A 132,698-nucleotide genomic window follows, 5' to 3' on the forward strand; every position below is an offset into this window, starting at 1 on the left:
CAGTGGGTTGTAGGACTTTGCCTAAACTCATTGTTGATTATCTGCCTTTCATGAGATAAATGTTTGAATCACAGGGTCAAACAAAGTAGTTTTATTGAACCTGAAATGATCGTTTTTATTTGGGCCACGACTTGTCATGACAAGTCCCAAAGCTACAACAGTCCTGTCATGCTATTACTCCCCAAAATGAAATATAAATCTAGTTTTAAAGCCCATTATCCACAAACCGTAAAGCATCCTTGATAATTGAATGATCGGTATCCGCGCTAGCATGTGTTTGGAGGTGTAGCTTTACGGAGGAAGTCTTAATGCTTTCTTTATGGGGCACGGCGGCTCGGCACGGTCACTGAGCAGACCAGGAAACGGGAGATGGAGCGTCGCCCCGAAACTTCCTCGTCCCGCGGCAGACAGGGCCCAAAGCACTCACCTCGACCTTAGTTTATGGAGTCTGATGGTTTTCAGCACAGGAACAAGGGGCAGACAGTGAAACTAAACATTTCAGAAGAAGGACCTTGGCTGGTAAGTGAATTATGGATGCATCTCTTGATATATTCTGCGAGGGCTTGTTCCCTATAGCTTTTAATCCCCTAAAACATTCTTACTATTACATTCCCTCCCTCATTTATCTTACCCCTCACACGCCACAGTCGATCTCTGTCAGGGGAGATCTTGTATGTTACCACCGCGACCTTCCACCACTTCCTCTCACCCTGAAAGTCATTTGTAAGGAGCTACTCAACAGATCCCCGTCTCCACAGCCTCCCTGACCTCCGTTCCTCCCCTCCCACGTGCTCGCACACTTCAACTTTTATATACTCCGAGGAGAGATAAGTGATAACTGTGTCTCCGAACGCAATCAGCCCCTCACTCTCTCAAGAGCTTTCACTAAGACAACACACAAATGGAGACAGTGTTTATCGCATCACTGACCTCATAATTGAGCGGTTACTTAGACAAATCTAGACTTATCTCACTCCTGGTTTTTCTCTGTCTTGTAGAGCCCTCCCTTGTAGTACTGTCACCATTGACAAATATGAGAGGGTTAAAAGTTTACATTTTGGATGTTACGTTTTGTTTTCATTCATTTATTTATTTGACCTTTGTTTAATCTCTTAACCCCCACCTCAACCGAGCACATTTTCTCCAGTTTGGCATTACCCAGATCTAAAAAGCGAGGAAAGTGAGGATGAAAACGCAACAAAGAAAGTGAAAAAGAGCGACAAAGACATGACCAAAGAGTGATAAAAAAGCAACATAAAAGCCACAAAAGAGCGTGAAAAAACGTGACAAAAAAGCCCCAAAAAACGGACAAAAATAAGATGAAAAACTGCAGAAAACGTGACACAGAAGCAACAAAATAAAAGCAACAAAAACACAATGATAAAAAGATGAAAACACAATAAATACACTGGCCTAGCTATCCAGTAGAGAAACTTTTAGATTTGGGTAAAGCCGAACTGGAGAAAATGCACGTGGTTAAAGGAACCGGCCACTGTTTTTCCATACTGTGAATGGAGCGTGGTCGCTTCCAACTTCACCCCCGTTTGGAGCTATAGGAATATACTGGGAGAGGCCAAATGCTAACAACATCTTTGGTCGTTTTTTTACAAGACTGAGGGCATGCACAAAGACCAGACAGGTACACATCAACTCGTCTAAGCTCAGGTAAGAACATATCCCTGTAAGGAAAAATGGTGATCTGTTCTTTTAAAGTGGGAGTTGTAGAAACCAAGTAAAACCTCATTGGGTTTTTTCATGGTCATTCCAGGTACAGCAAGAATGGTCCCAACGATTTTCCACAGTCCTATCCATGTAAAACCTTCAAACCGTGTATTAAAATTGGACAAACATATTCTTTGCCTATGCCCAGAGCCAAATAGATTCAACAAGGCCTGTTGCCCCTTCTGCGTAGCTGCTGTCAATAATAAAACAGAGCATGCTGTCCGTGATGATTAATACGGCCTGCCTCTCTGGGTCAAAGGAAGTCACATAAAACCCACCATGTAAGTGGGTAAAAGCACGGTTTTACAGTTTATTCCGGCATGGATAACAAATAACAGCAAAAGAAAGTTCAAATCAGAAATCACAAACTTATTAAACAAAGTCCCAGCCGCCCCAAGCGTCAGGTGAGCGGCATTTGAATTGGTCGTGGTGGGTCGTGGTGGGCGGAGACAGGTGAGTGGGTGGTCGGGAAAGTGCTTGCACCAATCAGTGAGTCCAGAGATGGGGAACCGACCACAACCGGCGCAGAAAGCCAGTCCACCAATCAGAGGCGAGAACTCCAGCAGCAGCATTTACATGCAGAAGACATACAGGTGGAGTGAAAGCCTGGGCAGACCTTTGCAAAGCGCCTTAACAATGATGAATAATGATGGAAGGATAATCTTCTGCAGAGGAGCGTGGGGGTAAACAGGAGGAGCCTCGTATAAACCGAGAATTGTCATAAGGGGAAGATTTAAAGATAACTCAAACATTAGTGAGCGACTCAAAAGGTATGTTTTTGACATGGGAACAACATTGTAGCCCGAGAAAAAGTAGTTTAGTAAAGTCCAGTTCGGCTTTACCCAAATCTAAATGCTCACAGCCTATAGGCCAGAGTAACGCCTCATTTGAAAGACCTACAAAAACTCATCTAAATGGATCTTTTACTCGCTTTACTGTCACTTTTTTGACTTTTTTTAAATTGCATTTTTGTCACTTTTCTGTGCCTTTTTTATCACGTTTTTTGACGCTCTTTTGTTGCTTTTCTCCCTCTCATTTGTTTTTGTTGTTATTTTGACACTTTGTTCAAGAAGGTTTTCGATTTGGGTAAGAAAAAATATTTGGAGAAAATGTTCTGGGCTCAGGTGAGGCTAAAACCATATAGAAAGACATGGTAACAAATCCATGGCACCCTGGTAAACATCTCAGAGCTTTTTCAAAATGGAGGACAGTTTCAGACAATGTCCTATTTGGGCCAGGCCTTTTACCCACTGAAAACTGGATCAGTGTTTTGTTTTGTTTGCATGTTGCCCTCAAGCGACAATAGTTCCGTTACGAATCGCCGCCACATACAGTAATTACCAACATCACCATCCAGGGTCACCTTATTCTCTCTGTATCCAGGCTATTATCAATGGAATCTCTTAATATCCTCTTGCTTTCGCACCTCTTCACCGTGGGATTGCTTCCTTTGTAGTGAATTGGTTCAGACCGAATGGTAGGTCCGGGTGTTATTTATCACTTGCTAGCGGGATGGAGGGGGTCGGCACCGAGCACTAGAGCTTATTAGTAAGATTTAGAGCGTGCAGGGACGGCTCGGCTCTAAGCACCATCAGCTGTGCGTCACATCACACCCGCGCACGCCAAAACAGAGCGCACCCAAACACGCAGCGGAATAGGGCCGTTTCCAGGTGAATAACCCAAGAAAAGCCAGTCCGACAAGTCAGATGTTGGAATATGAATACTCATGTACCACCATGGAAGGAAAAAGTTATCTGTTATAGAATGGATGGTCCAAGTGTTAGAACATTCAGCGTCGCCAGAGCTCGCAGAACCTCTTCACCTCCATCAGCCGCAGTGCGAATGCGTCCCCGTTGTATCCGCGTCTTATCTCCCCTCTAAGAGCCGTTTGTGCTCTGTGCAGCGACGAGGGGAGTCTGTGGTGTGTCTCTGTCGCGGCCTCTGGGCTGAGGATCTGCTCTGATAAACCGCTTTGTCAGCCACTTCAGGCTCAAGTGTTGTTTGACAGTGTGTGAACGAGTACACAGGGTGACACTGCAGCCTTTCGAAACGGTTTGTTGCCACACGAGTTCGTGTCGTGTCAGTCTTTCAACACCAGCCTCTTCAGACTGTTGACTATGGTTCACCACGATCCAAGGGGGTTTTCTCAGGAGCCGGAGCAGTTGGGGTTCAATTCCCTGTCAGTGTGAAGCCTTTCTGTGTGGACTTCAACCCATCAACCTAAATTCTTCAACATAGCTTAATTCCGCAGCTTGTCACTCTAGCTAGACAGAGAGAAGGTCGCAGGTTGGATTTCTTGGCCATTCTTGATGTGTCTGTTTCCTCCCTGTGCCCAAGTTTCTCCTACCACAAAAGAAATAGAGATGTGATGTTCAAGACCAAGTGGCTCTTTTGAACGGCTCTTTACGGTGAACGGTTCGAACCGGATCTCAGTTGGATCTTTTTTCAGTCAATCTTACCCAGAACTCCCTCGAACAAACACAAGAATCAGCCCAACAATGGAGCAGGCAACACAACTGAAAGCTTTTTGCAACAAAGACAAAGCTTAATCCACTAAAAATTATTCATACCTCCAGCCAATGATCGCTTCTGAGAGGGCCACACCTCCTCCTCAGCCATCAGCGTAAGAGCCGCACCTCCGTAGCAGCCAATCATCGCCCTCGGTCCCACTTTGAAGCCCCAGTAATCATGGTTCGTTCGCTTCCCAACTGTGCTACGACCCACCTCCGCCCCGTCTCCGCCTCTTCTCCCCACGACTTCTCCCTGCTGCATCCTTCACGGGTCTCTATACCACCACCAGTGTCCAGGCTCCGGGGGAAAGACATCCCCAACTCCAAGCTGTTCATCCATACTGACTTTCATACATCGATGTCACCGCCGGGGTCTGATCGCCAAAACTAATATACATGTCAATGAATCTTCCTAATCGCTGCTTTTGTCTGTTTGAGTCGATCCAGGTTGAATTGAGAGTTATCCGGCTGGCGTTATTAAAAAAAGAGCCAGTCTTTTGAACGGCTCTTTGAAATTATCCCAAAGACTTGGCTCCAAGTAAAGAACCATAAATCCCTTCACCAAAAAAACAACAACACCCACAATACAGTCCCCCTTTTCCCCCTCTGGCCAGGGCTCCCTTAAAAAATATATTCAGAAATCTCAGAGGAACTTTCTTGGTTAAAAGACGGTCGTATATTTAGAGAGCTTAGAAAATCACACAGTGTTTTGCTTTAGAGCAATGAAAGATGGGCCAAGTTTAGAAAAGACAATTCCCCAATTGTTTTAATAAAATAGTTGAATTGCAGTACAAGAAAAAAGTGGTCATTAGGAAGGGTTCGCGCGCCAACACTTCCTTTATGGCTTGCTTATTGCCCAGTTTTCTTCAATCCACTTTGGCACTGGCTCATATTGTCTGTGCCAAATAGTTCATTTAGTGGTTAAACTTGCATCCGAACGAGTGACCATCGCAACCTTCAAAAGGACCTCAAGTTTAGACATCCTTAGATGTTAAATTCATGAACCTCTCCATGCATATGCAGCAGTCACTTCCTTCCTCAGTAGCTAAAGCCGATCACCACAATCCCTTTTAAGGATAGTTTTCTCGTCCCACAACAATTGTTATATTATGGTGGCCTTCATTGCACGTCTTTGTGTGGGATTTTTTCTACTTCCATTTCCTTCGAGATAAAAAGAGAAACCACAAAGGAATAGCCAATGTGTGTGTGGCTTACATTTACATGGCCTAAGCCCATTGCGGAGCTTTGAAGTGGGGAGTATCGATGTCATACGAAAACAGTGAAAGGAAACGGAGAAGGAAAACTGACTTGAAAAAAGAAACCATTAAAAACATCTTCGTCATAGAGGTCCAGCGTCTCCTCCTCAGCCTCCCATCCTTTTGCTCTGTGGATTTCTTTCACTACATGTCTCCTCGCAGTGGGATTGTGGCTCCGGGAGTGCTCTTAAATTTGATAATAATGTGCTTCGTTAATGTGAGTGTTATGTGGGTTATCTCTGTGTGAGTTGGGCCTGTCTTCACCCTTATCTACCGCACAGACATAACCATACAGGGCCATAATATAACACAAGTTATTTAGATTAAAGGCCTTATACCTGATTATTTTTGGTTGCAAACAAGTCGGCGTGAGCGGGTTTCACAACTTACAATGTCACTTTTCAAGGCCACTGTCACAAAAATGCTAGAAAACAAGTCTGCAAGTTCAGGAAATGGATGCCAATGCTCCGTATTAGATGCCTTGTATTTATTTTCTCCACTTAGCTTAGTTTACAATATACTGAATGAGGACTAAACCAATTTTATCCGACTACTACAAATAAATGCCCAATGACACAGCTGATAGTGATGTAAAGGTATAGAGTTCGGGAGAATCCACTGTTACCATGGAGATCCGCCATCTTTATGGATGTTAGCAAACATTTTCCATTGACTAACATTAGCTAAAAACATTCTAAAAAGAAGAACTCCGTTAGCTGTGTTTTGATGTAGGCGCATTGAGTTGCCTTGTGTACGAAATGTGCAGTATAAATAAAGTTGTCTTGCCTTGTGAACAATAACTCCAGTATTTTAGCTTTGAAAATCTCCATTGGTTTATTATTGCTGCTCATATCACGATCCTGAACTCTATTCTAGTTTCATGGTACAATAATATCACGACATTCACTTCACTGTGTAATTTTTATTGTTAAAATGGCAAAATGTTTCTTTCAAAATCCCCCAAAGAGGATTTTCTTCTATCATTACAATCATATTCTGTAGCAGGGGCGGACAACCTAAGCAAACTTTCTCACCCCTGATATATAGGATTAAGATTTAAACTTTTTTTTTCAATATTGGCTGTATATCATGATCTATGTTTGCTCTGTAATGTGCAGTGACAGCGTAGCCTGGTTTAGGCCTGGTAAGCAACAACTGAATAACCGTATTTGTACTATATTTAACCAGGAATCATCATCCTCATCATCACCAAAACCTCATTACAGACACAAGATCCAAAAACAAGCACATAAAAAACAAAAACCTGGAACATGTCGATAGATGATTCTACAATCTGACTACTGATGATTATTCAGGGCAAAGTGAACTAAAAACTGATAATTGCATGAAAGTTTTTTGTCCATTTTACTACAAATAAGTACATACATATCGTAATGTATGTGTTCCATCATGTTTATGTATTTATATTCCGTCATAAAACACATTGAACAGTGGACTAAACTAACTTTAGGCGAGTGAGATAAAGGGCTGCGAGAGAGAGACATACAGCGAGGTCTGGGAGCCGCTCCATCCCCTCTGTGCCCAAACTGGTATCTGCAGACAGGCTGCTCTGGTTCTGCTCAGCTCACAGGGAGGAGACGTGCCTTGGACGTGCCGCGGCCTTGTGTCTGTGATGTGTGCACTGTAATTAGACTCACGGGGAAAGATACGCGCGTTATGACACTTCAGGCATTATTGAGGGGAGTGGACGGGAGGCCGGATGGCGTGACCCAATGAACCGCAATAAACAGCGCCACACAGAGTCAGGGCCTGCAGAGCAAACCTGTATCCCGTGTAAAGAGCTTCATTACAGATGTAGTTTGGTCGTTGTTTAGCTCATCTGGATAATGACTCAGTTTAGGAACAAACCACCTGAGTTTGCATCCCCACATATGGACTTCCTTTCAGTGTTAATTTCGGCGACTAAAATATTTCGTCAAAGTAATTTTTTTGCAAATTAGACTAAAACTAAACTAAAAATTATTTATGAGACTAAAAGGGTCACTAAAATGTCCAGTTCAATTCAAGCAAGGAAAAAAAAGAGACATTTTTTACATACTGAGATGTTCTTACCTGAGCTTAGACGAGTTGATGCGTACCTGTCTGGTCTTTGTGTGTGCCCTCAGTCACGCAAAATGACCAAAGATGTTGTTAGGATTTGGCCTCTCCCAATGTGTTCCTATAGCTCCAAACGGGGGTGAAGTTGGAAGCGACCAAGCTCTTCCACGGGTACAAAGACCAGACAGGTACGCATCAACTCGTCTAAGCTCAGGTAAGAACATATCACAGTATGGAAAAACAGTGGCCTCACAGCCTACAGGCCAGTGTAACGCCTCATTTGAAAGCTAAGACCTACAAAACAGAGGTAAGATTTTTCCTTGCGTTGTTGCCAATTTGTCATAATTCTTTTATCATATTTTTTGTCACATTTTCGATGCACTTTGGTAACTTTTTGATCAAGTTTTTAACGTTTATTTGTTGTTTATTTTGACTCTTTCTTTCAGATTTGGGTAAAGCCGAACTGGAGAAAGTGGGCTCGGTTAAGGTGGGGGTTAGGAGGATCAGGCCTGAGCTTTGTTCATGTGGAAAACAAACATGAAGCAGAGGACCTTGGTTAAATATATTTATAATAACCATTGTAAATACAAAGTTGACTAAATTTACATACGATTTTAGTCGACTAAAATTAGATTCAAATTGGAGAGAATTATTTGCCTAAATCAAGACTGTTCTAACACTAAATCAAAATATGTTCTCAAAAATAACAGCTTCAATTTTGCATAGGGCCTTGCTATACAAATATAAACACAGACTGATGTTATTTAACCAGATTTTACACATGAGCCGCTACTCACTCTCATTTTCTTATTCATCTTTTCAACTTTTTCACTCATGTGGCCGTTGTATGGAGAGCTAAGATTATTAGACTCGTGCAGAAGGTCATCACACACTGCAAGAGAAGCCCGATGCAAAAGTTATCATTATTAGATGGATTTACTAAATTTGTGTCACTTTTTTCATTTCTCAGGTACTAAACCGTAGACCAGCCCAATTGTGAAAGTTCAATATATTCATATTTACTTGTTTTTTGTTTGCTTTTCAAGTTCCACGTCCCAGCAGGAAATGTTGCAGCTCTCCCGAGTAGCCAGCGCACCACTGCAAAGAAACACACTTTGCCCTTCCTACTATTGCCTCGTGAACTGAGTGACTGCAATTTTATGAACAAACCTGAGCCTTTATTCAAATAACAGCTTACATAAACTATAGAAACTCAGTGCCACCCTAATAGCCTTACAATAACTGTACGAGCCGCACAGAAGCCGCAGCATGTCACTATTGGCTCGGATCCCAACAGGAACTCTCATTATATGCTTTTTCATTCACCTCGACTCAAATATCCCACCGCATACACACAATTTCGGGACTTGCAGGCTCTGTCCAATGACATCACTTGAAATAAAAGTCTCTGCCACCCAAATTAGTCGCACTGAGACCCACCAGTCGCCGACTTGTGACTTACTTCAGATCCGCAGTCATAACTCCACTAACCACTGTCATTGACAACATTCAAAAGGGCAATTTCCAGCAGTTTTAGCGGATCGCTTTTCACTGCCCGCTCTGCTAACTCTCCGTGGGGCGAGGGCCAGGAAAATAGTCATAGGCTACAGTCGCATCCAAGCGTTTCACAGAGTGACTTTGGATCAAATAGGTCAAAGCCATTATGACCCAACTTCCACTGTTATAAATTATGGCATGTTGACCATTCACAGTTTCAGAAGTGGTACCAAAAGGAGTTACGTTTTACAATTTATTTTTCTACGAATGTCCAGGGCAAAATCGAGCGCTTCATGGCACGTGTTCCTGTATCACTGTGGAGCGCTTCTTTTTTCTGGAATAATCAGACAAGCAATGAACATAATGCAAAACTAAAATATGCTTAAATAATGCAGTAATCCAGGGTCTTAAACACACAGCAGAGTGTTTGCAAAAATCCTGCCTCACAGCAAGGAGGTCACATGTTCGACTGCGGGACCAATTTATTAATCAATCAATCAATGGTTTTAGTTGCCTCACAGGGCTGCACAAGTGCCTCTTTGTGCATGTTCTGTCTGATCTGATTTCCCCCATTAACCTAAGAGGTGAACAGTAGGCAGCAAAGTATACTATTGATCTAGACCAGTGGTTCCCAACCTGAGGGGCGCCTGGGATTGCAGGGGGGTGGGGGGGGGGGGGGGGGGGGCAGAGCTTTGCCTGGTCAGAGGGTCAGGTCATAAATGATATTATTTGAGCAAAAGAAATGGTCTAAAATCATCAAATATGACCAAGTAAGAACACGCAGGGGCGGCTTCAATCAAAAGAGGTTGAGAACCACCGCTCTAGACCAGGGTCTCAAGCTCAATTGGGGCGGGGTCCAAAAATGCAAACCCATTGTTGGTCGGGAGCCGAAACAGATTAAGCCTTTTATATATGGTAAATAATAATTGAACTACTTTTTATCATGTGCTTTAATATGTTTTAGAAAATACATTATATCCGTATTCATCTTTTTTAAGCTTCTAAAAACTCACAAGCTACAAACTCTGACACACAATCAGTGTTTTTGTCATAAATATCATGTTAGCTGATAATTACACTACTAATCAATGACACAGTAACCTGCACATGGTTGGGTTATTCAAGAAAACTTTATGTGACAGTGGCTCACTGCAGCGGCTTTAGGTTCAATGAATGAGATGGAAATTGAGAGAGACGTGTGTTTAACGTAATTTATCGGCCAGTTATAATATGTGTAAGAAATGATCTAGTGGGCCAATAATAATTACCCTACGGACCACATTTGGCCCCCAGGCCGCTAGTTTGAGATGTCTGACCTAGACCGTTCAATCTGGTATTGTGAAACTTACTGTTTAAAATTAATTTGTTATATTTATTTGATTTATGTGATCTTTATTTAACCAAGAAGGCCCCACTGATATGAGGAATGTCTTTTTTCAGGGCAGTCCATTATACAGAATTTATTGTTAGGGGAAACCGGAGCATCTGGAGGAAACCATGCAGACACAGAGAGGACATGCAAACTCCACACAGAAAAGACCTGGCCTGGGAATCGAACTCAGACCCTTCTTGCTGTGGGGTGAGAGCCTAACCTCTGTGCCACTGTATCACGCCAAACAATATTAACATGGCCAGTTCAAATAAGTGTGAACAGTTATGCAGAACGAGCATTATTTACTTTAACTAAACTAACTTAATAACTTAGCCACATTCCTTCAAAGGTCCTGAACTGTTAAAGTTGTGGGAGGTCTCTGAGTGTATTGAGTGTGACTGAATCTAAAGCTGGTATTATCATCAACGTTCTGCTTTAGGCTTATGATGTCATGGTCCCGCTAATGCCAGACCGTCATCGCGTAAAACTGTTTCATATTGTCCGATGAGGTACTTGTTGATGCGACTTTGGAGATTAGAAACTATAGGAAATGAGGTCGCAAACACGCAGAGAACGATGAGACAAGTGGATTGTTTTTGATGTCAAAATATTGCTGCAGTATCCTTTATCAAAAGCTTGTCACATTACACTCTGAAGCTATTCGAGGAGAGCCGGGTTGTCCAATAACTCCGGCAATTGCTTTGACATAATCGCTGAGTGTGTGAGTGGTGTAAGCCCAGTGCTGCTGAGGTCACATTATCTGTCGAATGAAATACAACAGAAGCCTCAGACCACCGCTACATGGGCGGCTTCGCAGAGAGCCAAACTCATAAGTCATACTTTGCCCCAACGCGACTCTATCAAACTGATTACACTGAACCCCTGAACTGAGCGAATCCATCATGGAAGCCCAAGTCAAGACACGTCGACTCCAAGAAAATACATTTGAAAGTGATTAACAGTCTCATCTGACTTTGAGTCGATTAACTTCCCCATTCCTCAAACCTACACCTTCATTTGGTTGAGGAGTTTGAGAAATCGAATGATCCAAGGTGCTATGCTGTCGGTGGTTTAGAGCTTCTGGTAGGGTCTCAACAAAGAGTGGTTCAAAAGCCATTCATGGTGAGAGACCAACAAGGACAGTTTCTATGTCCAGATTGGCACCAGACAGAGGTGGGTAAAGTGGCCAAATATCAAGAGTGAAGCTACCGTAAAATAATTGTTATTCAAGTAAAAGGAGAGGCACAAATAACTTAACGTTACTTAACTTTGGGTACTGAGTAATTGTTTGAGTGTGAAAGTTGGAGTTTTCTTTCTGTAGTGGCATAAATTATGAGAAATAAAAGACGAGATGATGTGGAAATTGTAGAATTTTCAAAGAGAATACCATAAAAAATACCATATAAAAATCATCATTATGAAGAGTTTGTACTTCAGTCTGTAGTAGTGTATGTTCTTACCTGAGCTTAGATGAGTTGATACGTACCTATCTGGTCTTTGTGTGTGCCCTCAGTCAGGCAAAACGACCAAAGATGTTGTTAGCATTTGGCCTCTCCCAATGTATTCCTATAGCTCCAAACAGGGGTGAAGTTACTACGCTCTACGGGCACGCACAAAGACCAGACAGATCTTATCAACTTGTCTAAGCTCAGGCAAGAACTTATCTCAGTATAGAAAAACAGTGGCCTGTTCCTTAAACACAAACTACATCCAAGAGTAGATACTTAGGTACATGTACTTGAGTAACTGTCACTGAGCACTACCTGCCTCTGGAACCACCCACCTGCGGGAGGAGCCTTAATGGACAGTTGCTTTGTGATCTGGGCAGCTTGGACTGCTTTCCTCACGACCTGGCAACAGATAAGCCAAAGAAGATGTATGGGTGTCCATTTTAAGGTACTTCTGACCAATTTCCAAACAGAAGATTGGGGAAAAGGGTCCCCTGGCACTTCACTGTGGTTGCCTTCCCCCTTACAGGATGCCTTAGCGACATAACATGTGTATTAATATAACAAAACGATCTATGGACAACAGATTAACCTCCACTAGAGTGTTTGAAATTGAAGACCTAAGCTACCTGCTCATGTATCATTTTGCGATGAGACTTGGAAAATTCTTTAAAATAGTTTCCACCTTTAACACATGTCGCAAACTTATAGCAGCCAGAGGTTAAGTGCTCTAGCATGGCTATAAAGATATAATAAGATCATCTCCCAGGTGTCTGCGAGTCTCTTCCGATATAAAACACGCAGGTATCAAAATAATGGCCACATAAACCCAATGTTCATTTGTCCTATTCTTCCGTTATGGTAAGTTATACAAAACACATCGGTGGTTCTTTTGTGAAATCAGCAACAACCTTTGGCAGGTACTGTTGTGTAGTAATGTGTGCAGGCACAAGCCACAAGTCCACACAGACCTATAAGTGTCACAGCCTAATCTTTAAAACACACAGAGGGTTCAGAGTGGAGACAGGGAGAAGCGAGCGTGTCATCGGTGAACAGACCACTTGGCAATAGACATTTCAGATACATCTGCATGGTAGATCTTTGCTGTATCCTGGCTTATAATGGAGGTTTCTGTGGAGTTTACATGTGGAGTGGACCAAGGTAAAACTTCATTGTTCGTGTAAGGAAATTTGCAATTGCAGCACAGCACCCGAAGACAAACTGTATCTCCAGATGGTGAGCACGGTTTGGGTCAGAACTAAAGGGAGAGTTTAGCTTGTTGTGCATGTTTTAAGTTGAAACCGCAGCACATGAAAGAAACCCATACAAACTCCATGCAGAAAGGCCCCAATGTCCAAGAATAAAACCCAAGACCTTCTTGCTAGAATATAGCAAGAAGGTATTAACCACTCAACCCTCACACCATAGAAATCACAGAAATGTCTTTAGTTAGCTGAGCCTGTTCCTTTAAATGCGCACATTTGCTAGCTCCCAGACCCGTTTTAACTTAACGTTCCATCCCCATACAAATGAATAGGGAAGCCAGGCACCCATACTAACGAATAGGAAGGTATGTTTTGTCCTTTTCATGTAATTTAAATCCTTTCTGAGGTTTCTTTATCATTAACATTATAAGATGATGCTTAGTGGCCATAGGATGTTCATCTGACCCCACAAAAAAAAAAAACTTAGCTGAATTTGAGTTAGCATTTAGCTCAAAGGACACTTTTAGCTAATTTGTATCTAAAGCAAAATCTCAAAAGGTCTGTATATTCATGAATGATTTTTAACCAGGCTTTGACCTCACCTATATGTCGTTGATGGGTTGACAACAGCTGGAAACATCTGGATTGTTCATAATTTGCGATGCTTGATGGCTAACGCTAGCGGCTATAGGGAAATTACATTGAGTAGACGCTAAAAAGTCTACCAGACAAGCCGACTTGCTAACTGTCCGCATACGTTAGGATCGAACACCACCGCCTTGGGCCGCAAGGAATATTTGAGTTGTGAAATGAAGGCATGTTGAGTAAAATGTATTTTGCACTCTTTACAGCACGAAAAACACCTGCCTTTTTTTAGCCCGGCGCTCGTCAACGCAAAGTTATGATGCCAGCGGTTCTGGATGCGAAACGTTGTAACTATAATCATCTTTACCGAGGTGACGAGGCATGGAGAGAAATGCACACGCACATTTTGTTGGATTCTGTGGAAATAAACAGTTTGGGGGTTGACACCAGCTCAAAGTGGATATCATCACTTTGACTGCACCACATGAAACTCGCCCTATTAAGTCATTCCACCGGGCTCCTAAAAGGCTTTTATACGCAGAGTTTGATAATCGTTTCCTCGCCTGCTCGTGATATGGCCAAATGTGCCGACAATCCGAACAGACTTTGGTTTATTTTCTCTGCTCTACTTCTAAAACATAAAACACGGACGCCACTCACGGGCCTCCCTCTTGATTGTTTCCTTCCACGTCGCTTCAAAAAGTTTTCATGTGAAACTTTATGTCGACTGTGGTCTAAGGCTTTGGTTATTTTTGAAGGCAAATGTGGAGGAAATATCCCAAACATTTTAACGGCAGTTTCTTCAAAGGGAGTCGAATTTAATTAACAGAAACGGGGCCGAGATCGCGCACGTAAATAGGCCTGGTTTCTCGCAGGCGCTTTACGAAACGCCAACATGCAAACCACATTTAGCAGTCGTCAAGTCTGCAAATCACCACAACAGTTTATTTAAGTACAACATTAGGGCCGAACGAGAGAAATCATTAACTCTGTAGAGCAAACAGTGTCAAGACAAACTTCACATGTTGTTCATCATGCACATATTTGAAAGATCAGTGATGCTTTAACAGGACCCTCAGGGGTTGTGAGCAAAAAAAAGCCGAATGAAAGTGTTGTTTGAAATGACAGCCACATTGAATTCATATCTAGAACAGAAACTAAACTGGACGTTCTTTGACCCTGACTTTAAGTATATGGTATTTGATGATTTGATGAACCTGAAACGTATAACAAACAAAAGCCTAAAGCCTACAGTGTAATCTTAAGTGTGAAGGTATATATTTTATTGTCCTTACAGCAGTGGCATGCTTGGACCTCACTTCTGCCTGGGAGTTTTATGATTCAAACCAGCTTTGCAGTTGGATATTTAGCTCATTCAGAAAATCACTGACTTTAAGTTAAATGGTGACCTCAATTCGCTTGAGGTCTTTTCACATGGGATACTACATGTATGATCTGGGCCTGATGCACGAATAAAACCTGGGACAGGTTTAGAACTGGTGTTTTATTAAACACTTTGAAAGTGGTTTTAGTTTTAAGTGCATACTAAAAGACGTGCCCTATCCGGTTGCATGGTATCTATAGTTAAAATTGAAGATACATTATGGAACTTTTTTATGTGAGGAAAAAAAGGGTTTTATTTGTGCGTATTTTGACCTGTCAGTGACCCAGGGGCTGTATGAGTGGTCATGGCACCTTTAGTTTCCATCACAGTGGCCTCTACGATGCTCCGGGATCAATTGTTGTTAAGAGTTTCTGGTAGGTTTTCACTGCTGTCACCAGAAAACTGACAAAACGAGAGTTGTAGAACCAAGCATATGAGCTAAAGACATTTGAGACCTACAAATGTCTTCTTCTGAAACACTGAAGAGGCACCAAGAGCCCCCCACACCTGCAGCACAGTGGAGGCACCACAAGGCATTACAACAGGAAACAAAAATAGGGACAAATGAGGAGGCATCCAGGCAAGACTCACAAGCAAAGGCACACATGCCTTCTATCCCTACTAGTGTTCTGGCTAATGGTTGTTCACTGGAGAATAAAACAGATTAATTGCTCAGAAGATGGTGAAAGACTGTTGTGGAGCAGAGGGAGCTGCGCAGGAGAAAGAGGAAGGAGGAGGTGGAACTGACCAGTGCAGGACACCACGCTCTGAAACAGGGGACAAACCCAGGAGGTGCAGCAACGTTTCAGAGAATCAGAGCAGCACTGAAGGCAGCCAGCCAGGTTTCCACTACCTCCAAAAACATGCATGGTCAGGTTGACCCACAGTGGTGGTGTGGCTCAGTCGCAGCAGCTCAGGACTAACACTGGAACACAATTTATTTGAACGGCTGTACAATGACAAATAAAGCACTTACTCACTTACTTCACATGATGGAAAGTAAAGGCGCCATGCTAAATGGTCGCGCCGACTCACTGGAACGATCTTCCACTTTCCTTGCGCTTGATTGTATTGATGTTTTTAACAGCAAACTGAAAACCTACTTGTTTCAGAAAGCGTTTTAGTTCCAGTGGAATAAGGGTTGTTTTATGACCACCATGTTTTGCGACTTCTCTGTCTGTGAAAGGTGCTATATAAATAAACATTACTTGCTTACATACTTATAATCACTCATACAGCCATTGGGTAACCAAAAGGTCAAGTATGCACAAATATACTGTATATATACATGTTGTTTTTTGTATAAAAAGTTGCACCTTTGACAATATGCCCAATTAATGAAGACTGACCCTCGCTACCAGTAAATAAATGATGCAGAATGGCAGCCACAGTTAGTTAGCCCCAGGGCAGCTGTGGCCAAATGTATGTGCACCAACACATTACTGTCGAACCCAAACCAACTTTCTCTTATTATTGTTTGCTGTTGAACAGACGTCCTGCTCCTCCTTTCTACAGCCTACACTTTAAAAGCGGGCTTTTATCATCACGAGGCAGAGCTCCACCTTGAGGTCACAACAAGCACTCCATCCAGCTGTCACTAAAGAGGAAAGATCCAAATCAAAAAAGGGGAAAGTCCTCCAGCTGTGGATCAGAGGAGCTGTTCAGAAACGAAAGGGGTGCAGGGCCAGAGAGAGTGACAACCCCGACGTGTGATGTCTTCATTGGACCGTGGCTGCCCCGTCCCGCAATGCGAGTGTGTGGAGATTTTAACAGAGCGTGGATCACAATTACTGTTCCTCGGAGATCGCCTCTCGCACATGTGCTTTGTTCCTCTGGGCCGCAGCTGAAATTCCCATCAGAATTTTTAAAGGTCTATTATCATCATCGCCGCCTTTCTTTCTGCATTTTTTTCTCCCTTTTGCTTCTCTTAACGGCCTCAATGCTTTGGACAATACGGGAGCCACAATTTCAAATCAAAGTATGCGTAAGGAAATTGGTGGAGCCGTGTGTCTGCGCTGGTTCAGAAAACTTGCAGAGAGATTGTAAGTGACATTACTGAGCTTGTTAAAGTAAGTCGAGCACAATACAACCGCAAGATAATGACAGGACGTTGTAGGGCTTTTGCAGGAGAAGTAAAAAAAATAATGGATCTGTAAAACTTGAAATCAGGTTTTGTGTTTTGCAGATATGCATATTTTTGTAATCATTTGCAAAGAGAAATGCCTAGTCATATTCGATGAAAGCCTTTCACCAGGCTGCAACCTGGGAAGATAGCTAAACTGAGCATAAACCAGGTGGAAAATCAAACCATGGGATTGACAATGTTGACAAAAAATAGTGTACTTTCCTGGAGTGGTATGAGCTGTAGTCATTGCCTTGGGGGACGATTGAAAAGATAATAGAGTTAACGACTGTAACAGAAGACATAATGGGGCTTATCAGATTGAAATGTCAACAGAAAATTACTGAATTTTAATGGTAGAAATGAACAAATCACAAAGGCTGCAAGTATTTAGGTAAGAAAGGTGTGCACCTGCAGTATAATTTGCATTTTCCACATGACCAAACATTAACAAAGAATAAATGGCAAATCATATAAGGACAAGGCAGGCATCAGTGTTAAAATGACAGTGGTGCAGATGGTAGGGCGGGTCGTCTCATGATCGGAAAGTCGGGGTGTGTGTGGATTTAATGTAAAATTGTCCCATTTAAAGCACTTAATGATGTCTGTGAAATGAGTTGGTGACACTAAGAGGCACATGAGCCACACTGGAGGCAGCATCTTGTCAACTCATTCAGCAAAACTCTTGGTCAATGGCATTTGATGACCCAGCACCACCTAGTGAGCGGCCAAGCCATTGAACCCAAACAATCTGCTATGCACACAACTAAATTTCAGGGCGTTTATGAGTTTGTGACATTTCTACAGCCTCATGGTCATGTACTTTAGCTCCAAATAGCATAGCAGGTTTAGCATTACAAAGCCGTGCAACAGGTTCACTCTTAATGGCTTTGTTCGCGGTTTAACTGTTTACTACCGTTGGCTAAAATAAGCTATCTCCTTCTGAAGAGTACGGCAACATCCCTGTGACATACCACTGTCCCGAATGAGAGGTCGGAGGCCGTAGGTCAGGGTGACACACTGTTGACGGCTACAACGCTGCAGAAAAACATAATTTGAGTCATTTTGACAATATACTTTAAACTACATTGTTACAATGGAATCAACACTTACACAAATATTGCACTGCAACTATTTTGAAGCCATGGGGCAAACTAAAGGAAACACGACTGCTAACCTGCGCTAATAGCTTCTCCAAACACCAATCAGTCACTAACAAATTAAATACAGAATCTGGGTGGGTGAAGTGTCTTGCCCAAGGATAACATGACACATGCAGAACTCTAATCAAACCTTCAACCTCCGAGTTCTTTTTTAGTGTGTGTCCATCCAATCATCAATCAGCTCCCTCCGTACGAGCAGCAGCAGGTCTGTCAGCAGTTGGTTGCAGTGAGGAATCCTGTCAGGGCTGCGGGGCCAGAGGTCAGCCGTGTGCTGGCCGAACGCTTCTGGGGGGGCACACACACTTGTACACAGCACTCACTCTATTTAGGTGACACAAGGACGACCGGTGACAGAATGCAAAGAATCCACATGGCAGTGCACGGTGGGACAGATATATCAGGGCACTTAACAGGTTCAGAATCGGGATGTGAATTGATTGATGAGGATGAAAGAGAGACATCTTAGGGTGGTCCTAAATTAGAAAACGCCAAAGCAATACTGCAGTGTATGTGGATTTCTGTGTATGTTTTATAACAGTTCTACCTTTCACGGAATATGTAAAAAATGTTATAGGCACTTGAGGTCTGAACTTAGAACTTGAAAAATGTTCTATTACTTAGGTTTGATCTGTGAACTTTTGGGTCCCTACCAAGTCTCGAAAGTCCAGACAATCAGACTTTACCTGGAAATGGGGCTACCGTTGGCATGACGATGGGAGCACTCCTCATGAACGCACAGGAAAGGTGGACAAGTGTTACTGAGGGTAAGTATTGATCTGATGTAAACAAACCGATACATATACATCAGGGACATAAATATAAAAGCCATATTTACCGTATAAATATGCAATGTATCGCTTATGACCCTCCTTGTAGCCAGGGATTTCAGACGGAAAACAGCAGCACAGATCTCTGAGTTTACTACATTAACTCTGGGGCCCTCACATCGGTGCTCCTCTCATCCTGTTCGCCTGCACTTCCTGGATTTGATCCAAAAGTCCGAACTTTCGCTTCCATACTACACGGAGCATGACCTAAACTGGAGGGTGGGGTCGCGGACATAGGCGCCGATTTCTGTTCTTCCCAGTGGGTGCCCAGTCAAAAAAAAAAAAAAGTCAGGGTGTCAATCTCGCAGTCTCGTGGTTGGGAGCCCGGTGCTCGACCTATGGAGCTAAATTAGCGGAGCGAACTGGCACTGCCGCACGTAGATTAATGTTATGAACCGCCCCACGCTCCAGTATTTGCCGAAAGCGTAGTAGTGGCTTTTCAGGTATTTATTGAATCATTTTGTAATCAGGGCAAATTCGCCTGGGTGCCCAAAGATTTGAGTGGGTGCTCCAACCCCGCAGCACCCACAGGATCGGCACAGGATCGCCACAGGAACATTTCTTTCAGCATTTACTATAAAAGTACTCTACCTTAGTTTGTTCAAATGACCTCGTGTAGAGCTCTCTTGACCATTATTTCAGCTCTACAGGTTAATTCAATGCTTAAATTAACAAAAATCGGTTGGAAAATACAATATATTAACAGGATTATACCTTCAAATGATCGAGTAATGCGCTCATCTGTGTCACAGCACTTCCTCCTTGGGCTATGGTGGGTCTGTATACCAAACCAGTTCTACTTTCAGGCTTTAGATCAAACCAAACATTACCAGTGAAAAAAAACGCTTTTGACATTTTGACTTCTTTTTGTCACTTTTTTCTTCCAAACTAAATTTTGGCTCCCCACCCTCACATGCTCGCCCCACACACCCACATGCCAGCAGCAGCGGCCCACCTCCCCGGGCCGCTCCTCTAAAGCGGGGCCTATCCAAACAGGAGTGGCCTCTGCCCCAGCCTCAGTCAGGGGCGCAGCAGTGGAGATTTCATTGGTCACAGCTAACAGGCTAATTATCCGCTTCAGCGCACCTGTAAAACTTTACTGAGTGTCAATCTCACTGCAGTCACCCACACACGGCTGCAGAGGGGCAGGGGCTGTGGCTACGAGAGGGCACGGCACGGTGTCAGTCAAACACTCTGCTTACGAGACAGTTTGAGCTGACATTTCGACTCACATCTTCACCTAAGTCACCGGAATGTTATCGTGACACTGCGGATCATTCGTGGTTATATTCTAAAAGACAGTCAATGCCTCTTGGGTCCTGATTGTACTGCTCGCACTTCGAGGATGAGTCAATAAAATCAAAAATACCTGTATCAAGGACTTTCCATCATGGTGGTCTCTACAACGCTCTAGGATGAATTGTCTCGTAGTTTTGCTGACGAGAGGGTCCATCAGCAGTGAAAACCTTCCAAACAACTGATCCTGGAGCGTCCTAGAGACCACTGTGATGGAATGTAAAGGCGCCATGCTCATACTCATACAGCCGCTGGGTCACTACAAGGTCAAATATGCACAAAAATCAACTTTTTTTCCACATAAAAAGTTGCATAACACACCTTTAAGTTAAACATTTAGAGAAGGTTCTAACTCTATTGTCCCTGTGAGGTGATCATCTGTAAGATTGCAGAATGAGGAGAGACACAGAATTGGATCTGATTGGCCGGTTCACAGGAAACCTCGTCTTATTGGTCAAAGCAATGGCACTTGGGATTCTGATTAGTGTCTGAGATCAGCAAAGGGAAGTACTTGAGGAAAAAAAACGATACGAACTATCATATCACTTATTTACCCAGCAAGAATGTCTTACGTGGAGTTCACCCCAGAGAATGAGCCAAGATGGTATTAAAAAAGAAAATGAATTGAATTTAGTCCTTGTACTTTAAAATACTGACCCAACTGTTCAGCATGTTCAGAACAAACCAAAAATGTGTCTAAAATCTGAGTCATTAAGCGTATGTAAAGCTACTGGTTGGAGATCCCTGCTTTAAGGCTGCCTGTTTGTTTTCTGCATTTGACTTATTCTTCAAAGCTGCCGGGGCAACGTGTAGGAGTCAGTGAGTGTCAGGAGATCATATCAAATCTACAATAGCATAGTGGTCAGAATCAACAAGCTGGAGGATTAACCTATTGTGCGTGTTTTGGGTTGACGGGAGAAACTGGAGCTGCTGAGGAAACCCATATAGGCATGGAGAGACTATGCAAACACCACACAGAAATGCCCATTCACACCAGGATTTGAACCTGGGACCTTCTTGCTTCACTCAAAAAAACTTTATTTTTAACTAAGACTCAACTGTAACTACAAATATGGAGAAGTAGCATTATCTCAAACAGTTATAAACGGGATCAATTCCCACTAAGCTCTGCACTACTTAAAGGTGAGGAGAATTTCTCACCCTCTGCCAAAGCCCCGCATCCTGTCCCACGAATCACCGCGGAGCTGCCCCCCGTCCCGCCGCCTCTTTGTAGCCGTGTTGTGATTGTATCAGATGTGGGGCGATAAAAGCGCGGCCTGTGGGGGGAGTCTGCCGGGGGATGTGTGAATTTGTAATGTGCTTATGCTGGAACCGCAAAGACAGGAGACGGGGGACAGGACAGCTCTGTTTGTCTCCCACATACTCTCTTACTCCGGGGCCCGGCGGGGAGTGTAACGCGAGCCGTCCCGGGCGCTTTCATCCCTGTTAAAGGTGGAAGTTTGTGCGGAGTTTCCTGGAGGTATGGCGCTCTCCGAAAGCCTCGCTGCCTGCTGTCAGAGAGCGCGCTTGTGTGTTGGTCGTCACATGGTTCAAAAGGAAAAAAAATAAAGGAGTGCAGTGCTGAGCTGGCTATCGCGGGACATCTGAGGGCCTTGAAGTGCAGCCCGGCGCAGTTTGAGGTCTATATAGCCGTGTGATAGGCGGCATAGCACCTTTATGAACACGGGCCCGCAGGAGCAAGAGGTCACGGGAAGGTAGAGGTGTGGAAACGTTGCAATACACTGCAAAACTTAAGCAATAAGAATCCACTTAAAGGCCAGATTGCGTGATATTTGTGACACTTTTAGGCTCATTTGCAATAGTATTTCACGGCTGCGGCTTTTGATGCATACACTATGTTAAGAATTATTATTCAAATTGTATTACAGTGCCATAAAGGTAAAAAAAAGAGGTCAGGTTAAGCCCAGTTAAGGGAAAAACTACTGAAAAAGGACATTACTAAGCAGACCACCATTTTCAAGCAACAAGGGAAAGAAAAAGGATCTCTCTGCTGATGAAAAGTGTGAAATAGTTGAAGGCATTCGATATTTCATGAAAAATTGAGTGTTATCATCGTACTGTTAATTAAGAGATTTGTGGCTGATTCAGAGCACACACGGTTTTGTGCAGATAAAGGCACAATGAGGACGGGTTCTGCCAGACAAATACATCAGATTAAAAGAACCGCTGCTACAAAGCAGCAAACAAGTATTATAAGCTGCTGGTGCCTCTGGAGTCTCTGCAGTTGTGCATAAACCGCCTATCCGGCCTCCCCTAAACTGTTCATTGAATGCTGACGAGCAGAAACGACTGACAGTTATTCAAAGAGCCCTGAGACACAACACCATCCATGAGTTTAATTGAAAAAAAAAGTGTTGTTTTTTACCTGAAATACAATTTGCATATTTACATAGTGTAAAAAAAACTCATTTTTTTCTATATCAACATCTTATCAATATCTATATGAGCAGGACTTCTGATTCCATTATTAGCTCTAAAAGGAGTGAGTAGCGAGGTCCCAGGAGGTCACTACAGTGAGAGAAGCACAAATGGTGCCACTTCCACTCATACAGACGAGAGGTCAGAGGTGAGCCACACTGGAACTACAGACTTACATCAGAGTAAATGAGGAGGACATGTGGAATTACGGGCAAAAAGAGCAGACACTCAGCACAAGAACAACAATATTAGCAACAATTATGGACAGCAAACCATGGACTATATCCCTGAATGCATTTTCTTTGCCATTTTGTATTATGTCATAGGTACTGGTTTGTTTCTTGGACAGGTCGCTCATGAAGAAAAGGTTTTATCTCAAGGAACAAGCTAAAACAGGGGCAAAACAGGGATGAAACTGAAGTAAATAAAGAAAACCATGAAACTGAATTTTTGTATGCTTTTAAGTCACCATGCATTTTTGTCGTGCCTTTTTACTATACTACTGCGACAACGATGCATATTGTGCTGCACTAGTAAGACTCTTTGAATGTCTTTCAGCAAAATGTTTCACTGCAGTGCATTATGACCAGAAACCACATATGAGATGGGTAAGAGCCAGTCCTGCAACAGTTCCTGATCAAGACAGACCACTGTTTTCTCACAGCGCTGGTCGGACTCCTGCTTCCCTCAGCTCCGTCATATAAAATATCAAAGCCTCTCTCTCTCCACACGTCTGTGGATCTCCTGAACCCACCTCGCTTCCTCCGCCGCTCACACTTAAACATGCGCAGAGATGTGGTGATGAGGGATGGTACCACTCTTCTGTATGGACCTATAAACACAGACTGGTCTAATAAGACACCTGCAAAAACACCGCACTGACCAGAGTCACACCTGCTCCACGGCCTCCACATTCATATTCAGCTGTTCTGTTGATCCGATACTGTGTTAATAAATGGACAATACTTTCACTCAGTAGGCCTGTTTTAAAAAAGGCTAGTGTTTCTGCTGCGCTGCGAGGATAATAAAGCATATTTAATATGTGTGAAATGTTCCTGTCAGTGAAACACGGACTTCTATATATTCCATCCAATACAAATCAATGGATAATTTGATGCAGCATAATGACTGAGGAAACCATCTTTCTTCAGCAAGAAAACATTTCATTTGTTAATTGAACCATGTTATTGCTGCCGTAGACGCTTTTGTGTAAACTGTACAATAAGCAAATCTATGCCTTCATTATTTAGACCAGTGGTTCCCAAAGTACAATGAAAAAAGTTCATTTTGATAGGAAAAATGCATTTATCTAGACAAATGCACCAGTTTAAACCAGTATTTAGCCTACTGTCATTACTAGATGTTACTTTTTATGTCATTTTAGCTGCAAAATTATTTTAAAAAATCCTTTGAATGGAGTAAACTATTATGATTTGGGGGGCCCGAGAGATTTTCTGATCAATAAGCGGTCCGCGATGTCCCGGACTTTGGGAATGGCTGATTTAGACAATAGGCACAATTTTCTGGTGGAACTACATGATAATAAATTGTGCCTGATCTTTTTAACGTGCAAAACAAAGAGTTCGGTGTTCTCGCTTTAAGTTGTCTGCAGCTTAAGATACACTACAGGATGAAATGGTGCAAGAAGTCAAGAAGTGAGAAAAAGTCCATCTGTGCCAGGAGTGTCTAGTATGTGATTGTAGGAATGGGCCTTATCAGAGATAGCAGAGTCTCACTTCCCGCTGCGGAGGCGTCGGAAGAGCAGCTAGTCGGAGGAGGAGGGAGATAAGAGCCAACCACAGCGGAGCCATTCATAAAATAACTATGACTGAACTTCATCAAGGTAACGACTGTAAGAGCAGTGATGCTATGTTGGTAAATGACCCTTATTGTTTATATATTCATTCATTCATTTATTTATTTGAGTGAGATAGTGCACTGTACAAACACACCAGATTGCAGCTAAAAACTAATTTCCGTCCGTTGCCACAGGGGACCGTTTTGTCTTGTGTTCAGTTATAACTGGTAACATGCACAGTTTACTTAATATGATTTAGTTTACCCAACATAGCAAACAATTATGAACAACTCTCGCCTCACAGGTTAAATACATGTTCAAATAATAGTACTGCACAAAATTGTTAAATCACAAGTAATGAGTATTATCAAGGTTGTTGTAAAGCAAAACAATACTGAAAATACTGAAGCTTATTCATTTATAGCTTTAGTCAACCAGGACATAGTGCATAAAGAAAAAAAGAAAAAGAAAAATCAAATGTACTGGAGTTAGCAACAAAAAAAATCGGATCATGTAGTACTGTATATCCTTACTTTTTTTTTTTTTTTAATTTTTATTAATTTTTTATTTATTTATTTGATAGGGACAATGCATATTAGTGAACAGTTGCACATGAGCACTGTAAATATGTCAGATTATAGCAAGGATGCTAGTTTCCATCTGTAGTCCCTATTTACAAAATGTTGCAACAAATCACTATAAATGCAATAACAACCAAAAGTGTTTACAGGCCTGGCTTAAAAATATATATTATTAATTAATTAACATTATTAATTAATAGTATGGTAAATGTTACTGCATAATAAACCTAAAATAATTTATTTTCTGAAACATCATTAATAGACTTTCAATGCATTAACCCTTATTCAAATGTGGATCCTTCTCATTGCTAATATCTTTTCTTTTTTTTTTTTTTTACTTTATTTATTTTTGTCAATTGTCGAACAAGACAGCTAAAATCATATCATACTGTACTTCAGAAACCGGAGCAGCGCGTGTGGTCCGGACCCTCATCCTGTTTATGAAGCGGAGAGCCCGGTTTCCTCTGGATCCAAGTCCCTATTGTGACTACATTAGGCACCCCCCCCCCTCCTCTGCACAGGAACGCAGCGGCACAAGTGTTAATGGGACCCCGACGAAGAGGAGTTACTGACAAAGACTTCCCGCAAAATAAATGCTCCACACGTGGTCATTATTTGGTGCAATATATATTTTGATTCTGAACAACTGCCACTCGTTCTAGTTTTGATCCTACCATCCATTTCTTTCCCTTTTTGCAGCTACATCCTCCTCTTGATCCTTTTCTCAGAGCAGTCTGTTGCCTCACTCCTCGGGCCCTCTGCGGCGCTCTCATCTCCACCTCCGCTCCTTGGACACGGCCCATAAACGCGCCCTGTCCCGTGGATCCAAACACCACCTACTTCCCCCCGAAAAGTAACTCGCGATGACTGCTTTACGCTGATGGACTGTGGATTAAGTGTTCCATTAACTTTCTCTGTCCGCAGCTACCGGCCCCGCACGTCCCCCGGGAATCCCCTCCGCACACATACAAAGCAGGGGAGGAAGGCGGATGAAATCGTCCTTTTAATGTCAATGCCTCGGCTTTTTTCGGGGAGGCTTCCGTTGCTGCATTACAAGTCAAATCCGTCTAGCAGCTGCAGCGGTCCAGTCTGTGTCCTTTTATGAGATTGTGTTACCTGTAGTTTTACGGTAGCTGCAAAGAAAATCCTGTATGTTTAACAAGGAAGCGTGGAGAGAGGATACGGGTAAGGCGGAGGAAGCGGCGTCTCATCGGGTGTCAGTTTATGGGGCAAAGGTGTGAGAATATTAGACGGGAGGTAATGTTCATCCGGTTGTCCAGACATAATATGAAGATTGATTGAAGCAACAGCATGGAAGATTTGACCCAAATATATGATGATTGATATATGATGAATGCAAGTTGTTTACCACACGCTTTAGATTTGATTGTATGTCTGTGACTGAGCATGAAGTGAGAGTGCTAATTTACAAATCTTTTTTTGGTAATTGATTGGGTAATAGCTATTAGGCCTATTTGCTACATAATACATCATTGTTACATGCATTTTTGTGACTGTGCAGTGGCGTCTGTGGCTTCTAGAGGCGCTCAACCTGCAAAGTTACGCCATATTGCTTTAACTACGATTAGGTTAAGGTGATTAGGTGAAGAAAAGTATAGTACCAGCAGGGTTTGACATTACCTCTAAGCACTAAGTGTAATACCGATATTAAGTTATTAACCAGATTCTTATAACACTTAGCAATTCGCCTATAGGATTAGCCTATTGTTGTGACTCAGACACTGAGAAAACATGCAAACTCCACACAGACAGAGCCACATGGCAGGGAAATTAAGCCATGGCCGTCTTGATATGAGAGCTGCTTTGAGTGCTCTTTGTATCATTATAAATTCATATACACACAACATTACAGGAGTGGTTCTCAATTGGTGGGCTAAGTAAGCTTTAAGTGCTTTATTTGTCATTGTACAATTGTACAACCAAATTGAGTTGAGGTCTTGTGGCCCTCCAGTGAGGGTCAATCTGATCACCAAGTTTTTGGAGGTAGGGGAAACAGGAGCACCCGGAAGAAACCTTTCTGGCTGCCTTCAGTGATCCAGTGACGGTGCAGATCCTCCTTGGTTTGTCCCTGTTCCAGAGCGTGGTGTCCTGCACTGGTCAGCTCCTCCACCTCTTCCTTCCTCTTCCTCCCGCGCAGCTCCCTCCGCTCTACAACTGTCTCTCACCATCTTCTGGGAGGAGTTTTGCAGATGAATATAATCCGTCTTATTCTCCAGTGGATGAACATTAATCAGAACAATTGTAGGGATATATGATTTGCGTGGCTTAGATGTGAGTCTTGTCTGGATACCTCCTCGTTTGTCCCTTTTTTGTTTCCTGTAGCTCCTCATGTGACGCCCCCACTCTGCTGCAGCTATGGGGGGCTCTTGGTACCTCTTTAGTGTTGCAGAAGGAGATTTTTTTTTTTTGAGAAGAAGATATTTATTCTCAGATGTCTTTAGCTCATAAGCTTCGTAAGCTAGCTATGTGTTTGTTTCCTTGGTTACTTGGCAAGTACGGACTCTCTGCAGTAAGAAATCCACTGAACCTCATAAAAACACAGCAAAGATGTACCCGTAAAACCAAAAAGTATCCAGTCAATCAATGTAAAACACAGAAACTACAAATGCAGTTTGCAGAAAAAGGCACAAAACGCTGCTGTACCAAGAGAGAGGGAAGTTGTTGCTTGTTTACGCGTCACCGTGACTTAGCGACCCAAAAGTAGGTTTCTTAATCACTGCTAATCAACTGTACTCTGTAAGTACAAGTAACTACTGTGTTTAATAATAATACATAAACTAAAACAAGGCCAAATTCCTAAATGTCTTCAATAAAAGTCAAGTTATTTTATTTGGGTTATGGCCTGTCACCATTGAGGACCACAGATAGGGTAGAGCGGAGGAGGACAGTGAGACAGAGTGTGAGGCCTCGCATGCTTGTGTTGCTAATAGCAGTTGTGTGTGTTTATGCTTCTAATGGGGGTTTAATTTGATAAATGCTTGTCGGATTTCTCTGCGCTGCTTTGGGAAGGAAGGCTTTGGGCTCTGTATATTTTGAGTAAACAGACAGACTTATTAGTTGGACACGGTTGTTGAAGACATACGGTGACAGAGGTTTAAATAGTTTGTGTGCGTTTATGTTATCAGACTAAATATGTCCGAAAGGAGAAGAGGACGAGAGGATCCTACTTCGCCAACTATTATTAGATGTTTCCTGTATCTGTCTAGAGATTACTTCCTGTGGAGAAACGTGCCAAAATCTATGACTGTGTCAAGTTGTGTTGTTAAAATCCAAAGTGGAAGCAATTTGTGGCAATGTGAGATATTTTTGATGTGGAATCAAGATAATCCCATGGTTAAACGTTCTTAATATTGGCCCATTTTCAGCTTGTTCCAAATAAATTAACTCTGCACCATTGCTGCAGAGAGAAACTACTCTCTGCTGGCTTTTCTCAGAACTACAATTCGAGCTTAAGAACCTTGGAAATTGCATAATAAGCAAAACATTTTACAGAGTAAGAAAGCAGAAGGAAGACATTTTCAGATTGATACATGAGATCCACTGATCTCTTTATGCATCATTTCATTGTGTGGCTCTTAAACACACTTCCCGGACATCTTTCCACTGCATCTCTAAAGCCATGACACTCTCCTTACAAGAGACAAAATTGATCTGAAAGCAAACCCACTTCCATTTCCAATAAATAAACCAACACCAAACTCTTCAACTCTTCTCTATAAGCGTTTCCACTGCGGTGCCACAACTTCCTTCACACTTCATCAAGGCTATTGCATCTGTGACACCACTGGACATGCAACTTTCGGTGCAACAACTTTCGCAATGGTTTTGCAGTTGGCATCTTTGTGCTACATTTTTTTGTGTTTAAACGTTCATTACTGAAGTGAAATTGCATGACTTAGCTTTTATAGCTTGGAGGCAGTACAGACTCGCCACAGGAAAATGCGTCTCCAATCACCTCACGTTAAGCTCGGTCCCTCGTAAAACAGGATCAAGAGACTATTTCCCTTGTTTATTTGTGCATTTTGCAGGGATGCAGACTTGGATTGTCGAAAATGTGTCGAAAAGAGCAGTCCTTCCTCTCTAGCTTTGTCTTCACTGGAATTTCTAATAAATCTACAAGGGCCTTTCCCACTTTTACAGGAACAGCAACTCATTAAATGGATGATTTCAAATGGCAGAGTGCGAATGTTTTGAGTTAACTTTACTGATCGGCAGGCCCGCAGACAAAAATGTTCACCCCCTTTCGGCACACGGGCCGGAGATTTACACCTTTGCTGCTGAGAAGACAATCTGCAGTTCCAAATGTTCAATCATCTGCACCGAACTGAACCGGCCAGGCGCAAAAAAAAGTCAAAGTCGAGCAGGTTCTGATAGAGGAAAATGGTAGGAAAGTCGTATTGCTCACTAGTGAGAAAGACACAGCACATCTTGGGATCGCATTGGGGCAGAACGGCCAGTTAATGCTCTGTTACTTCGACATATGGTGAATCTGATTTGGTCTGAAGCACATAACAAGGGGTTGCATGGCGGTCGTACAGAACAGTCTGATATATAAAAGATTGTATTACCTATTATTTTTTTGTAAACTCGTCCTTTTATGAGATCTTGCAGAGTCCGCGCTGGAAAAAACAGCTTCACTAATAATGTGTAAATTGCATTGTAAACAAAGCTGTGTATGAATAAAACTTTAAGTGGACAGATCGTGTATAAGTGTGGCTCATAAACCTGCTTTTGGGCACTGCTTGTATTTTACGTCTTATAATTTAAAACAATGAGTGTGAATGGAAAGCATACTTTACTATTAAAGACTGCGCTTTGAAGCATCTCATGTGTTGCATGAAACGCCCCCTCTGGCAGAAGTGGCAATTATTCAAGTAAACACAAAATACAAGCCACCGTTTTTTGTTAACGGCATGCTAACAAATCGGTACAATACAGTTTTAGTGGAGAACTGCTCAGATCAGTAGGCTTTAAAGGAACAGGCCATACTGAGATATGTTCTTAACTGAGCTTAGACGAGTTGATGCGTACCTGTCTGGTCTTTGTGTGTGCCCTCAGTAACGCACAACGACCATAGATGTTGTTAGCATTCGGCCTCTCCCAATGTATTCCTATAGCTCCAAATGGGGGTGAAGTTGGAAGCTACCACGCTCTTCCACGGGCACGCACACAGACCAGACAGGTACGCATCAACTCGTCTAAGCTCAGGTAAGAACATATCACAGTATGGAAGAGCGGTGTGCCCTCAGTCACGCAAAAAGACCAAAGATGTTCTTAGCATTCGGCCTCTCCCAATGCATTCCTATAGCTCCAAATGGGGGTGAAGTTGGAAGCTCCCACGCTCTTCCACGGGCACGCACACAGACCAGACAGGTACGCATCAACTCGTTTAAGCTCAGGTAAGAACATATCTCAGTATGGAAAAATGGTGACCTGTTCCTTTAAAAACTTAGGACAGTTTTACATTTCCTCTACGATGCAATAAAAAGTGTAAATCCTGCTCTGGCAAATGATGACTTTCGTGAGGAGATGGATAAAAGCTCAAAAATTTAGCTTTTTTTTCCTATGTCGTCTTTAAGGGGTTCATTCTTTTCTTGTGCCTAACTATATCCAGACACATGAAGGCTATACAGTGTTTTTGTGGCAACATATACAACCCCCGACAGTGCCGACACAGGGCAGTCTGACTGAGGAGAGTGACAGCCCTGGGAACATAACGTATCCTTCCTCCTCTGTGCTCCACAACCAGGACAACGCTGTCGGCGGCCAGACGGGAGCCGGGAGATTAGGAAAACGATTGGGAAAGCTTTGCTAATGTTTTATAAATGTTGAATTGAAACCCTATCAGCTTTCTGGTCACACTGATTGCACTATCTTAAAAGTCTACTGATTCTCAAAATGAGTCCGGTCATGGCCCTATAATTAAGGGAGTCTCTCTGTTCAGATTGTGCGCCTTGTATTTGGCCTCCCTTTTTACAGTATCACTCTTCTGTCTCCCCCCAACATGACATCACTATCTGAACACCGGCCATTTCCCATAAACTTCTGAGCCCCCATAGGCTTTCCCACCCGAAACATATCAGTTTAAGAGCGACATAGCTTTGTCTTGTCTATTTGGTTGTTAGTGCAATTCGGTACGGTTGATTATTACCAATGTTTAGAGCGTTCCTCGGAATATTTGTGGATCTAGAGTTTTCCGCCTCAGGGCTCGGAGCTGCAGGAGGCTGTAAGGTCCTTTCCTTCCCACAACTGCTCTCAATTGACTGCGAGGGTGCGCGGCTGTCAATCACCACGGGCCAACAGTGTATGGATCAAGTCTGTCGCCCGGCCCTGAAACAAAAAAGGGGAGTGCCATTAAAGGGGGTCCTGTCAGCACCTGAAAAACTAGCATCGCCGCACTGGATACAGCCACCCCCACCGCGAGCACTCTACAGGGCACGGTAGACCTTTAATTATGGTTTTATTTACTCAGTCAGTCTCCCACAGGCACGCCCCTTTAAGAGAAGTTGGGAAGTAGTGGGAACGCGGGATATCAACGCACACCTACACTGCAAAAATACTTACGGAGTTTGTTTTCTCAGTAAAACTTATTGCACTTGCCTAACTGTTTTCAAAGCAACTGGTCCCGGCTGCCCGAAGGTCGTCGGTTCAAGCCCAACCCCAACCTGTGCATAATGACACGGCTTTTGGCAAGACACTTCATACATCTTGCTTGTATGAAATTAGTGGGTAAGGGAGTAATGATTGGTGGTGGTTTGAGAGGTCCTATGCGCACATATGTCAGCCAGAGTGAATTTCGATTCATGTAAAAAACAAAATGACCCTCCTGTTTGATCCTGTTTGCGAAGTTTACCCCAAGACCAGACAGTTTTGTTCAAAGGAAGATCTGAAAACTCATCAAAAATATATGATGATTTTCATAACTGATGCACTTTCAAAATACTGTATGGTTATTTGAGACACAAAAGAAAATTATTTTACATTTAAAAACAATGCAGTTTTTCCCTGCTGTAGTATTGTTTGTCTGGTCCTTTTTAATCCCTTGATGCCTGAATTTATTTCCAATTATATAAAAAATATATTATCAGTGTTTTTAGGTTCAGGTTTATTAAACATTGACATAGCAGGAAAGAACAAAATGTTCAACCTGAAATGTCTCAATTATAATAGAATAAAAACAGCAATAGAAAAAAAAGTTTGTGAGATAAAAGATATTTCATGTTTTTTTTTGTGGCTCCTCTTGGCATGCATATGGTCTTCGGTGCCTGAGCTGGTCTCCAATAGAGGGGGTCCAAGTTATGAAGGTGTGCAGAGGAGAGGAACTGTCCTTCAGGATATTCTGGAGGGTCTGCAATGTGGCCATGTCCCGCCTCTCACTCAGAGATTGGATGTGTTTTTGCTTTCAAGCCGATGCTAAATTCTTGCGGAAGCGGCATGTTGTGCATTAGTGACACACAGCGTTAAAGGGTTAAATAAGTACGTGCTTTATGGGGAAACCGGAGTACCTAGAGGAAACCCAGCTGGCTGCCTTCAGTGCTCCTCTGTAACGGTGCACCGCCTCCTAGGTTTGTCAATTTCAGTGTGTGGTGTCCTGCACTGTTCTGCTCCTCCACCTCCTCTTCCTCCCATCTGCTCTTGCTCCTTCTCATCTTCATCTTTGTCCTACTCCTTCTCCCCTGGTTCTTTTGCTATTCTTCACCTGAGGGTCACCTGTGAAACTCCGCCTTTACAGTTGAGCCTGGACTCAGTGAATATAAAAACACATCAGTCTTTCACCGTCTTCTGGGAAGCAGACGAATATAATCCATCTTATTCTCCAGTGAATGTACATTTGCCAGAACAATAGTCGGGATAGAAGGCTTAGCTGCGAGTCTTTATAGACCCCCAAGTCCAGAATATAGATGATTATATCAACATTATATCAATAGCCATAGTTCTGATCATAGTCACTGACCATCAAAAGTGATTGTTTTGTTTTCGAAAAATCCCGCGGCCCACTGAAAGTACTTTTCGTTTCCGAGAACCACTGCCAATACAATAAATCAAACAATCAAATTGCTCAAACCAAAGTAATTTTACAAAACTAACAATACTTTTTTAGCTGCACAGGGCCAGGTATAGGACTGAACGCACAGTGCTATACTCCCTCAATTAATATCACGTGTGCCGCAGGAGAGTACAAAATGTGCACAGAGTCCATTAGCCGCACATGCTCCGAGCCCAAACCACAAGCAGAGAGGGCTCTTTCAAGGCTTCGTCATTACATCAATAAGTATTCACATTAATCTCAACCCAGCGAGGGCCATTACCACACAGTCAAACATATTCTGCAAGGAAAAGCACTGTTTAAAAGGGATGTGTCCACTTTTGAGGGCAGCTAATGGCAGGGGATGAAAATGGATGAAATCGTATCAAGATATATTTGGCGACATTAAGAAAATACGTTGATTTAATAAAAATAACAACGTTCGCCAGAGCTTTTGAAACACAGGTCCATTCACTGCTAATGAAACTCTTGAGGACGGGGCAACGCTAACTTCACAGAGATTTAAAAGACAAAATGTTGAGGCTCCTGTGAGAAATAGGTCTTGTTACGAAAGGCAAGAATGAACAGCCATCACAAACGCAGTGTAAATCACGAAGCCACCAAAGAATATTATTAAGGGGGAACGAAAATCAAAGAAAGAAATGAAGTTGAGCGCTGGCCACCACAAAGATAAGTGCTAAAAATGTTAGGTCACCAATTGTGTTACACAATAGGCCTCAGAGAGGTAGCATGTTGGGTTTATCTCTGGTGTAATGGGAATAACATAACCAGGAAAGGGTACAATACAGTTACGAGCAACAAGTTACTGTCAAGGTCTGTGCATTTTTCATTTCAAAAGATTTGTAGACATTCCATCAAACAGAGGAATGAGGGGGAACTTCCATAAGTCAAAAGCAAATGGGACACAAGCAGCTTTTGTATTTGTGAATGAGGAGGACAAAGATGAAGATGAGAAGAGGTGAGAGGAGCTGGTGGGAGCGGAGGGAGCTGCGCAGGAGGAAGCAGAAGGAGGAGGTGGAGAAGCTGAACAGTGCAAGACACCACGCTGTCTAACAGGGACAAACCCAGGAGGCGGTGCACTGAAGGCAGCCAGCCAGGTTTTCTCAAGGTGCTCCGGTTTCCCCTTCCTCCAAAAACATGCTGGTCAGGTTGGCCCACAATGGCTCAGGACAAACCCAACATCTGATCTACAAATACAAATACGAAAACTTTATTGTCCACCAAAAACACATCAACATCCAGAACATCATCATGTGGCACCACATTTCTTGTACAACTTGCAGTAAAGTCTTGAAAACGTTGGAAAAGGCAAAACGATGCTAATGCCTCATCAGCAAGAACAGCTTCTCTTCCAACTTTAAAGAGTTTACAGCTTTTACTGCTCTTGGCACAAAGGAGCTCTTATAAATGTCTTTCTTTGCGGGTATGACTCTATATCTCCGTCCTGACGGCAGTAGTTCAAACTCATTGTTTAGTGGGTGGGAAGAGTCACTACCTTCTGTCCCAAGCACTCCTTATAGGCTCTCCAAAGATCTCTGTGGCTTCCCAATGATCTTTGAGCTCATGTTCATGTTCATCTATGCAATTGTACAAATAAAGCTAACACTGTCTTACTTTTGTTAGTCTAAATATAGACACAGTGTGAACACAGAAATCAGGGGCTAAACTAGCACAGTGTTCGCATCTCAACTCTATGAACTGTGAACTGCTGAGATTTCACTCAACGACTTTCACGGTTTGATAACGGAGTAATTCAGGTAGAGCAGCTTTAATTTTGGTGCTATCAATTTAATTACTTATTTTCAAAGCCCCATGGAAACCCTTTTTAAATAGGATTCATGATACAAATTAATGTAATGATAATACTTCAGGTGGACCAAGCTTCAATATTTTACTTTGGATACAAACATAACTCTATTTTTTGACATATTTGTCCATAGACGCCTTAACTCACACTTCATAACATTTCAACCAATCAGCAGAATACACTTCCAGCAATGATTTCATTTCGGGCTGGCAGACAAACAGATGGACACACAGACAGATAGCCCTCTATAAAATTGAAAGTGAGTGAATACCCCTAAACCCAGCAGGAAGTATATCTGTTGACCTTCTAATATGCAGGAGCTAAATGGCCCCTAACCCCACTTCCACTAAGCCTCGGAGCTGATTCCTCTGTGTTAACTATCAATGGGTGGAAGTGAGCGCGCCCCTGCTCTGTCTGGACAGGAAATGGGGTTCCCCGACCTCTGCCCCCGCGGACCATACGAATATGTGCGTATGTGTTTATCATCTCGGAAACAGGTTGAGGACACATGGAGCTGGTTGTCATGGCGGCCGGCTGCAGGTGCGTGGGCCGGTGTTTATTGTCCACGGTGCCAACGAGCTGCAGACTCCCCAGTGGAAAGAGGAATGATGAAGGAGGGAGAGAAGAGAGGCTGATGGACACGCGAGAGAAGACGTGTCCCAGGGATGGTCTACAAAAGCTTTTTAAAAAGTATAAAAATATATGCTGTTTATGAGACCAAAAGCGATGTCTTGTTAGTCAGAGTTACAGGGAAAAAAACAACAATGCAAATGTTTGAGTGGATAGATGAGAAATAGGCAGGACGTCTTATGCCGGAGAGGTTTATTTGCCATCAGTCAAGACATTTCACTATACTATACTGATATGCAAGCCATAAGCAGGGGTCTGAGAGCCAACGCTATGACAATACAACAGAGGTGAGACGACTGAACAGAATGCCACGATATGATAAAAAGCTCTTTATTTTATTCTTATTTTTTATGTAACATTCACAGAGGGAAAACCTCTCGCAAAAAACATGTCACTTCTTGCTTAAAGAGACATAGGGAGTTTAAAAATGTCAAAATTATGTATTTTCCTCCCCCTACATGTTCCAACAATGTACTAATGTGTAGAATGAGCCCAGACCTATTCACCACAACTGCCTCTAAAATCCTGCACTGTCACTCAAATGCACATGCACAAGCTTAATATAGAAGCTGCCGCTACACATGTGACCTGAGGTGGCAGTAGTGAGTATAAAATGTCGAACTTGCATCTAGCCCCTTTAAAGGGCTATCAGGTCAATGTTCCTGCACTGCCTGAAGCACTGCTTACTTAAGTGTGACACAAGTCAGAGGTTGGCGGGGGGGGTTTCGTTTTTTTTTTTTTTTTTTACATTATCTTGTTAGAAACAACAGAGCAATACTAAATGCTATGTTAAAAAAAGGCAAAAAACAAAACAAAGCTTTACCGGTCCAAAAGAGTATATGCTAAATTGTATTTGTATTGCTATCTAATATTGTAAATGCTTAACAGTCTCAACTTATATATTGCTTTTCCACCTATACATTAGGCACTCAAAGCGCTTTACAGCAAGGAACCACACTCTCATTCATATACCAGTGTACGCAGGATGGAAAGGTGGGTGAAGTGTCTTGCCCAAGGACACAACGACAGTGTGCACCTGCAGGAGCCGAACCCCTGCTCTACCATCTATGCCACTGTCACCCTCAATTGCTAAATGTCAGGTAGATAATATCTCATGTTGAGTGATGCCATATGGGCCCTTTAAGTGGAATGCAAAGTGTTGTCACTTAAAATAATTTATAGGTATTTCATCAAAGAGCCTTTTATATCATGCAAACCTCACTTTTTTGAGATTTTTAACCATGTTATAATGTTAGACCCTGTTAAACCTTTAAAAAAACACTTTTGTTTAATTCCTGCATGTTTCAGTGATACTCAGTTCAGCTTACAAGACTAAAATACTTACTTGAATACTTAAACTGATACATAAAAAGTGGTACAAAAAAGCTGTATCACAACAAAAGTAATTCAAATTATTACACAAATAGACATTGTGTATTTGATTACATGTACGGCACAACAAACTTTGACCAATAATGTTAGAAAAAAGAAAAAAAAAAGAAAGATATTGATACAATCTCTTTATTTCCCCATCCATACTGTCGACCTGAAACACAACAGGATCCAGGAAAGAAGTGTTGAGAGCAATATGGAGGGAGTTAAGTGGTAAGGTCAAAGATCACGGCTGGAGATTCACCCCCTCAAGGCAGAACCGCAGCGAACTCGGTCATAACAAATGGTTTTAGAGATTCCAACATGCGCCGCGTCTCCCTGTCCGCCGAGCCTGTATGAAACACCCATCAAAGGCTCTCTCAGCACATATTAAAGAACCAACCAAGCTAATATCGCCATAGCATGATCAAAACACTCTTACACTGCATTTATATTTAGAGCTACGCGTCCAAGCCTATACATATTACATGTTCGAACAATGATTACAGGGGCAACGAAATGAAGGAGGAAAAGTGAAGGCTTTGTATAACATTATCTTAATAATCCCTGGGATGAGTGACGTATTACAAACTCGTAAAGCTGTTTTATCGTTTTCAAAAAGGGAAAGGTGGTAATGGCTCTCACAAAGGCTCATACATACAACAAAAATCATCCATAATGAGACTTTGCAAACAGCTTTCTTAATTGTTAAATGCAGCTTCCTTTCTGAATGTGTTGTTAGAATACACTTCCCTTGCAATATTGTGAAATACTTATATCCATAGCTTGTACATTGGATATTCAACATGCTCATATTCTCACATAAGGAATTGATCTTGGGTCAATTTAGTAGCATGTGCATGATTTGTTCTTTCAAAACATCTTCCAATGAATCCCAACCCTCTCATTCTGCTGCAAAAAGCAATACTAATCCAAGTCCTGTCATTATTTTAGGGGATAATATGGCGTGCTAGCCAGCCTCTGTCCGCACCCAAAAGTGGAACAGCTGAATGGTTCAAGAGCAGCAGCCATGTTTGTTTTTGTGTTTACTCCGGTATGTCAGACATCCACTGGAGCAGCCAGGAGGACGGTCAAAACCACAAAGACTCAACAAACAATAGTCAATCCTAACTTGTTCTAATAGTGTTTGGAGAGGGGGGAGCGGACCCTTAGGGCTATGGAGCAAAGTGGAGCCCTTAACAGTCGTGTACTTCAAGCATCTTGTCAAACAATGTTCAGTGGATGCAATACATGTCATGGCGACGTGTAAACAGGCAGCAACCTCCCTCTCTCTTGGTACAGCTGCATTTTTTTGCCTTTTTCTGCCAATTGCATTTGTGCTTTCTGTGTTCCACATTGTTTTGCTGGATACTTTTGTACTTCTTTGCCGTGTTTTTGTGAGGTGTGTGTGAGATTTTTTTTTACTGGAGAAAGCAGCTTTTTAAAAGTAAACAGCTAGCTTATCGACTAAACCCATTTGAGACCTATACATTTATTCTTCTGAGACACTGAAGAGGCAACAAGAACCCCCACAACTGCAGGACAGTTGAGGCGTTCCCAAGAGGCGCTACAGAAAACAAGGAGTGGACAAACAAGGAGGTATCCAGGCAAGACTCACAGCTAAGCCACACATGCCTTCTACTGTGCTGGCAAATGGACATTCATTGGAGAATACCAACAGATTAACTGCAAAGCTCTTCCCAGAAGATGGTGAAAAACTGTTGTGGAGCGGAGGGAGCTACGCAGGAGGAAGAGGAATGAGGAGGTGGAGGAGCTGACCAGTGCAGGACACCACGCTCTGAAACAGGGACAAACCCGGGAGGCGCTGCACCGTTTCAGAGGATCAGAGGAGGACTGAAGGCAGCCAGCCAGGTTCCTCCGGGTGTTATATATATTTAAAATGCTATAAAAAATATGCTGGTCAGGTTGGCTCAGTCGCAGTGGCTCAGGACTAACACTTGAACCCTATTTCGTTGTATGCTTGTACAATGACAAATAAAGCACTTACTTACTAACTTAATACTTAGGCTGCACATTTGTTCATACTGTATTTGTCAGAAGCCTTAGATGTCAGTGCATTCAAGCACCATTGGAAAAGGCACACACGGATGGTTTACCTTTTATTATGTAAAAGTTGTTTATGATTATACTTATTTGGTCATTAAGGCCAATTGTCCGATCAGAAGCCCATGGACTCCCATGCTTTGGGTTGCCAGATCTTATGGCTTAAACAAAAAAAGTGATGAACCTAAATAAAGCTGGGTTTTTAGTGCCATTGAGAGATATAGTGAAGTAGGAGGAAACACAAATACTCCATTAGCAATCATTAGCTTTGAATGGGGTAATTATGTTTACAAAAATAGGGGCAAAAATATTTTCTCCATAGCCTAATTTAGGGCCTTTTACATCTGATCCTCCTATAATCCATGGATGATGACCAGAGTGGATATCTAAAGGCTCCTTTGATGCATCACAGAACATTTATAATTTGTCACAGTTTTAGGGACATTGTTAAAACGTGATGAGAGTCAAACCCCGGTGATTTTATGTCCAAATGTCTCCAGTGAAAAGCCGTTTATGCCGTTGAAAGCCCCTGATAGATGCCTGGCGCGGCTGAAGACATGACTCCATCAGAAACAATGGACTTTGTGGAAGAGCCGCCATGAGGGAAACATGTGTTGCGTTTTGTGCGCTCTTTAAGTGTGTATGTGCGGTGCGTTCGAGGGCCCACTCATTAGTGGAAACCTCGGCGCAGACTAGCTCCAGTTACAGTAGTAAACGCTTCCTTTGAACTTTTAATAGAGCCCTGAAACCCAACCAGGCCTTAAAAACACATTTGCAGGAAAAAGAGGAGAAATGGGAATGGAAAAGGTGGAAACGGCCCGAGCAGCGCGTGGAAAAGCAGAGGCGATGAATTGTAATAAACAGATAATCAATAGCACAGCGCTGCTCACACACGCCATTAATATTAATAAAGCTCAGAAGAGTCGCACAGACACCTGCTGGAGCCCACGGCCCGCTCTCACTGAGAAACACAATACACTGTAGCGACTTTTACAATTTAATATTACAGGGCTCTGCAGGACAGGACCCAGACAGAACTACTGTCACAGCACCAGTTACTGAGATAATGTCATCTGAGAATAAGAAAAATCATCAGTCTTTGGAATTAAAATACCCTGCTATGGCTGGGTACCGTTAAACAATACCAGTTTGGAATTGGAAAAAAAGGTTTAGGTACTACTGGTATCGAAAAAATAAAAGTAGCGAAAGCATGTATTGAAAAAATAACAGCATCGAAAAAATCTTTATATTGAACATTTAAAAGAAATAAAACAGTGAAACACAAGTTGAAAAAAAATAAATAGAAAAAAGTGGAAAAAATGAGAAAAACAAGAGAATTTTCTTTTGTAAATTGGGGGGAAAATTGAAAAAAATTCTGGGAAAAACATGGAAAATTTTGAGAAAAAAAAAGTTTATAATATGGAAAATTAAGAAAAAGTGAAAAAAAAAATGGGGAAAACAAGTGGAAACATATGGTAAATTTGGGGGGGGGGGAATTGGGAAAAAACATGAAAAAAATGTGGGTCAAAATTGGGGGAAAAATATATATATATATTTTTAGATTTAGGCAATTTTAGGATAAAAAAAAAATATATATATATATATATTTTTAAAACACAACAAAAAAGTGACAAAACAAAAAACCCTGCGAAAGCACAACAAAATAATGTCATGAAAAGAGACTATAACGCTTCCAAAATGTGACAAAACTGCGCCAACAATGCAACAAAAGAGTTGCAATCAGTTTTCTTTCAAATGAGACATTACACTGTCGCTCTCCAGTCAAAAAGCCTTTAGACTTGGATAAAGTCGAACAGGAGACAACATGCTTGGTTAAGGTGAGTGAAAAGGAAGCATATGTTTACATGTACATTTTATAATAATTTGAGTTTTTATGTGCTCCAACTATTTTTGCACCAATCCTCATTTTGAAAGTGGAGCCGCTCCTCCTGTCCTGATTGTGGGGGGTTATTTTAGTGCATCCACCTGTGAGTGTGGCCACATTAGCAGCATTACTGTGGGTGTTTATTTGGGCCGCGTCCATGTCGCAGATACTGTGGTCCTGTGTAAACAGATGTCGGGTCTTTACGAGCTCCTAACAACAGGTCCAGCAAGAGCCCAGGGCTTTAGAGAGAGACCGACACAACCCTCTCATCTGTCACCTCAAATGAACACGCCACAGGCGGCTACAGCGACTTACAAGCTCCACTCGGAAAACACTTCTCTGCACATGAGGCAAAAATCTAAAAAGTCTCACTCTGAATATAGTTGTCAGAATAGCTGCACATAAGGCATTGAAATGTAAAAGGAAATATTTGCAGTTTACACAGTCATGAATGGACCATAAAATCACTCACCAAATCAAGGGAATGGAGCAAATATTACTGCCCAGCTGTTTCTCTAGTGATGTCAATAATAATAAAAAGTGAAATATGTCAATTCCAAGTAACATGGAAAAACAGGAAGATTCAAGCACTTCGAACAAAGGCTTTGGTTATACCCACAAACATCCAACTGTTTCAGCTTAAATAAACACTATCTTTCAAAAACAATCCAAAATGTTAGTTTTTCTCCAGCTATAGATAATGAGGAACTACTTTCTTCCGGTGATCATCAGTGTTGGCTCAGGTCAGGCATCTGCAACCTGCAGCTTTAGAACCACATGCGGCTCTATGGCAGCGATTCAAAGGTGATCTGGTAGAGTTCAGCTTTAGTGAAGAGAATATGGAGACAGCGGCTGTTTAAAACTAATTCAGACCTGTCTAAGTCTAGCCTTGTTTCAGATCTCACATTCACTGTAAATCTGCAATTATAAAACGGGTTGTGACAGATAAGGATTAAGGCAAAATGAGCTCTTTTTGTTGGTGATCCATGGATAAGGGGTGGCAATTTCTCTTTTGCATAAAAGACCTTGGGGTAACTTTTCAGGCCTGATCTCCAGTGTGAGCTTTAGGTTTCAGTATTGCCCGGACTTAACCTAAGACTGTCAAAGTAATTACTAGATCGACGTATTCTTTAACATATATTAGTCTGATAATACATTTTTGAGTTACAATATTTAATGTCTACATTTATCTGCACTTTTTTTTTCTTTTATTACAGTATATTTGGACTTTTTTTTTGGAAGTGACAAACTAAATTGTGTCTCTTTGTGCTTCATGTTTATAGTAACTATTTGTTTTCATGCCGTTTATGAAAGGCATGATTGTCTTCCTTGACTATATTGTAAACTCAGACATTTGTGGGGAAAAAACATTGTGCATCTAATTACAAAGCATTTGCATCAATTTCATGAACTTGCTTGTTTTCCAGCATTTCTGTGACAGTGACCCAAATGTGAATATAATATATTACAAATATGTCAGGAAAGTATTAGGAATGAGTTTGGATACAACAGAACGAAATAAATTAGTGACTTCTTCTTAATTTTTTTGAATAAAAAAAGAAATCTGGTAAAGGGCCTTTAAAGGTATCATTTTCACGCTTTTGAGTTAGACTTAAAACAGTCTTAATATTGTTTACCGTGATATATTCACACCTCAATATATCGAGCATCATGACAGATCTAGCTGGCCTTTTGGGCATGTTTGAGATATCTGAGTGAAATCAAAACCCACTCAGACAAAAGACGAACATGCAAACACCACGCAGAAGGGTAATTTAACTGTGATAGTGCTTCGCTCGGCCGCCATCACATGCAATACATCCACCAAACTATGCCATAACACATTCTGAACTTCTTCTGCCTGGAGTGGCCTCTTCGCCTCATGCACACTGACAGACTCACACCTCCTCTCGCTAAAACCAGATCCTCCACCTGAACGCGCTGTTAACCAGAGCCTTTTATAACCTTTTATACCCAATAAACCCGTGCATGGACCACTCTGCAGAGGTAAACACTAAAATCATCCACTTATCCCTGTTTTTCAATCCATCACCATCTGGTTTTTAACAGCGAGTGAAAGAGCGAAGAAATGAAACTTTTTTTTTTTTTTTCCCTTTCAACAATATAACGTCAGATGACAGCTGTGGACACACAAAGAGCACGCTGCAAGTTTTATCGCCTCCCATCAAAAATGTGGAGCAAAGGAAATACAGTAAAAATATACAATTTATAGCAACGGGCGCAGGAGGGAGCCAGGAGATTTCTGGGACAATCTGAAAAATAAAAGTGCAATAAAACCACGTGGGCCTTGATTGTGGTCTGTAGAGGCAAATGCAGACCCTCCAGCGCTGATCGCTCATGACTTCATCTGAAAGAATGAGAGACATCAACGGTATAAAAGGCCATTATGGGATAATCTGTTTCCACATAGTCTCCACGACCCCTGCCTCTTTCATCAGACCAAGACGCTCTGACCCAAGGGCTAAAACGCTGCAGCACATCAGGTCATGCCAGTCATAAAAAATATGCACTGGATTACATGCTGATTGTTGTAATAACTTTAATGGGAAGAAGAACTTTGAAGCAAGTTAAGATTGTTTATTTAACCTCTAAACTTGAGAACAACTTGGAAAGAACTGCAAGAACTCAGGCTGGTTTTGTGGTGATAAAACACAAGCCTTTTTAAAATTATTTCCTAAAGCAGTGGTTCTCACACTTTTCACATATACCACCTACTATCAGGCTTAGATAGATCAAGACCAAATCAGGATCAAACAGGATCTAGAGGATTTAAAATAGATTGGATTTAGGCCGTCAAACTGTCTGCACTCAAACTCACAAGCATAACTCCAGACATTATACAGTAGATGATATTTCTCTAATAGAAGATAAAAACAAAAATGGCAGATGACCCTGAGTACCACTTGACCCTACATGCACCAGTGTTTGAGAGCAATTAAAATCAAGGGACAGACTCAGAGAAAGAGTTTGAATTATGAATATTTATTTGACCCTGAAATGGACTGTAATATTTACATTTTAAATAAAATTATGATCGCTTGGTTGGGCTATGAATGTTTATAATGATGTCATGTTTATTATTCAACTCCTATCTTCAATCAGCGACTGGCATTATTCGTTTTCATTTGGCTTTTCATTGGCAGTCTTTGTTTAGTGAACTTTGTCGCCATCTAGTGTTTACAAATGGCAGCGGTTAGAGCATAATTGTGAGTTTAAATCAAGAAATTATGACTTTTAAACTTACTTAAAATTTTAACTTTTAAAGGCGTGATTCTGTGTTTAAATCTCATTATCTCATACTTCGAGTTTACATCTCATGTTGTTAAACTTGTACTTACGAGTTTTATAGGACACGAGTTTTAAAATCGTAGTACAAGAAACACAAAGTTTCGAGTTTTAAAAGTTGTAATTTCGTTTTTTTAGCAGATGGCCGAAACAGGCTTCCATAGTTATTTGTTGAATGAAACCCGGCTGTACGAATTCATAAAAAGACAGAAACTCATCAAAAACAACATATTAAAACGTATCTTTGAATGTGTCGTGGACTGCAAATCCCGTCGTGCATTGCGGCGGCCATCACCATAGCGACGGGAAGTTGGTTTGAATCCTGGAACCTCGGTCCTCCGCCATGGACAAACCGAGCAGTGTGTTTGCCTCTGTTTTACCGGCGTCTGCCCCTGAGTTTAAGGAGAAAGCCGCAGCGGACTTACGGACACTCTCCTCCGCTCACCGGCCCAGAGAGCTCCAGGTGAAGGGCACAGCGGAGCTCAGTGTCCCCGCGGACCGAGCCTCTGTCCGGGTCTGGGTCAGCAGCAGCAAAGAGTCGGTCAACGACGCGACCAACAGCGTGTCACGGCGACTCGACTATATTTTACAGTGTGTCAGGTAAAGTCATGGATATATGACATGAGCTACAGGCTGTTAGTCCAGACTTTAGGCAAATATCAGGAAAAAACATGTTTTGTATGTGTGTGACAAAACTACAGGAAAAATTACAGAAAAGAGCCGTAGAACAAATTTCCGACTCATTACTGGTGTAAACCTGAATGCTAACTCAACAAGCTAGCTATTTCACTATTTACATTTTCCACTCCAACGTTATGTGTTTCATGCAAATCTGTCGCCTTTCACTGGTTTGAAATGAGCTACGGAAGCCGTGAGTGTCCTTTTGTAAACCCCGAACAAAACGCAACTTTCCGAATAAAAAAAATAAAATGTTAGCTATAACTACATACCTTTTGTTTATTTCTTTTCTATCATATGAATAGTCATATCAATACTTAGAGGTAATATTACGAAAACACCAAATACAAAATGCACTACAACTTAACTTAATTAAGCATTGTCAGATTAAATAAATATATAACTCCACGAATTACTTGATCATGCACACTTTTTTTGTTTCAGTTATTTCTTATTGTAATGAAGATCATTTAAGTCAAACTGATCTTTCAGACAACATGGAGTCAAAGATGAAGACACGCTGATCCACAAGTTCCTCCACAGAGAAGGCGACCAGTACCTCATGAACGCAGAGGTAGACAGTGTTATCATCTTGCACCTGACACATGATTTACATATTGACTAAAACAATTTTCTTGTTCTTTCAGGTAAACGTGACCTTCTCGGACTCCACAAAGATGGTGCAGGCGTGTAGCGTGCTGCTGGAGAAACTAGACAAGAGCGTCGCTATAGGACATCCACATTACTACCACAGCCCAGAGTGCCTCAGTCAGCTCAGGTGAAACACCCCCTAACTGCTGACAAATCTTAAATTAGTAGTTTTAACCACTCGACATTAACCACCAAAATACACTGACAAATAGTTGTGAATTCAGTGAAAGTGTTTTAGTCTCAAATTGAAATGAATCAGTTTTTTTTTTCTTTTTTTCATCTTGGCATTGCAATTTTGACCCAGGATCATCTTGACTCAAAGAAGCAGCATTGACAATCAAGACTCAATCCACATTGGGGATAATAATAAACAGTAAAAGTTGCAAGTTCAAAGTGCCTCAGCTTTTTATTTAATACATGTACTGGAGTGCACTTGTTTTTGTCTACTGCCATTGTGTCCTTAGGCAAGACACCGAGACAACCTCATATCTAGTTATGAATGCAGTGTGCGAGTAGGTGTATGGTGGTGGTCGGAGAAACTGTAGCCCAACCTCTGTCAGTCTACCCCTGGGCAGGGTAGGCTTTCTCTGCTGAATGTGTGCGTGACCATGGAAATGGTTCCATCAGCAGAGAAAACCTTCCAGAAACCCTAAATAACAATTAATGCTGGAGCGACCTTTCAGTGACCCAATGTTTAGATGTTTCAAGGACACATCCAAACGCTGGGTCACTGAAAGGTCAAACTATACTATTGTACTTTTTAGCTTCTAAATGATTTGGATTGAGATGCAACCTATTTCTAGTCCATTTACAGTACATACTGCATTACTATATGAAGTGAGAAATTATCTGTTAGACTTTGTAAGTCAGCTCTTCGGACCTTTACATTCTTAAATCTACTCCTCGTCTCCCACCAAACTGATCTTCCCTGTTCTAGTATTCATAGTTGCTCCTCCATTTGTGGCATATTTACATTAGTATGGCATTTATGTGGCACAAAATTGCTGTTGTTATGACATCCCTAATAACTGTCCTACACATGTACTTCCAGGAGACGGGTTTGTGCGTCCGCAGTAGAAAACGCCAAACAGAAGGCCAACGATATCAGTGAGCTCCTGGGACAGACTCTTGGATCTCCTCACCTGGTCGTGGAGGATGAAGTGCGAGAAATACAAAATGACTTAAACAATGACAGTGAGCAGAAGACTTTTACAAATCTTCCACTAATCCCCTTCATGACGGCGTTTTCACACGTCTCTGTCACTTTCAGCCTCAAAGATGGACTCAGAAAGAAAGTACTTTTCCATTGATAACTCACGAGGACCTATTTTAGAATTAAAGTGCATTTTATTGAAAAAATACTGTATTTAAATCAGTTTTTCACATTAATAATGTTGATTGTTCCTCATGTTTTGACCTCTTCAGCATTGCGTTCATGTAATGCAGTCTATGTAAGCACGTCGTCCGTGTCCTCGTCTTCAGGAAAGAGCACTCTGAGCCATGGCTGCATCACAAACCGCTCGCCGTCAAAATGGGTAAAGTAATTGTCCAAAGTGGGAATGTTCGGCTGGAAATGTCAAAAAAATACTATATTAAAATAACTGTTACGGGTAGCTTTTGCCATACACATACATTTATCGAAATCTACATAAGTTTTAAAAGGTAGTCTCTTAATTCTTAACCATAGATTAAAAACAAGTAAAGTTGTTTTGTTTTTTCAAAATGCAGTGGGGCAGATGCATTATAATATTTAGGTATGTCCTTTTTTGGAGTGGTCCAGTGGTGACCTATTATTACATTTACATGAGGAGTCCCCAGCTCATGTGAAATGAAAGAAAAGTAATATTGTGTATACAATACATTGTGTATATTGTTGATACAACTGAATACTATTTTATAAACCAATTTTGAGCTTCATTTTAATACTAAAACCATTTATGAACATAAACAGAAAGTTTGTTCATCATCATTTATAACCAAAGACATACAATAAGAAATCGAAACACACCTAATGTATCTGAATGCAAAACAATGGGTTGACAACATTCAAATTGAGTCTTATTCAATAGCAGCAGTTCTCAACCTTCATTATGCTTTTATGAGATGAGTATTATATTTTTCATGTGGATAACCCCAGTCAATACAGAGATATTAACCAGGTCAATCGAAGTAAATTAGGATTTTAAAAAGGAATGACAGAAACAGTAACGTTTGGTTCGGCACTCACCTTTACTCCGCTGATCCGCTCCAGCTGTGTCTGAGGGAGATAGGCCACCAGCAACGAGGACGCTTCAGGTCCACTAAATAACACTTTGTAATGAGGGGTCTTCTCTGCTTTTATGCCCTACAAACATGGATATCATGAGTACCAACTCCCCAACAAGTACTGTATACATTTGAACGCTTCTAGCTGATGTGGAGCTCAAAATACAAAGCATGCCTTGTTAGCCGCCATCTAGACTATTGTTTGTCTGCGTGCGTATTGAACACTTGCCAGAGAGTCGGAGTACATCCGGTCGACCCATTCCGTCGGGGCCCTCATCTCAGGGTCCCAACTGATCACCACCCCGATCATGTGACCCTTTGACTCCATGACGACCTCTCCCACCCGCAGGAACACGTACGGGGGCCGGGGTTTGCGGACCATCTTTGAGGCTGATTTGGGGGGAAAGGGTTAGACTTTGTTGTTACAAATCTTCATTCCTCGGATGACTTTGGACATGGGGCTTTGAATCCACATTGTTGTTTATTTGTGTACTTTACCGTCTTTAGTTTTTGGTTGATAAATTGATGCGTAGCCAGTTGATATCATTTAGTCTTTGTTCATATTTGCGCACGCTCATGTTCAAATATTAGAAATTGTTAAGACGCTTTGAACTTCATGCACCTTTTTTCTAAAGGGGTTTTAAAGTGACCTTTTGTTGTGCCCCCCCACTCTGCTATCCTCCTCCCTTTTATCTCCATCATGGCAACAAAACCACCAGCAGCAATTTCTATAAATAGACTACTTATTCCTTACCTCCAAAATACCCTTGGTCATTATCCAAAAGCATGTTTTCTATGGGAGGTGCCTTTGGAGACTCTTCTTCAGGGTCCTTCACGAAACCCAAGGAAAACCTAAAGAAAACAAAACAAACAGGCTAGTAAAAAAACAACAACTCACACATACACAAGTTAGTGCCCAGTGTACTCGCATCATTTGGGTGAAGTGCTGTTCGCTCCACATCATCCATGCAGTGCCATTCAGGTAGGACGACCTCAAGTCTTTCCAAATCCTTAGTAGCCTGAGTACAAAGACATGTCAAATTGAACTCTATGTCCAATAAAAAGGATTAAATAATTCTCAGACTGTGGCCACTGGTGCCGTACACAATAAGATACACAGGGACCTTCGGGCTGTAGGCTGCTCGAGTTCCTCCTCTGCAAGTTTTGTTTCATTTCTCTCTATGCCCATCAGCTTTTGCCCATTTATTGTGTGCCTTTGTCGTCATCATACCTGCTGGTCGCGTGGAAGCGCTGCGGGGCCGTGGTCCCGTACCAGCGGGAGATGAAGTACTGCGCGGGCACGGCGGACAGGAGCAGCGCGAGTTGGAGCAGCGCTGCGGCCGAGACCTGAGGCATGTCTGCGCGCCGCCGCCTGGGAACGTGCGTGCGTCAGGTGCACCCACAAACAAAACAATAGAAAAGTCTTCACACATGTAGCTTTGACCCCATTACTAGCAATAATAGGCTGAAGTGTCACAGATGCAATGAATTATAGCTCCTCTCAGTCTCAAATGTCAATGTTGTTGCATGAGTCTTACCTTGTTCCAATCCTTTCACTTCACCTGGTACGCATTAGGTCAGAAAAATCGTTGCCTTTGTTCCTAAATTGAAAGCGATTTAAGACGATCAGCAAGCACTCCCTCGTTGCCCATACCACCACAACAAGCTTTGAACAGACATTTATTTGGAAAGAGCTTGTCAAACTTGTTTACACGGCCCAATCGTGACGGCCCACGGAGGAGGAAGCGGACCTTTAGCTGCGCGCCACGTCAGGGACAATCGCGGTTCCGGGGCTGACGGTGCAGCTGCAGAGAACAGCCGCCAGAGGACGCAGTTTCACAGTTTGTTTTGTCTTCATTAAAAAGTCTGTGGTTACTTTGTGGAGTCTGAGGTTGGTAGTGTTAATGCTTGTCTCGTTCAGAAAGCGTCTGAACGTAACATTTCTAATTGGATCGGTTTCTGTGTTGAATATGCACAGGGTTTATACAGGCAGAGGTTAGTCCAATTTAATAGATTTTAATGTCTCAATACTATATTTTAATGCCACAAACGCAGACAAATATCAAGGCCTATTTTATTTCTTAGAATTTGCAAACATTGCATCCATCAGAGGAAAGTGAATTGGACAAAACAGACAACAGAAAAGTGGTCAATTTCAGCCAAAACTGCAACTACATATGTTTAAGACCATCATTTTGGCATTTTTGAACTTATCGCTGAGCAATGTCATAATTTTACAAGAAATTTAGATCTAATGCAGTGTGAATCCAATTTAGTGCTTTTTAATGACCTTTAACCTCTTAAGCCTGGCTTTACCCAAATCTAAAGGTTTCTTGACTAGAGCTTACAGCCTATGGGCCAGAGTCATGTCTCATTTGAAAGCTAAGACCTACAAAACTGATCTAAACGGATCTTTTTCCTTGCGTTGTCACTTTGGAGTTTTCATCACATTTTTGAGTTTTTGTCACCTTTTTGCCACTTTTTAGGTTGAGTTTTTGTCACTTTTTTAACAACTTTTTTGTCGCTTCTTTTTTGTTGCTTTTTTATTGAGTTTTTGTCACATTTTTGCCACTTTTTCTGTCACTTGGTCAACCCATTGACTTCCAAGAAGCTTCATATTTGGGTGATGCCGAACTGGAGAAAATGTGCTCGGTTATGGAGGGGGTGTGTTTTAATGCCCCATGGAAACCCTGATGCATAAACTTAGTCCAGGCTATTTCAAATGGTTCAGACTCATGAGCTCAGACATCTAATGAATGACGAATGAAAAAGGGGCACGGATGTGAAAACACAACATTTTTATTGAAAATATTGGTAGGAACTAACAGGACAGCAGTACACCCTACACATACATTCTAGCATGAAGCTTCTTTTTGCATCAAGTCCTTTATACAGTATATAAAAGTATCCAAACGAACAAACACATCCTCAGTGAAATAAAATCCATTCCCCCCTTTACAGTCGCTTCCAGTCGCCCTTCCAACCCAAACTATCCGGCCACTTAACCCACTCTGCCACGCTTTGGCACAGCCCAGAGAAATGTTTTATCACATTCACAAACATAGCGTGGTGGGCGACATATTGTCAACTTGATAATATTGTAGTTGCTATTTCTGAATGTTGTCATCTTGTCTTGATCGTTTCGAATTGATGTTTTGCGTAAACAGTACTTTTTGAAAACTTTCTGCAACAATGGCTTTTTTGTGTTTTTACAGTCAATTCCCTTTTTGAGTATTTAAAACAGATGCTGCAGAAATATCTATTGAGTGATTATTGACGTATTTATCGCCCACCTCTAGGTCGCAAATGTAACAAATGCCTTTGAATCAACATAAAATCAACTTGCGTTTAAAAACTCTGACTTTTGAAATGACAAAAACACTGAAACCAAACTATTGTAACTAACATTAACATAGAAAACATAAATATTTTTTTTAATCTCTGTATATGTTTTATTATAATTTGCCAAAGGTAGTTTTGCATTTGGTCGATATAAAGTTTTCCATATATTAATTCTGTGTGAATCCGTTGTTGCGCTATTTTCTTTGAAGCCAATATTTATTTTTCCTCATAATCTGATAATGTTCTTTATATAATTTCAGAGCAAAGAAAAACAAAAAAAGTCATCGCAATTCAGGACTGTACGACTAAATAAAACGATACTGTGAACAAATGCAAACTAATGCGAAAAACTTGACCACACAAAAGTATCGTCCTTCACGGCAGGCTCACAAAAACGCGTATTTTCACAGACAAAACGTTGGGACATAAAAGGCATCAAAAAGAAGAAAAAAAAACATTCAAAATCCATGTCTTCAGTGCCCCCGGACAGGATTTGGCGATGCATTACAAAACATGTACATCAGCAAACAACTGGGAAAACCGATACATTTTTGACATTTTTGTGACAAAAAAACATGTGTGTAGTGAAAACGTGCCAACTTTGCTGAAAGTGTCTCTCTCGCCTTCTACCGGGGGCTGCAAAATAAACCACAATCGAATAAAAAAATAAAAAAACACGCTAATCGCAAAGACTGAACTCATTCGATTGCGGTTGATTGCGCAGCCCAACGTTTTAGAAAATGTTTCCTCCCGGCACAACCTTGTTCAACACGAGCCTTATTATGTCAAAGCCAATTGTCACGCGAGCCGGGGGAGGTTTGCTCTACTTAAAAAAAGGCCCACGAAAAAGGAGAAAAGAGGACTCGATATGCCAGACAAGCCAAGGCACACAGTCAGAGATGAATGGATGGGTTGCACTTTGCTTCACAGAACAGTAATAACATTGTAATGGCATGGAAAGACCAAGAAAGACCATAGCAAGAAAAGAAACACCATGTTTCCTGGTAATTTATAGTCTTAACACTGGGTTAGTGTAACTTAAAGAAGAACTAAGTAACTTGTTTATCTTAATAAATCCTTTCCGTAGTCCCTGGGGGTAATATAAGTGTTAATGAGATGATTGGGGGGTCTTTCATCTCCCCCTGGCGTCTCTGGCCTGAAAACCACAATTGCAACTTTCCCTGCCACCGAGGCGGAGGCCCAATACACACTAATAGAATCATGAAGAAGAAGATAACAGGCTAACGGGCAAAGCTAACTGCAGGCTAGCGCCACTTAAACAGTATTTACAGCCAAGTTTGAGTGAGACAAATTCCCTCCATTGTGTAATTGGATGTACAATATCCCTCTCTCCCTTTGTCTTTTCTGTCAGTGTGGTATTTACTCTAACAGACAATTAATGAGTAAAAAACCGCAACATGCTAAAACACCTGTAGTGGCGCTTATGGCCTCTAGGGGCATGAGTTACTTAGTTTTGCTTTAACACCAAGAAATCATGTATCGACCACATTAGCTTCATTGTGATACAAGGTGACGATGGCAATATTCATATTGAAACTAACGAAGATCACAAAGGTCTTTAGAGATTTACCCTTTTCTTTGGTCGGAAAGCCCCAAACTATTGACATCCGGCACCTTCACAATGTACAAAGGTTCAGTCATTTTTTTTCTTATTTAGTTCCAATTTCAGCCTTGTTTTGGTTGCTTATGTCTTGCTTGAAGGTAAATTGATGCCTACATTGTTAAATTGAATGGACTATGTTGAAATAGTGAAATATCACAATAATATGGTTGTCCCGATTTTCAAAGAGCTGTTAACGTAATTGCAAGCTAGGTTCCGGGCTCATCATCCTATTACTGTGCTGCAAAGCAAAGTGCCACGGATGGAGGTTGATGCAAAGTCCGAGAAAGTGCATGCGAGACAGAACTGTATACAGTAATACAATGTAATATAGAGATAAATGTATAGATTTCTTGCTATTTTAACCATTTCGAAGACTGCATTGATGACATGTCTGTGGTATAGTGCATTTCAAAGCTAGTTACCCAAAGCTCCAAATCTCTAGATGCTGTGGTTAGTTAGTATATATGACATGATAAATGGTTATGTGTACAATAACAACAACAACTTAATCCTAATTTTTTGTTTGTTTGTTTATGAGAGATTTCACAATGAAGTCTATGCCACTGTTGATACGCCGAAACTCCACACAGACACTGCACAGTATTATAAAAACACACACCCAGGCAGGCACATGTACTCGGCAGAACTTTCTCACCAAAGGCACAAGGTATTCGCAAATGACGGACAACGCTCCATAACTTCAGAGAAATGACATTGTTAAAAGCAGAGGATTAGGAGTACAGGATACACCGACATCCAAACCCAAATATTATGAGTGTTCACATTTATGCATTGATTGATTTCATTTAAAAAATACAGAAAAAATGTTTGTCAATTTGTGGGGCTTCAAATTTAGACCTTATGAGCAGTTTTGTTCCTGATTCATTGTAGTTCTTCTTTGGGCTGCACAATATATGGCCAAATTAACATTATAGCAATAGTAAAATGATAAAGATCTGCCTCTTAGGTAGTTCATTCAATCTTGTGACAGTTTAACAAAACAACTGGACTTACATTTCTTCTTTCAATAGCGCCGTAAAACATCTTCTGACCCACACCTTTGAAGATGAAGGGCCTGATCTTCCGCCTGACACAACAACAGCTTTGCTGAAGACGAAGTTTGAATCTTGCGTACAAACAACGGCGCACCAGGGCTTTCGCTGGTGGACAGAGGGCGTCGCTTAGGGAAAAAAGGGGTCGGTTGGGGCTTGGTTCGCTACAGGTCCTGACTACAACAAGCGCTAAAGCTGCTTCCTCTTCACTCTCCCCTTATTAAGCACTCGCAGGATAAACTACAAAGTATATCTGCAACTGTGAGTTAAACACTGTCCAGCTCCTGAATATATTGATGGACCTGATCTCGCGCCGGTATTAAAGAGCGCAGGACAAACTCCACGCCTCAGAAACTGCAACCCACCGCCACCCAAAATAGCAGAAAATATAGCACGGTCTGTAGGAGGTAAAGCTTGAATAGGGACCACTACTGTCCATAACATTGCCATGGGAGTCTGTCCAGCCCCTGTCCAGCCACTTACTGCGCCAGGTATAACGCTGAGGATTTCCCAGAGCGCCCTGCCGTCTGCGCAAAAGTCTAGTCTCCAGTCAGTCGGGCGCAATGAGTTTGTTGGATAAACAGCAAAGGTTTGAAAGAGAGGAGAAGGGGCAGTGTATGAAAGATCATACGCCTGGCCTGGCCTTCAACTGACATGCAGGACTGTGTTTTCTGCTGTCTCAAACCTGCGATAGAGTCAAAGCCCGGACATGGTTTGGTGACATCGCGAGGATGTCATCTCCCTTAGCTACTGTCCGTATATCCAGTTAATGCCACGGTAGCACAGTGGTTAGCGCTCGTCCTTCACAGCTAGAAGGTCCGGGTTCGATTCCCACCTGGACGGGGCCTTTCTGTGTGGAGTTTGCATGTTCTCCCCATGTCTGCGTAGGTTTCCTCCGGGTACTCCGGTTTCCCCTACCACTAAAAACATGCACAATAGGCCAGGATGAATGATGTGTGTGAGTGAATGTATGGTGGTGGTCAGAGAATGTACAATTGTCTCATGTAAAGCGCTTTGTGACTATGTCTGTGAAAGGCGCTATATAAATAAAGATCTTCTTCTTCTTCTTAACGTGGCGGTCACTAAAATCATGAGGAAGCTTACTAAATGAAGAGTGAAACGCCAGCACATCTTTGCAAGTGTAAGTCCAGTTGTTTTGTTTTAACGTTTCAAGCTTTAGTTTTAGTTATCATTTTCTTAGCCTTGCTTTGTCCTGATTTAGTATGTTTTATGGTCTAGTCGTGACACAACTTGAAGATATTTTAATGGGAGTGTGAAAATGGATTAGTAAAATATCGCAATGATATTGTTAACGCAATATTCAAGATAGTTATCAAATATCACGCAGATAGTTATCAAATATCACGCAGCCCTACAAACCTATTTCATGGTGAATATAGTTAGTTATGAGATCTGAAAATCAAAGCATTTTGTGTTTACATGTTACACAGTGTCAAAATGTTCATGGATGTTTGATAGTGTCTTCTTTCACTCATGCTTCACCTTTCTCTCGCTCACAGTAAAAGGGTTTTAAAACAATTCACCGTAAATACTCTTCTTCATGCAGAACGCCGCACCCACACACTTCGACGGTAAACAGAAATACGTATCTACAGTACCTTCGGACTCAGGTACACCATTTGGTTTGTAGCACACGGACACATTTAGGTTATGTGTAAGACAGCCACTCACAACGTACAAACCTTACAAAAAGCAGAGAGGGAGTACAAAAGACGTTTCCGGGCCAGTGGTCTACAGTCCATCAAAGACCAAACAGGGGCTCCGCGGGAAAAAGATCGGGAAAATTCATCTTTGTCGACAACTTTGACCTATCTAGCAGTTGTTCTCCGTGACTTTCCGACAGTACAGTGCAGTTTCGCCCCCGATGTGTAAAGTCGTTTAATAAAGTGATGGGTTTTGGGCGTGAACGTGAAAATCCTTCCTGTGAAGATCCAACATGGACCAATAATGCAGAAGGAGCAAACTCCGACGCGACCACTCAGCTTTCTGTTTTCGCTAAATGAAAACCGGCGCCCGTTACCAGCCGATGAGGTTGGCTTTGGCCTTCTCCGTCAGCTTCCGAACTCGCCCTTTTGACGACGTGCCGAAAGTGATGGAGGAGTCTTCGAACAGCAGCTGTCTTTGCTCCTCCTCAGAGTCCTCCTCCATGTACCAAGCCGAGCGTCGCCCCTGGTTACGCGTACGCATCGAACCCGCCTCGCCTTCGCCCGCGCTGTCAGGCTCTTTCCGATTGGTCCGCTGCGGCGTGGTTTGAGAGGGAGGCGGGCTGACCTCCTCTGCCGCGTGCCTGCTGCTCCTCCTCAGGTTTGGCTCGGCTTGCGGCTCTTTCGGGGGCGGCGTGTCCTCGGTCGTTTTTGGTCTCCCCCGTCGCCGGGGTGACGACATCCCAGAATCCTCGCCCGGCGACTGGTTGAGCTCCTCTTCTGCCTCCTGTTTGCTCTTGCCTTTCTTCTTCGGGGAGACGGGCGGTCGTCCGCGGGTTCTGGGCGGGCTCTCCGGGCTCACAGGCTTCTCTTCCAGGGGGCTCAAAGGAGGCTCCGCCCCTCCCCTGCGGCTCCGCCTCCCCACGCCCAGAGTCACATGACTGTTGTGGCCGTTCAGGTGAACCGTGGTGGGAGTTGAAGCACTGGCAGGAGATTCTACAGGGAAATCAGGCATCACAGAAACATTAGACAATTGATTTGAGCAGTTTTTTTGTTTTAGATGTTTGAAACTTTGGTGCATTCTGAAGTGAAAATAAGTCACTACAGATTGTTTATTTGACGGAATGTGCGTAGCCAGAAAACCTGTAAACTAAAACAAACTCCTGTTTGTTTTGCAATTTTGAGTTAGCCAATCAGTGTTCTTCGATTGTCCTGTTGACTTGATTCTAAGCGACTGATGAATGAAACTACTAGAAGGTGACCGATATGAGTTTTTTATTGGCCTATGCCGATATGCGTGACCAATATTTTTAACCCTAACCCTAGCATTATCATGCTGCCATTAGCACTAGCATACTATTGCTAGTCGCTGGAGTTTGCGCGGCAATCAAAAATACAATTTCAGAGGCTAAAACTCACTCAGTTTCTGTGCTTCAAAATGACATACAGCATGTCCACATTCACTGAGGTTTAGTGAAAGTTGTTTCTCTGTTCCCCTAAGGCCTAGGAGTTGTGGGAGGACGCGCTTTGACTTTGCTCTTTCCAATGCAAACAACGGGAAGTTCACTTTCGGGCCCAGAGATATCGGCTTTTATCGGCGCTATATTGACCAATATCTGATATTGTAAAAGTCCCATATATTGGCCTATTGTGGTGTGCCTGGTTGGTCGACCTCTAGAAACTACCTCCAGAGTTTTCAATGTGCGTAAAAGTAAAACCATCGTACTGTGGTTTTGTAGCATTGTGAACCGACACTATGATTGTTAATGGTCAGACATGAACATAGCAGGGCTATGTGGAAAAATTCGGGTAAAGTATCTCGAGTCTCTTGTTACAGTAAATAAGCTGTTTATAAAGTAATTGGAATCGAGAGCAGATGAGTTAAGTTTGAATCTTGTTTTGAATAAACGTTAATTCAAAGTGAGAGAAGTCATGTTTGGGCTACGAGGCAATGGGTCAGACGGCTCTGTGAGTAATCCACATAGAAGAATCTTCCATCACAGAGGAGTTGGTCTGTGCACTCTTATTTTGCTACTCTAAAGCCGAGTCTTACCAGGCGTGAGGCGCACAGGAGTCCTGAGTTTGCGGCGGGTGCTTCCTCCACTGTTCTCAGTGGCAGCCGTTACTCTGTCATTCGCTGCTGGTGTTGAAGTTGATAAAGAGTTGTGAGCCCGGGTCGACCTTGAGAACTCTAGAAATAGATCCAGGCGTTTAATAAGAAAGTCTAGAATATGAATTAAACTTGTAAACACTGTGCATTCACCTGGAGTACTCTGCGTGTTGTTATTGCTGCTGGTCGTGGGCGGTGGAGAGTGCGCAGGGTGTCGCGCCGAGCTGCGGGTCCGCCCTGGGGTGGGAGTGTCTGTTTTCCCGTTCACCAGCAGAGGGGGCTGTTTGGGCGGTATGTTCTGTCTCAAGAAGGGAGGTCTGGTGAGAGGGGGCGACGGCTCTGGTTTGGCGATCACTCTGGTGGACACGCGTCTCTTCCTCTCGGGACTGAAAACGACACAAAGAAGAAGAACCACAGTGACAGGCGCGAGCTCAAACAAATGACAGAAACATTTCAGGGGGTAAAATGTACCTCGATGCGTTGCTGCTGGCGGAGTCGCTCCTCCTGCGCCTCCTCTTCATGCCGTGCCTCGTCTGTCTGTCTGTGGTGTGCCTGGTTTGTCGGTCCGAGCCCTGTCTGGTCAGTCGGTCCGTCATGCCGTGGATGGCTTTATAATCGGCCAGGATCGGACTGATGTGCTCCTCAAACAGCGCAGACAGCCTTAAACTCATGCTGTAAATCTGAAATTAGAAGAGAGCGACTACTGAGGAAAACACAAAAGAGAGTGTGTGATGCAAAATCTACTTCAATTAAGAGCTTTCTACTGTTACAATGTTGTTCCCTCATCAAAAACAGGAGTTGTGTTGAGTCATTCAGGTTTGAGTAATTGTTATATATCTGTGTTGATTGTATCTGTTTGAGCTCCACTTGTTTGTATGCGGTTTGTGTGGCTTTATATTGTATGTTTTCTGCTCTAAAGGAATTGCCCCATGTGGGATAAATAGAGTTGACTGAACTGAACTGCAGCAAATATTGGAAGTGTCTATATAAGTAGTACCCCACTTTAGATTGGATTTAAATGAGTTCATTAACTTACCCTGGACTTCTTACTGGGAGTGTATGCTTTAGAGTTGCTGAAAATGAGGCGGACGTCTTTGCACAGTTCGATGGGAGACTGGTATTTGCCCCCTGTCAGGGTGGTTTGGACCGTACCAAAGTCCATGGGACTTTCTACTATTTCCAGGTAGTCCTGAAGAAACACAGTGGTGCATAAAATTGATCACAAAACCAACATCCATATACATTTCAGAACATGTTTGGTCTAAGCTACAACTCTGGGAAACAGGACATTTAGGAGTCTGAAGAAATTCAATACATAAATACTGATCCTCCTCTGTCATTTGCCTAAGCCTGTCTGAAGTTTTTCCTGATTGAAAGGGGAGTATAAGTTACCGGGTACTCCTGCAGGTCCACAGGTTCTCTGAAAGGCTCTGAGTCTTCACACTGAAAGATGAGGTCCAGCAGCTCTTTACAGCGGCTCTTCCATGAGTGAGGGTCGTATGAAGGGTTCCTGTTTCGCAGCTGCCTTTGTGTGGCCCGGCGACCCTAAGACACAACAACAGGAATGGAAAAAGCATTACTACTAGCACTACCACTGCTCCTACTGCTACCTCAACCAACTACTGCTAGTACTAGAGGTCCCCCCACTAATATTGTGGATTTGTAGAGCTTTTCAGATGCTCACAGTTGTATTCATTCATCCCTTCATAGTCATAATTGCTACACAAATAAATGTACATGCTAAACAAGCCAGTATGTTTTGTTTATTTCACCTGGTTTCTTGTAGATGTTCCAGGAGTGTTAGTGTCTTCATCTTCCTCCTCGTCATCCTGAATACAAACACAAAATGTTGAAAATGTCGTAATCTTGTTTCAAAGCACAAATGTTGAGTGTAACTGAACGTACAGAGTCTTCAGAGTCGGAGAAAGTCGCCTTCTTCATCGTTTTGTAAAGAGGCATGAGGTTCGTCAAACTTTGGTCTCTGAAACATGGCACAGAAAAACAAAATTGCAGAGATCAGTAGATGACCATGGCTCCTTCGGTTTAAATGTGGTAGATTGAGGAGAAGGTCATGGTGGTTCAAACTCACGGCCGTTACGCTGGCTCGTTTCACTCACTTGATAAACTGAAGCATGAGGTCGGAGACAAACTTCGCCGTGGTCACAATAAACGCCCCGGGCTCGTTGAACGTCTGGGCGTTGTGTTCGATGTAGCGCACCTCCCACATGAGAGAAGACAGCCGCCTGCAGGACGACAGTATCCAAACCCTGATATCAACTTATGGACACTTTGCACAAGGAAATTACATAGAGGACTGCTGTCTCCTCATCTTGTGCTGCTCAATAGTGCTCAAAACCATGTCCGTTACCTGTAGAAGCGGTTGACCAGCCGTTGCCGTATCGTGCTGAGGTCGGTGACGTAGGCCACCACGGTGCAGTAGGTGGGGTAGGCCTGCAGGTCGACTGGGAAGGCGAACGGAGCCGCCACATCTGAAGCGCAAAGATGGAGCAAAGAGGAAAAGTTGTTAAGGTTTATAAAAACCCACACCTCCGGTAAACACGGAGAATCTGGAGCTAAAGACTGGGAGATTAAGCGCCAAAGTAAACGGCCTGAGGCTTGGGTGAACATCAGGGAGCGACAGATGCATTACTCTACGTGTCCTTTTGCAAGATCAGGAGAAATCTACTAAAGAGAATATACCATCACAAAATAACCATGTAAAAAGTGACGTCAGTCTGTCTTAACCATAACCAGCAATTTAGAGAATCCTATCAACTAGCCATGAGCTGTGTAAGTGCGTAAGGAGTAATGGCAGCTCAAAAAGGCTTGTTCACTCTATTTTCTATATGACTGCATCTGTCACTAGAGGGAGCTCTTCTCCATATATTCCTAGGATTACAGCATATTGCAGATACTATGTCTAAATTTACTGTGACATGACATCATTGTTAACAGGAACTCAACCAGTGCCAAAAAAACCCACAATTATCTGCCTCAAGCAGAATTTTAAGCATGATTTAAAGTGGAAGTAAATCAGGTATAAACTCGGACTATTCCAAGAGTCTAAAAAAGTCTTACAGTGATTCTAAACTAGAAACATTTCAGGAATAAAGTAGTTCTGAACCAAGACTAGATCATGGGTCAAGGGTCAAGTCTATTAAAAAAGGATTTTTAAAACATTATTGATGAAAGCTGAAAATAATCTATAAATAAGTGCAATATTATTTGAAAGACTGAATTAGGTCTAAACCAAAAAGGTCCGACTTAATTAATTTGAAAGACAAATCTAAACTTAAATGAATCTTTGAAACACAAACCAAGGTCTCAACAAGGTCACAGCAAACTAGGACTTTCTCTAGATTTGAGTCAGAACTAACCATAAAGAAGGATTATATGTCATTATCATAACGTTTTCAACTCAAATCAGGTCTAAACCAGGTATCAGATCTATGCCAGGTCCAAACCAAGCTAAAGACAGGCCTAAACTAGGATTATCCAAGGACTGGCCCCTGTTTGAGGACCTGTGCTTCAGCAGATGTGTGACTGAGAACAGTGAGTCAGAGTTTGTACGGGAAACCAGTGACTTCACTTCACCTTTCTTACATCACGGCACATTGGTGACTGTTGGCTTTATTCAGACATCATCACAACCTTTTATTGAGATGGGAGTAGGCAGAACACATTAATTCCTTTCTTTTTTCAATGTTACTCTTGGTCAAATGCAGCAAGAGAATGGATTTTATCACTAATATATTGTGGGTTGTCATTTTGGATTTCTCTCATGAAACTACTGTATAATCAATAGCACATTCTAAACAGGCAAACCGAGGGTGCAGGTGGTTGATGGCTTTAGTTAAGAGAAAATCAGGGCTAAACCAGCACAACAACAGAACTTAAAGACTAGGGATTTCAGGAGAACTAAGCTACAGTTGAACCAGAACTAAAATGGGTCTAAAATCACAGACTTAACATGGATTATTAGAATCTAGACAAAACTCCAGCTTTAAACCCCATCTAAGCCATATTTCATAACCAATAGCATAATCAATCATCTGAAAACAGCCCATACCGAGTGTGCAGAGCTGGTCGATGGCTTTGATGATGCGGTCGCACTCGTCAGGTCGGGGCCGGCACCCCCACTCTCCCTCCACCGGGATGTAAAGCAGCTCCCTGTGCTCCTCCTCGGTCAGTGGGACACTCAGGCCCAACTCGTCGGGGAAGGACGCTGTCGAGACACAACAGTCGGTCACTGCCGTAGAAAAAAAACAAACCTAGAATTGGTATACCGTCTTTCTCAAATCAGATTTCTTTCTTTTTTGAATGTGTAGAGTAATGAAATGGCTGTACAATTTTTAGTAAGTGTGAAATTCCGCTGCACTAGTTTAGACTCTTCCTTCTGTGTTCACAATCGGTAAAAATGTGCTATATTTAGACACACAACAGCACACGTGGCCTGTTTTCCTTTCTCAAATGGTGCGCTCACAAGCTAGATCTAAAAGAAATTTACTCCACAACAGCTGCAGATTGCATTAGCAGAGGAACAACTAGAAACAGCTATAACCAGTCTAAACTGTTAAACTGCCATCTCCCTAGAAAGTCATACCGGGACCCCCTAATGTGTCAAAATGTCTGCTAAAAACAGACCCACCTTCGTCAGGGATGGGCTCCATGTCCCACGGGCTCATCTTCTCCGTGTCTCCATTGTCCCAGCTGAGAGAAAACGACAAAACAGTTCTTAGTGTTACTATGAGTCATGGGCAGAATCACATTCTCTCTTATTCTTAGGAATCCGTTTTCTGTTTTGCATTGGTGACCTTCTAGTGTTTGATATAAATGGTTTGAAAATGTAAGAAAAAAGAAACATTTCTGCAGAAGGCTTTGTGCAAATGTTCTCGATCTTGTAGTAGAGGATAATTAAGCTCTTGAACGTGACTCACACAGTGGCACATTTAAACAAAAGAGAGGAACACGCGGACAAAGTCTATTTACACAGTGGATATTACTTCAAGGTAATTTTTTTGCAAACTTAGAACTGGCAACTATGCAGTACAGAATACTATCTTCTTCTTTGCTTTCTTTATGAAATAACATGAAAGGAAAATGTGGCAAGTGCAAAGAACTCAAATCTAAAATGGGTTTCGTGTGTGTAAAGAATTAGAAATTGGATTCTGCCGTTCAGCTTTAATTTACCGCCCAAAAAATGCTTCAGCCCAAAACGCAAAGAAAAGATGATTTGGAATATGATGGACAGGCTTATTGTAATTGTGCATGAATGTACGTCATAAGACAAGTCTATTTAGAAAACAATTAAAAACTCTGTGCGTCTCTGTCTCAGGGCTGCAGCACAGTTTCAGCAAGTTAATACTATTTTAATGACTAATCACAGTATGTTTGATGCTACATACTATGCACTTTCTAAAGATTAGATAGAGAGAAACTTTAGAGCAAACGTTTATATAAAACTTGTGAAGACATTTTCCACAAAACCAGAATATTTCAAGGTTTTCTCAACTTCTGGTGTAAAAAGGTTTAGCTTTATTTTCAAATAGACATTTTGATCTAATGCCTGTTCTCTAATGGAATGTAAGGTCAATTTAAGACCTGTCACGAGAACAAATTTGAAGTTCGATATATTGAGGCACGAAAGAATCGCGATAAACATTATTATTGCCTCTAACGATACTAGATACTGTCAACTCTCGGGCATTAAAATGACAGTAAACCTGTGATCTGACAGTGCATAATCATATCCTAAAATATCACACTGTAGTAAACATGAAAAATAATAAAACTCAATTTGAACCTCAAAATGTACGATAAATATCGAGCCCAAAAATGTATCGCTTTTCTGTTTTTTATTGAAAGATATGTCGATATAGTAATTATCAGGACAGCCCCAGTATATTTATCTTAGCATAATTCAATAATGTTATGTACTATTATTTATTGATCAATATTTTATAATGGAAAATCAATGGTTCTTGGGGTGACAGTGGTGCAGGGTCGGAGGTTCAAATCCTGGCTCCTGCAGGAATTTGTTATGTCCTTGAGCAAGACACTTCATCCGCCTTGCCTCTGTGTACATTGGTGTGTGAAGAGAGAGTTCGAGTTCGAAATCCGCGCAGTAATCTTCACTTTACTGTGCGGATGCCAAATTACTCCTGGTATTATTACGCCCTACAATATAGTCCCCCCTTTTATCCGCTTAGAAAATCCACATAGTTTAATTTTGTGTAATGATACTTTGTAGTGAAACACTTCACGTAACCATATTTAAATAGGGAAAACGTGGAAGAGCTTGGTAGCTTCTATCTTGACCAGTTTTGGAGCTATAGTGGAGAGGGGGAGAGGCTAAATGCTAACGCCGTCTGCGCTGTGTTTACGTGACTGAAGGCACGGGTGAAGACCAGACAGGTCCTAAAGAACTCGTCAAAGCTAAGGTAAGAACATATCTCAGTATGTAAAAACAGTGGCCTATTCCTTTAAGCTCGTGCATGACGGCAATTCGGACCGAAGTGACACCTTTTTGAGTGACAGTGCAGGATTTTAGAGGCAGTTGTGGTGAACAGGTCTGGGCTCATTCTACACCTTAGGACATTGTTGGAACATTTAGGGGGAGGAAATTAGATAATTTTACTATTGTTTAAACTCCGTATAGTCCCTTTAATGTGTAATTTCGAAAATCTAAAAATACCTACTTCTTGTTACACGAGGTGCACCAGATTTCACACAGGCAAGTGTATGAAATGTCTTCCACACATGTTTGTGACGAATAAATGTAGTAATGATAAAGGTAAAAGTGTAGTCTGTCTGTAGTGTTCCTGATAAATAAATGTTGTTTACAGAAGTGGCCATACCAGACGCTGTAGCAGAGGAACTGGCTGTCGGGGTACTGCGGCTGGTACGGCTCCTGGCTCTCGATCGTCCCAAACCACCAGGCGTCATCAATCACCGACCGAAATCTGTCACCTGCGCAAAGATCACAGCGCTTCAGACCAAAGAAAGCGCTCACTTTTATATTTGGGGCGCCGTCGTGGGCCGTAGTAAACACATGAGAAATAGCCTGACCTATACTCCACTGCCTCCTGCGGGCGTTGTCAAACTGCTGCCGCAAAACCAGGAAGTCGATGACATCAGGCATGTCGTGGTATCTGCAACAGGACACGATAAATGTCAATTCAACTTGGATTTGCCTGATTAGTGTTAAAGTTCTTGACACGACTGTGAGAAAACAAGCTTTGAAATTTGTAAATGGAGTTAAATGCTGTCATAGGTTTTAGACAATAGTGACTTGAGTTGGAAAAAAGTAAATTGAAGGTTTCACTCTAACTTTAAACATTACTGAGTAGTTTTTTCTCAGTTTCTTGGTTCAAATGTGTGAAGTTTCCTTTACACCAGCCCTCATTTGACCTTTTGAGCACATTGCTTTACAATGCTACTTTTTTCAATCCCCAGCTTCCCTAAATGAGTATATTCTTACATTTACGTACTCATTCAAACAGGCACAGAGTAAAGCGTCTTGCGCACTCACAAAATGACAGAAGGTAATGTTGGATTAAACCACAAAGTAAAGATCTCTCCCTGCTGCAAATTCCTTTCATTTGCCTGGAAAACGAAACCTAAACCTTAAAGCAGCACTGAGTAACTCATGCCCCTAGAGGCCATAAGTGCCACTGCAGGTGTCGTAGCATGTTACTGTTTTTACTGAGAGTAAAAGGGAAGAGAGGGATATTGTACATCCAATTACACAATGGAGATACAATTTTTCACTTAAACTTGGCTGTAAATACTGTTTAAGTGTTGCTAGCCCGCAGTTAGCTTTGCCCGTTAGCCTGTTAGCTCCTTCTTTGTGATTTTATTAGTGTGTATTGGTGGCTCCGACTCGTAGGCAGGAAAGCTGCAATTGTGCTTTTCTGGCCAGAGACACCAGGGGGAGATGAAAGACCCCCCCAATCATCCCATTAACACACTACCCCCAGAGGGACTACAAAAAGGATTTATTAAGGTAAACAAGTTACTTAGAACTGCTTTAATTCTGGATCAACCAAACTGGTAAAGTCAAAGCTACTGTGTAAAATGAGCTCGTACTTCATGGAGAAGGATCCCCCGGTGAGTCTGCCCGTGTCTGGATCCAGAAAAGCCAGCTTCAGGCAGCACAGTGTGGGCAAACCCACTTCGTACTTCAGCCCAACGATCTTCATCAGCTCTTGCTCCTGAACACAAACATGACACGGTTAGCTCATGTTGGTAAATTCAATTTACTGCGCAGTGGTACGGTGGTTGACTTACCCGCAGCTCCATCTTGTGCCACGGCTGCTTCTTAGGGTTGATGCTGAAAATTTTCTTTTGCTTTGCCATTTCCACGTACGCCTCATGGCCTTGTTTGAAGTAGTAAAGCTGACAAAGACACACACAATATTTCAGCAAACGATATACGATAGAGGCACTTCTATAACTAACTGTCAATTGAGTACAAACTTAAACTAAAAAGTATGGAGAAAAAGGCTTTCAAATTGTGCTGTGCTTTAATACGACTTATAACAATAATTCTACATGGCTAACTAACTCCAAGTGCGGCGACAGCAGCAGCCTGTGGTGAACATATGGGGAGAGCGTGTGAGGGCGCGGGGCCTGTACCTCGTCTCCCATCTGGGGGATGTAGGGGCAGCGGCGCGGGACGGTGTCCGTGATCCAGTTCGAGGGCAGCCACTCCTCCAGCGTCAGGCCCTGCTCCTGTAACTGGGCCCTCTGCAAAAGAACACGCTGTTCAGGCTCAATGTTTTTCTCATTAATCATCGAACAGTAAAGCCACAAAAGCAGCGTTCAAACAGTGTGGGACGTATTTGAATCTAGTTTTCAGTTTTAGTCCAGATTAGAAATTATAACCATAGTAGAATCATAATAGCGTCACTACAATATACACATGTAGGCATACACTGAATGTTTTCACCCCCCCTCCTTCCAATGTTTCCTAATTTTCACATTATCCATACAAAAAAGGCCAGACTCGAGCACAGACCTTCCTCTTCTCCTTCTCCTTCTCCTTGGGTTTGCTCTTCTTTGGTAAAGTGCCGTCTTTGTCGGGCTTCTCCTTCTTCTTCTCTTTCTTCCGCTCCTCCTTCTTCTTGTCCCGCTCGTCCTCGGAGCTCTTCTTCTTCACTTTGACGCTCTTTTTGGGCGGCTCCAGGTTGATCCCCGCGTCGGCCGTCCAGTCGGAGTAGTCGCTGGAGCATTCGCTGGAGGTGGATGAAGGGGAAGAAGGTGGTAAGATCAGTTTGTGTACAGATATTTCTATGGGTGTTTATATAAAAGGTATTGATTGTAGGATGCGTTCTCTAACACTACACAGTACAATACAATTACAGATAAAGACCTTGAACTGCTGTGGTCATCGGGCCACGGCTCCTTTTTCTCCTCTTCCTTCTCGTCTTCAGAAGAGTGACCGTTTATCTGTCGGACTTCTACCTCGGCCTGAAAACATGACATCTGATTATTAGCCAAACAGAAGAAAAGACATTACTGTTAGTATACTGTTAGACATTACTGTTACATAGTATTACATGTAGTGGATGTGAACTGAAACCCCGCTTTGTTTGCAACCTATATTTCTTTTTATCTTTTTTTTTTTACAGATTCGGTCAGCGCTGATAAGGATGACGCAAACTCAACGACGGCCGGACTTTACCTCGGAGGCGCTTTCGTCCTCGTCGCCCGCGCTCTGACGACTCGTCTCCTCCACCGCGGCGCGCGTGTGGTAGCCGTGGTTACCCTGACTCCGCCTCGCCTCGTCAGGAACGCACTCGGGAGGAGGGTGACTCTGTAAGGGAAGGCAAAGGGAGGATTTACATGTGGGGGAAAAAAGTTATCAGAGTTTGTTTTGTTTGTCATTATAGAACTCAATTCGGAGATACGTACCATAGATGCAAAGCTCCTTTTCAAACAGCTCATAATTCGAGATATTTCGTAACATTTCTGTGTGGATTAAGTTTTCACCACTACACGGGTCTCCAAAGCTTGTACGTGTGTGTGTTACTCACTCTGTTCTCTTTAGGGACCGAGTGGACAGTGCGTCTCCTCCGCTCCGACTGATAGATATTGATCTCCTCGCTTCCTTTCGCCTCTCGCCAGTTCACCTGCCGCCTACAGAGCGAGCATGTGTTCAAGGATTTATTTTGGCACATTTTCAAGTAGTTATGCATTTGTGTTTTAGGCTGAGTAAATCAAATCTCACAGTAATATTGCGATGTACTGTAACTGATCTGTGTGGACACTGCGTCACCTGATATTCTTAGGGATCAGGACAATAATAAATATATACTCATTTGGCAGCTCTACCTGACAGTGGCCTCCTCCAGCTCGGGCACCATGACCCTGCGGCTCCAGGCGACCAGGTCTCCCTCTGTGGCCATCTGACTGCGGGGAGCGTTACTGTGCATCTGCCGCACGCCCTCGATCTGCCCGCTGCGACGCAGGCCCACGTTCGGAGGAGAGTGCACCTCTGTGGGGGAGCCCACCGAGCCTGGACACAACGAACACAAGTAAAGGTAAGATATTAGGCCAAGTGAGGCATTAGGCATTAGTCAGTTTCAATAATGAATAGGCTTCTTGTATTTGCAAGCAAAACTAATTTGTTTCCATTTTTAAATTTTGGGACAATTCACATATAAACTTTCACCTGGAAACAAACAAAATACCTAATCTTTAATTATTGCACTCACTCAATGTTTCATGCATTTTTTTCACATTGTGGCAACAGTATCTCCACATTAGTAGCACCTACAGACTGAACAATATTTTTAAGTTTTTTTCAGAGGGATTTTTAATATCTAATACCTAGCCTAATTTATTGAGTTTTGAATGATAAAAAACAAGGCAAAATCCCCTCAGAGCTTTCGTTGCCGATAATGTATGGAATTTTTGCCATTTTTATGCATAAAAGGCATAAATGGCCAAAAACTTGCAATAAATTATTTTTTTCTCATGTTTATGTCAGTAATGTACAGCTTAAGTTTCAATTCAATATCACTAAATTTAAAAGAAAATGGCAACTCACCTGCAATAACAAGTAGCGCCAGCATCAACATGGCATGATTATCTCGTAAAACGTTCATTTATTTACAATAGGGTTCATAAAGGTGGCAGCAAGTCAAACTTAATGCTTTTTCTGCCAAGATACTCTACTTTATAAAAGCTAAGGCGATTTTTTTTTTTTTACTTAGACAGCAACATGTTTCAGAATCAATATCTCAGTTTGATTTTCAATTACCAAATCAGACTGGGAAACACGGTGAAATTGTTTGGTGACATAACGGGAAACAGGAGAAAAGGAGTCAATACATGTATTTTAAATGAGGCACAAGGACTCAAGTCAACCCACCTCTGTTTGCCCTGGTGTTTATCGAGGCGGCGTTAGGGGAAGTAGAGGTGTTGGCCGAGTCGTTGTTGCTCCTTCTTTGGTCCTGCTCCTGCTGCAGCCGCTGGATCATTGTATCTAGAGGACTGTTCCCATCCGCCGCCTGCTCACTCACCACCTGGTTCAGGCCTGTCGGGGACAAACGGGCTCAGTTAAATTATGGGCTACTATAACATCATAATGATAAATAAGGACCCAATTGTCTGACAAAGCCACTACTCCCAGCAACATCCGCGAGTGTACCTGAGGACGTGACCCCCATCTGTGGGATGAGCTGCTCCTCCCTGCAGCCCTCTCGGCCCGGCACGAGCCGCTGGTACCGGGGCGGGTGAGGGTTCCCGTCCACGTCCACCAGGAAGGGAGGGGGCATGAGGTGCGGCGCTTGCTGCGTCTGCTCGTCCAGGACGTAGTTGTTGGCGTCTCGGATCAGCGGCCGGTAGTCGGTGTGGAAGAACATTTGGTCTGCGATCTGAAGCGTGGGCACAATAATCTCAACGTTACGTGAGAAGTAAACAGTTTACTCGTGAGTATTTAATAGTAACAATTCTGGCTACTCAGTATTCAGCTACAAGCTTCTTTTCTGCAGAGTCTAGTTGAGAAAGAGCGGGGAGTTGTTGATTTTCACGCAGCTTTCCTCATCATTTGTTAATCATTTTACAAGCACCAAAATAGATGCTGTATGAGTTGCCGTAGTAACACTATGCACTACGCCTGTGTCTGGTTAAGGCTGGGTAAAGGGAAAAGGGTTCGGCAAAGCTGTCTGAAAACGTCTAAATGATTAACAAATGATTTCCAAATACGTAATTGTTAAGTATTACCAACAAAAACATGTAATGATGCAATTCCAATGATTACTGTGACATGGCTAGTATTTCTATTTCCGTGTATCTGCATCTCCAGTCACTGTGCGAGGAAGTCCGCAGCCGCTTTACCTTGTCATATTTGCTGCTGGAGCCGAAGCCGAAGATGAGCAGGTGTCCGTGAGAGTCCGTGGCCGCAAAGTGTTCCCCGTCTGGACTGCATTTACAGTCGAACAGCGCCCCGTGGCCCTGGCCTTCAATCTGTACAAACACCAAACACACTTCTGAATACTCTTAGAATCTGTTTGTGCGTTCAGATTTGACAATAACTCCAATAACAAAAATCAAACCAAACCAAAACAACAAATCAGGGCTGAATCTAATAGAAATTACTGAATGGTCTCAATTTGCAATGCCGCCAGCAACAAGATATCCCGTCATAATAGGGTTTTATGGTGTACATATAAAACCTGATAACCTTGTAGTTTGGACCCCTACAACCATGTTCTGATGTGATTAGTTTAGCTGTTCATTTGTCAGCTGTTGTGTTTAAAATGAGCACTGAGAATAATAGTTGATTCCTCAGTAGGGTAAAATATATTACCAAATTATCGCAAGTGTAGGTGACGCAATGTCCATGAGGGAAGGGCAATAGTGCCATAAATTAATATAATAATAGTTTGGAGGACTTTCTCAATAACGATGATGAAGCGATATTTTTGCAAATCATCAGAAAAATGCCAAAATGTGCAGGACAACATCTTCATTTAGATTGCTTCGTCGCTAAACTGACTACAAAAGTACAAACACTTTTTATGAGAGATTCCACATCAAGCATATGTTATTACCTATTTTTGGTTCCTTGACATTGGAGAAATAATCCATATTGTAAATTAGAAAATCTTACAAAACAGCAATTTGGATATGATCTTGTCGACCATATATAATGCCCATCTCTAATCTCCAGCAGCAATGATGTATCGCAAAATCAAAAAAGGTCAGTTCTAATCAATGCTTTCCTTCATTTTGTCCAATTTTACGCTTGTTTTGTTCTTGATTTTGTCTTGTTTTGGCACGTTTGATGAAAAAACAAATGTCCCAATGTTAATCTCGGGGTTATAACCAGGGCTAGGGTCAGAAACTATATCACAGCATAATGTTGTAGTAATTCTCATTAAAAGCCCATTTGAGTACAAGACACAAATGAAATATTTTTAGCCAGCAAAGAAAAGCATATCTTTGGCTGTTATACAATTCCCAGTACTCACTGCAGCACAAATGATGAAACCTAGACACAACAACATCGACGCAAAGGGGGAGCGCTCAGATGATGGAAGAAAAGTCAATTGTATCAAACGTGGGTGTCTATAAACTTTCTGACAGGTTTCAGGCCGAATTCTCTTTCTCCACAAGCGCACACTTAATCATGGTACGACTCGACGTCCACAAAGCGGCTGAGCGGCTAAATGAAACCTTTGAAATGCAGTATGCGTTTCTATGGAGACCAATTTATACAATAGAGGTCTGGATTGTCGTCAAACCGCAGTTATTCCTCATCAGTACAGATGCGTCATCATGTGTTACATAGTGGTTTCAAATATTGTTTTAAAGGGAAAGTGTGGGAATAATTCTATATGTCCATCAACAGAAGGCATTTTGAGTGCTGAAATGACCAGGAGTCCATTGATTGTGACTGGGCTTTAGCTCCACCTCATAACATTAGTGTCTGATATATCGGCTGACCGATATATATCGGGCCGATATTTGGAGATTTTACAGTATGAGCTATCGGCCGATCTAGAGCTGATATTTCATATCTCTGGGATCAAAAGTGATATTGTCCATTTTTTGCATTGGAAAGAGTGAAGTCAGGGCTTTAAAGCAAATCATCCCATAACTTCCTCTGCCCCAGGGGAACAGATGAAAATTGGTTAGCTACTAGTGTGTTGAATACAAGATTCACAAAACCTCCGTCAATATGGACATGCTGTATATTGAAGCACAGAACCTGGAGAATTCAATCACTGAGTTAGTTTTAACTTCCACAATTATATTTTGGATTGCAGCGTAAAATGCCGCGGCTAGCAACACTATAATAATGCTAACGGCAGCATGCTAATGCTAGCGGCAACTTAGCAAAGCTGAGACAGAAACTATTGAATCACCAGAGCCGTCGGAACGTATTTTGGTTAGGGGGTGCTGAGGGACAAGGTTGCCCCCAAAAATGCTTTTTCTGTGCTTATTTCCCATTTACTAATATTACTTGCAATACACAAACTCTCCACCGGGGGTGCTGCAGCACCTTCAGCACCCTGGGCCTTGTGAATCACCTAAAGCAATACATTAAAATCGGCAACTGCTGGAGTGGCCAAGTATTTATGTATTTACAGGATTATAGACCAAACCAAAAATCTGCCAAAAATACCAAGCCGGGTATATAGGCATCGCCCAATAAAAATCCCCAAAAATCGGCATCGGCCTGAGAAAAACCCATATCGGTTGATCTCTAGTGGTCAGTAAGGTGGGTTTTCTGCCATTAAAAGTTGAAAGTTATTGCAGTAAGAAATTAAAATATCACACTGTATCATATCAACAAAGCTACATACATAACATGTCTTTAAAAATGATGCTTTGAACTGAACCTCGGATTAAAAAACATTGCAAATCTTCTCATGAATAGCTGCATGATCAGAAAAAAAAGGTATAAACTCCCCACACGAAAACTCCCTCACCATGTTGAAGTAGGAGCGGATTTTGACGCCTCGTGCCAGGTCCCACACAATGCAGTTTCCGTCGTGTCCCGCGGAGAAAAGAATCCGGGCGTCGAACGGATGCGGCTCCAGAACAAACACCTCGTCCTCATGACCCTGCCGGACATAATCGACACGGAAACCAATTAACACGTGAGAAATGCCCTTACAGGTCCTTCCAAGGGTACTGTGTGTCGTAAGGGTGGGCAAAAAGTATAACAACAAATAATTAACACTACAATAAGTTAAACATTTGCATAATTATCTGTAATGAGGACACACCATTATTAAAAGCTCAAAAGGCCACAGTAAGTAAACAATAGTTGCATCCTTTGTGCAGCCGTATGGTGCTGAAATCGTACGCACCATAAGCACGTGCACCAGGTTTCCATTGGTGGAGTTCCACACTTTCAGAGTCAGGTTGTTGGCGGCTGTGATCACGGTGCTGTCATGGCGATCCCACGCAACCATGGTAACCTTCAGCTTGGTGACTTTGTCCTCAAGAGGCGGCGGGTTGTACTTCCTGTAAAAAAAGAAAGAAACAAAATAGAGACGATCTGACATCTTTTGGCTCATTTACTCTCATTTAGCCCGGCGGACCATGAGGGATATTTTTAGCACAAAGATATTTCCAGGTCATTTATGATTTGGGTTGGATTTAGAGAGATGAAAGAAATGGATACACTACTTCAAAAACAGTGAGAGGGATCTTCGATTTATAGTTGAGTATCCACTGCTCTAAAACAACCGGTCCAGATGACGACTGGAACAATGTCTCTCTAGGACAGTTGTTATATAAATCTAATGTGTCTTGGGCAGTCAAGTTATCAATCTCAGACTCCCAGCTGTTTTATACAATATTTATGAGCAATTCTAGAGCTATAGATGTAAATAACATCTGTCAACATTTATAACAGTTGATTTGTTTGAAACAAAGTATGATAAATCTTTTGCTGTGCCTCGATGGACAATTCTGTTTATGACAACACAAACTGCAGCCCCTCGGCTCTTGGGGACAGTGTTCATTTTGTTGACATTTGTTTTGACATAATTTTAGGCAAAGCAATTCTTTTTATCGACTAAAAACTAAATACATGTAGTTAATGACTCTAAAACTGTGACTTAACAGTATATTCAGTAACTAAATGAAAATGACACCATGACCATCCCCTGCCAGAGTTTACTCAAATGGCTCTTTAATCGTATTCATTTATTTCATTCAAAAGTGACATATACAACAAAGGTCAACGCAGTTTGAATGAAAAGGAGCCGAGAGAAGAGCAATCTCATGAAATCTGTCCCTTTGTGAACTTTACAATCACTTTACATCAGCCATTTTATCATTAGGCTACATAATAAATATATAATATTTACAATGAAGTGAATTCCAGATTCTGTATAATTTACAGCATTCTGCAATGGTGGTGACAAAGTTCAAGTTATCGCTGGTGCAGCCCTCTAAGTCAATTCAGGTTACTCCTGTGGCCGATTGATAAAATGAATTGCTCGCCCCCGGCTTAGTCCCTCCCCCTTTATTCAAAGGCTACTCTCATCCCCAAGCCTGGAGGACAGTGTTATGCTAATGAGGCTGAGACACAGCCCAGAGCAGATCGATAGACAGTTAACGAGCAGTGATGAGTGTTGAGACACAAAACAACTGAGGTTGTTTAACTACAGGGAGAGAGTAGCCTTTGAATAAAGACTAAGCCATGCCCATCCCAAGTGGCCTTTGGCGGCGTTTACACGGCAATAGTCTCCAGGAAAACGGCGCAGTCTCGTCCTCTCTCGATCTGCTTTTATAGGAAAACGATCAGGTGTCAACAAAACCACTGAAACTACAGTGCACGCCTTTGTCCTGCAAACGGCGCAGTGTTCTTAACACACGCTTTTATTATGCGCCGTGTAAACTGCGCCTTTATCTAGTCCGCCTGTGAGCTGGAAAACATAGTGTTGCTGACAAAGCCTTTTGGGTGAGAGGGGAAACGTCCTACACTTCAACTACAGAGTACAGACGATGACTCAAGAACCTTCATCTAGGATATTTTATTTTAATTTGTACCTGATAAAATTAACAATTAAAATGAGACTAAAACTGAATATTTACTCAATCTAAAATCCATTTCATCAAAAAACTAACACTAAATTTCAAAAAATGCTGTCAGAATTTAACACTTGTGGAGGGCTGAGTTGAAAGCCCAGAACATACCCAGGCAGCTTGGTCTGCATGTCCAGCAGGATGCTCCTCCAGCCCTGAGGCTGCAGCTGCCAGATCCGCGCGGTGCCGTCTCTGCTGCCGCTCACAAACCTACAACACACAACACCAGAATAAACTACACGCCCAGGAAAAATGTTTAAAGCTTTCTGCTCCATGACTCAGATCAACAAAAACAAAACACAGAATCTTCAGGCTGCTGTTGAGATCACAGAAACCCCGGGGAATTCAGCTTATCTCTTTTCCTTCTAAAACTCTGTGTCACATATTCACATGACGCAGAATGTGTTTATTGTGCGCTTCTCCACTGATACTACACTCGCACACAGCGCCCTGAGGTTACATTAAAAACAAACAGCTGCTGCCTCCACATAATTAATACTACAATCACGCAGCACACAGATCTAATGTGGCGCTCACCTGTCGCTGCAGTGGGAGAACTGGATGCTGTCCACCTTGTCCTGAAAGATTATGAAAATATATTAACATTACAAACAAATGTGCATTATTGAGAAACAGTATAGTTTTCTTGTTGAGGGTAAAGACATTGTGGATCATGTTTAGCACCACTCTAGCAATAATCAAACAACATGTGTAGAAAATTACTTCAGTCTGCTCTAAAATATACAATTGTAGTAATCCATAAGTTTTGTTATTTATATGAGTTGGGACTTGGCATCGAACAGGATACACGTAATATCCTGCATTGTGGTTCATTTTTTTGATGATAAATGAGGCACTTCTTTGTAGTGCAAATACTGTGATTGACGTGATATTTCACATCAGGATCACACACACTGGCGGGTCTCTCAGGTGTGCCTTGTTTGGTGAAGTGAGCCCGGACCGGAGCGCACACAGCCTGGGGCAGATGATTTGGCTGTTTTTTTAATTCCATTTTCCCCCCGGTACCTGTTTAATGGCCTTGTGCCCCATTATTAACAAAAAAAAATGGAATTGTTGATTGTGGTCCTAACTAGTTGTTCATTATGCGTTTTGCAGGTGTTTGGTAAGAATCTCACACATTCAATATTGATCTAAAACAGCTGAAACAAAAATATCCAGTAGTTTCACTTCCTGGTTTTAGCTCCACATAAAGCCCGCCCACCACCCTCCTCTTGCTCCCCTTTGCTGTGTGGCTGCTTCAGAAAAGAGAAAAATATATATCCCCGTGTGGCTGTAGTGATGGCAAATGTTTTTACTTTGCAGTGCAGGGATTACGAGGTGAGGAAAGCAATTCATGGGTACTGTGGACTGTGAGGAAAAGATTCAAAGATTGCTCAAATATGCGCTTGAAGTGGCTTGAAACACGGCTCTATGTTTTCGATGAGACAACAATATATTAACATGGTCTAAAGCTCCAAAAAAGTATGTGAGCCTTTACATGATCCAAGTCTTGTTACACAAAACATGTTGATAAGCGGATAAAAAGGGGAACTATATTGTAAGGCGTAATAACAACATAGGAGTACTTCGACGTCCGCGCAGTAATATCTCACTTTACTGCATAGACGCTGAAGTGCTCCTACAATATAGTTCCCCTTTTAATCCGAAAATCGACATGTTTAATTTTGTGTAACTCCCTTGGATCGTGTAAAGGCTCACATAACTGTATTTAAATAGGGAAAACGTGGAACAGCTTGGTAGCTTCTATACCTATGCTAGGAGAGGCTAAATGCTAACAACATTTGACTGAGCGCACGCACAAAGACCAGACAGTTACGCATAAACTCGTCTAAACGAAGGTAAGAAAATATCTCAGTATATAAAAACGGTGGCCTGTTCCTTTAAGAATTTTAGTTTGAGTTGCAAACTCACTGTGTGCGACTCCAGTTCAGAGATCTTCTCGGGCTGCCCTGAGCCGAAGTAATAGACTCTGATGATGTGGTCTGTGCTGCCGGTGGCCAGGAACATGCCGCCTGAACATAGGAGGAGAGAGTGAGCGATAACAGAGTGCAGAGGCGACGGCCTTACAACAATCAAAGCATGTTAATTACTATTTAATCAAGGCTTATTGAATTAGCAATGAGCAGACGTTACCTGCGCTGAAGGAGGAGCAGATCATCTGGACCCCGGGTCGGGAGCGCTCTGTGAACTTACTGGGCCTTTGACTGGACACGCAGACGGAAACAGAGACAGAGGCACAGAGGCAGATGTTACGTTAGTGAAACAACCGCACCATCTTTTGCCAGGTTTCTGTTTGACCATGTATCAGAATGTAACAGAATGTATCAGAAAGTTTTGTTTTCATTTATTACATGTTTGTGCCAGCACTCTGATGAAAGTGAAAACGAATCTAATCTGACAGCAGGAGGCTTCCTCTTTTTACTCGCCTTTAGGTGACAACAAATGACTAGGGCTGCAACTAACGATTATTTTGGTAATCGATGAATCACTTGGCAGTGAATGGTGTATGAAATGTATTTATTTTTTATTTTTATTTTTTTCTAATCACATAAAGCTTAAAGGGACTATACAGAGTTTAAACATGTTAAAATTATGTATTTCTTCCCCCTGCATGTTCCAGCAATGTCCAAATGTGTAGAATGAGCTCAGACCTTTTCACCACAACTGCCTCTAAAATCCTGCACTGTCACTTAAAAGGGTGTTAATTCAGGTCGAGCTTAATATAGAAACTGCAGTTACACGTATGACCTGAGGTGGCAGTAGTGAGTATAAAATGGCCAACTTGCATCTAGCCCCTTTAAGTGGTACCTCTTGAGGATATGTTGATGGAGTTACCTTAAAGGGACTATACAGAGTTTAATAATGTTAAAATGAAGTATTTTCCTCCCCCTACATGTTCCAGCCATGAATGTCCTAATGTGTAGAATGAGCTCAGACCTGTTCACCACAACTGCCTCTAAAATCCTGCACTGTCACTCAAAAAGTCGGGTCCGCAATGCCTTCATAAACGAGCTTAATATAGAAAATGCAGTTACAATTAAGACCTGAGGTGGCAGTAGTGAGTATAAAATGACCAACTTGCATCTAGCCCCTTTAAAGTGTTTTTGGAGGATCTTGGTGTCATTTCTGACTTCTGATTGGATGAGACACAGACAGTTATTGCTGAAATTTTCAATGTACAAAACACTACATACCCTAAAGTAGATTTCCATAAAAAGTTGACAACTATTTCAATAATCGATTAGTTGCTTCCGCCGTACAAATGACTACACAAAAGCCTGTGTGTGTCAAAGCTGTGACATATGAGGAGCTGCGCGTGTCTCACCCGAACTTGAGCGAGCGAGCGTCCCACTGCCAGAAGCAGATGGTGCCGTCGGCCCCGGTGGAAGAGAGGAAACGCTTGGAGCCGCTGCACAAAGGAGAGAACTGCACACACAAACAGACAGAGCGGTTCTTCACACAGACACTGGACAGGTTTGAACAATATCGTTGTCGTCTAGATGATGAAGTAAACATCTACACACTCTTATCACTTCTTCACAATATAATGTAAAAATCCTCCTGTGACTCAAAGGAATCCAGCGCTCTTTGTACCTGCAGCGACGTGATGGAGGCGGCGTGTCCCTCCAGGACGGCCAGGGGAGCGCACGTCTGCAGGCACCACACGCGGATGGTTTTGTCGCAGGACCCGGCGGCGAGCATGGTGTTCTCGTGGCTCACGGCCATGTCCGAGATCTCCGCCGCGTGGCCTCGGAGCGTGGCCAGCAGACGCCCGTCATCCGTCGACCAGATCTTCACCAGGCAGTCGTCCGAGCCCTGGAACACACGGCAAACCAGACTTAAGTCAACCTCGACTCTTCGGAAAGCAAAAGAGGAGAGTAATACGGGCAGATGTGGGTAGTGTAGCAAACATACTGAAGAATAACAATGTATGAGCAGAAAATCCGCCTTTAGTTACATTACATTGATTTAACATTAAATGAGAGAAGAGATGAGCATTTGTTCAACACTCAGCTTCACTCAGATGGATCCTGACAGATTTTTCCCAGCGCTCTGATGCAGCCTGCACTCCGTAAGTACCTCTGTCTCCCTTTCTCCCCCTTCTGTCTTTCTCTTTCTTCAGCAGAACTCAATCCAACAGCTGTAGACACTAAAGAATGAAGTCATCTCAGGCTCGAGTCTGTGCCCTGGCGAAATGTCGACAGATGAAGCTTTGTTTTTATCACAGTCATTACTGATACCACATGTGAAAATCAAGAGCTGATGGCCACGTTTTGGGATGATTTAATTAAAAAAAAAATATTTGGTAACACTTCATATTACAGCCTGCGACTTCCATGTGTAGGTGCAGGGAACAAGCAATTACACATGTTAGTACCGGTAATAACACATTCAAGTGCAAGCTTTAATAAAGGTGTCCAAAGTGTAAGAACTGTATACAACGTGTAGTAAAGGTGTATAATGTCATTTTTAATGCCCAAATAGGAAATTTTAAACACTGAAAAAATGAGCGCATTTGTTTCAGTTCTTAAGATTTGCAAACATTTCATCAAACTGAGGAAAGAGAATTGGATAAAATGGGAAATTTTGGAGCAAAAAGAGAATGTCAATTTCAATGTTTTAGTCCATAGTTTTTGTATTTTGATTAATTTATACAGTAAAAATGGTTGAGTAAAACCATCATGTTCAGAGAAATTTAAATGTAATACCAGTTTGAATCTAATGTAATGCTTGATGACATTTAATGCTTTGATTTTGGCACAATTTAATGACTTTTAATGCCTTTTAATGCCCCACGGAAACCCCTCTAATGTGTAACTACGTAGTTTTCAACAAAACTACTCGTATTTGGCTTTGACTTTGACTTAACATTGCATTTCACAGCTCTCACTTTGTGGAAAAAATGTCAGGATGTATATCGTATATCGATATTCAACCAAAAAATATCGGGATATGACTTTTGGTCCATATCTCCCAGCCCAAAATAGCAAAAGAAAGGCGTCACTGACAGAAAAGTGACGAAAAAGTGACAAAAATGTGTGACGAAAACGCAACAACAAAGCAATGGAGAAAAAAAGGCAAAAAAGTCAACAACGCAAGGAAAAAGTCAACAACGCAAGGAAACAGGTCCATTTAGATGCGTTCCACTGGCCTGTAGGCTGTAACCTTTTAGATTTGGGTAAAACCGAACTGGAGACAAGGCACTTGGTTAAAGGGACTATACGGAGTTTAAAAATGGTAAAATTATCTAATTTCTTCCCCCAAAATGTTCCAACAATGTCCTAAGGTGTAGAATGAGCCCAGACCTGTTCACCACAACTGCCTCTAAAATCCTGCACTGTCACTCAAAAAGTTGTCACTTCAGGTCCGAATTGCCTTCATGCACAAGCTTAATATAGAAGGTGCAGTTACATGTATGACCTGAGGTGGCAGTAGTGAGTATGAAATGGTTAACTTGCATCTAGTCCCTTTAAGGTGGGGGTTAACAGGTGAAGTTATGCATTAAATAATGTTACAGTTGTAGCGTCTTTGCTTCGCCTGTGACTGGATGAAGCTCATGGCGTTTTTGGCCAATCAGCAGAAGATAAACTCCTCTTCACGAACAATTTCAACAAGAGCACTTCTAGTATAAGTGTAAGTTATTTGCACTGTAACATCAATATCTCTTCTGAATAAAACTTAGCAACGTCGTACGTTTCGTCACAGCAGCAGCAGAACAATCTCTTCCCAAATCAAGCAGTTGAACTCGCGATTGATGCGTTTGTACTACGACCTCACCGAGTGTCAAAGTCCTGCTTACGAGTGTGATGCTTTGTGATAATGAGCCCGCCAAAGCTGTACAATACAAATCAATGTGGCAACGGTCCAATCAATGTCCCGCACAAACCTGCGCACACCTGAGCGAGTATCGATCCCCAACTATCACAGAGCGCCGCCCGCGTTCTGGATGCATTTGAGCCTTTACGAGACAATTAATAATCTGACAGCATGTTCTCCACTGCAGCAAAACGGCGGCACAGATCCCAAAATAACAAAATGTATAAATAAGAATGATGGTGTGATGAAAGGGAGGGACCGAGGAAGAGGAGAAAACAGGAGCGAGGGGCGAGTGCGGCGGGATGAGCGGAGGAGAAGTGATGGCGAATTTTAATTTTGGCACTTAGCCAGGGCCTCGGAGGGAAACATTTTCTTCTGTTATGATGAGGAACGGGAACAAAGGAGGGGCCGCGGATGAGTGAGGGGAGAGATAAGGGAAAAAGAGAGGTGAGACGGAGGGAGAGAGAGAAGATCGAGTCAATCTCCCGCTCCCCCTGACGACAGCCATTTTTAGAGATTTAAGAAGTGAACGCCGAAAATGGTGTAGCAGCAGGCAGCGCTACACTGTGAATGACAAACAGAAGGAACCGACATCAAAACAATCGCGACGTTTCACATTCGCCACGGCTCCGACGCGCAGCTGGAGCCGACACGGGGGCAAAGGGCAGGACAGGGCTTTTTAGGCCTCGTGTCGTGAATTATGTTTAGTATCTTTTTGCTCTTGACCCGTGCAACAATTATAGAGCGGAAACATTAAGCATCGCCACGAGGAACGCTGTGCTGCAACGCCAAATATAGACAAAAAGCTTATTGAGTCGCACGTAATGACAAACAGGTGTAAAGCCCGCAAAGTACTTTTCTCTCAAATACCGATGTGCCGCTCAGTCCGCGCAAACCGTAGCATTTAGTGAAAATATTGCTGCGCGCGGAGTGCTTCGTGAAAAGAAGGAAAGCAACAAAACATCCTGAGTTTGTGCAATAGCCTTGAGGGAAAACTGAAAGCTTAACAACTTCTTCAAGGGCTGCACGATCTGAGGGAAAAAACGGCACTAAATATTACAATATGATTCCCAGGCGTCGCTCTCCTAAAACTAAGATGTTTGTGTGTCTTTCTTTCTCGTCTGAATTGTGCGGTTAAGGATATTTTTGTGGTGTTTTGTCACTTTTTTGTGGATTATTAAGAAGCAAATCTTTTACACGTAAACAAAGCGCTTTATGAAAGGTTGCGGAGATGGCATCTGCTCCAAATCTCAACAACTATAAGCAGACGTCTTTGACAAAACTGGAGGAGCGTGAAGAGCGGAGATACCCGAGCCAGACCTTATCCACACAACCTGTCCTTCCCTATTCTAGAGGCCATTGTGCACTCTTTGGATCAAGATGAATTACGCTCTTCTTTGCGACAGTGAAGTGAACTGAAGTGTTTTTGGTTCAACTATGATCTGGACTGGGCCCACAGGGTTAAAAATCCGGCCTCAGCTGCCTCACAGAGAAGACTGCGGAATCTCCATCTGTGCCGAGTCCAACTGCCTCAAGGACAGCTTCATCCACCTGGCTTTAAGGAAGCTGAACTCTCTCCTCTTCTTTCAACGCTCTGCACATTATCTTTTTGGAATGAGAAAGACAAGATTTCTATGCTCTGACAAAATCATGATCTGACATTAATCTCTATCTGATTTCTGCTTTTAATATGACATGAAAGAGTGTAATCTAGGCTCTGGGTTCCTGAGCTCCTCACCGTGAAGATGCGGCGGCCCGTCCTGTCGAAAGTGACGCAGTACACGGAAGACAGGTGTCCCAGGATGCGCTTGTGCATCTTCATGTGCTGGTACACAGCTGTGGGCACCAGCTGCCGCAGCCGATACGAGCCATTGAGACGCCGACTGAAGCTCGTCTCCACTGGAACAGAGAAAGACAGACGAGCTGTTACGCCGACTCGCAGGAGGACGGGCAGCTTGAGATGTTCGGGCATCCTACTAAATGACAGCACTTATTTGATTTAGACATAGACATGCGCTGTACCAATATTAGGAGGGCTCCCAAAGATAATGGGGGGCTCTGGTGGTCGCCCGCAGTGAAGCGCAGCCAGAGCTGAACCTTTCCACACCACATGCTTGCAACCTGGAAAAGATGAAAGAAGTAAGTCGCCAATTCAGCAATTTCTCATTTTTTCTGATGAAAGACTAACATGGCATAAAATTTTTAAAAAGCCTTGTTTCGATTGCATTTAAACCTTTAAGTGCATTTTGAAATATCACAAAATATTGCAACAGGCTTTTTAACATTATGCACAGTCCGTCAAATCTCAATCGACGTTCCACAAGTTGCGAGAACAGCTGCAGGAGCCTCACTCACTCTTGTCTGTGCGGAGCAGGTTCTGGCGGCCCGCCCCGAGCAGACTGGTCAGTCCCGGGACACTGGCCGGGACCTCCTTCTCCAGCAGCGGACACACTCGGGTGCAGATCTGCAGCAGATGGTCCGAGCGGATGTGACGGTAAAGCTTCACCTGAAGGAGACACACAGAGAGCTCTTAAATCCCTGTGAAATGTGATGTTTGATTAAGGAAGACACCGGTGATGAGTGAGAGCGTGAATGGGTGAGTGGTTCCTTGATGTAAAGCGCCATGAGTGCCTAATGTAGGTAGAAAAGTGCTATATAAATTGCCATTTACCATTTAAAGGTGAACGAAACCGGTCGACGGCACAGATGATGGGTTTGATCAGAGCTCCAACAAGTGCAATTCTTGACACTTGTGAAACAGATGGAGCTTCAGTAGTAGTTTCCCACCACCGAGTGAGGGAAGTGAATAAAAATGCAATCTTGTGTTTTTTACAGTATCCAGAAAACCTCTATTTAATCCCAGTGCCTTCTTATCTTTTTTTATTTTTATTATCTTGCACAAGCCTGATCTCACGTCATGTAAACCTGATGAAAACTATGCAAGTATCAATCATAAAGACAAAATTGTAGCTGAGGATTTTGGCAAACAGTTGTTTAATCTCTTAACCCCCACTTGAACCGAGCACATTTTCTACAGTTTGGCTTTATTCAAATCTAACAGCTTCAAAATAGCAACAAAAATGTGAGAAAAACACAACAAAGAAGCAATGAAAAAGCAAGAAAAACATGACAAAAAAATAGACGAAAACACTACAAAAACGCTTCAAAAAGAAAAAGAAAAACGCAATGACAACGCAACAAAAAAAGTCACAATCTCTTTTGTAGGTCTTAACTTTCAAATGAGGCGTTACACTATTGCTCTCCAGTCTACGAGGTTAAATTTGGCTTTCATTTGCAATCATATCTGTAGGTTCTCAGACACTGCAAGCTATAACATTAGGGTCTTTGATAGATAGGCTATTTTTCATTAATGTCTACAACCTACTACCTGTTCATAATTGACTTGAAGTTGTCCTAGTGGAAGATGAAGAAAAATCCCCCACCTCACTGCGCTAATTACAACGTTAGAGCCAGACACCAACGTCCACTTCCCCATCTCGGTACTGCAGTTGACAAATTACAATCCAGAGGAGAAAACAGGCCAAACGCGACAAAGCGCCTGTCAGATTCACGCGCATCGCAGACGGAGGAGCGGCGGAGGGGGGCGTGGCAGCGACGCACCGAGCCCACGCTGCTCCCAAACAAACCGCATGTCTCCCGGTCCACTGACACACAGGCACAACACACGAGCGCCCTGGCGTTGGCCTACTTCAGCGCGGAACGCATAAACGAAAACACAAGAGCGCAAGTGGAGCATCGCCAAAAAGACACGCGCTGCCAGCTGACAAATGGAAAACGCACGCGATCAGCCTATTTTTAGGAAGCACGCTTGGGGAGTAAAAATCTGTTTATCGTGTCCATGCTAGTTAATGTCCCCACAGGATCAAATGAGGAGGACGTAAACAGACGCAGTATCGGTGTCTCTACCTGCGACTTGCACACACACACACACACACACTCGCGCGCGGTCGGACATACACAATTAATGAAGCGTTAATTGCTTTCAACATCACCGGCCCCGCGACGTGATCAGTGTTCCTATAAGGGCGGACTGTCAGGACGCACGGTGCGCTGTGGGAAACAGTGATGTCTAATAACAACTGGCTCCAAACTGTAATGGACGATACGTGAGTCATTACCATAAGCAATAAATAGCCTGGATCTTAACAGTTTTTCCCAGTTTCTAATTGAGATCTCGACACAAAAAGGCAAATTAGGCCAAATAATCAGTGTTATGAATGCAGCAAGCGTTATTACAGCGCGCTATGCTTAATCATAAAGTACGAAAATAAACATATCAAAGCTCTAAAATATGCTGTGATATAAAAAGTATCATGTGAAATTGTTGGATTTGTGTAAAATAGGGATATTTAACGTTAATAATTAAGTACGTCTTCATGTATTGCGCAAAAAGCCAAATATGCGTAATTACGCATCTTAATTACCTAATTGTAATTAAGGCAATTAACGTATTACATTATGATCAGGAGCCGCGTTAACTCCTCACTGCAGCCCACCCTTCAACTACAAGCCAATGACAAATACAATGCAACCAACATGCACCTCGAAGCTAGCTGAGCACTGATTGAATCTGATCCAGTAATTAAAAATATAACCATCCGTGTGTGTTTTAATACATGGATTTTATGCACAAAAGACAGCGCGTGGCCTGAACGACTGGAGCTGGGAGGAGGAGGAGGCGCGGGGAGCTAGAGCAGAGAGAGAGGGAGAGGAAAAAAATACACACAGCCAGCCACTGTCAATAATATCCTAAACGTGTACTTTTACAACGCGGTCAAAGCACACTTCATGCGAGAAGCCTCAAAGCGTGTGTCATGATCTATGCGTAAAACAGCCCCGTGCCGAAAACGAATACGTGTCTGTTCATTGCGCAAGGCGTAGGTGATTATTCATAAAATAATTGCTTCACTTAAAATAATAGCCTAATAGTTCAAAAAATGCGGGATGCAAACCGATTCGACAGACTGATCGAAAACTGTAAGCGAAAGCCATGATGAATTCCTTCCACGCCCCCATGCGTAAAAGGCGCTTTGAGTCGAGCCCCGCTTATTTACATCACAATTAACGCGTCAATTAAATTAGCGATAATAAGATATGAGCGCGGTGTTACCTCTCATCCTCTCAAAAAGTCGTATTCCGTTTTCAGATCCGAGAAAGCTGGCGAAACAGTCCGGGGAAAAATCCGCCAACGTCCTGGCAGCAGCCCTGGCACTGATCGGAACTCGCCCGTGCCCTTCTACTCAATATAATGTTTATTTTTCTATCCCAAAAGTCCTGTTTTGCAACTCTTTGCCCCCTGTGTTTTTCGTGCACTCGTATTAAGGCAGGACAAGAGCGCCTCCATTCTCAGCCTTGTGGCGCAGGGAGTCCCTCCTCCGGATCCTCGCGCTGCTACACCACAACACTCATGACGTATCAACTTTTCACTCACATTTTATCAACAACAATTAAAGCCATTAGGTCGTGCGTGGTCCCAAACTCACTCTAAAAGCCCAGTAAGTGTGGACCTGACCCCTCGGCGCCCTAAATCGTCTCTAAGTGGCAGCCAAAGCCACTTCCACTGCCTTACAGCCTTTTAACTTCACCACCTGATTTGAAATTGCGGGAAATTCAAGTCTTATTTTGCTCTCTGCAAACTTTTTCCTCAGTTATAGTGCATGCTTACCAAATTTTCGTATGTCCCAGGGTGTTCTTGCCCCGTCCAATCCACTCTTTTGGGTAGCAGCTGGATAGAAAAAACAACGTCTCCTGTCACAATCAGGTCCATAAATGTGCAAAGTGATATTTTGAAACAGTAATTTGTTATTTAAAGCGAAGCCACGCGAATACAGTGCACTGAGAGGCATCACAGTGCTGCTGACTGCTTACCTCCTTCGCCTGCACCTCCCTTATCAGGCTCTGAAAATAGCACAAAAACGCAAAATTAAACTCCGTGATCATTTCGGATGTGTCTTTCAAAGTCCTACATAACCGAAACACCAACCTGTGCCGAGTCTTGGCACGGTCCAGCCTCTAAAAAACGGGCTATTAGGAAGTACAGTTCTGGTGGAGAGAAGGGGGAGAGGAGGACAGGAGCTGCGTTAGAAAGCGGACATCGGCAAAATGTGTGGTATTTAGACAAACGTGGCGCATTTCCCGACGTCCCCGCGACTTACCCGAGGTCAACTGCGCGATGTGCGCGCTGTCTGAAGCCATTTTGGGGGGTTGTTTTGGCAGGGCAGCGCCGGAGAAGCCTCGGCGCTGTGGGTCTCGGTGGCTGCCCTGTAGCTGTCACTGTTTATCCACCAGGAAGAGGCTGCCTCCATTCAGCTCGCGCTCGCGTAAAGTCCCGGCTGCGTCACGACGTCCTCCTCCGCGCAGTGGCAACTAGTGCTTGGCTTTCGCGGACAATTTACCGTGTCCTGTTCAGAAATAACCGACGGGCCTTGGCTTATTCGTTATGTCTACCCTCGAGGCAATTGTCTGCGCGGGCTGGGTTGTTTAGTCAAAGCGTTTGGCCAAATCCCCTCCCCCTCTAACGCATGAGCCCCTCTGCGGAGGACTACGAATACGACTGCGCTCGAGAAGGGAGGTAGAAATGGCTGCGTACTGGAAGAGGACACACTGCTGCAAAAAATAATGTTATTTTACTGCGATATTGTATTTATTCCGTCAAAAGAAATTAATAGGAATCGCCATTTTGCGCTTCTTATGGGCTGATTGGTAGATTAGGCGACAGAGCAAACCTTTGATGGCGCCTATATTTTATGCACGGGGCTAAAACAAGACTCATCTGAAGGATTTTTTTAAAGGCTACGTTGAAACACTATGCGCTTTGATCCATGTTAACGCGCTATGTTGCTTCTTTTTTCTTTTTTTTGAGGGGGTCATTGTTAGATACAGTTGCTATCGCCGTGTCGTTATTGTGTAACAAGACGTCAGGCATACACACCCACTTTCTCTGGAAGCCGTTTGGTGGGGAAGAAGAAGCCGTCCATTTCTCTCTTCCAAATAACTGGCAGGCAGGCAGTAAAATGGGGGAAGGGCTGGGGACGGAGGGGGAATGCAGCTTAATGAATGAGACCTCGTGAGTTTAGGCATTTAATGGCGATCGGGCATTGATACACACTGCCACAGATCATCAAAGGGAAAGTGTCCCTGTGCGTCATTCAGTACAGCTCACAGGAGAAAGTGTGAGGAGCATCGACACAAACAGCAAACAGTCAAATGAAAGGTCGTTTATATTTGGGCAGATCACATGCGTAAAATGTTGTAGGTGGAAATTGTGGACCATGTTTTTGCAGTCGCCTGATCTAGATGTGCACAAACAAAACAAAAGCAAAAAAGTAGCATTCTCAAACCACACACCTGTAGTAGTTCCCGAGGTTCAAAGTGCACCACTGTCGACTTGTTAATTAGTTTCAACTAAGTCACTATCCCTATAAAGGTATGAATAACAGTTGCCTATATGTGAGCATATATTAAGCCTTTTCTTGAATGTGCTATAATACGTTTTATGCACATTCCTTTTCACCTGTTTTGTTGCACACGTGAGATCAAAATCACATTTCATTAAAACAGCCTGAACAATATTGTCTTTAAAAGTGATTGGGGAAGCATGAATTAACATTTTTTTCCCCCAACAAAACTTGGCCCTAAACCTTTTTGACTGGATCCCACTGCTCAGCTTTTTTAGGGCATCCCTCCTCGTAAGCATGGCTGCATTTTTAGCAATGCAAGAAAATGCAAAAATGGCAACTTGTTAATAACACTGTCAAATGACTTATTACACCCAAACACTGACTTCTCCGTTCCCTTGCTCTTTTCTTCCTCCTGATGATGGTGATGATGTGGGAACGTCACTCCAAACCCCTCTGTGTGCTCTTATCATGGGCATGACAAACTGACCAGTGAAAAGCATTTCACTTCCACACGCTCAGTTATCGTCTATTTTCTCTTAAAGCCTTTTGAACTATGCAATGTTTTCAACCATGAATTTTGTTGTTACACTTTAAAATCTGTTCAGTTGCCCCGGGACAGACTAACAGATCTATGTCTAATACAATCAATCACACTAATTGGCTATGTGGCTGAAGTGCTCATGGACACAACGGCAAAGTGAAATAACATTTAAACTAACTAGTGGACACCAGACATGCCCAGCTCAACTTATAAATTACAAATTGTTACATAGTCAATAAGTTCACACGTAACGAATCTGTCATGTCGGGCAGAGAGCAACATTTTCTGATGCCATACAGTCCATTCAAAAGACAAAAAGTCATGGCCTTGTGATTGAACAATGCCGCATTAGAGAACTGTTCAACCTTACCATTTGTGTTGACAGAGGAGATGTTAAACTTTGTGCCTGCTTTTGTTTCATGTGGAAAGGCTTGAGATATTAACCAAAACATCTGCAACATGACAGTTTAAAATTCCTTGCTCTTAAGGGCGCACAATTCGTAAAGTAATTCAAAGTGCATTGTGGAACAAGGATATGATAGGAGGCTACATTAAACTAGCAGAAAGCACATCACATTGATTGAAAGCATCATTATAAATTTAATTGAAAGCGAAAAGAGTAGATAAAATGCAATCAGTTGTCAAATGCACCGCTGAAGAGGACCCTGGATTTGAACATTGTCAGTGTAAGGTAATAATTGCATAACAAACTAATAATACATTCTATGGAAAGACCTGGAACTGTGATAGTGATGCTCACCACAAGGAGGCAACATCTCTCTGCTCCCTTTGCATCAGCACTGAATGGGGTCAAGAGGAGCAAAGGTTAGGCAGACAAAACAAATTAGATTAAAATATAATTGATAACTGTTTTTGGAAAGGAGCTGCCAGCGAGTCAGGATGTTTGCATAGGATTTAACATTTTACAAGCCAGTGAGATAAAGTCCCTGCCAAAGCATCGTTTTTATAATGCTATAAACTATAAATTAAACTGTAAACAATAACGTTATTTTTAGTGCACTGTTATCTCGCTATAAGACGGAAAACAAATATATCGGATTATGTTATGTTGTTTATTTTCTCAAAACTATATATTGCACTCCACTAGGTATAACAATGAAAACCTTTGATATATGTGAATAAGTTAAGTTTTGTGTAGTTTTAAAGGCTTTCTTTTCTGACCTCGAAACCCATCCAGTGTTACAGCAATGAGGGACTCAGCATCAGGCTTGGAGAGAGCAAATGTTGCCCCATTTATTTATCCTCTGGACCCCAGAAGATTGTGAGAAACATGCTTGAATATGACAGCAATCTAATACCCTGCTGTGATTTTAAAGCTGCATTATGCAACTTTTATGCAGGGGAAAAAAGGTTGATATTTGTGTGTATTTGACCTTGTAGTGGCAGGAGCTGTATGAGTGGTCAGCATGGCACCTTTACTTTCAATCACGGTGGTCTCTACAACGTTCCAGGATCAATTGTTTCATAGGTTTTCTGGGGAGAGGCTCCGTCAGCAGTGAAAACCTCCCAAACAAGTGATCCTGGAGCGTTGTAGAGACCACTGTGATGGAAAGTAAAGGCATTATGCTGACCACTGATTCAGCTGCAGGGTCACTACAAGGTCAAATACACACAAATATCAACTTTTCCCCCCACATAAAAAGTTGCATAATGCACCTTTAAGATACAAATATTGATAGTGTGGGAGTCCTGGATTATTCTCATGGTAATTTTGGGGGCTCTGGCCTAAAAAGTTTGGGAATTCCTGATCTAGATCACTTGTTAGTGTACATTAAATGCTGAATATATGGGTAATTTGTTATTTTGTTTTTATTTTATTGGGGGATCACCTTCATACCGCCCTGTTTAGACAATGAAGTACAGCAGTTCTATTATGGCCACTGTTAGCAATTTTGTCCTCCTTTGTCCTTTGTAGCCGAGTGGTTCAACATTTATGTATTTATTTGCTTGAGAACTGGCTACCTTTTCCTGCTACTTTAGTAAAGACATTCTAATGTTATAAAGGAAAGTGCTCAAGTGTTTTGTGAAAAGGACTATTTTCCTGACCTCCTTTGCTCTCGTTTTTCAAGAGTGCTACATTATAAAGAGTGGATGGCACAGTAGTACGGCTCCATCGGTTCAAACACTTGGCAACTGCTGACCTTTCACTTCCTGACGCAGCAGTTGTATTTAACATGGCCACGTGCCCCCCCGCGACCCCGGGAACGCACAACCAGCCGCTTTGTGCTCCCTTTACACAGGACTCCCTTAAAACGACCGTGATGAACATGACAGCCTACCTGACCGCCACTGGGAGTCACATGACATCACGACACGCTGTGGGCAAAATTATGCAGCCCGTCTGTTGCTTCTGTGGTGCGGTTGGAAAACAGAAATAATGTTTTATTTTAGGGCTGTGTGATTGGCTGGAATATTGCAATAACGATATTTTATAAAAACCGTTTCAACACTGTACGATACACTTTGATTCGAACAAAAATCGTGATTGTTTTATTCAGTCAAAGCAAGTCTGAGAATAATACTGGCTAAAATAAGGACCATAAATAAGGCTGAACCTTTGGGCTGTTGCCTGTGTTAGCAAAAATTGTGTACGTCTCAGGGATTTTTTGATATTGATCAATACGGTGGCTTCTCTTGATATGGATAATGTGTCACCTAATACTGTGATCATTTTCTTGTCTTTCTTTTAAAATGACACGAATATCGGCTTCTTCTTCACACAACAAAAAACAAGTGACAAACTTTTTTCATTTTCCCAACTTTTATTTCAAAATAATCTTCCAACGGGGTGAAACTCAGAAGCCCAGAGGGTCCAAAGTCAAAGGAGCCAAAAAAGAGCCAAAGAGAACAGAAGCACCACTCGTTATTGCTATGTCACTCTGCTGCGGCGGGACGTTTAGAAGAGGAGAGGGGGAGAAAAGGAGAGGGGAGGGAAGGGCGGGGACAGTCCGTTGGATAAAATGGAGAAACTGACAAACTCATTCACTCTGCATACATGTACAAAAGCGTAAATGTGTAAACGGTGGTGGATAAATTCAAAAGGAAGTAAATTCCAAGTTTTTTGTTTTTTTTCTTAAGGTGGCAGTAGCTCAGTCAGTGTAGCTGTCCTTATAGTAAGTAAAGTCAATCCTAAGCTCCCACCAGAGCATACTATCTTTGTTACCCTTGCGTCCTTGGGCAAGACACCCACTTTGCCTGTGTGAAGGTAATGTGTTGGGTTGAGATCAAAAATGAAGAAGATCTGTACTGGGCTGTGAGAATGTTTCGCCTCTCGCCTCAAGAGGTTTCGTCAGCGATGAACTAAAACAGTATAGCGGGGTTTACCTATTGGTATCACCCATCTCTTATAAAAAAAAACTGTCTCTCAAATCGTTCAACAGCCTCTAGTGAGAATTGATATCCATTATCCATGACTGTCCTGGTATCTGCTAATTAACCGTCTATTGTGTCGATCCCAGGGGTGTCCAAACCGTTTCCATGGAAAGCCGCAAATTGAACATTCAAATTGAAACATTCAACTGGGTGCATTTAAGAGAGGTTTGAACCGTTCCCCACACCTTTATTTAGGCTGAGAATCACAATGCTATCTCTCCCTGACAATAAAATGTTAGTTTTAATCATGAGGAATTTTTAGACTTGCCGTAATAAGTACCATCTCGGGCAATGTGTGCCAATAGGCTTAATGCACTGGAGCGTCCCGTGACTACCGAGTGGATCCTCAGTCGTCACTTGCTCGTCCTGTCTACCTGTGAGGTCTTGTTTAAAAAAATAAATAGCTTAAAGAGGGGGTATTATGCTTTTTTCAGCCACATAGCACCAGTCTATAGCACACTACAATGATGACGAAACCTTCTGTTGGTCTGTAAATGCAGTAAATTAGAATAACTGCCTTGTATAAAATTGCTCTTTCAAAATGGCGGTAGCGAAAGACTTGAAATAGGCCCCTGTCTCTTTAAGAACCTCTGACCCTTTCCGACACGCCCCCTCCACACGCTGTCTGTGGCATCACAACACTGCGCTCGTTGTCTCAACTGTATTGAAACTACGATCGGTGCATTTTAATTTTTATTGTTGGAAAGGAGCTACTGTTTATCACTTTGTGAACAATGGCCACACAGGATATTATTTGGAGACAAACCTTCCACACCGGACGCTTGGAAGGGGCTCTTGCCTGAAAAATAACTGCTGTTTGGAGGCTATCTCTTTGCATCTGCCATGCCCTATGGATCTCTAACTATACCCCCATGGACGACACCAGGATCTGCAGGAGCCCATACGATTGAAAGACGGACATTATCTGTGCAGGTGGACAATGGTTTTTCGAGGTTACCCGTTAGCTTGTTATAATCGACTACAGCTCATTGTTGATGAAAAGTCTGCAGTAAACCACAAATGTGTAAAGCCAGGCTCATTGTGTGATCATCGTAAAGGCTGCTTCAAGTAGTTGCCTGCTTTATTGACGTTATTTGTGCATAATATGCTGCCTGTTTTCAATGAATGTTGTGAAGGTGAAGGTTGTTAGCTTGTCGTGGCTAATAGTGCCTTAGCTCCGGGAGAAAACCACTCGGCTACGACTCACTGTAGATGAAAAGTGAGCAATAAACTACAAAATCAACAAGCCAGGCTCCGTGTGTGATCATCATAAAGGCTGCTTCAAGCAGTTGCCTGTTTTAGTGACGTTTTCAATGCATAATATGCTGCTTGTATTCAGTGAATTTTCCCGTTAGCTTATCGCGGCTAGCTTGTTAGCTCCGGGAGAAAGCCACTCTATGCTATGACCCATTGTAGATGAAATGTGAGCAATAAACTTCCAAATCAACAAGCCTGGCTCCGTGTGTGATCATTGTTAAACGGTTCTTTATGTGTGTGGTGGTTTTATTGACTTTATGTGTGCATATTTCTCGTTTTCACGTGATGACTCGAGGTTTAGCTTAGCATTAGCTTTCTCCGGAGGCTCTGTGCATCATCAAGGCCCAGCGCAGAACCAGACACTGAAATAAGCGTTCTTGTCACCGGTTTTAATCCTGGGTGTTTCGGTAACAGAAACACTGATGTGTGTCTTTGTAAAAGTCTGCTGTGGCTCCGGTTCACAACACATGAAGCTAATCCTCCATGATGACTCTGTTTACATCTTAGGGCTAGACACTGCGGGGAGGGGGTTCTGCTGAGGGGCAGTGGTTGGTTACTCGGCTGGTGACGAAAGGTCGGAGGCGTATCCTGGAGGTCGGAGGCGTTTCCTGAAGGAATCAGGCGTTTTATCCCTAAAATGGCTGCCATCGGAGTTTTTACAGATTACTCGAAAATACGTGAATGTGCTAAGGCAACACTTCAGGCATGTTTTTAATGAGGGAATGACTTAATAACATGATGTAAAGCTTGAAAAAGTCGATTTTGCATAATACCCCCCCTTTAAGATTCCATGGCAGGCAGTGAGTTACTGGCTGACAGTCACTAGCATCATGTTAAAATAAAACATGGCGTCAGGAGCAAAGAATTCACCGGAGGAAATTTCCGTGCTCTTCCCGGTGAGTGTTCTAATTAAAAATGAAAATGTCAACAATATTTTGAATGAGCTTGCACAAAAAAATCATTAGTATAAATATCTTTTAGTCTTTTCATTTTTGTGGTGACACTGGCCGTTAGCTCTGAGATAAAGTCTCAAAACACAGACATATTCCTGCAGTCAAGAACGTATTGTTTTTAACACGTAGTGACTTCGGATCAGTATCTCACCGTCAGTGATGTTTTCTTGAACTATTCGTTGATTTGTGCAAGACAGCGCTAATTCTTAATGGGAAAATAGCGAGAAAGGAAGGATCGCATTGAGTCATGTGCCATTTGCGTGCATAGAGCCTATTCAACAAGAAGCCGGAGCACTTCTGGTGCCCGTGGTCAAAGGTAAAGCATTCCCCACTAGATCAGTAAATATTCCGCTTGCTGCTGAAAGATTATGAGAGGCAAAACCCAGTACAGACGCTTACATTTGATTTCACAAGCTTGACAAACCTCTCACAGCTGCCCTGGGGTAGAGTGACGGAAGCGAGGCAGCCAATCTGCGCCATCGGCCACCACTATCCATCACTAACTCACGCTCTACATTCATAAATAGGCAAAGTGGGTGAACAATAACATGCATGGAGCCCAGAATCTGACTCCATGACGTAAACTTGTGAAAAGAGTGTAACAAAACCAGTGCCAAATATCCATAAACCACAAAGTCAAAGGAATTTAAGGAAGCAAATTTTAACAAGTCGTCTTATTTATCATTAACTTTACATGAGAAATCAAATGGTCTCATTTCATTTACAACTAATCTCTATGTTGTCAATTTTAACGATCACGATCACTTAGTGGGAGAAGTACAAACACAGCTGCCAAAATTCATAACAGTCAAGAATATTCGCAGCTCGGGGTGGAAATAGTGATACAAGGGTTCGAGGAGAAGTAAAACCGTAAGTCTAAGTCTAGAAGATGAGTGGCATGGAGAAGCTGGTTGTCTGTCTGCACTATCACAAGTCTAAAGAAGAAAAAAAAATCAACATGGTACAAAAATCGTCAGTAAAAAAAGATGTTTTGCTGCCATGGAGTCAAAGGGGACGAGTCCAGTGGGGCGCGTCCAGCTTCTTTACGCCTTCTCCTCGGCCTCCTCCTCCTCAGTTTCCTATGGTCAAAGATGGGACGATCAGTGAGGCAACACCGAAAGTAAACAGCTCATCGCTTAGTTACTGCCGGCTGTCAAAAAACACCAAAACATCACACATTTTTCAAGCAACTTACCAATTATAATCTACGTGTTAGTGGCAGACATACCTTGTTCTTAACCATTCGTTGTAACCCATGCGCTGGGATACAATTTTGTTTCTTTTCACTGTGTTGCAAATGGTTTATTGGGCTTCCAGAGAACAGACTTAGCCAATCACCTTTAGGAAAGTGACTGTGAGGCAGAGTGGCGTCTAAAAACTGTCCTTGGCCCACTTTACTTCACCGTTCACTGCCAGGGAGGTACTGGCTTCGATGAACAGGGATGTAACAATATCCAAATTTCCCGGTTTGGTGTTACCTTGGGTGTAGCCTGTGGTACGATGGTTGTTGCAACACAGTATAGTAGAAAAACACCCCACCTCCTATCCTTGTTGTACTTATTGTTAGATTTCAAAATATTTAAAATACACTGCCGGACCAAACAAGTCACCACCTGGATTTCACAAACTGGTATGATCTGGGGTTGCTGCTTGGTCAGGATTTCTTATTCTAACATAATAATGCCCGGATTCATCAGGCTCACATGTGAAAGAGTGGTTCAGGGACATCATTTTCACACACGGATTGGCCGTCGCAGAGTTCAGATCTTCACCTCATTGAGAATCTTTGGGATGTGCAGAAGGCTTTGCGCAGTGGTCACGCTCTCCCATCATCAATACAAGATCTTGGAGAACACTGGATCTTCTGACACTGCTGAAGCTTATTGAAACAATGGCCCAGCGAATGCCAGCGGGAATTAAAGAAAAACATTTTGCGGCTTCAAAAATGATGCATAAAATTACATTGCATCTCCACAGCGCCACCTACTGTTCTGGAGTGCGCATTATTGGGCTTTTAACCTCTTAACCCTCACCTTACCGGAGTGCATTTTCTCCAGTTCGGCAAAACCCAAATCTAAAAGCTAAATAAAGGACAAATAAAAGAATTGTTGCGTTTAAATCACATTTTTGTTACCTTTTTTGCTGTGTGTTTGACGTCTTTCTGTCATTTTTTGTTGTGTTTATTGTGCTATTATTCCAGCACATTTTTTCCCGTTGTTTTTTGTTGCTCTTTTGTGACTTTTAATCACTTTTCGGTCAGGTTTTTGTCGCTTTGGGTAAAGCCAAACTGGAGAAAATGTGCTTGGTTCAGGTAGGGGGTTAAGAGATTAAAACAAATGGACAAATGTACTTTTTACTTTGCAGCCTTTATAGAAATGTAGCGGAGTAGCATGTACTGTATTTATCTTTCAAATATAGCGGAGGAAAAGGAGAATGTTCTCCACAAAAATAGTACTCAAGTAAAGTACAGATACTCAAAAACTCTCCTTAAAGGGGCTAGATGCAAGTTGGCCATTTTGTACTCACTACTGCCACCTCAGGCCATATGTGTAACTGCACCTTCTATATTAAGCTCGTGAATGACGGCAATTCGGACCGGAAGTGACAGTGTAGGATTTTAGAGGCAGTTGAACAGGTAAAATACATAATTTTAACATTTTTAAACTCCCTATAGTCCCTTTAAGTACAGCACTTAAATTTACTTACTGCCCACAAGTCCTTGCGCTCTCCTCAACCCTCTTCATATCACGGCTTACCTTTCCTTCACAGAGCATTACATCCCGCGCTACATGTGCACGCACTTTTGCTCTTGTTAATGACACCCAACACTGCACAGCACACATGTATTTTAACAGCAGTTAGTCATGTTAATGGAGAATCACACTGGAGGACGGGGTCAGCGGCGCGCGGTCATACCCTTCACTTTGACAGTGTCGCTCTGCCCGCGCACTGACATCAGGACGGGCGCCGTACTTCGCATGGAGGACACGCGCACAGAAGGGCGAGAGACATAGATCTACAGCAAGTGTGTGGGATCGGACACATGAAGGAAGATGCTATTAGATAATGTAACATGTATGTGGGTATAAACATGTTCAAAAGCAGTATTATTGTTCTGTTTTTGGATGGGCCTGTCACTCGGGTTGAGCGATTTTGGGGAAAAAAAATATTTTTATAACAGGGACTGGAATTGTTTGGAGAGCTCTGAAGTACATGCTTTATTTTCAGCAACAATATCAGACTACATTTATAAACAGGCCTACACAAGCTACTTCAATAACTATGGGAGTTTGTGGAGAACATCCTGGACAGTTAGTAGCCAAGATTAGGGAAGACTATGAGGGAAAAATCATGGAAGAAAAGTGGGAAAAAACAGGGGGGAAAATGGGGGGGAAATGGGAAAAGAAATGAAATGAAAAAAATGTGGGGAAAAACATGAAAATTTGGGAAAAAACTAATTGATAAAATGTAGGGGGAAAAAATCTGGAAAATTTGGGCGGAAAATTTTGGAAGGAAAAGGAATAATTTAACATTATTAATCTGTTTTATGGTTATATATGACAAATATTTTAGTATAGGTATCGAAAAAGTATTGTTTAAAGGGGCTAGATGCAAGTTGGTCATTTCATGCTCACTAACGCCACCTCAGGTCATACGTGTAACTGCAGTCTCTGTATTAAGCTCATGCATGACGGCACTTCGGACCCGAAGTAACAACCTTTTGAGTGACAGTGCAGGATTTTAGAGGCAGTTGTGGTGAATAGGTCTGAGCTCATTCTACACCTTAGGACATGGCTGGAGCATGTAGGGGGAGGAAGATACATAATTTTAACATTTTTAAACTGTGTACAGTCCCTTTAAGTACCAGTATCAAAAAAATGTAACGGTACCCAGCCCTAGCAAAGATGCTGTTGTATTTTATCGCAAAGAGAAAGGGAATTACTTCAGTTTTCCTAATAGTTTTCCATATTGACCTACATGTTTACAGACCGTTTCAAACAGGTTCATATCTCACTCACTGCTCGGAGAGAAAATGAATCTATTACTTATTTTGGCAATTTAGCTCATCACGTAGAAAACCTTTGGCGACCCACTGGTAGCTCCTGAGCAACAGGTTGGACTCTCCTGCTGTAAACAAATCATGTGACATGACACACAGTCCTGCTCTTACCTCATTGGTCTTCGTTTCCCCGCCGTTTTCAGCAAGGTTATCGTCCTTCTTTCCTTTAGCGCCGCCTTTCTTGGCCACCTTAGCCCCCTTCTCTTCTGCCATCTTCTGAAGTGAAAAGGAGAAACAAAACCATCAAAACAGGACGATGGCTGAGTAACTAGCACTCAGCTAGGTCTCAGGTTTGATTCCTGTGCCAGATGGGGCCTCTCTGTGTTGAGTGTGTCCTGTGTCCCTCGTCGACTCAAGTCCAGCAGGATAATCTTCCAGCTAAGTAATCCATGCGGTCACCTACTGCTTTTGTTAAAGGCTAGTCAAACACAGATCGACTTATTAGTCTAATTTCTGGGTGGAGTCCTGGCCCAGTTTAAGGACTAATTACAGGCCACAACCTTTTTGTGATGGAAGTGACCAGTACACTAGGGCTGGACAATTCTGACAAAAAACAAAACAGATTTTTCGGACAAATATTCCGATTCGATTCGCAAGTTTCATATTTGATACATTTAAATGCATAAACTTCTAAAGTGATGAGTAAAGGAAGTCATGTCACTTTTAGGTTTTATATGAACAGCGCCCTCTTCTTTCTCCGACATTCAGAGTACCTCTGGGGGACAGCCACGTGACTAAAGGCACTGACTAAAGAGCCGAATGGCTCTTTCACCCGTTTTTTTCCATAACAAAGGCCAGGGCCAAACCGGTCTGACCAGGTATAGGTTTTGGGACGGACCTCTGGCTGTGGCCAAAGCGCGCTAGTCCGTGTCTGATGTGACGTGAACAGACTCTGGCCTCTGATTGGACAGCCCTCACTCTTAACACGCAGGTCATACGGATTTAATATTCCACAACATCACACGGCTGTTCTAAAAGGAGATTTTTGCCGATATTAGCATTTAGCGGCTGTTAGCGTAGCGTTAGCTGGTGTTAGCATAACATTTGCATGTAGCTTACCTTCATAGTTGTATTTAGTGGTTTCTTTTCTGTTTTAATGCAGCTTGGCACCTCTGAATGATTCTATAAGTCCCACCAGAAGGCAGCATTTGTCCACATTTGTTCTCATTGCGGCTTACAAAACTTTTAATGACGATCTGTATAGCGTGCTCCTCCGTGGGGGCTCAACCCACAACAAATACGGGTGTGCATGTGGTGGAAACAGAAGTATGTGCGGGGTAGAGTCGATACGTGCACGTAGATCGTGGCGTGCGTGGTCGGGTTGCGCGATGTGGAACAATATGATGGCCTAACGATGGCATAACGTTTATCTAAACACTTTAGAATCCGCTTTAAGGAAACTCAGACCTTTTATCTGTTTTTGAACCTGAGATCACAAAGCTCGACAATTCTGATTGGTGAACATTTATCACTCTAACACCAGAGACAGAAGGAAAAAGTCTTGAGGTTAAGTTATTGCAGTTGTCAAAAACTCAATTGCGATTCAGTATCGATAAACCTTGCAGCCCTACAATACACACACACAAGGAGTAGTTGCAAATATCGGGAAACAAACTCTGATTACATTTGACTTATGTACTATACAGTGTTTCAGTCATTCTTATTCGGGCAAGATTGCAAATGTTAATGTTAAATTGTACTGTACCTTGACAACCCTTTTCACTGGCTTGACGTCAGCCATAGGAGGAGCAGGCTTCTACAAACAGATTTAAAAGTCAAAACCGATCAGCTATTTGCAGCACAAGGAATGTCTGCAGATAGGGCTGTCACGATAATTACCATATTGACTTATCGTTCAATAAAAGACCGATAAAGAATACATTTTTGGGCTCAATAATTATTGTTAGTGCATTTATTGACACAATTTTTTTGAATGTAATACTTTATTTTTCATCCAAAGTAAGTTCTGCCTCATTTTATTTGGAGTTAGTTTTCTGTTGCATTATAAGGTCTTTAAGGTTTATCATGATCAATATATCGAACTTTAGACTGTGTTATCGTGACAAGCCTATCCACAGATTACATACAAGAAAGATTTAAAGCGACCTCGCGGTGCATTGTCGGACATTTTTGGTATTGAACAATGAAAGGTTTAACTGTAAACAATTACAGAAAACTCTTTCCAAATCAAGACTTCAGATTTAGGTCACAACTTTCAGCGCAGTCTTCACAGTGTGGACCAAACCACAGCACCTTGAGGCCAAAATTGTTGAGATAAAGTTGAAACATGTGATATCTGTTTTTACTTTAGAATGCGCTGACCCAGACCCGAGCCTTTAGGGAGAGGATTAAATGGAAACCACATTACGACATGATATTACAGGGCGTATTGTGGCTCAGTGAGCTGTAGGATTTATCATTAAGTGGATAAAGCAGCACATGCAAATGAAAGACTTCCATAGGGAGGGATTCAACATGCAAAGTATCAACAGACGCTGAGGGACAGTCTGTTTCTGAGAGCAGCATCGGGACGAGTTCTAACTTAACAATTATGAGGCTGTAATGCAGAAGCACCAGACTGATCATTTTTTATGTGGATCATGTCACAACAAGTGCACTATTTCACACCACAGCACATCAATTAGGCCCTGTTGCACATTACGTATTTGTGTTAATGTTTTACTGTGTGATTTAATTAGTCAACATTGCTCACTGTTGGATAAATAACCATTGACTAGCTAACTAACCTTTTGTTTATTCTAGGAAGGGTTATGGGTGTAGCTAGCACCTCTAGCATGAAATCCTTTCCATTTTTGCTTTAACATATGATTAGAAGCCTAAATACTTAAGAGGAGCGTGATCTTTAGCATCTTATAGGCAGAGTATGAAGTACATTTTTACTAGGGCTGGGTGTTGACTACAACACGACAGAGTGTCCATAATGCAAGAAAGATACATTCCAAATTTGAAGGAAAAAGGATCTTATAGGCACACAGAATGTAGGTTTTATTGTGCTGAATAAGCTCAGTGTGCAATTTAAACCTTTAATTGGAGTAGTTAGAGCATGTTGGGATACCTTCTGAATAAAGACTATGGTGACTATGATTGGCTGATGCTAAGTAACTTGTTTACCTTAATCAATCCTTTTTGTAGTCCCTCTGGGGGTAATACAAGTGTTAATGGGGTGATTGGGGGGTCTTTCATTGTCGGAGTCACCAACACACACTAATGGAAACATAAAAAAGAAGAAGCTAACAGGCTAACGGGCAAAGCTAACTGTCGGCTAGCACCACTTTAACAGTATTTCGTTTGAGTGAAACAAATTATCTCCATTGAGTAATTGGATGTACAATATCTCCCTCTCCCTTTGTCTTTTCTATCAGCGTAGTATTTACTCTCACGGACAATTAAGTAAAAAAACGCAACATGCTATGACACCTGCAGTGGCGCTTATGGCCTCTAGGGGCACGAGTTACTGACTACTGCTTTAAAAATGCCAAATCTATAATCCTGTGCATGTGTCAGTGTTGAACTGTGACTGCAGGGGGCGCTTTATTAGGGGCATAGGGCTGATTTATTCAGGACATTCACGTTAAAGGCACACTGCGTAACATTTTGGACTATAATATCCATACAAAACATTCTCCTAAAACTCTTACTGCAGTGGGTAATCAAAGAATGGACTTGGATGAGGACCTAACTTGTTTAAATCTCAAATTCTGCTGACTTTAGTCACATCTCCATGGAGACGCCCACTCCCGGTAAAGTTACAGTCATGTCTTAGGAGAGGTGAGCTGCTGACAGCTAAAGCACATGTTTGTTTGTACATTTATGAGGTATATTTCAATAATGAAAGTATCTGTCATAAAATAAATTATTGTATTTCAATTTTATTTATTGGATAAAATTCTATGTGGTGTACTTTTATGTAAATACTTCAGTTTAAAAGACAAAAATTAGATTGTTTTTTAGTCTCGCCTGATATTTCAGTCGACCTCTAACTGCTACACATTAATTTTTTGGTTCTCGAGATAGTTATCCAACCAGAAAGCAGTACGTCTCAAATTAGTTTTTAATGACCCAAAAAGGGCTCTCTCTCTCACATCCAAAATCCCAGCTCCAGGGTCACAGACGGTGGTCAGTGCAGTGAAACATTCAACGGAGTATTTATTTAGTAGAGGATTAAACCCTGTAATCACACCTTTGTTCAGGCTTGGAACCTTAGTGCCAGCTCTATCTCACACTTTTATGTAAATATTTTATACTAGAGTAACACATTCAGCCCCCTGGCCGCACTTTAGGCATCTCTGGTATAGACGATCATTAGTTAAACTCAGTTCCGGAGATTGAGGGAAGTGGTTTGTGCACAAATTTGTTCTTGTCCAGTGTAGCTTAAGGTTGAGATTGAGCACATGCTACATACAAGACTTTAAATTGAACAAGCTTTAAGTATCATCTAGTGGTTCTAGTATCACAGTAAAGCCGCTCACACAGACCACATTGAAAATAGACAGAAACCAACAGAGAAAAGGACGCACCAGGTTGAACTTGTGACACCCGACATCACGGAACAAACACGGATTCACAGATATAGAGTGGAGCCAAAGAGGTGAAGACAGTAACGACAGACCGGAAACTCACCTTGGACAACCTCTCGGACTTCCGGGTGGGCTGCGGAGGCAAAGCATGATCAACAAGAGAGAGGGAGTGAGAGAGAGATAGGGACAGAGAGATCAGTGCTATCCTTCTGAGGCTTCAACTAGGGCTGCACAATGTATTAAAGGAAATGCTTTTGCTATTAGCATGGTGCCTAATGATGCAAATGGTATTTAACCTGCCAAGACCATCGTGTATAAACTGTGTGGAAACCTATTTATAAACCAGGAAAAACATCTAACTTTGATAAATTGATGAAAAAAAAAAAAAGAATGAAGTCATAAATTGCAGATGACCCAAAGTACCACCTGAGTACCCGAGTTTGAGAACTACAGTAGAGTAATTACATGATAATTATGCTGACTACACGATTATACTCATACAGTACAACATACAGTACCTGTCAAAAGTTTGTAAGCACTTTTAATGTATCAGCTTTTCTTTAATTTCAACACTGTTTACACTGTGTAAAAACATTAAAGGTGCACTGTGCAACTTTTGAAATGAAAAAAAAAGAAGAAGAAAAAATCTTAAAATTTTATATATTTGACCTTGTAGTGACTCAGTGGTGTCATGGGTGCAGCATGGCACCTTTACTTCTCCTCACAGTGGCCTTTTTGATGCTCCAGGATCGGTTGTTTTTGTGGGTTCGTACCAGAAACTGGCCAGACACCCCAAAACAATTGATTCTGGAGCATCATAGACGCGAGGGGAAAGCAAAGGCGCCATGCTGGACCCATAACGCCAGTGAGTCAACAGTCAAATATACGCAAATATTAAGATTTTATTTTTCACTTCAAAAGTTGTATAGTGCACCTTTAAACTATGAATGAACACGAGATTATTTAGAAAACAATAATCCCCTTCATAAGGTAAAATTAAGACTTTATTTCAACTTTACTTTGTTTAAAACCTAAGTCCATATGTGTTCATTCATAATTGAATGCCTTCAGTGAGAATCTACAACGTAAAAAGTCTTGAAATAAAAGGAAAAACCAATACATAAAAAGTGTCTCCCAACTTTTGACAGGCACACACCTGTCATTCTACTTTATTCCACAGTAATAACTTTAATCATATCCTGATCATAAATTAGTTAGCATTTAAGGTGATTCCCATCCTATTACACTATTACCATGTTATTACTGAGCAGCATGTAATGGCCTGGTGATAAAATGTATCTCTGCAGAAAAATAAAGTCTCCATGTGTGTCTATGTGTCTCCATTGGGGCTGCACCTGATGATTATTTTAGTAGTCGACTAGTCAGCGATTTCATTACATTATCATGGAGACGAGCTGATGATGCCCCGCTCCAAGGACATAAAATCAAGTCTTAAGTGAAGTGGGCCACTCACCAATAAAACTAAAATCATGTTGTCACTATGTTGCATAAAGCTCAAACAAAACACTATATTGTGCAAATATTGTGCAGCCCTACGTTCTAGTCATTAATTGGTATCAATCAAACACACACACACGTATTATTTCACTGCACACAAATGAACACAAACAAACACACGCGGCTAACCTACCGCTACTTCCTGCTTGGTGATTTTGGAGGCCTCTTTGCCCTCGGAACCCTCTGCAGACTGGGAAAAATAATCAGATTGTTAGTGGGACGAAACAAAGCAACACATGTGTGCCGACAAAGACGTGGCCCCTGTTCAAGTTTAACTTTAAAAATAGTTATTTTCAAGGTGATTTTTGTACGATATGAACATGAAGTGGGGCCAGTTGTATAATTTGGTGGACAAACTTGAGAAACTAAAGATGTAAAATGTGTTTTATCCTTCAGTAAAATACATTTGTGGAAAATGTAAGCTAGGAGTTGCTGTTGTTTACATCACCGTGAAAGCATTACCCTCTGAAACTTTTGAAACACACTTGCACGGTTTAAACTCATCCCTGTGAAGAAGTGGGATGTTAGAAATGTGTTAGGAAAGTTATGAATGAGTTTGGACCACAAATATCAGCTCACAATCGAAACAATCTCTCTTTCTTCATTTGTAAACAAAACCAAGTCAGATACAGTTGTTCTCAAAAAGCTTTACATACCCTGGCAGAATTTTTTTCACTCATAGTTAGTGCTTGTTTGAAGCCTTTTTGTGGTGAAAAAAGGGAGTTTGCTCTTTTTAAATCATAATGAAAAAAGAAAATGACCCTGTAGTGCCCCGTTTAGCATCAACGACAGCTTGGAGTCTTTTGCAGTAGTTGTGGAGAAGGTTCTGTATAATCTAATGGTAAAGCAACCCTCTTGATCAGGGTCATTTTTGATACTTTGTTTTTTCATTATGATTTAAAAAGAGCAAACTCCGCACACAAATGACTTCACATAGACACTAACTATGAGTGGGTTAAAAACCTTTTTGTGTTATCTTTAATATTCTTGTTTTTGTAATTGTGGAATCTAAAACTCTGTAACTCTGTACTTTTGAGCACAACTGTATAGGGACTTTAACTTACAGAATATTTTATATGCTTTTTTTTTTTTTTTTACATTTATAATATCAATATATATAATATAATATATATCAATTACTCTTGGATAATTAATAAAATATATTACAATTACAATTCTCTCAATGTTTCTATAGCTATAATCAGGCCAAGCACATGAACAGGCTCCCACGGCTCAAAGAAACTGATGCCTGTTGAGGTTCAGAAAATGTGTGATGCTCTAATGTATGAACTGTATCTCGAGTTACTCAGTCTTTATCTTTGTATGAAACCATTTCCAACTCTATTGACTGGATGGACTTATTGTCAATTTGGTATTGAAAATAAGAAAAATCTTACATAGAGACCAGAAATCTATTATAAAATGTGCTGTTAACTAAAAATGTATATTAATTGTGTGCTAAGAAAAACATAAGACAGAAGTTTTTCTTTCTTTTAAATAAGCCTATATTTTAACATTCACGTAGTTAATATTGTTTATCTGTAGCCTTCTTCTTCATAATATGTGTGAGGTTGCAGTCAGGTCGGAGGAGAGAGCGCACACTTGAGTCTACTCCATCGTTAGAAAAAAAAAACACAAAAAAAAAAAAAACTTGGTTAAGCGGCTTGAACCTTGCTGCAGGTCGGCGATGGCATCATTTGCATGTGGGCGACCTCCGCCCCTAGAGGCCCCCCATTCTCTGTCCTCAAAGGCAAAATGTGCGCAGACAATGGCAGTTTTTACACACCAGAAAAGGCTCGCGGTGCACTGTTGTTTAAACGCTCTTTTTTTTAACGCTGCGTTGATAGTTGCTTAAAGCCTCTTTCTTTTCTTTCCTCTCCCCCTGTGTGTGCATAAGCCTGTATTCATCTGGCACGGTGCCCACTATTCTTCTGTCACAGCAGCAGCCGAATGAACGGGGGGGGGGCTCATAGCTACTGTACCTGTAGTCACCACCTTCACACATTATAGCAGCGATATGGGGAAAATCGTCGCCAATGAGCGGGGGGGTAAAAAAAAATACATTGCGCTGGTTCCCTGTGGGATGCGGGACGCGTTCGCCCGTGCGCGCGCTGCATTTATATACGTGACATTCCTAAAAAGCCTATCTGGGGTTGAACAGGAAAGAAGTGCCATCACAAAAAAAAAAACGACACCAGCCTCGGCCATTAACAAACACACACTGAAAGATTCACATGGAGAAGCCCTGTCACGGCGGAGAGACGCTGCGAAAAGGGGGTCATCTGAGGTGCGGAAACACCTGAGAGGCGACGAACGCGGCGACACGTCCCGAAAACTTTGGAATCCGCTCACCTGCCCGCGACGTCGCCACGCATTTTTTATTTTATTTTTCCGGTTGCACCGCTATTTCCACCTCCTACGATTACAGCGCGAGAACTACAGTGTGAAAGTGGGCTGCATGGCACGACACGCACACTCGATCACTCACCTTTCTTTTCGGCATCTTACGCTTGATTTTTTTTTTTCCTTTCTCTTTTTGACTCCCCGATCCAAAAGCACTGAGACGAAAAAACGAAAAGATCCAAGCGGTGGTGGATGTGTGCGCTACCTCGAAATACAACACCCTCGGTAATATGTTGATTATAAGCACTCCCCAAAACTCTTGTGCGCGCGCTGCCATTGGGCGGACGCCTCCAAATCCCGTGCGCTGCTCACTCCCCATTGGCCCGCTGTGTCTCCATGTAAATAAGACCTTCGCTGCGATTGGCCCCGCGCTCTTTGTACGCAGACCTTCACGCGCAGACACGGTCGCGAGGGAAAGTGGAGGTGAGCCAATTGAAAGCGGGGCCGTCTCTCGGTGGATCTGGGTAATGTAGGATTTGCGAGGCACAGCGTTGGAAATAAAGCACAAAGCGCCAGAATTACGACAAAAGGGGACAATTAACGCGGACTGTAAAAGGCGCTTCGGGGGCTTTTGAACTGCGCTTGTCACGTGCACGCTGAAGCCAATGTCGAATAAAACAGACATGGTGCGAATGACTTCTTAAAAAACTTATTTAGAGTTCCATTACACAATTATAGAATAAGGTTTATTGCATATACATCACACACCACAAAGAATAATACGTTCTTAATTGTACTGTATTCTGAATACTTAGAATACTTTCACGTTGATTTACATTATATATCATGCATAAAAGCGGCGTAGGATTAAAAACAGTGGGAGGAAAATGTACCTGAATGCTTTGGAATTTTCAAAATCATAAGAATGAGTAAACAGTGTCTGCTTAAACTAATTCCACCCAAACAATTGCATGTTATCATAATTTGTATTGGCCATAACATGTAAACATTCACAGGACAGGGAGGAAAAAGTGAGTGAACCCAGGATCTCGCTGAAGTGCAACAGTTTTGTAAAGAGGAATGGTTCATCCTGATCGACGTGCAGGTTTAATCTGCAACTACAGAAAAGCAGTTATAGCTACAAAAGAAGGATCAGCCAGCTATTAAACTGTTGCAGTTCAGCATTTAGAGTTCGGGAAATTCCACAGTTGCCATGGAGATCCGCCATCTTTGCAGCTGTTAGCATACATTTCCATTGACTAACATTAGCTAAAAACTGCTGGTAAATACATCTAACTCACTGTGGTGTCCAAGTGTTTTAATGTGAACTCCAGTATTTCTAACTTTTAAAATCTCCATTAGTGTACAATTGCTGCTAATCCCATAATGCTTAGCGATATGACATCATATTCCCGAACTCTATTGAACTGCAACTGAATACTTGTATTTGGAATAGGTATTTGGAATTCAAGTATTCAGTTACTACCCAACACTGGCTGTAAAGTTGTGTCACAAGCGATGAAAGACTGGACATTTCCAACTAAAGTGGGACTAGTGGGACTTGAGGGAGCATAAACTCTCCAGCCTGCTGCATAAACATCCATCCGTCCGTCCGTCCGTCCATCCATCCATCCATCCATCCATCCATCCATCCATCCATCCATTTTCTTCCACTTTTCCATTTCCGGGTCATGGGGGCAGCTGTTGGAGCTCAATTGCACCAGCCCCTATGGCTCCTTCTTCCGGTGGTGGGTCCACAGAAGGACGGCCTCATGGTTCTAACCGGGCCTGTTGGTCTCTCATAAGGGGCTTCTGAGCCGCTCTTTGTCTGACCCGTCACCGAGGACCTGTTTGCCATGGGAGACCCTACCAGGGGCACGAAGTCCCCAACAACAGAGCCCCCAGGATCATTCGGGCGCTCAAACCCCTCCACCACGTTAAGGCGGCGGTTCCAGGAGGAGCTGTATAAACATAAATACAGTCTTTTTCCTCAAAATGTACAGATTTTAAGCTATAACGTCTGCTGCGATGAGATAGCAGTATAGCACCCAACATTTTCAGTTTCCAAAAACCATACAGTTGGACAAGTGATAACCCTGTGAGGCTGTGACAAATGTGATGTTACAAGGGGATAGAAGGGCTGTACAACCAAACTATACTCTTCAGAACGGAAAACCTGAAGAAATCATGAAGCATGTACTCCACATCCCACAGACACCTGACACTGAAGCTGAAATTTCCAAAATTACACTGCACGTTGTTACATTGGTAAAATATTTATCTGTAACCCAGGCCTATGCTTTCTCAAGTCATGTGTGGCATATATAAATGTGCATGTGCAGTAAGGGTTGCAATTATAGGTCTTTCAAATGTCTCCATCGCAACGCCATGCTGTAAGGTCAGATCACATTTACATGCCCCGCTGGTCAAGCTGAATGGCCTGACTATGTTGCAAGTTTATAACACTGGTTTGTAAATGGTCCACGTGGCAGCGGTTACATGTGGGATTCTTCCTCAGTGTCTTCTGCAGTTTTAGTTATATTTATATCTCTGGTTTAGACCTGGGTTTGATAGTTTACACCACTGGTTCCCAAAGTGAGAATCCTCAAAGGCACTGAAGTGAGGCCCGCCCAAAGCTTTTCTACACATACGGAACATATTTAATAAAAATAGTATGTTAAATCAGTTTTAGCCTACTTTCATCTGTTATTTGTTATGTCATTTTAAGCGGTAAAACTGTACAAATGCATGGAGTGAATGATTATTATTATTAAATTTGCCCTAAATTTGCTCTTCAGATTGATTGGGGGGGACCATTATGCTTCAGGCTTTGGGAATGTGTTTCTTAGACCTGTGGTTCCCAACCTTTTTTGTCCCACACACCCCTTGAAGCATTAATTTATACTCCGAGTACCCTTAACTCGAGGATCCAGCCAAACTTTTTACAAAGTGAGCAACTAACATAGATTTTTCAGTATTTAGTGGAGCGTTATGTTCAGTCAAACCTTTTACTGAAAAACATAATTTCCTTCATAATAACTTTCCTTTGAAAGCACTAGTATTGAAATCATACACAGTTTCATCTTTTTAATCTGAGGTAATACCAAGTACCCCCTGCCAAGTGTTCAAGTACCCCCAGGAGTCCCCTTTTTTGTCTTGCGGACCCCTTGAACCCTTCAGTGGTCCCCCATGAATTCCTACCTCAAGCATATTGCAGATTAGTTTGTGGGAATCAATTAAAACTACTCTTCATCTGTAAAAAGACAACATTGTGTGTTCAGAATAAAGCTGTAAATCGATCACAAAGCTACACATTTTACTGAAAAGTTGAATTGAAATAGCCTTTCATGTCATAATAATGTTCTTATAGTATTTGGTACTCATTCCCATTAAGTTTGACAACCCAGGCACAGGCCATCAAAAAGCTCATACTTGATATTTTACATAGATTATATCTCTTCTAGCCTTAGTTTGAAGGATATGGTTAACAACACAATCTGCAGTGTAATCATCACACACTAACTTCAAACATCTTTGCACAAAAGAGAAAACACAGACAGAAAAAGAAAGTGCCACAATGTTACAGTGCGGTGAGGTACAGTGCTTTTAACAGAGCTGTACAGTCAAAGTAGAAAACACAGGAGCACGTTCACTGTTACTGTTCCATTTACACTGTCAGCTGAAAGAAAGACACGACAATGAGGAACACGGCTTTACAGAAAGACAAGAGAAAGAGTGTGAAAGTACACAAACGTATCATAATGTGAGAATGCTTGGAATGTTTCCAGAAATAAAATGAAATCCACAGCTTTCATGTGATTTTTGAGGGGTGCCGGTGGTTCGTTTCCCGCAAGTGCATATTGTTGTTGTGTCCTTGGGCAAGATACTTCATTCACCTCACCCCAGGGTTCTGACACATGGTGTGTGTGACTGGGTGAGTGGTTCCCTGATGTTTGAGGGTGCAATGTAGAAAAGTGCCTGCTATATAACTGTGACTATTTACCATTTATCATGATGTTATGATGATATTTTGTATTGTTTAGTTTAGTTTAGTTTAGTTTAGTTTAGTTTAGTTTAGTTTAGTTTAGTTTAGTTTAGTTTAGTTTAGTTTAGTTTAGTTTAGTTTAGTTTAGTTTAGTTTAGTTTAGTTTAGTTTAGTGAAGTGCATTTCACACATTGGGGGAAATAAATGATGTTCCATTGTGTGAAAAAATAAATAAAAAAAATAGCAATGTGATGGGGAATTTTTTAAATGACACGTTTTGCCCTGTGGTTAGAGCTGGAGGGCAAGAACAGGAGGTGCTTCCTTTAAAAAAAAAACTGCTAATAACAATGGACTAATGAACTATCACTCCCAGAAAGATTCTTTATGTAATTCGAGAAAAGGAAAAGGCCAAACTGCCTTTGCTCTGAATGATCCCGTCAGATCTCGGAAGCTAAGCAGGGAAGGGTCTGATACTTGGACTGTTTGGGAACACCAAACAGTCCAATGTAGTGGGGGAATGTAGTGAGTGAGTGGTTGGTGGTGGTCGGAGGGGCCGATGGCGCAGACTGGTTGCCTCGCTTTCGTCAGTCTACGCCAGGGCAGCTGTGGCTACAATAGTGGCTTGCCACCACCAAGTATGGAGTGAATGAATCATGCAATGTAAAGCATCTTTGAGTGTCTAGAAAAGCACTACATAAAACAAATGGATTATTTATATTCTTATTATTGTCAAAAAGTGAATGGATATACTGTTTCTACTTCGACTCGACTTGCCCGCTTACTCAACTTTATTGTACTATTGTTGTTATTTTAGTCTTGTCTTTGAAGGGGGTTTCTTCTTTACTTTTCATGTTTTGTTTTCTTCTATATCATGTTATGGAATAATATAATAATATATATGTTTAAAAGAATGCAGTATAGCCTACAGCAGGGGTCACCAACGTGGTGCCCGCGGGCACCCAGGGGCCCTTTGGGGCATGTCCAGTAGCCCTTGGGACTTTTTCTAAAGTGTAAAACACTTCATTTTCTTGAATCTAATTCTTAAAATTACAGTTATTTCGGTTCTTGTGACTCAGTATGCGTTTAAAATAAAGCTATTTTAATATAATATGGGGTCAATATCCTATAAGTGAACAGTGTACGTTTAAGTCTTTAGGATTTGTTTTTAACTGGTAGCCCTCGAACAACTTAATGCTCTTAAAATAGCCCTCAGCTGAAATAAGGTTGGTGACCCCTGGCCTACAGCAATAATGTCATAATACAACATCACCATTATAATGTGTTTAGCGATTCAATATTTTTTTTCCCATTATGTCATGGAGCCAAATTCTGTTGGTTCAAATGGTTTAAAACCGCCGTCCCAGAGAGTGACATCTGTGTAAAAGTACAACTAAAGGAGAGCTTTGTGCACTGATGACACTCTTGATGTTGCGCGTGACTGACCCCTTGTGGCTACTCCCCACCACTGACTGAAGTTGTAAAGTACGCACCAGCCTATAACCATATGTCCCCCTCCCCTCGCGGTCTCTGCCCCCTCCTTCATTACGTCATGTGTGCACTTGTCGGGGATGTGAATTTTTCGGGGGGCGATCCGCGCTGTGTCTGTGTTGAGGAGGAAGAGGAGGAGGAGGATGGAAGAGGCACAACTAGACGTTTGCGCTCGAGTGTGAGTCTGGAGCTGCGCGGAAGGCTGCACAGACACACGAGCCAAAGGCGGGACTTCCCTTTGGAGGCTTATCAACGCGACCAGAGCGAGCCCGGAACAGCTCTACGGGATCAGATATCAGGGTATGTCAATAACACTGAACATTGCATCTGCATAAACTGCCTTTTTGCATGCTTTCATATTCAGCAAACCTTTATATCGGCTATAGTAGACTGTGCGCAATTGTCTTTGTGTTGGCTGAGCAATGCGAGCGTTTGCCCAAACCGAATTTCATATTGCAATGTGAACAATTGTCCAAGGAAAATGCTTTTTCTCACTAATAACTTGTTAATTACCCCGTTTAACATGGTAACAACTGTACTTCCTGTCGAATTGACAATGACATCATGTATTGAGCCTGTTTCGTTACAGAGTTGCACGTCTGCTCCAGCGGTTATGGGTCAGGGCGCTTTGTTGCAACTTCATTTTGTTGACAATAATGACGCCGTGTAGGAGGAGGATCATTTACTCTCACAAGACCTAAATGTATAAAGAACAAAGACAAAGGTGTTTAATAATAATGCATTCAAATTTAGTGGCCTTTAGGAGTAAAATTGTATATTTTATATTGGCTGACAGATTAGTCTAAGTGGGGGGGAAAAAGAGGAGTAATATTTTATCGCAGAAACTAATGGTTAACTGGTGCTGTCATGTAAAATAATGGTTCTCAGCTTGTTTGGCTTGAAGACCCACAAGCCTCAACCTAAATAAGAAAAACATTTGTTATATATAATTGATTTTTTTTCAGAAATGTTTATTGAAGAAGCATCACATCAGCTTTTAATGAGGATGGTCAAAACAACTCGATAACAGTAAAGGGAAAAGGGAACGGCTTCTGAAAACGGTTCCGCGACCCACTTTTGGGTCCTGATCCGCCTGTTGAGAACCACTGATTGTACTAACCATTTTATTATATCAATGGAATGCCGGGTGATTCAAGATTACCAACAAATTCTATATACAGAAATAAACATTTATTTTATAGTATTTTTTGTAATCATGACCATTAAAAACCCTTTTGAGAATCACTGTTACAAATATTCTGATTAAGATTAAACGTGTTGCATATTACCCTCAGCTATAAGGCTTTAGGGCAGAGTGATATGGCAAAAATCCTTTTTTCACAGACAAGACAGTAGGGCTGTGTGATACGACTGATCCCTGTGCCGATCTACTATTCTGGAGAGATCATCATGTTGTGTTTCAGTTTTCTTTGCGGCTCTCGGCTCAACGTTTTCTTTTGACCAGTCTCGTTACGCTCTGAGTGATGGATCTAACCAATCACAGGGAAGTGTGACCTTTAAAAAAAAGAAGAAAGCCATAGTTACCGCTTAAAGGCAATATAAAGACGTGTAGTGTAGTGTATATAAATCTTGATCTTGTTGAAATCATGAACCAAACAATATTTTTTTTGAAATATCGCCCACCCCAGAAGACAGACCTTTTAAATAAACCTCAGCGAACTTCATTCATTCATTCAGTCTTTATTAAGGACACAAGTGCGATAACAGTACTGTAAATAATGTACAGTAGTGTTATGCAAAAAATGAATGCCCTTCCAATATGTGGCATTTTACACACCAAGATATATTAACCTTATTAAACTACAAACTAAGGTTCTGTTGCTGCCTCTGAATTGTAGACCTGACGATTATAAATAATTTTTTGGGGGGATTTTTATGTTTCTGTCTCATGCACTCAATACTTAAATATGTCTGCTCTTTCCTGTGCCGATAGGTGTGCCCGATCACTGTGCACCATGCTGGGCCCGGGCTGTGCGCTCCGGAGCAGCTGCCTCCCCCTCCTCTGCGTGTGCACTCTCCTCCTCCTGCCTCTCGTCGCACCCGTGAGCCTGCCCTCCCCGAAACCTCAGGAACAGGCCGGCGAAACAGCGCGCGCGAAGCTCCTCTTGGTCTCCTTCGACGGCTTCCGCTGGGACTACATCGACCGCGTCCCGACTCCCAACTTCCACGCCCTCATGAAGGAAGGCGTCCAGGTGGAGCAGGTGGAGAACATCTACATCACGAAGACCTTCCCCAACCACCACAGCCTGGTGACGGGGCTGTACGCGGAGACGCACGGCATCGTCGCCAACGAGATGTACGACCCCTCGCTCAACTTGACCTTCTCCATGGAAACCGACAGCGTGTACGATTCCAGGTGGTGGGACCAGGCCGTTCCCTTGTGGGTGACCGTGCAGAAAGCGGGAGGGAGGAGCGGCGCGGCTATGTGGCCCGGCTCGGACGTGAAGATCCGCGGGACGTACCCGGATCGATACCTGCAGTACAACGCCTCCGTTTCCTTTGAGACAAGGGTGCAGCGCGTCATCGAGTGGTTCGCGGCGCCCCGGGACGAGGCGGTGGATTTCGCCGTCCTGTATTGGGAAGAGCCGGATGAAAGTGGGCACATGCTGGGCCCCGAAAGTCCGCTTATGGATGCAGTGATCGCGGATATTGACGAGAAGCTGGGGTTTCTGAGGAACGAGCTCAGGAAGGCCGGGCTGTACGAGGAGGTGAACCTGATAGTGACCAGTGACCACGGGATGATGCAGCTGTCCACTGAGAAGATCATCGAGCTGGATGAGTACGTCGGCAGAGACTTGTACACGTGGGTCGACAAGAGCCCAGTCGTAGGAATCATACCCAATGAAGGTACTGAGGCAAAACCTGGCAGATTAGATGCATAGTTTATTATTGACAGTATCTACCAAGCTTTGTATTATATGTTTTATGTTTCATGTTGCACGGTTGAGCTGTAAAAAAAAAATCGTAGTTTAATGAGCTGCTTTAAAGGGCAGGGCGATATGGCCTAAAATCTATATCACGATGTAAAAAAGAAACATCACGATAACAAAATATTTGACGATATAATTGACAATGGACAAATTACTTCATAATCCTAGCCTTACTAACCCTAACCGCCTATTGGGTATCAAAAATGACAACTCTATCCAAAAAAAATATTGCGATAACGATAGGGCAAGGGCAATACAAACAATTCTGATTCTGGTTGTGATTGTGGTGAACCTATTTGAGATTTAGTATTGACAAGGTCCATTAGGCTTTAGAAAAAACTTCAACTCTGGACTTTTAGTTTTGATTTAATGTTGTATCAATTAAGACGTTTCAACAGTCATCCAACTGTCATCATCAGTTTGGTCTTTGAGACTGAGCACTGGTCTTATATACACAGCTGTAGGTCCATTATAACACTTAAGGCTGTGCAGTATATGGAAAATAATTGCAATATTGTCTGTGACTTAAATATTGCAAACACAATATTATTAACATATTTTACTGTTTACTATTTAACCATTTCAACACAAAAACAAAAATCAAGTATTGTTTTGTCAAATTCTGTCAAGAAAAGACTACAAAAATAAACAAGATCATGACCAAAATTAGAAAAATGACTAAAACAGAACTTTTGGAGGTATTTTGTAATTATAATGATATGCTTTACATTGCATTATTCATTCACTCCATACGTGGAGCTAGCCACAGCTGCCCTGGGGTAGACTGACGAAAGCGAGGCAACTAGTCTGCGCCATCGGCCCCTCCGACCACCATCAACCACTCACTCACACACTACATTCGCCAGGCTTCCTGGTGTTACCTATTGGCCTCCCATCCAAGTACCGACCAGGCCCTTCCCTGCTTAGCTTCCAAGGTCTGACGGGATTGGGCGGTATGGCCTTTGCTATGTGTTCTATTTAGTCAGTGTTAGCAAAAAAGGTGTGAATAGCAAAAGATTTTGTAGTACATTGTGGCTTTTACATCACCTAATATTGCGGTAATTTGGTAATACATTGTGCAGCCCCACTAACGTTCAAAATGTAAAAAAGACTAGGGCTAATTATGAATCAGAGCATCATGAACGATTGTTAAGATTAGCTTGTAACTAAGCATTTCCCCCTTTTTTCAGCCAAATAAAGCTTTTAATAAAACAATGTGTCTTTTCTCTTCTACAGGGAAGCTTGACGACGTGTACAACAAGCTGAAAGACGCAAACCCTTACATGGCCGTGTACAAGAAGGAGGACATACCGGCGCATTACCACTATCAGCACAACCTCCGGATAATGCCCGTCCTTTTAGAGGCTCAAGAAGGATGGACCATTGTGCAGAACAGAACTGCGCCCTTTATGTGTGAGTACGAGCTGCTTTTCGGCACAGCTTTTGCCTTCAAAGTTAAAAAAAAAAGCTTGCAACTTCAACATTGGCCTGCTCTAATAATAGCTTCAAAAGAGCTTTTTTTAGGCGAAAAGTGCAGAGATTGTCTTGCAGCCGTTGCAATTAGGAAAAGAAAGGCTTGTTCATGTTACCAACAGTGTGAGGATAAGGGTTGAGGCTTTTCAAATGGTGGCATAGGGGTAAGAAACCTCTCACTACAGGAAGAGGGTCCAAGGCTTCACCTCTGGACCGTGAGGGCGTTGACGCTTTGGAAAAATGCAGAATTGCAATTTTTCTTGGCAGATTAGGCTCGTAATTTCTGTTCACAAAGTAACATTTAGTTTTGTAGTGGTTTAAACCCCTTGTCTGTAAAGTCCAGTAGAGACCTGGATATAAATGAAAATATATTAAGGCGTGACACTGCAGGTGAATAGGGAAAGTTTTTAAATTCAGAGATATCGATTAGAAACTTTTGTTTTTGATTACTGGCATGAATATGAAAGAAAAATATATTGTAAGTGTTGTGTCATTTTATGTTTTCATATAAAAATAACAGAGAAGGTCCACACAGCAGTGAAAGCTCCCAATATTTTTTTATTTCTTCTTTCACCATAACCTAAAACCGTACCTAAAAATGCCCAAAAATTCCAATATCATACGAAATCTGAATAATGGATTGAGCCAGGTTTAAATGTATGGTTTTATTTAATTGACATATTCGTTACAAACACTTTTTCTGTGGGGATTTTGGATATCTTGTTTATTTTTAAAAATAAGCCATTAGTTATTAGTGGAAAAATCTGTCAAAACAAATTTCGCTTTGTTTTTTGAAATTCAACCAGAACTCAATAAATCAGATGAGGAATTAGATATTGTAAAATCCGGAAAAGCTGGAAAATTTGAAGTCTGTAGATGCTACTTACGTGGAGATACATGAGAAAAAAGCCCTTGTTAATACAATTTCCCATATAAATCTATGGAGAAACATTGAATCAGTGCAATAATTAAACATATTATTGTGAAGACTTTGCTTTTTTTGGTTTGCAGATGAAGGTTTATATGTTAAGAGACCAAAGTGGACCAAAATCTGAAAATCAGTTTAACCCCTTAACCCCCACCTGAACCGAGCTCATTTTTCCCATTTTCATTTTCCCAATTTGGCAACAGAAGAGCGAGAAAAACATGACAATAGCACAACAAAAAAGCAACAAAGGAGTGACAAAAAAAACGGACAAAAATGCCACAGAAGAGCAACAGAAAAGTGACAAAAAGCGATGAAAATGTGGCAAAAAAAGGATGCAGCCTTTTAGATAAAGCTGAACTGAAGGAAAGGCACTTGCTGAATGCATCGTGTTAAAAGGTTAAAAAACAAAACAATGCCTGTAGTGTCTCCCCTTAACTGTGCAAGTTTGCAACTTCTCCCGATCCGTGAGTGGGTTTTCTCTTGGTGCCCTAGTTTCCGCCGTCATCGGAAAACATGCGCGATCGGCGAATACTCCACCTACACATCGTCCCTGATTATGTTCATGTAGCTCGAGATCTGGTTCATAGCTGCACTGGGATCTCCTGACAGGCTTCCCCTCGGTGAGACGGAAGCATGGCCCGGAAAAAAAGCAGAGAACAAAATCCACAATAAAATCGAGTTAAAAAGTGAAATCGTTCTAACCTGGCACGTCCTCGCTGGGGAACAGTTCCGGTGCTCATAGATAATGATAGTGCTCTATGTCTGCTCTGTGATTGAAGGCCTGAGCTGTAAAATAACCCGCTGTTGTCTGCGGAGGAAGGAAAACCTGCTGACGGAGTAGGTCGGGGGCTGTATCTAAATGCGCTTAATGTAGCTCTGTGGCAGACGGTGAAAAAGAAATAATGCTCACAGTTCGATACAGGGTTCAAGCACGATGTTTGGAACCCACAAAAGGACCCAGCTTGTGCTCCAAAACAATCATTTGCCGTCATTTATATTTCTCAGGCGGAGGCGATAAACAGGTCTGATCGATTGTCTGCACATTAAAATGAAAGTATGGATGTTTTTGCTCTCTAAACACGAGTCCCGCTCCGACTGATTTAGCGGTGACCAGTCAGCTGAGAAAATGCGGCGCGGTAAATCATCTGAAAGGGAGGACTGTGCCAGTGCGCATAAATCTAACGCTAAACCCGGGCCCCTGATTCATGACTGTGTAAACGCCATATTTTCCCCAATAAATTGATGACTAAATGACAATAATCTGCTGTTCGCTCCAGTGGGGGAAACATAATTACAAGTCACTTAATCGAACCCGTGACCTTTTTGCTGCACGGCTGTGTCATCAAAGGAGAGTCAGGTTTCCTCCACTAGGGAAACGAACAAACTGTACTTTTTTCACTGAGGGCCACATACAGAAAAATATACAAACAACTGGGCCGCACTCAGTGGAGGTCAAATATATAACTTCACCTCTATTGTATTAAAGTTTGCATATTCAATAAAATGTCTATGCTTTTTAACTGAATGTGCTTAAAGTGGCCATACCGCCTTTGCGATGCCCAATCCCGTCAGACCTTGGAAGCTAAGCAGGGAAGGGCCTGGTCGTTACTTGGATGGGAGACCGTTTGGTAACACCAGGAAGCCTAGCGAATGGAGTGAGTGAGTGAGTGGTTGGTGGTGGTCGGAGGGGCCGATGGCGCAGACTGGTTGCCTCGCTTCCGTCAGTCTACCCCAGGGCAGCTGTGGCTACAATAGTAGCTTACCACCACCGAGTATGGAGTGAACGAATAGTGCAATGTAAAGCGTCTTTGAGTGTCCAGAAAAGCGCTATATAAAACCAATGCATTATTATTATTATTATTATTATTAAAGTAAAAAAAAAAAAAAAGCCTTCATCACAGCTTTATATTAATGGGTTTTCATTTATTTGGAATGTATTCAATTAATGCAAAAAAAAATGAAGAAATATCATATTTTTTCGAATTTGCAGCAGGCCAATTAAAAGTGGGCCACGGGCCGCAGTTGGCTCGCGGGCCATTTGGACACCCCTGGTCTAATGGTATCGAAAAAACTATAAAATCTTTATATTCAAGTTTTGATGCTGTTGGTCATCAAAATAAGAAAGTGAAAGACAAGTTTGAAAAAAAGGGGAAAATTGGGGAAAATAAGTTTGGGAATTTGGTAAACGAATGGGAAACGATTGGGGAAAAATTGGGGAGAAATTGGAAGAAACGTGGAAAAAGAATTTAACATTTGGGGGAATAAACACGTAGAATAAATGAGGGAAAAAGTGGAACATTTGGGAAAAAACAGAACAAATTTGCTACAAATGGGGGTTAGACTTTCCAATAAGAAAAACTTGGAAAGTGTTTTTTCGGCCCTTTTGTAGTTGTTTCACCTCACACAAATGATACAAAAGCAACAGAAATGAAATGGAAGGAAAAGGAATAAATCAATATTATTAATCTGTTTTATATGACAAATATTTTAGTATGTGGTGTCGAAAAAAGTATTGTTCAAGTATCTGTATTGAAAACCAAGTATTGTTACGATACCCCAGTTATACGATACCCAGCCCTATTCTCTACTAAATGTTCTGCAAAATGATCAATTTATAACCTAAATGGTGCCACTTCTAACTTTACTGTAACGTCATTCCCTCGTCCTGGATTTACCTGGATTAGTATTTTTGCTTTATCCATGCAGTTTTAAGTATCCGTTTGCGGTTTCTTCTTCTACACTGAAGCACTGAAGAGCTCCAATCTTTCCTTCCTCTGTATTTTCTGATGATGCATAAAAGATAGAATCCGAAAGCCTCCTTTACCTCACTGCTGTTTGTTAACCACTCATTTATTGCGGCACCATGGATTTGGTAGCATGCTGCTGGATAAACATGGAGGCTCGCATACTGTTTTTTAGCATATTTGCTTCCCCTTGCTGCCAGTGGAGGGTGCACCAACCAAACAACAATTCAGGACCCCCATCTGTAAAATGTAACTAGTATTTATAATAATTCAAAGTGCAAAACATTTAAAATCCTAATGATGTTTGGATAGTGTGTTTCAATATTTTGCTTAATTTCTCTGTTTAATCAAATTCAGTGTCACAAATATATTTTATTTTCTCAAAATCATTTTGCTCGACTGTAGTATTAGGCTACTTTCTGAGCCCGAATAAAGGCAGTGACAGATGATTTGTTAAAATTTTTATGAACCCTCCAGATTCCCCTTTATTTCGCTCTAATACATTTCCTCCTTTGATTTCATTTATCATCATACTATCAATAATAGATGATGTCAGCTTTATCTTCCAAGTTTTTAACACTATTGTTCAGTACTTACATAAAAGTATGCCCGAAAGTAGGTTTATAAGCCGCAATTATGAATATTATGACCACATTAAAACTCATTCACAATAGTTTAATGATGGATACAATGCCATTACTGTCTGTCTCTGTTTTCAGTGGGGAACCACGGCTACAACAACTCCTTACGTAGCATGCACCCGGTGTTCGTGGCCCGTGGACCCGCCTTCCGCCGGGACTTTGTGCAGCCTTCGATGCAGTCCGTGGATCTGTACCCGCTCATGTGCCACATCCTGTCCGTCCGCCCCGCGCCCAACAACGGCTCCCTGGTGAGGGTGAAGGCCCTTCTCTCCCAGGAGCCTTGCCCTCTCGCGCCCAGCGTCCCCCCCCCCAGGATCCCGCAGTACTCCTACGCCCCCGTCATCGGCTCCATGATCAGCATCGTCATGGTGGTGGGCTTCCTCATTTTCTACATCAGAGAGGTCACGGTGAAGCAGCTGCCCACGCTCCCGCGGGGAAGCAGGGAGATGTCCCAGCCCCTGCTGCAAGAGGACTTGAACCTGCACTTTCTGGAGACGCACAGAGGCTTTGTGAGTGTGAGGCACATATAACGGGGAAAAAAAAAAAGGAAAAGAAGAAGAGAGCGCCTGCTGCTCCCTAAAGTCTGCCCAGAAGCATCCCCTGAACACATCGCTCGCACTTTTAAACGCCACTGTGCCGCTCTTTTGATCCATTTTAAACTAAGGGAATGTTATCAAACCTCCAGTCATGTTGCCTAAAGGAGACATATTATACAAAAAATGACTTCTTTTGCAGTTTTAATCACGCCTTTCGTGCGTTTCCACCTCATTAAAACACATGAGTTGTATTGTATGTTGTTGCAATCCCCTTTGGTGAGCTTGTCTTCTTCTCAACAGACAAAAATGCTTGGTTTCCACTCTCCACATAATCCACTGAGACTGAGAAGTGCTCCACTGTCACTCAATTCCTGAAGCCTCCCCTGCCCTTTTGACCCTCCATTTTGACATGGCTAAGACAGAAAAACAGTGAGAAAGCTAGAAATCGAGGTGAAGTGTCCAGAACTGACAGCCATCCATTTATTTGATCCCTTTTTGTAACCAGGGAAACGGGGTAAGGTTACTTTGGATACTGTTCTGTAAAGGAAAAGGCCACTGAGATATGATCTTTAGCCTTAGGTTAGACGATTTGATGTGTACCTGTCGGGCCTTTATGCGTGTGCTCAGTCACACAAATGTTGTTAGCATTTAGCCTCTTCCAGCAACAGTATAGCTCCAAACCGGGGTGAAGTTAGAAACTACCAAGCTGTTCCACATTTTCCCTATTTAAAGTTATACAAAATATAACATGTCGATTTTGTTTGTTTTTTTGTTTTGTATACTTTATTGTCCCCGTAGGGAAATTTGTCCTCTGCATTTAACCCATCCTTCAATGCCGCTGGGGAAACCCGTAAGGAGCAGTGGTCGACGGCAGTGCCGCGCCCGGTGACCCATTTCCATGATGTGGAGCCAGGCTGATGGTCAGAATCACTTGGCTGGAGGATTCACCTATTGCACATGTTTAGATTTTCTGAGCAGATAAAAATCGGCACTATATTGTAAGGCGTAGTAACACCTGGAGTACTTCAACGTCCGTGCAGTAATATCGTGGAAGTACTCCAGGTGTTTTTACGCCTTCCAATATAGTGCCCCTAAGGTAAGAACATATCTCAGTATTTAAAAATGGTGACCTATTCCTTTAAAGGAACAGGCCACCGTTTTTCCATCCAGTGATATGTTCTTGCCTGAGCTTAGACGAGTTGATACGTATCTGTCTGGTCTTTGTGCCCGTGGAAGAGCGTGGTAGCTTCCAGCTTCACCCCCGTTTGGAGCTAGGAATACATTGGGAGAGGCCAAATGCTAACAACATCTTTGGTCGTTTTGCGTGACTGAGCGCACGCACAACGACCAGACAGGTACACATCAACTCGTCTAAGCTTAGGTAAGAACATATCTCAGTGTGGAAAAACGGTGGCCTGGTCCTTTAAGGAGTCAGGGAAATGATCAGGGGTCAGATCAGGGGTAGGAGGAGGCATTTGCTACTACCTAGTACATACTCTCACCATTTCTTACATGTTTTGTGGGAGAGGAAACCCACACATTACAGGGAGAACATGCAAACTCCACTCAAGGACCCGGGAGTTGAATCCGAGACCGTTTTGCTGTGAGAACTACGAGAACTACGCACAAATCAACGCACCTCTGCTTATAAGTGTATAAGCAGTATTTACGAAGTCACATAAACACATAATATGTCTCCTTTTTTACGAGTGCGAGCGCGATGTCAAGGACTTGCCTCTGGTGCAGAAAGACCTTTACATCGGCTTCCTATAGTGGCTTTTATTTGATTGTGGTTTTCTCACTAACTCTAGGACTCATCTCTCATGATATATAAAGGTAACAGCAATGTCTTAAACCTGCTTTTCTGGTGAACGTTTGCCGGACCAGACCGGATTTTCCCCCTCAACGCCAGAGGTATTTAAATAGATTTGATCAATCATTTTCAAGTCTATGCAAACAGATGTACATTATATAAAAACACGGAAAGTCGAGTCTTCTCCACCAAATGTTTCCTGTCACCTGCAAAAGGGACGACGGGGAGAAAAAAAAGAAAAAAGAAACACTGTTATAGATATTGCATTATAACTCATAGCTACTTTTGAATGTGTTACTTGAACAGGTTTTTTTTTTTAAATAATAGGTCTCTACATGTGCCAGGGTACTGCTTATAGATGTGTAGGTCATTTATTTAAGTACTTTTATACCATTTGCCTTTGAACTCGGCGTGTTTTTCCAGTGTGCAACCGTCCGTCGTGCGTCTTCTGTTTCTAGAGTAGCAAAGCGCCACTGTTCACCTGACAGTCGGGACTAGCGCCATCCGTTGGTGAAATTGTGAAAAGTGCAATTGCTTGTTGGTCAGTATTACGTCTTAGGGATTGTGTTATTGCTTGGATAAAAAAACAAAGGCTCTTTCGGCATGACTTGCGAGGACTGTTCCCCCCCACCCCAGATTTGCACTAACGTAGAAAGGATAGAAGAGAAAAGAAAAGGGGCGATCGTTTTCAGGCTGTTTAGGTCATGTTTTATTTGCACTTGTTTGTAGTTGCTGTTTAAAAATGATGAAAAAAACAACAAAAAGGTCGTGTGCCTCTTGCCAAAAAGCTTCTTAAGCGCAATCACTAAAGACTCAAGTGTAGAACCCAATCAAATTTGAACGCATTTTATTTTTCAAATTTTTTTTAACACGTTATAATACTAACTGTACTTGCACCCAAAATGGACATCACTGTGATCTACTTTTTACAAACTTTAAATTCATAAAAGAAAAAGTCTTTATATTGAAATCGTTAATTTTATGACGTTGTTTTATGGAATCAAAGTCTTGTCTTTAAAAATAAAGAAAATCTATTAACAATATACAGTATTTTCAAAGGATTCTTATGGAATATTAGAATAGGATTTTCTCATTTGGTTACGTTGGATTTTAAAGACTAATATAAAAAATAAACGTATGAGATTTATTATGATCTTTGCCATGTAAATGCATTCAAAGAGTCTTCTAAAAAATTAAAGGGAATTATGTGAAACTGACTCGAGGCCTTTGTGTGTTTTTATTTGTAATATCGTATGTTTTGAAAAGGTTTTTACTTTCAGGTGGATTTTAGGTGCAAAGTCACAAACGGAGAAGCAAACCTGGCAACGGCTTCGAGCCTCAGGCTGAAGGGGGTCCCCCGTTGTTTGTGGCTGCCTTCACCTGTGGGATGTAAGAGTAAACAATGTTTCTCGAGCTGCACAAGATGAGATAAACATTGGGATATTCAATCACTGTCTTGAATATAGTGATAACAACACTATTGTGTTTTATCAAACCACCAACACAATATGTCCCTTTAAATATGTAGAAAAATCAAGAAGCTCAAATCCAGAGTGTTGTTGATTTCTGGAGATTTTTTTTAATTTTTTATTCATGCAGTCCTTATATTTGAAGAGTTTAGTGGCGCTAGGCTAGTGCTAGGCTAGCGCATGTCTATGGTAACTAGTAGCCTCAATTGTTCAAAATCATGGGGGTCGTCCTCCAAACGTTGCCATATCTGATTTGTAGAAAGCTTCCTTGTGAATTCCACGTGTAGTAATGCCGGCCGCAGGTAAACAAACTACTGTAGTTCCGGTGACCGAGCAGATCACTCTGCCGCTGCGTAGCTTACAACCAGGAAGCTGATGCTGCTCAAATATAAGTTCTTTTAAATGCAAAATGGTTGTATTTCAAAAATGATTCAGTCAACACAGACATTTATATGTTTAGTCTGGTGTTATAAGTGATTTGTCTCAGGTGCACTGTGCTTGGGTCAGACTGTTTTCTCTTCAAACTCTTCAGACTGTTTTCTCTTCAAACTCTTCAAATATAAGGACTGCATGAATTTAAAATAAATATATAAATAAATAAATATACACTGCTCACAAAACCTTAGGGCACACTCAAAAAAATACATCCTAGATGTCAATCAATTCGATTTTTCGGATGAAAATCTTTATTCATAGTGTAGGGCAATATGTTGAGAACAAAATAACATAAGAATGATAAATGGAAATCAAATTCCCAGCCCCTGGAGGTCTGGATCCAAAATTATAGTCAAAATCAGAGTGACAAATCAGGTCACTGGTTGATCCAAATTCTGTAGAAATTCCTCAAAACAAGTCTGTATCATCCTCAGTAGTGTGTGTGGCCTCCACGTGCCTGAATGCACTCCCTACAACGCCTGGGCATGCTCCTGATGAGACCACGGATGTCCTCCTGAGGGATCCCCTCCCAGACCTGGATTAGAGCATCAGTCAGCTCCTGGACAGTCTGTGGTGCGACGTGGCGTTGATGGATGGACCGAGACATGATGTCCCAGATGTGCTCTTTTGGATTTAAGTCTGGGGAACGGGCAGGCCAGTCCATAACATCAATACCTTCATCATGCAGGAACTGCTGACACACCCTTGCCACATGTGGCCTGGCATTATCAGGCATCAGAAGGAACCCAGGGCCCACAGCACCAGCATATGGTCTTACAATAGGTCTGAGGATCTCATCCCGGTACCCAATGCCAGTCAAGGAACCTCTGGCTAACACATGGAGGGCTGTGCGGCACTCCAATGAAATGCCTCCCCAGACCATCACTGACCCACCACCAAACCGGTCATGCTGGATGATGTTGCAGCAGCAGAACGTTCTCCAGGGCGTCTCCAGACTCTCCTGCGTCTGTCACATGTGCTCAGGGTGAACCTGCTCTCATCCGTGAAGAGCACAGGGCACCATTGGCCAATCTGCCAATCGCTGTGTTCTCGGGCAAATGCCAATCGGGCTGCACGGTGTTGGGCAGTAGGCACCAGCCCAACTTGTGGACGTCGGGCCCTCATACCACCCTCATGGAGTCGGTTTCTGACCGTTTGAGGACCAACATGCACATGTGTGGCCCTCTGGAGGTCATTTTGTAGGGCTCGGGCAGTGCTTCTCCTGTTTCTCCGTGCACAAATGAGCAGATAGCGGTCCTGCTGCTGGGTTGTTGACCTCGGCCGGCCCCCCCAGGTCTCCTGGTGTACTGGCCTGTCTCCTGGTATCTCCTCCATGCTCTGGACACTGCGCTGGGAGTCACAGCAAACCTTTTTGCCACAGCACGAATGGACGTGCCATTTTGGATGAGCAGCACTCCCTGAGCAACTTCTGTGGGTTGTAGATGCTCCTCATGATACCTCTAGTGGTGAAAACACTGGACAAATGCAAAAGTGTTCCAAAAATATGGTACAAAGGATGAAGACGGTCTGTGGTCACCACCTGCAAAACCATTCCTCTTTTGGAGTGATCTTGCTAATTGCCTCTCATTTCCACCTGTTGTCTGTTTAATTTCCACAACACCAAGTGAAATTGATTCACAATAAGCGTGGCTTCCTAACTGGACAGTCTGATATCCCAGAAATTTGATTGACTTGGAGTTACATTGTGTTTTTTGAGTGTGCCCTAAGTTTTTGTGAGCAGTGTGTGTATATATATGTATATATATCCAGAAATCAACAACACTCTGGATAACTAGGTGTAGAGGCCGTGTGGTCTTGTGCCACACAAACCACTAGGATGCAAAGTTTTGAAGGGTTTCAGACGCGTGTTCCAATCAAAAAGGGAGCACAGTAATCTTGCAATATGTTCCTTTATTTACATGAGCTCAGCACGGTCAAAAGACTGTTCCTCCTCACTTTGCAACACCTGGCACCACTAATTACCAGGCTTAAATAGGGCCAGGGCAAGAAGCATGAGGAGGAATCAGCCACAGCGACTCCTAGAGGCCAGGCAGGCATTCTGGCCGCTACACTAGGAAATGAGGCCCTATGTCATTCCTTTCATAATATTACACATGTCAGAGCTCAAAAAACCTGGTACAGTACTCTAAAAAATGTGGAAAATACAGTCAAATCCTTAAAAATTCCCTGGTATAACACCCCATTTAGTTATATATGATGTTCGGCTCTGACATTTGTAGAAAGTGGTGCTATACTTTTGGCCGCAGGTTTGGCCCTTTGTATTTTGACGACGAAGATAATCGGCCCATCTCCAAGCACACACCTACCTCTGATAAACTGTGTTGTACATCCTTTGTTTCGTATTGATTATTAGTAGCACTAAATAATTATTCTTAATTTGGGATAAGCAGGGGTGGGGCTAGAGGGGTGTAAGAAGTGGCACTTGGCCAACTTTTAACTCTAAACAAAGATAAGACAGAAATTGTAATATTTGGAAATTCTTCTAATGTTCTCGACAACTGTGACAGCGCCATTGGCCCTCTAGCTTCCTTCTGTCACCCTTTTGCAAGGAATCTCGGTGTGTTTGTAGACAATGAATTTCAATTTGAGAAACATATAAATCATGTTGTCAAATCAAGCTTTTTCCAACTTAAAACTCTAAGCAAGGTAAAAAACTATCTACCTGCCTGTGACTTTGAGAAAGCCATTCATGCTTTTATAACGTTGCGACTTGATTATTGTAATTCTGTGTACACTGGTCTTTGTCAGCGTTCAATTCGTCGCCTTCAGGGGGTACAAAATGCAGCTGCTCGTCTCCTTACAGGGACCAGAAAGAGACAGCACATCACCCCTGTGTTAGCTGCTCTACACTGGCTCCCTGTGTATTATAGGATAAGGTTCAAGCTTTTACTTGTTGTCTTTAAATGTATCCATGGCGCTGCTCCTCTGTATTTGTCCGAGCTTCTGGTACGTCCCGCCCCTGCGCGGGCTCTGAGATCTGCTGATCAGCTGCTTTTAGAGGTTCCTCGCTCCAAATATGTGACTAAAGGGGACAGGGCTTTCTCTGTTGCAGCTCCAAAACTGTGGAATGAACTGCCTCTCCACATCAGAGCTGCACAGACACTTGAATATTTTAAATCGTTGCTTAAGACACATTTTTATGCAAAAGCTTTTAACACTGTCTAGCACATACCTGGCCAAATCTAAGCTGTTAGCGCTTTGCTGTTTTGTATATTTAGGCCCGAGCGGCCTGCCGTCGCAAGGGCCTATTGTAATCGCAAACGCGAACGCAGCGCAGTGCGCGCAGCGCACTGAACCTAAGTGCGCAGAGCGCACAAAAACAGCGCGAAGCGCTGTCCCCATGTCAAACGGAAACTATAAAGGGCCCACACCAGGGGTGTGGGCCCTTTATACTTATTATTGCATTAAAATGAGTGGGGGTATATAGTGTGAATGGGGGTATATAGTGGATGACGAGCGCTGGAACCCCACGGATGCGTGCGGATCGTTGAAAGCTTTCCAAAAATGTATAATATGATATCGTCGCGAAAGCGACGATATTGTTTTTCTCGGAAATATTATTATTCTTTCTCGCTTCTTTCTTCTTCTTCTTCTTCTTCTTTCTTCTGCTCTTTGAGCAGGAATTTGACCCCCTGAACATTGTCGAAAACTCACCAAACTTTGCCCAAAATTCAGGTTCGGTGAAAAATTTATTAAAATGTGTGTTTCATATTGGGGAAAAAAAAAATGGCGCGACAGCGCCACCTACAAAAGTGAAAATACATTACGCCAATGGGGGAGGGGCCGAAGTAAACTTTGTCGTAGAGCGACGAGATTCGGTACAGGTATTCGTCATGTGACGACAAAAAAAAAATATTATTGTGGCCACGCCCCCTGACAAACCGGAAGTCCGCCATTTTGACAGGAAGCCTGGAGAATGCTGAGTCAGCGTTTTCGCTGACGTCGCATTTTAACGAACTCCTCCTAGGGCGTTTCACCAAATGAGCTCAAAATCGCTCCAGCTCATCTCAAGATGTGGGGCATCAAAAGTTATCCAAATTTTTTGGCTATGTTTTACGGTTTGTTTGCGGCGAAGCCGCAATCTTTACGAAGTATTTTGCGATTCATCAAAAACTAAAAATTGCTCCCATTTGCGCAAACAAACTCCGATTAAAAATCGGAAATATACATTTTTTTGACCTTTCACCCCTGGACACAACAAATGTGAAAAAATGACACTGGGCGCGATAGCGCCCCCTCCAGGTACAGAAGAAAAAATGCATTGTGGGGAAAAAATTAGTTTGTCGGAAATGGATGAAATTCGGTACAAAAATAGTTGATGGCGTCCCGATCCAAAAAGCCAATGAGACCCATATCGTATTTTCCACGGTGTTGCCATGGTGAATCAAAATACATTGCGTCCATGGAGGCGGGACCAACGTCAACATTGTCGTAGAGCGACGAGATTCGGTACAGATATTCGTCATGTGACGACACACAAGAAATATTATTGTGGCCACGCCCCTTGACAAACCGGAAGTCCGCCATTTTGACAGGAAGCCCGGAGAATGCTGAGTCAGCGTTTTCGCTGGCATCGCATTTTAACAAACTCCTCCTAGGGCGTTTCACCAAATGAGCTCAAAATCGCTCCAGCTCATCTCGAGATGTGGGGCATCAAAAGTTATCCAAATTTTTTGGCCATGTTTTACGGTTTGTTTGCGGCGAAGCCGCAATCTTTGCGAAGAATTTTGCGATTCATCGGAAACTAAAAATCGCTCCCATTTGCGCAAACAAACTCTGATTAAAAATCGGAAATATACATTTTATTGACCTTTCACCCCTGGACACAACAAATGTGAAAAAGTAACAGTGGGCACGATAGCGCCCCCTCCAGGTACAAAATAAAAATTGCATTATGGGAAAAGAATTAGTTTCTTGGAAATGGATGAAATTTGGTACAAATATTGTTGATGGCGTCCCGATCCAAAAAGCCAATGAGACCCATATCGTCTTTTGTACGGTGTTGCCATGGTGACGCCCGGGGCCCCCCATGTTATTGTAATGGGGCTGACACATAAATCTCACATTATACAACATTACAGCGCGTTAGCGCCCCCTGTCAGGAGCTTGTGGACAGTGGTCATGGAAGTACGGAACGTTAGGGCCGTATGACACTAATTGTGAAATTAAAAAGATTACGCGCTAGCGCCCTCTGCAGGCTGGAGCCATTATTCACATGGAGAGGCTAAAAATGTTGTTTTGATGTTTACTGACAAAGATTAATGGCACATCAGGGCAATAAAATGCAGTGTGGCAACGCTGGCGCCCTTGGTAGGGTTGTGGCACGGATAGATAGAGGCGCTAAAGGAGGCACGGCCCGCGAGGGCCGTTCGATGCCGCTTGCGGCTTTAATGTGTTTTGTTTCTTATTATTATATTTATATTTTTTTCTGTAGGCTACTGTAGACCTTTTGTGAAGCACTTTGGTCAACAGCAGTTGTTTTAAATGTGCTATATAAATAAATTTGATTTGATTTTGATTTGATGGGAAAGTGTGATCACTGTGCAAGATAGATAGATAGATAGATAGATAGATAGATAGATAGATAGATAGATAGATAGATAGATAGATAGATAGATAGATAGATAGATAGATAGATAGATAGATAGATAGATAGATAGATAGATAGATAGATAGATAGTCTTGACTCTTTTGAAAAAGAAAGTTTGCATTTGCTCTGTTAACTCACTTATTACCCTTTTGTCTCCACATAAAACTTCGAGTGGCTTTTCAGACCTGATTAAATGTCCTCTTATCTGCTGCCATTCTCTCCCACCCTCCTGAGTCCTTGAAGGCAGTTTGTCCCCCCCCCCCCTTCTATCACTTGTTAACTTAAGGTTCAAAGTTCTTTTATGAGTCAGCGCTGGAATTCGGCCTCGCTCTAGGTCACTCTGTCGGCCAGTCTCTCTCTCGCTCTCAATCAGCACCAGAGTGGAGTGCTCAAGCTCAACTCCAACCAAGGGGGAAAAGAAATAAACACCTGTCCCCATCGAAATTAAAAAAAAAAAAAAAATGGACAACGAATACGATTTGGTAGCGGCGGAGCAAGTGGAGCAGGAGAGGAGAGCGGACAGTCCTCGGGATAAAGAGCCCACATTTGAAACCGTGAGTGAAATGATCGAGCATGTGTACAGCGAAATACAGGTGCACGCGTCCGAGGAGGATGGGGATCGAAACGGCAAACACGACGGCTCGGCCTCATCGTCGTCCTCCTCCTCCTCGTCTGATGATGAAGATGGAGGGGCCAAGACAGAAACAGAAGTGGTGCTGGAGGTGACGCCGGAGATCCATGTGGAAACAGTGGTGGCAGAGATAAGTGGTAAGGATTGTTGTATCTATTTGAATATGATATTTTATTATGTAGTTATAGTTGATTGACTGATTGACCACTGAATGAGCTTGACCACGAGAACCTTAATTTGAGTAGTTAAGTTATTTGCCAATGGAATAGGAAATGTGTTTTCATTTAAAATATGAAAAGCCAGATCATTGTGCCTAAAATATCTTATTGGTCTTAAAAAACAGACTAATAGGCCTACATTTTTAGCCACATTAAATCGGCCTAGTACATTTTTTTTTCATTGGCAGATAGTTTAACTTTACTCAGTAACTCGTCCTATAACCGAAAACATTTGGGGCTCGAATCCCAGCTATTGTTGTGTCTTTGGGCAAGACACTTCACCCACCTCGCCTCCAGTGTCTGCATATACTGGTGTATGAATGAGAGTCTGAACGGGTGTGAGGTTCCTTGATGTACAGTGCTTTAAGAGCCTAATGTAGGTGGAAAAGCGCTGTATAAATGTGGGCATTCATTTGACAAGACAGAATTACTCATAAAGGATGAAATATTATTTAAGGGTAAATTAGTTTGGCCAAAATCAAAGCCTTAAATATCATTATGAGCATTAAGTTGGAATCACACTGGCAGTAGATCTATGTTTCATGGAAATTCATGACATTGCTCAACCATTTTTACTGTAGACCAATAAGGTCATTGAAAATACCAATATGATGATATAAACATAGTCAGTTTTTGTGTTCAAAAGCTGTCCGCTTTGTCCAATTTTCTTTTCTCTGATGAAATGTGTGCCAACCTAATTAAATATGCACTATGTTTTTCCGTTTGTGGCATTAGAATACAGGATTCGATTTAACCTGCTTCTGCCTGTATAAACCCTGTAACACTTCATCGTATCTAAGACACAAATGACAAAAAATAATAATATGATCGGTTCATGCAATTACAGTTTTAGTTTTTATTGAGAATCAAACTCTTAAAATTGATAAATATGTATTGTGCTTGTTTGTCAGAACACTAAAATTGTATAAAGAAAAACAGTAAAAAGTGAGAGCATCAGTTGGTCCAAAAAAGTAGGAGCAGGTGCTCTTCAGAGATCAGGTATAAAACTTGATAAACAGAAGGAAAAAAAGGATCTGAGGCATTGTGACTTACAAATTAAAAGTCCTTTATTGAA

At 42.2% G+C, this 132,698-nt stretch overlaps 6 protein-coding genes across 8 annotated transcripts in view; 3 read left to right on the top strand and 3 right to left on the bottom strand.

Annotated features, from left to right (window-relative positions):
* Positions 1 to 44,656: 44,656 nt before the first annotated feature.
* On the top strand, positions 44,657 to 47,119 carry irak1bp1 (interleukin-1 receptor-associated kinase 1 binding protein 1). Its single transcript, XM_079572389.1, has 4 exons — positions 44,657 to 44,994; positions 45,565 to 45,646; positions 45,720 to 45,850; positions 46,775 to 47,119. Exons 1-4 carry the CDS (start codon positions 44,738 to 44,740, stop codon positions 47,031 to 47,033), a joined length of 729 nt encoding a protein of 242 aa, XP_079428515.1. The 5' UTR covers positions 44,657 to 44,737; the 3' UTR covers positions 47,034 to 47,119.
* On the bottom strand, positions 47,057 to 49,881 carry LOC306974982 (uncharacterized protein). 3 transcript variants are annotated; one of them, XM_079572392.1, is made up of 7 exons: positions 49,527 to 49,881; positions 49,220 to 49,346; positions 48,918 to 49,007; positions 48,743 to 48,840; positions 48,218 to 48,378; positions 47,951 to 48,067; positions 47,057 to 47,290 (listed from the first exon to the last, which is right to left on the bottom strand). In XM_079572392.1, exons 2-7 carry the CDS (start codon positions 49,342 to 49,344, stop codon positions 47,171 to 47,173), a joined length of 711 nt encoding a protein of 236 aa, XP_079428518.1. In that variant the 5' UTR covers positions 49,345 to 49,346; positions 49,527 to 49,881; the 3' UTR covers positions 47,057 to 47,170. The 3 variants fall into 3 exon arrangements, with proteins under 3 accessions (XP_079428518.1, XP_079428517.1, XP_079428516.1); XM_079572391.1 differs by having other exon boundaries at positions 49,220 to 49,360; XM_079572390.1 differs by lacking the exon at positions 49,527 to 49,881 and having other exon boundaries at positions 47,058 to 47,290; positions 49,220 to 49,509.
* Positions 49,882 to 55,358: 5,477 nt separating this feature from the next.
* phip (PHIP subunit of CUL4-Ring ligase complex) lies at positions 55,359 to 87,148 on the bottom strand. The gene is given in 41 exon segments (XM_079572629.1): positions 55,359 to 56,666; positions 57,724 to 57,861; positions 57,934 to 58,166; positions 58,252 to 58,460; positions 58,817 to 58,969; positions 59,173 to 59,325; positions 59,553 to 59,609; positions 59,686 to 59,761; positions 59,898 to 60,023; positions 60,149 to 60,269; positions 61,850 to 62,005; positions 62,429 to 62,490; positions 64,638 to 64,749; positions 64,849 to 64,931; positions 65,869 to 65,993; positions 66,070 to 66,177; positions 66,418 to 66,528; positions 66,800 to 67,016; positions 67,154 to 67,251; positions 67,466 to 67,597; positions 67,818 to 67,920; positions 68,116 to 68,299; positions 69,158 to 69,322; positions 69,437 to 69,662; positions 70,126 to 70,254; positions 72,726 to 72,860; positions 73,110 to 73,266; positions 74,950 to 75,048; positions 75,376 to 75,416; positions 76,771 to 76,871; positions 76,993 to 77,063; positions 78,185 to 78,285; positions 78,454 to 78,675; positions 82,415 to 82,575; positions 82,699 to 82,797; positions 83,032 to 83,182; positions 86,363 to 86,422; positions 86,566 to 86,595; positions 86,681 to 86,739; positions 86,853 to 86,898; positions 86,901 to 87,148. Coding segments are annotated over 41 exon segments (5,535 nt in total). The 5' UTR covers positions 87,003 to 87,148; the 3' UTR covers positions 55,359 to 56,043.
* A 9,882-nt stretch (positions 87,149 to 97,030) lies between these two features.
* hmgn3 (high mobility group nucleosomal binding domain 3) lies at positions 97,031 to 106,995 on the bottom strand. The gene is made up of 6 exons (XM_079572878.1): positions 106,846 to 106,995; positions 104,491 to 104,547; positions 102,943 to 102,972; positions 100,007 to 100,057; positions 98,413 to 98,517; positions 97,031 to 97,257 (listed from the first exon to the last, which is right to left on the bottom strand). The coding sequence occupies exons 1-6, from the start codon at positions 106,858 to 106,860 to the stop codon at positions 97,138 to 97,140; spliced, it is 378 nt and encodes a 125-aa protein (XP_079429004.1). The 5' UTR covers positions 106,861 to 106,995; the 3' UTR covers positions 97,031 to 97,137.
* Positions 106,996 to 112,230: 5,235 nt separating this feature from the next.
* Positions 112,231 to 121,468, top strand: enpp5 (ectonucleotide pyrophosphatase/phosphodiesterase 5). Its single transcript, XM_079572739.1, has 4 exons — positions 112,231 to 112,473; positions 114,128 to 115,041; positions 116,361 to 116,537; positions 120,989 to 121,468. Exons 1-4 carry the CDS (start codon positions 112,235 to 112,237, stop codon positions 121,438 to 121,440), a joined length of 1,782 nt encoding a protein of 593 aa, XP_079428865.1. The 5' UTR covers positions 112,231 to 112,234; the 3' UTR covers positions 121,441 to 121,468.
* A 9,799-nt stretch (positions 121,469 to 131,267) lies between these two features.
* clic5b (chloride intracellular channel 5b) overlaps positions 131,268 to 132,698 on the top strand; it is a 19,548-nt gene continuing 18,117 nt past the window's right edge. The window contains exon 1 of the mRNA XM_079572793.1: positions 131,268 to 131,542. Coding sequence (XP_079428919.1) covers positions 131,338 to 131,542 — 205 coding nt within the window. The 5' untranslated portion in view covers positions 131,268 to 131,337. The remainder of the gene's footprint in view (positions 131,543 to 132,698) is intronic.

The sequence above is a fragment of the Gobius niger genome, assembly GCF_951799975.1.
Source record: "Gobius niger genome assembly, chromosome: 15".
Taxonomy (NCBI): Eukaryota; Metazoa; Chordata; class Actinopteri; order Gobiiformes; family Gobiidae; genus Gobius; species Gobius niger.

What these genes read in the sequence shown, in the direction of transcription:
- irak1bp1 (XM_079572389.1), top strand. Translation starts at nt 44,738, where the DNA reads ATGGACAAACCGAGCAGTGTGTTTGCCTCTGTTTTACCGGCGTCTGCC. An exon ending in AGTACCTCATGAACGCAGAG is followed by an intron (nt 45,647 to 45,719) that starts GTAGACAGTGTT and finishes TTGTTCTTTCAG; the next exon opens with GTAAACGTGACCTTCTCGGA. An exon ending in GAGTGCCTCAGTCAGCTCAG is followed by an intron (nt 45,851 to 46,774) that starts GTGAAACACCCC and finishes ATGTACTTCCAG; the next exon opens with GAGACGGGTTTGTGCGTCCG.
- LOC306974982 (XM_079572392.1), bottom strand. Translation starts at nt 49,344, where the DNA reads ATGCCTCAGGTCTCGGCCGCAGCGCTGCTCCAACTCGCGCTGCTCCTG. An exon ending in CAGCACTTCACCCAAATGAT is followed by an intron (nt 48,841 to 48,917) that starts GCGAGTACACTG and finishes TGTTTTCTTTAG; the next exon opens with GTTTTCCTTGGGTTTCGTGA. An exon ending in GGATGTACTCCGACTCTCTG is followed by an intron (nt 48,068 to 48,217) that starts GCAAGTGTTCAA and finishes CCATGTTTGTAG; the next exon opens with GGCATAAAAGCAGAGAAGAC.
- hmgn3 (XM_079572878.1), bottom strand. An exon ending in TCACCAAGCAGGAAGTAGCG is followed by an intron (nt 102,973 to 104,490) that starts GTAGGTTAGCCG and finishes TTGCCTCCGCAG; the next exon opens with CCCACCCGGAAGTCCGAGAG. An exon ending in CAGTGAAAAGGGTTGTCAAG is followed by an intron (nt 98,518 to 100,006) that starts GTACAGTACAAT and finishes TTTTCACTTCAG; the next exon opens with AAGATGGCAGAAGAGAAGGG.
- enpp5 (XM_079572739.1), top strand. Translation starts at nt 112,235, where the DNA reads ATGTGTGCACTTGTCGGGGATGTGAATTTTTCGGGGGGCGATCCGCGC. An exon ending in CTACGGGATCAGATATCAGG is followed by an intron (nt 112,474 to 114,127) that starts GTATGTCAATAA and finishes CTGTGCCGATAG; the next exon opens with GTGTGCCCGATCACTGTGCA. An exon ending in AGGAATCATACCCAATGAAG is followed by an intron (nt 115,042 to 116,360) that starts GTACTGAGGCAA and finishes TCTCTTCTACAG; the next exon opens with GGAAGCTTGACGACGTGTAC.